The following is a 113,244-nucleotide window of genomic DNA, read 5'->3' as shown; positions in this document are numbered from 1 at the left end:
TGATTTGTGTGTTGATTTTGTAAACTGCAACTTTACTGAATTTATTTATTAAATCTAAGAGTTTTTTGGTGGAGTCTTTTAGGTTTCTCTACATATAAGATCATATCGTCAACAAAGAGAGGTAGTTTGACTTCTTTTCCAATTTGAATGCCTTTTATTTCTTTCTCTTGTCTGATTCCTTTGGTATGACTTCTAGTACTATGTTGAACAGGAGTGGTAAGTGTGGGCATCCTTGTCTTGATCCACTTCTTAGAGGAAAGGCTTTCAACTTTTTTGAATTCAGTATAATGCTAGCTGTGGATTTGTTATATATGGCCTTTATTACTTTGAGGTATGTTCCTTCTATGCCTAGTTTGTTGAGAGTTTTTCTCAAGAATGGATGTTGAATTTTATTAAATGCTTTTTCTGCATCTATTGAGATGATCATATGGTTTTAGTCCTTCATTCTGTTGATGTGATGTATCACATTTATTGATTTGTGTATGTTGTACCATCTTTGCATCCCAGGTATAAATCACACTTGATCATGGTGTATTAGTTTTTGATATGCTGCTGATTTGATTTGCTAGTATTTTCTTCTATGGATTTTGCATCTATGTTCATCAGGGATATTGGCCTGTAGTTTCCTCTTTTCTTGTCCTTGTTTGGTTTTGATATGAAGGTGACACTGGCCTCATAAAATTAGTTAGGGAGGGCTGGGCATGGTGGCTCACGCCTGTAATCCCAGCACTTTCGGAGACTAAGGTGGGCGGATCACGAGGTCAAGAGTTCGAGTCCAGCCTGGCCAACATGGTGAAACCCCATCTCTACTAAAAATACAAAAATTAGCCGAGCATGGTGTTGCACACCTGTAGTCCCAGCTACTCGGGAGGCTGAGGCAGGAGAATTGCTTGAACCCGGTATGTGGAGGTTGCAGTGAGCCGAGATCATGCCACAGCACTCCAGCCTGACTCTGTCTCAAAAAAAAAAAAAAAAAAAAAAAAGAATTAGGGAGAATTCCCTCCTTTTCAATTTTTTTGGAATCATTTCAGGAGGATTGACATTAGTTCTACTTTGTACATTTGGGCAAATTTGGATGTGAATCCATCTGATCCTAGGCTTTATATTGTTGAGAGATTTTTTATTACTGATTCAATCTTGTTACTCATTATTAGTCTGTTCAGGTTTTCTGTTTCTTTCTGATTCAGTCTTGGTAGATTGTATGTGTCCAAGAATTTATACATTTCCTCTAGGTTTTTGTCAGCATATAGTCATAAAAGTCTCTGATAATTTTTTTGTATTTCTGTGGCATCAATGGTAATATCTCCTTTCTCATCTTTGATTTTGTTTCTTTGAGTATTCTTTTCTTGGTTGGTCTAGATAACAGTTTATCAATTTTGTTTATTTTTTTGAAGAACCAACTTTTTGTTTCATTGGTCCTTTGTAATTTTTTAGTCTCAAATTGATTTAGTTCTGCTCTGATCTTTACTTTTTCTTCTCATAATTTGGGGGTGTGATTTGTTCTTGCTTTTCTAGTTCCTTTAAGTGCATTATTAGGTTGTTTATTTGAAATCATTCTACTTTTTTGTGTTTTTTATTGTCAATTACTTTAAAATTTTTAAAATTTTTAAATTTTAAATTTTAATAGTTTGTGGGGAACAAGTGGTATTTGGTTACATGGATAACTTCTTTAGTGGTGATTTCTGAACTTTTGCTACACCTATAATCTGAGCAGTGTACACTGTACCTAATTATAGTCTTTTATTCCTTACCTCCTTTCAACCTTCCCCCTGAGTCCCCAAAGTCCATTGGATCATTCTTATGCCTTTGCATTTGCATCCTCATAGCATAGCTCCCACTTATAAGTGAGAACATACAATGTTTAGTTTTCCATTCCTGAGTTACTTCACTTAGAATGATGGTCTGCAACTCCTTCCAGGTTGCTGCAAATGCTATTATTTTGTTTCTTTTTATGGCTGAGTAGTATTCCATGGTGTATATATATATCACACTTTCTTTTCTTTCTTTCCCTTTTTTTTGAGTCGGAGTCTCTCTCTGTCACCCAGGCTGGAGTGCAGTGGCATGATCTTGGCTCACTGCAACCTCTGCCTCTCAGGTTCGAGCAATTCTCCTGCCTCAGCCTCCCAAGTAGCTGGGATTACAGGTGTGTGCCACCACGCCCAGCTAATTATTATTATTATTTTTTTTTGAGGTGGAGTCTCACTCTGTCGCCCAGGCTGGAATGCAGTGACGCGATCTCGGCTCACTGCAACCTCCATCTCCCGGGTTCACGCCATTCTCCTGCCTCAGCCTCCCGAGTAGCTGGGACTACAGGTGCCCACCACCACGCCTGGCTAATTTTTTGTATTTTCAGTAGAGACAGCGTTTCACCATGTTAGCCAGGATGGTCTCGATCTCCTGACCTCGTGATCCACCCGCCTTGGCCTCCCAAAGTGCTGGGATTACAAGCATGAGCCACCGCACCCAGCCTAATTTTTGTATTTTTAATAGAGATGCAGTTTTGCCATGTTGGTCAGGCTGGTCTCCAACTCCTGACCTCAGATGATCTGCCCGCCTCAGCCTCCCAAAGTGCTGGGATTACAGGCGTGAACCACTGCGCCTGGCCACTGCCACATTTTCTTTATCCACTCGTTGACTGATGGACATTTGGGCGGGTTCCATATTTTTACAATTGTGAATTGTGCTGCTACAAACATGTCTGTGCAAGTGTCTTTTTCATGTAATGACTTCTTTTTGTCTGAGTGGAAATCCAAAAGTGGGACTGCTGCATCAAAATGGTAGATCTACTTTTAGTTCTTTAAGGAATCTCCATAATGTTTTCCATAGTGGTTGTGCGAGTTTACATTCCCACCAGTAGTGTAGATGTGTTCCCTTTGCACCATATCCATGCCAGTATCTATTTTTTTTTTTTAATTATGGCCATTCTTACAGGGGTAAAGTGGTATCGCATTGTGGTTTTGATTTGCATTTCCCTGATAATTAGTGATGTTGAGCATTTTTTCATGTTTGTTGACCATTCGTATATCTTCTTTTGAGAATTGTCTATTCATGTCCTTAGCCTAATTTTCGATGAGACTATTTTGTTTTCTTGCTGATTTGTTTGAGTTCCTTGCAGATTCTGGATATCAGTCCTTTGTTGGATGCACAGTTTGTGAAAATTTTTGTCCACTCTGTGGGTTGTCTGTTTACTCTGCTGATTATTTCTTTTGCTGTGCAGAAACTTTTTAGTTTAATTAAGTCCCATCTATTTATCTTTTTTGTTGTTGCATTTGCTTTTGGGTTCTTGATCATGAAGTCTTTGCCTAAGCCAATGTCTAGAAGAGTTTTTCCGATGTTATCTTTTAAAATTTTGATGGTTTCAGGTCTTAGATTGAAGTCTTTGATCCATCTTCAGTTGATTTTTAGATAAGGTAAGACATGAGGATTCAGTTTCACTCTTCTACATGTGGCTTGCCAATTATCCCAGCACTGTTTGTATGGTATTCTTTCCCCACTTTATGTTTTTGTTTGCTTTGTTTAAGATCAGTTGGCTGTTAGCTTTATTTCTGGGTTCTCTATTCTGTTCCATTTATCTATTTGCCTATTTTTATACCAGTACCATGCTGTTTTGGTGACTACAGCCTTATAGTAGAGTTTGAAGTCAGGTAAAGAACAAAAAAGGCCGGGTACAGCCTCACACATGTGATCCCAGCACTTTGGAAGGCCGAGGCAGGCAGATCACCGTAGGTCGGGAGTTCAAGACCAGCCTGACTAACACGGAGAAACTGCATCTCTACTGAAAGTCCAAAAAATTAGTCAGGACTAGTGGCGCATGCCTATAATCTCAGCTACTCAGGAGGCTGAGGCAGAATTGCTTGAACCCAGGAGGCGGAGATTGCGGTGAGCCGAGATCGCGCCATTGCACTCCAGCCTTGGCAACAAGAGTAACTCCGTCTAAAAAAAAAAAAAAGAAAATTATTCTTTTTGCTTAGTCTTGCTTTGGCTATATGGGCTCTTTTTTGGTTCTATATGAATTTTAGGATTGTTTTTTCTAGTTCTGTGAAGACGATGATGGTATTTTGATGAGAATTGCATTGAATTTGTAGATTGCTTTTGGCAGTATAGTCATTTTCACAATACTGATTCTACCCATTCATGAGCATGGGATGTGTTTCCATTTGTTTGTGTCATCTGTGATTTCTTTCAGCAGTGTTTAGTAGTTTTCCTTGTAGAGGTCTTTCACCTCCTTGGTTAGGTATATTCCTAAGTATTTTATTATTTTTTTGCAAGCTATTGTAGAGGTGATTGAATTCTTGGTTTGATTCTCAGCTTGATTGCTGTTGGTGTATAACAGTGTTACTGATTTGTGTACATTGATTTTGTATCCTGAAATTTTACTGAATTCGTGTATCAGATGTCGTAACTTTTTGGATGAGTCTTTAGGGTTTCTAGGTATACGATCACATCATCAGCAAACAGCAACAATTTGACTTCTTCCTTACTGATTTGGATTCCCTTTATTCCTCTTGTCTGATTGCTCTGGCTAGGACTTCTAATACTATGTTGAATAGAAGTGGTGAAAGTGATCATCCTTGTCTTATTCCAGTTCTTAGGGGGAATGCTTTAAACTTTTCCCTGTTCAGTATAATGTTGGCTATGGGTTTATCATAGATGGTTGGTTATTTTTGAGAGAGTTTATCATAGATTTGTTTTGTTTCGTTTCGTTTTGTTTTTTTGAGATGGAGTCTCACTCTGCTGCCCAGACTGGAGCACAGTGGCACGATGTGGGTTCACTGCAACCTCCGCCTCCTGGGTTCAAGCAATTCTCCTGCCTCAGCCTCCCAAGTAGCTGAGATTACAGGCATCTGCCACCACATCTGGCAAATTTTTGTATTTTTAGTAGAGTGGGGGACTTCAATACTCACCGAGGTTGAAGCAGCAGTGAGCCCTGATCATCCCACTGCACTACAGCCTGAATAGGAGTGAGACCCTGTCTCAAAAACATTTTTTTCAAGAAAGAAAAAGAAAACTGAAACATTAGTTCAACCTAATTGCCTGATACTGTGTATATAACTCATATAATCTTTCCCTAGCAGAATCCTAAATTAGAAGACTAGAGATAGTGTTAAAGAGTAGTGTTTGATAACATTCTGTGTATCCTTAAGAGAAATATTACAAATCCAAGGAAAAAAAGAGAGGGTTTGGAAAAATCAAGCAATTTTTTTTTTTAAGACAGAGTCTCACTCCATTACCCAGGCTATAGTACAGTGGCATGATTGCGGCTCACTGCAACCTCCACCTCCCGGGTTCAAGCAATTCTTGTGCCTCAGCCTTCCAAGTAGCTGGAATTACAGGCATGCGCCACCATGCCCAGCTAATTTTTGTATTTTTAGTAGAAACGGGGTTCTACCATGTTGGCCAGGCTGGTCTCAAACTCCCGAGCTCAAGTAATCTGCCTGCCTTGGCCTCCCAAAGTGTTGGGATTACAGGCGTGAGCCACTAATCAATTTTAATTTTTAAAGAAGAATTTGGACTATTCAAAGAGAATTGGAAAGTGACATAATAAATATGAGAAATGATTTCACATCTGGAGTTATTCATTAATGACTATATACGGTATTGCCAGATTGTTTTGAAGAATCAGACTCTGGTATGGGCATTTTTTTTTTAATTTTTAATTTTTCAATCACTTTCCAACAGTGATAATTAAGGTATGGACATCTTTCTAGATAGAATACCTTCTTATTATTATTCAGTGTGTAATTTACACCATCTTTAAATTATGCTGTACTTAATTATATCCCTAAATATAAAATATTCTACCATCACAAGGAAAATACCATTTCATTATATAGTTTCTGCTTGTCATTATCTTATTGTCTCTAATGCTACAAATATTTAAATATGTTGAAGTGGTTTGTATAGTAGTTACATAGGTGAAAAGAAAGAGCTATATTATTTGCAATTCTACCAAATGTAAATAGTAAAGTAGATTAAGTCTGGAGGAAAGATTAGTACATTTTTGTTGCTTTCCAAACATTAACATCAAGGAGAGGTTTCAAGATGCCTGACTAGATGCAGCTAGTATGCACCTCCTCCATGGAGAGGGACAAATATAGCAACTAGATATTCACACTTCAAAGCGATTGTCTAAGAAAGAACACTGGGATTCAACAGAAAAGTGACAGGAAGCACTGAAAGCAGGGAAAGAGGCAGCTTGCTCAGCCAGGATTGGATGAGAAGTGGGAGAAGCTTCCCAATACAGGGAAAGGGTAAGAGAGAAACCCTTAGAGCTTCATATTTCTGTCATCGTCTTTTATAATGTAGCTGCAGAACCACTCAACCCATGCAGGCCTCAAGCCTAACAGGAAGGTGCTTAGAGATCGCACAGAGACACAGCTTCAAAGAGGGAACTCATACAAAGTCCCAGAGGCATCCAAGACCAGAGTAGCTTCAGCTTGGTGACATTTTCAGAGCCTAGCCTCTGGGGATTTGTATCTTGCCCGGGGGCCAGGCTGATGCTGACATTGCTGCCACTGGGCTGAGAAGTGAGAGGGGAGGCCGGGCACTCCCATGCAACCCCAGGACAAATCTCACCACTGCAGCTGCAGGCTGCTGTGGGACCAAGGCCCGGGCAAACTGCACTGCCTACAGCTGCCTGCCTGCGCTACTCCAGTTGAGATAGGTCTCACCTTCCCTGAGGGCAGGCCCACAGCACAGCTGCCACTGCCCACACCTGAGCATTCTGCCTGTGGCCTGTGGACCATTCTGCCTCTGCCTATCACAAAAAGCATGTAAACGCACTACCACAGGGCCAGAGGACAAGTTGGCCAGCCCAGTACCATTCCTCCAGTACTCAAGCATGCTATCCAGGGACCTGAAAATCACCCATCCCAATCTATGACCATTGACACCTGAATGGCCACTCCTGCTGGGGTCTAAGGTTGGGCTGACCCATCCTGCTGATACTATCACAGCTGGCAGTGCTACCAGTGCAACTCAACCTGTCACAGCCCTCGCCAATACCAGCACAAACTGCTTGGGCCCCAGTGGGTTGCTCCACCACTGCTACTGCCATCAGTCACTTCCCAGCAGCTACCCAGGAGCCCAAAACCTACCCAAACACCTGGATTATCACTAGCACTACCAGCATTTGAGCAAGCCACCTGGAGGCCCAAGAATTTGACCCACTTAACACTGGTGCCAGTACAAACAGCTCTGGGGCTGGCCTTGCTAGAAACCTAGACATCCAAATACAAGAAGCTCAAAGAACACCCGGGAAATTCATCACAAAAAGATCACCACCTAGGCACATAGTCATTAGGTTATCTAAAGTCAAGAAGAAGGAAAGAATCTTAAGAGCTGTGAGGCAAAAGCATCAGGTAACCTATAAAGGAAAACCTATCAGATTAACAACAGTTTCTCAGCAGAGACCCTATAAGCTTGTCGGGATTGGGGTCTTATCTTTAGCCTCCTTAAACAAAACAATTATCAGCCAAGAATTTTGTATCCAGTGAAACCAAGCTTCACAAACAAAGATACAGTCTATTTCAGACAAACAAATGCTGAGAGAATTTGCCACTACCAGCAGAAACTCTACAAGCTAGAAGGGACTGGTGGCTCTGCTGGTCCCAGAAGCCTCCAAACTAACCCTGGGGAATGATTTAACTGTTTACACCCCACATAATGTGGCAGGACTACTGTACTCTAGAGTAAGGCTTTGGCTAACAGAGAGCTGACTCCTTAAATATCAGGCCCTGCTGTTAGAGGGTTCCCACATCCAATTAAAGACTTGTTCTAACCTAAATCCAGCCACCTTCCTCCCTGAGGAAACTGGGGAACCTGAACATAACTGTGAACAAGTCATAGTACAAACCTATGCAGCCAGGGAGGAACTCAGGGAAACTCCCCTAGAGAAGCCAGACTGGACCCTCTTCACAGATGGGAGCTCTTTATAGAACAAGGGATCCGCAAGGCAGGATGCACAGTAGTCATTGACTACCTGCTCCAAGGAAGGAGGCAGCCATAATCCCCCTGGGAACACAACTCCATTGGCTTAAATATCAGGCCCTGTTGTTAGAGGGTTCCCACATCCAATTAAAGACTTGTTCTAGCCTCAATCTAGCCACTATTTGATTCTATTGAATTTGATTCTATTGAAAGTGTGTCTCTTCCTCCAGGCACAAGCGCTCAATTAGCTGAGCTAATAGCTCTTACAAGAGCAATTGAATTAAGCAAAGGTAAGGTAGCTAATATTTACACTGACTCCAAGTATGCTTTCCTAGTTTTCCATGCTCATGCGACCATTTGGAAGGAAAGGCATTTTCTTTTCTTTTTTTTGAGATGGACTTTTGCTCTTGTTGCCCAGGCTGGAGTGCAATGGCGCGATCTCAGCTCACTGCAACCTCTGCCTCCCAGGTTCAAGTGATTCTCCTGCTTCAGCCTCCCAAGTAGCTGGGATTACATGCACCTGCCACCATGCCCAGCTAATTTTTGTATTTTTAGTAGAGACGGAATTTCACCATGTTGGCCAGGCTGGTCTCGAACTCCTGACCTCGTGATCTGCCCGTCTCGGCCTCCCAAAGTGCTGGGATTATAGGCGTGAGCCACCATGCCCGGCCTGGAAAGGCGTTTTCTTACCACCAATGGATCCCCTATAAAATATCACCAGGAAATTAATACATTACTATCCTCAGTTTTCCTTCCATGAGAAATCGCAGTAATGCATTGTAGGGGACATCAAAAGGGAACAGATGAGGTAGCTGAAGGAAACAGATTAGCTGATCAGGCAGCTAAGTCAGCGGCAAGAAAGCCTCAAGACATTAACACTTCAAACTCCTCTAGTGTGGGAAGGCTCCATCAGAGGAATTAAACCTCAGTACTCCCCTACAGAAGCAGAATGGGCCACTTCTTGAGGGTATACATTTCGGCCCTCAGGATGGTGACAGTCGGAGGATGGCAAGCTCCACTTGCCAGCCTCTAGCCAATGGAAAGTCCTTGAAGTCCTTCACCAAGCTTTTCACCTGGGAAAGGATAAGACATATCAATGTGCCCAGAGATTGTTTTCAGGAGATAACTTACTAAAAACAGTTAAGGAGGTTGTTAATGCTTGTGAAGTCTGTCTTAAAAATAATCCTTAACAGGCGACTCCTTCCTCCTCAACCCCAAAGAATAGGAGGTTATCCAGGAGAAGACTGCCAAATAGACTTCACCCACATGCCGAAGACAAAGGGCATCCAATACCTGCTGGTATGGTCAGACACCTTCACTAACTGGGTAGAGGCATTCCCATGCCGTACAGAAAAAGCCTCTGAGGTAATAAAAGTGTTTGTTAGTTAATGAAATAACTCCCCGCTTTGGTCTACCTAGGTATCTTCAAAATGACAATGGACCCTCATTTAAGGCAGCTGTCACACAAGGGGGTCTCAAAAGCACTAGGCATAGAATACCATCTCCACTGTGCTTGAAGACCCGCATCCTCAGGAAAGGTAGAGAAAACTAATGATATGATCAAGAGACACATCAGAAAATTAACCCAAGAAACTCACCTTCCTTGGGTCACTCTTCTTCTTATGGCCTTACTACGAATAAAAAGTACCCCTTCAAAACTTCGTCTTAGCCCTTTTGAGATGCTGTATGGATGACCTTTCTTTACCAATGATTTTCTATTAGATCAAGAAACCTCTGAGCTAGTCAAGCAGGTAACTTCTCTGGCTCACTTGCAACAGGAATTAGCACAATTAGCAAAGCCCCAACCCCAGGAAATTGGACCACCTCTATTTAACCCAGGAGATTTGGTACTGGTGAAGGCTCTCCCTTCTCTCTCTTCCTAAGCCCAAGCTGGGAAGGGCCTTACACCATTCTTTCAACTCCCTCAGCAATAAAAGTTACAGGAATCAACTTTTGGATACATCACACTCGAGTCAAAGCCTGGAAAGCTGAGGGAGCAACCCCTGACAGCCCAGAGAAATGACCTGAATATCAATGCGAAGAAGTAGGAGACCATAAGCTGAAAATCACAAAAGATAAGTAACGGAGTAAGAACCACTCACCTTAGTCTCGCCTCTACCTCACCAAATACTTTTTGCCGTTTCTACCTCTCCTTTTAAGCCAAGTATTACTATATACTATAGCACCCTCAGGGTGTAATATCGAACAGAATCTCAATTACTGTAGCATTTTGCTTAATTACTATCCTTACAGCAGGAATAACAGTTATTAACCAACAGTAAACATGAGTGTTTTACTATCACTAGGTCTGTTAGGATTTTTTATGGGACTTAGTAATACGTCACACCCTTTAGCTCCTACAATATCCGCCATGGCCCATTTCTACAACAAGACTAATTGTTGGGTCTGTCCTAAATGGTTTGCTCAGTTCAACAGCACTGAGGAACCTTACAATGACCCAGAACTCACAGTCTTAGGATTCCCTTTGTTGGCTTTACTTTTAACCCTTAAACACATATCAGGCATAAATGGAACATGGTATGGGAGCACTTTCTTTTTTTTTTTTTTCCTCGAGACGGAGTCTCGCTCTGTCACCCAGGCTGGAGTGCAGTGGCGCAATCCCGGCTCACTGCAACCTCCACCTTCCGTGTTCAAGCAGTTCTCCTGCCTCAGCCTCCTGGGTAGCTGGGATTACAGGCATGCGCTACCACACCCAGCTAGTTTTTTTTTTTTTTTTTGTATTTTTTATTAGAGACGGGGTTTCACCATGATGGGCCCGGCTGGTCTCAAATTCCTGACCTCAGGTGATCCGCCCACCTCGGCCTCCCAAAGTGCTGGGATTACAGGCATGAGCCACCACGCCCAGCCATGAATATTGTGGTGGCAGTCGCTGTGGCGGGCACCTGTAGCCCCAGCTACTGGGGAGGCTGAGGCAGGAGAATCGCTTGAACCCAGGAGGCGGAGGTTGTAGTGACCTGAAATCGCACCACTGCACTCAAGCCTGGGCAACAGATCGAGACTCCGTCTCAAAAAAAAAAAAAAAAACCCAAACCGAAAAACCATATTTATTCATTCAACAAACATTTATTTGCACATTGTGTACCAGGCTGTCATACGCATTAGGGATATAGCTTTAAACAAAACAGACAAGATGGAATATCCTGGAACACACATTCTAGTAACAATAAACAAACAAACAAATTCGTAAATAGCATGTTAGATTGTAAAATGTACTCTGGAGAAAAAGCTATATGGAGAAAAAGAAGTGTCTGTGGGGTTAATTTTAATTATGGCAGCCATGGAGGGCCTCACTGACAGGGTGACCGACGCCAAAGCGCCTGAAGGAGGTGAATGGGAGCCATACAAATAACTGGAGGAAGAGGTCCCTCAACCAAGGCAAGTGAAAAGGCCATGGGGCAGGAGTATGTCAGCAGTGTTCAGGGAATAGCAAACTGTCTACTGTGGCTTCAGAGGAATAAGAAGATGGCGTAGGATGGGGTAGGAGAGGATCTTGTAAATCATTATAAAAGCTCTGGCTTTTCCGCCAGGTGCGGTGGCTCAAGCCTGTAATCCCAGCACTTTGGGAGGCGGAGGCGGGCGGATCCACGAGGTCAGGAGGTCGAGACCATCCTGGCTAACACGGTGAAACCCGGTCTCTACTAAAAACACAAAAAATTAGCCGGGCGTGATGGCGGACACCTGTAGCCCCAGCAACTCGGGAGGCGGAGGCAGGAGAATGGGGTGAACCCGGGAGGCGGAGCTTGCAGTGAGCCGAGATCGCGCCACTGCACTCTAGACTGGGCGACAGAGCGAGACTCCGTCTCAAAAAAAAAAAAAAAAAAAAAAGCTTTGGCTTTTCGTCAGATGTGAAGTTATTGGAGATTATGTGTAAAATGTCATAAGAAAGAGTGACAGGCTTGCCCAGAAGAGTGTCTGGGGAATAAACTTGCATGGCAAAATGTTAGTTTTGGCCAGGCGCAGTGGCTCACGCCAGTAATCTCAGCACTTCGGGAGGCCAAGGCGGGAAGAGTTCGAACTCCTTGAGCTCAGGAGTTTGAGACCAGTCTGAGCAACATAGTGAGACCACCTCCCCCGACCGCCATCTCTACAAAAAATAAAAGAACAAAATTAGCCGGGCGTGGTGGCGCGCGCCTGTGGTCACTTGGGAGGCTGAGACAGGAAAATCGCTGGAGCCCGGGAGGTGGAGGTTGCAGTGAGCCGACATCGCGCCACTGCACTCCAGCCTGGGCAACAGAGCGAGACCCTGTCTCAAAACAGAAAACAAAACAAAATGTTAGTTCTTAGAATCGGAAACCCCTAGTAGAGGCCCAAAGTTGTTTTGCGAAAAGGAGACTGACGAGGAAACCCGGAGGAGTCCGCCCAAATAGGTGGAGAGAAGATCCCGCCGCGGGCGCCCCCTGGTGGATAAAAGGGCCGCGCGGAGGGCCGCTCTGCTCTTGAGACGGACACAAACGGGGCACAAAACACTATACTGAGACCGTTCTGAGGGACAGGCTTCCACCAAAATCGCCAAGGGCGGACCAGGATTTTCAAAACGGCCGCGCCGGGGGCGGGACCAACCCGATCCGTAAGTCAGCTGGGCAGCCCGGCGCCCGCACGCCGACCGGAAGGAACTGCTCGGAACCGGGGGCGGCGCCGGCGAGATGACGCAAAAGGGGTCGCGCCGAGGGTGACGCGTGGCGTAGACGACGCCGTCGGCCTGCGCCTGTCACCCCCCTCCTCCCGGGGTTTGTAGCGGAGGAGGAGCGGGCGCCATGGCGGTTCTACTGGAGACCACTTTAGGCGACGTCGTCATCGACTTGTACACCGAAGAACGGCCGCGTGGTGAGGCTTGAGCCCCACTCACCTGTCGCCGGGGCCCCCGAGCTTGTCTCCCTACTTTCCCTTCTCTGCGCAGTCCAGGGCAGAGATTGGCTAGAGCTCGAGCTTCTGGGCTGCTGGTGCCCGCGACTGGGCTATTTTATTAACCGGCCTTGGCTAGAAAAGTTTTTGTGACGGGAATTCGTTTGAGCCTTGGCAGCCCTTCTCCCGTATTTTGTGTTGGCCAGTCCGGTGGACGGTGCTTGCGGTCATTAATTGCCTTTGGGAGTGTGTGTGTGGGGCGTGTGTGTGTGTGATTCGAGCTGCACATACAATACCCATAGCTTTTGTGCCTTTATTGTGTTTACTCGTGAGAGGAACATAGGAACTATTGCTTGGTGTGTAATCGGTTAAATCTTGATGAAGGCAGTTAGGGTGTGCTTGGCGCAGCGAGTGTGGGCATACCGCTTAGGTGGAGGAGGAAGAGGTTGTCTGGAGTGTGGACTGAGCCTTCGAGGCACTGGGCTAAGTCCTGGGCTTGGCTTCTTGCCCCCGAGGGTCTGATTTTTCCACTGGGGGAAGTAGACACAGGAACCCATTTTAGTTTTCTATGTGTTATGGTAGAAGAATGTGTAAGTTGCCACGGAAACCAGAAGAGGGCGGCTTCTTTGGTGGGGGGTGGGAAGAAGCAAAGCTAGCGAATACTATATAGAACACTTGAACTAGTTCTTTCAAAGATGAATGGGAATGAGGGTTTTCTTAGCTTGGACTTTCTTTGTTTGGAATTTTCTGGAAACGGCAAGTAGTTTGGTGTGGCTGGAAGGACTGGTGTGAGTCGTGGAATGGTAGACTCGAGTGTGGTCAGATACGCCTAGGTCAGTCGTGAATAGTCTTGTGTGCCCTACTGATGATCAGAGTCCTTGAAGACTTTAAAAGCAGGATTGAGGCATGGCATACTTGTTTTGAGAAGATAATAGGCAGCGGTGTGGAGAATGTATCAGAGTCAGGAAGAAACTGAGACCAGGAGAGATTAGTTACAAACAGGGTCCTACCCACATGGAATGCAGAGCCTATCAAAGAAGGTGAAATAAGTTGCAATATTGTACAATAACTACCTCCTGCCGTGCTCCGCTTTCCCTCGCACGCAGCTATTCCTCCCTCCTCTCCACCTGGCGAAAACACTACAAACTCTCCCGTACCATTGTTACCATTCTTTTGCTGTTTCTTCTAAACAATATTCTTCTCCACTATTGTCCTTCTGGCAAACTTACTACTTATTATCTAAATCTCAGATCAAGCATCATCTCTTCTTTGAAGCTCTCCCTCCTTTCTAAGCAGAGTTACCTGAGGGTTCCTCTGCTGTGTCTTAGGTCTTTTATAAACCACATGACACATTTTATTTTAACATTTACCTATTATCCTGGTGTTGTTTACAAGCGTGCCCTCGCTCAAGAATGTAAACTCCAATGAGAGCAGGAACTATACCATAATTATCATCTCTATATCCTGAGTACCCAGTACAATGTCTGCTACTTTTAGGGCACACACTAGAGGTTCATTATGATGACTAATGGATATAAATGTGTTGTATTAGTTAGGACCCTTTGTTCAAGTGATAGAAACCCAACTCAAACTGGCATAAACAAAATAATTGGTTGCCTCATAATACTGGGGTAAGCTTGGATCGAGTGGCTGGATCGAGTGTTTCAAAGAATATCATAGGGAATTTTGTTTTTTATCTCTTGATTTTGCTTTTCTTTGAGTTCCTTTGACGCTCTGCCCATGTAGAGTAGCACCTGGCAAAATAAATGGGCCTCTTTTCCCAGAGTTATGAGGAAATAAAGGGGTGTAGAGCTACCCCACCCAATTAACAAGCAGTGGGTCTGCAAAGATAAGCCCATAACAATAAGTCCACCCCCTGTACATATTTGTAAGCATATGACTGGAGATGTGCTTACATGTGTACCTGCTATATTTATACTCACTTATCAATCTATGATCAACATATCCAGACTTACCTACCTTCCATTCTTTCTTCCTTTTCTTTTTTAACTTTTTATTATAGAAAATTTAAAACACAGATGTAGAGAGAATCATGTAAATGAACTCTCATGTCCACATGACCAGCTTTGTTTAACAGCTGTGAACACATAGCCAATCTTGCTTCATTTATAATACCCCCACCTCCAGTGCATCTATTTAATCTGTAATTACTTCAGTATGTATTTCTAAAATATAACGTCTCTTTAAAAAAAACAAGAAAAAATGGAACTATGAGCTTAAGTACCACATAAGTGACAGGTTAAAAAAGAAAAAAAACTTGACAGGGAAAAGGGAAAAATACTAAAGGAAAGAGAAAAAGTTGTAAAAAAGAATAAAAAAACAGAACCACAGATCTTATCACACTTTGAAAAAACTAGCAATAATTTTTAGTATCATTTAAACTTTCTTATTATCTCATAAACTTCTAAAAAATATGGTGATTTAAATTAGGACCCAAAGTCCATATATTGGTTAAAATGTCTCATATATGTTTTAATCTATTGGTTCTCCCCCTTTTTTCCTTGAAAAAATTTTGAGAAACAACCTGGGTGCTTTGTCTTGTAGAATTTCTCTTGTTTGGATTCGACTGATTATTTACTGGGTGCGTTAACATATTTTTGTGTCCCCTGTTTCCTATAAATTGTTCTTTAGCTTCAGAGCCTTGATTAGGTTCCAGTTTAATGTTTTTGGCAAGAATATTTCATATAAGATAGTGTGTACTTTCAGCTGCATCACATTCAGGAGGCACTTGATGTCTGGTTGGCTCTGTGATGTTAAAATTGGTCAGTGGGTTAAGGCCTTGTTGCGCTTATAAATTGTTCCCATCGGATTTTGATGAAAGACCTAAAGATTTTGGCAGCCATTGATGATCATTGCCTAAATTCATTATTTTTGTTTCTAGTAAAAGGACCACCCCTATCTGTTAAACATGAAGCCCAGAAATATATTCAAGAAAAACAACTGCAAGACTGATATTCAGCACTCTTCAACAGCTCAGCCCCATCTTATCTCTCCAGTCTTTTCATGCTCTATTACTGTGTAATACCAGACTATTACAGAACTTTGGTGTTTTGGACCTCCCCTAAAACATTTAAATTTCCACTTCCAGGCCTTTTCATAGTCTTCCAGACCTAAAATGCTCACCCTTCACTCTCTGCTAGTCCAGTTCTTTTAATGCTTGCCTTAACCTTCCCTGAGGTTTTCTAATTTCCCTAGCCAGAAACAATCTTTTGAACTCTTGTGGAATTTTTAAAACTACTTTTTTTACCATTTTAAATAAGTGGCACACATGTTATTAATTAGATATGCCCAGTATGTAACTACTTGTGTTCAGATGTAAGGACCCTAATTTAATGTAAGCTTTTTGAGGGCAGGGATTGCCTCATATATCTTACTGTCTGTTTGGTTTCTAACTTAGTGCCTTAAGAGCTTGTTAATGTGTCTTTCCACGACTAGACTGTGAACTTTTTGGGAGCAGGGACCACAGTTTAATGGCATTTGTGATGGCAGTGTCAGGCATCTAGAAGGTACTCAGTAAATGTTTATTGGATAAGCAGATTAACTTGTATGAGAAAGGTTGTTCATAAGTGTATGGATTTTTATAAAGGGCTGTTTAACTATTATTTAAAAAATGACCCCGGGTGTTTGACTTTTTCCTAATTGATATAATCCGTATCCATTTTTATATATTCTGCTAGATCCTTTTCTACTACAATATGCTCTTTAAGTGTTCTTTTTTCTCGTAATAAAATCAATCCATCAGTAAATGATTGCTTATAAGTGTCAGTTTTCTGTATTAGCCCAGATGCCCCAAAACTCCTATTAAAGGAAAAAAAAAGGTAATTTAAAATGTTTTTTTTCTAGACTTATTGCCCTTTTATTTTATTTTATTTTATTTTATTTTGAGATAGAGTCTTGCTCTATTGCCCAGACTGGAGTGCAGTGGTGCGATCTTGGTTCACTGCAACCTCCACCTCCTGGGTTCAAGTGATTCTCCTGCCTCAGCCTCCCTAGTAGCTGGGATTACAGGTGCCCGCCACCATGCCTGGCTAATTTTTTTTGGTATTTTTAGTTGAGACAGGGTTTCACCATATTGGCCAGGCTGGTCTCAAACTCCTGACTTCAAGTGATCCACTCACCTCCGCCTCCCAAAGCGCTGCGATTACAGGTGTGAGCCAGCGCCCGGCCTATTGCCCTTTTTTATAGCTTTGGACATTTGACTTTTTTTTTCTTTTAATAGTAATTTAGAAATTACATTTTACTGTGGCTTTACTTATTTAAAAATGTGTTTGTGGATTACTGTGATAAATTTGGTATTTACTTTCTTTCAGCCTGCTTGAATTTCTTGAAACTGTGCAAAATAAAATATTACAATTATTGCCTTATTCACAATGTACAGGTGAGTTGGTAGATATTAGTCATTTCCTTTGTTATTGGAACTATCTAACAAACTCTGTGAATTAACAAAGAATCCTACATATTACAGAGGGATTTTATCATACAAACTGGCGATCCTACAGGGACTGGCCGTGGAGGAGAGTCTATCTTTGGGTAAGTTGTTTTATTTATTTATTTATTTATTTATTTATTTATTTATTTACTTTTAACCTCTGGAAGGGCAGAACAAATTCTTTTATTCTTAAATGAGGAAAAATATAATTGCTCATGCTTCAATCTGCATTTTAAAATATGGTTTAAATTTAGATTTTTTCCCCCAAGTTCCCTAAAAAAAAAAAAGTAATATTTTGAATTCTGTTGGCATTTCTGTAAAGAAATAATTGATAACCCTGTATGTTACTAGTACTTCTGTATTTCATTTTGAGAGTACTTACATTTATAACCTTATATGTTTTTTCAGCCAACTGTATGGTGATCAAGCAAGCTTTTTTGAGGCAGAAAAAGTCCCAAGAATTAAGCACAAGAAGAAAGGCACAGTGTCCATGGTGAATAATGGCAGTGATCAACATGGATCTCAGGTTAGGAAATGAGTAAGAATATGAGATTTGCTTAGAAATGAAGGACTGGAAGGAGCCCACAGAGTTATTTTTTAAACTATCCAGTAAGGCTTAGAGGGTTTCAATCAGAAATATGTGTTAGGGGAAAAAATGCACTTTTTCTATATTAAAAAATATTATTTTCTTCTTTTAAATGTAAAGCATTCCTATTGTGAAGAATTGAGAAAATACAGAAAAGTACAAAGAAAAACATTACCTACAACTCCACCATCCGTGATTATCACTGTTCACATTTGTGGCTCATTTTTCAGTATTTCTTTTTATTTAATTAATTAATTTATTTTTATGAGATGTAGTCTCACTCTGTCTCCCAGACTGGAGTGCGATGGCACAATCCTCGGCTCACTGCAACCTCTCCCTCCCGGGTTCAAGCAATTCTCCTGCCTCGGCCTTCCGAATAGCTGGGATTACATGCGCCTGCCACAACACCTGGCTAATTTTTATATTTTTAGTAGAGACGGGGTTTCACCATGTTGGCCACGATGGTCTCAATCACGTGACCTCATGATCCGCCTGCCTTGGCCTCCCAAAGTGCTGGGATTACAGGCGTGAGCCACCGCGCCTGGCCGTTTTTCAGTATTTCTTACTTTTTTAAAAACATTACGCAGAGTACCTTCTATTCATTGTCTTGTTTAATTCTCCCAATGACCCTGTTAATTCTCCCAATGACCTACTTGTTAGAGTAGGTACTTCTGTTTTCTACTATATACACATGAAGTTGAGTCATGGCTTGTCTAAGTATTTTGTTTTATTTTATTTTATTTTATTTATTTAGAGACAGAGTCTTGCTCTGTCAGCCAGGCTGGAGTGCAGTGGTGTGATCTCGGCTCACTGCAACCTCCGCCTCTCAGGTTCAAGCGATTCTCCTGCCTCAGCCTCCCGAGTAGCGGGATTACAGATGCCCACCACCACGCTCGGCTACTTTCTGTATTTTTCGTAGAGACAGGGTTTTGCCATGTTGGCCAGGCTGGTCTCAAACTCTTGACCCCAGGTGATCCACCTGCCTTGGCCTCCCAAAGTGCTGGGATTACAGGTGTGAGCCACCGTGGCCGACCAAAAAATACTTTATTACTAACAAGTGCTTCTGATCATCTGAGCCTTCAGTAAATCATAATCTTTTTGCTGGTGAAGGGTCTTGCCTTGATGTTGATGGCCGTTGACTAATCTGGGTGGTGATTGCTGAAGGTTGGGGTGACTGTGGCAGCTTCTTAAAATAAGACAACTGACTGGCGTGGTAGCATACATCTGTAATCCCAGTACTTTGCGGGGGCAAGGCAGGCAGATGGGTTGAGCTCAGGATTTCGAGACCAGCCCAGGAAACATGGTGAAAACCCCATCTCCACAAAAAAATACAAAAATTAGCTGAGCATGGTGGTACAGGGCTGTAGTTCCTGCTTCTTGGGAAGCTGAGGTGGGAGGATCACTAGAGCCCAGGAGGTCAAGGGTGCAGTGAGCTGTGATTGTACCACTGCACTCCAGCTTGGGTGACAGACCTTGTCTTGCAAATAAATAAATAAATAAGACAACAGAAGTCTGCCATGTTGATGGACTCTTCCTTTCATGAAAGATTTCTGTGTATCATACGATGCTGTTGGATAGCATTTAGTAGAATTCTTTTAAGATTGAAGTCAATCCTCTCAGACCCTGCTACTACTGTATCAGCCAAGTTTATGTACTATCCTAAACCTTTTGTTGTCATTTCAACAGTTATCATAGCATCTTCACCAGCAGTAGATTCCATCTCAGTAAATCACTTGGCTGGGTGCAGTGGCTCATGCCTGTAGTCCCACCACTTTGGGAGGCTGAGGGGGGCGGATCACCTGAGGTCAGGAGTTTGTGACCAGCCTGACCAGTATGGTGAAACCCCGTCTCTACTAAAAATACAAAAATTAGCTCGGCGTGGTGGCAGGCGCCAGTAGTCCCAGCTACTTGGGAGGCTGAGACAGGAGAATTGCTTGAACCTGGGAGGTGGAGGTTGCGGTGAGCCGACTTTGCACCACTGCACTCCAGCCTGGGCGATGCAGCAAGACTGTCTCAAACAAAAAAAAAAAAGGAAGAAAACCACTTTGTTTGCTCATCCTTAAGAAGGAGCTCCATATCTGGTCAGGTTTGATCATGAGATTGCAGCATTCAGTCCCATCTTCAGGCTCTACTTCTAATTCTCGTTCTCTTGCAGTTTCCACCACATTTGCAGTTACTTCCTTCACTGAAGTCTTGAGCCACTCAAAGTCATCCATGAGGGTTGGAATCTACTTCTTCTTAACTTCTGTTAATGTTGATATTTTGACCTCCTCCCACAAATCACGAATGTTCTTAATGACATCTAGAATGGTGAATCTTTTTCAGAAGGTTTTCAATGTACTTGCCCATATCCATCAGAGGAATCACCATCTATGGCAGCTATAGCCTCACAAAATGTATTTTTTTTTAATTTTTATTTTTAGAGATGGGGCCTCACTACGTTGCTCAAGTGATCCTTCTACCTCAGCCTCCTGAGTAGCTGGGACTACAGGTGCATGCCACATGTCAGGCTGTATTTCTTAAATAGTAATACTTGAAAGTTGAAATTACTCTTCGATCCATGGCTGCAGAATGACTGTTATGTTAGCAGGCATGAAAACAGTATTTTTTTTTTTTTGAGACAGATTCTCACTCTGTCACCCAGGTTGAGTACAGTGGTGCAGTCTCACCTCACTGCAACCTCTGCCTCCTGGGTTCAAACAGTTCTCTTGCCTCAGCCTTCTGAGTAGCTGGGATTACAGGTGTGCACCACTACGCCCGGCTGATTTTTTGTATTTATAGTAGAAATGGGGTTTCACCATGTTGACTGTGTTGGCCAGGCTGGTCTTGAACTGGCCTCAAGTGATCCACCTGCCTCAGCCTCCCAAAGTGCTGGGTTTACAGGTGTCAGTCACTGTGCACAGCTGAAAACAATATTAATTTCCTTGTACATCATATCCATCAGAGCTCCTGGGTGACCTGGAGTATTGTCAATGAGCAGTAATATTTTAAAAGGATTTCTTATTAAAAGAGCAGTCATATTTAAAAGGATCTTTGTTCTGAGCGGCAGGTCTCAACAGTGATCTTAAAATATTTGATAAACCCTGCTGTAAACAGATGTGCTGTCATCCAAGCTTTGTTGTTCCATTTCTAGAGCACAGGCAGAATAGATTTAGCATCATTCTTTTTTTTTTTTTGAGATGGAGTCTTGCTCTGTCGCCCAGGCTGGAGTGCAGTGGCGCAATCTCTGCTCACTGCAAGCTCCACCTCCAGATTCACGCCATTCTCCTGCCTCAGCCTCCCAAGTAGCTGGGACTACAGGCGCCTGCCACCACGCCCGGCTAATTTTTTGTATTTTTAGTAGAGACGGGGTTTCACCGTGTTAGCCAGGATGGTCTTGATCTCCTGACCTCGTGATCCACCCGCCTCGGCCTCCCAAAGTGCTGGGATTACAGGCGTGAGCCACCGCGCCCGGCCGATTTAGCATCATTCTTAACGGCCTTGGGATTTTTGGTATAGTCAGTGAGCATTGGTTTCAACTTAAAGTCACCAGCTGGATTAGCATGTAACAGAAGAGTCAGCTTGTCTTTGAAGCTTTGAAGCTAGGCATTGACTTTTCCTCTCTAGCTGTGAAAGTCCTAAGTGGCATCTTCCAATATAAGGCTGTTTCGTCTTCATGGAAAATTTGTTATTTCATGAAGTCATCTTCATCAGTGATCTTAGCTAGATCTTCCAGATAACTTGATGCATGCTGCAGCTTCTTTTTTTTTTTTTTTTGAGACAGATTCTCACTCTGTTGCCCAGGCTGGAGTGCAGTGGCATGATCTCAGCTCACTGCAACCTTCGCCTCCTGGGTTCAAGCAATTCTCCTGCCTCAGCCTCCTGAGTAGCTGGGATTACAGGCACACGCCACCATGCCTGGCTAACTTTTGTATTTTTAGTGGAGACAGGGTTTCACCATGTTGGTCAGGCTGGTCTTGAACTCCTGAGCTTGTGATCTGCCTGCCTCGGCCTCCTAAAGTGCTGGGATTACATAGGCGTGAGCCACTGCACCTGGCCACTTGCTGTAGCTTCTGTGTCAGCACTTGCTGCTTCACCTTGCACTTTTAAATTATGGAGACAGCTTCTTTCCTTAAATTTTTCTTTTCTTTTTTTTTTTTTTTTGAGATGGAGTAATTCACTGCGCCTGGCCTCTTTCCTTAAACTTCATGAATTAACCTCTGCTAGCTTCAGACTTTCTTTTGCAGCTACCTTCCCTCTCTCAGCCTTTATAGAATTGAATAAAGTTAGGGCTTGTTTGGAATTAGGCTTTGGCTTAAGGGATCGTTGTGGCTGGTTTGACCTATGTAGATTACTAAAACCTTCTTCATATCAGCAGTAAGCCTGTTTCATTTTATCATTCATGTGTTCACTGGAATAGCACTTCTAATTTTCTTTAAGAACTTTTCCTTTGCATTTACAACTCAGCTATTGTTTGGTACTAGAGGCCTAGCTTTCCGCTTATCTTGGCTTTCAACGTGCCTTTCTCACTATGCTTAATCATTTTTAGCTTTTGATTTAAAGTAAGAGATGTGCCATTCTTCCTTTTACTTGAACACTTAAGAGTCTCTTGTAGGGTTAATTGGCCTCATTTCAGTATTGTGTCTCGGGGAATAGGGAGCACTGAGAGGGAGAAAGATGGGAATGGCTGGTTGGTGGAGTAGTCAGAACACATACAACATTTATGGATTAAGTTCACCATCTTATATGGGCACAGTTTGTGGTGCCCCAAAACAATTGCGGTAGTAAGATCAAAGATTATAGATGGTAATAACAGATACAATAGTAATGAAAAAGTTTGAAATCTTGTGAGAATCACCAAAATGTGAGCCAGAAACATGAAGTGAGCCTATGCTGTTGGGAAAATGGCACCAATAGACTTACTCAATACACGGTTGCCAGAAATCCTTAATTGTAAAAAATGCAGTATCTGCAAAGTGCAATAAAATGAGGTATGCCAGTATAAGCTTTGTACTTTTTACTTAGTTTTGGTAACAAGTGTCTAAGAATTGGTGCAGTAAATGTGGACTCTTAACTTTCATGTATTTTTTTGTCAGTCTGTAACTGATTTCAGTTTGAGTTATGTATTATTTTTATGGTATTTATTATGTGTCCTTCTTTATAGTTTCTTATCACCACAGGAGAAAATCTAGATTATCTTGATGGTGTCCATACGGTGTTTGGTGAGGTGACAGAAGGCATGGACATAATTAAGAAAATTAATGAGACCTTTGTTGACAAGGACTTTGTACCATATCAGGATATCAGGTATGGTTACAATTTGCTATCTGAATGTACTAGAATGTTTTAATATTGAGATGTTTAACACGTAGTGGTATGGATAGGAACGGTATGCATAGGACTGGTTTCTGGATAATTCTAATCCCAAAAGGTGAATTAATATAAGACTGTAAGAATCTTTATAATAAAAAGGACTTTTTGTATTTTTATACTTGTACTAATTATTTATAATTATGTTTGGAGGAATTATTTATTTATTTATTTTTTGAGACGGAGTCTCATGCTGTTGCCCAGGCTGGAGTGCAGTGGCGCGATCTTGGCTCACTGCAAGCTCTGTCTCCCGGGTTCACACCATTCTCCTGCCTTAGCCTCCCAAGTAGCTAGGACTACAGGCGCCCGCCACCACACCTGGCTAATTTTTTGTATTTTTAGTAGAGACGGGGTTTCACCATGTTAGCCAGGATGGTCACGATCTCCTGACCTCATGATCCACCCACCTCAGCCTCCTGAAGTGTTGGGATTACAGGAATGAGCCACTGCACCCAGCTGGAGGAATTGTTAATGCTTTAATTTAGTTTTTTAATTGAGAAGTAGGGCAAAAGTACTAAGATTTAGACAGTTATATTAGTTTACATCTTAAAGTAATGCAGGGTGATAAATATGGTATCACTCAATGCAAAACAGTAACACTCATTGTGAAAGTATATCTAGGTTAGTAATATCCATATGCAATATGGGTTTTTTTTGGCCTTAGAGATAATCAAGTAATTTTTTGTAATCTATTAAAATAAAATAGGATTCTGAAATAACTTCAATGTATAACATTTGATTTGGATTTATTTTGTAAGGATAAATCATACGGTGATTTTAGATGATCCATTTGATGACCCTCCTGATTTATTAATCCCTGATCGATCACCAGAACCTACAAGGGAACAATTAGATGTAAGTAAAGCCCTCTTATGATTAAATGTACATTCATATTAATGATTTGTATGGATTTATCTTTTTCATCTGTTAAAGTTAATTTTTTCCGAATTATTATCTTGCTTAATTATATTCAACAAGTTTGGAGTTCTTTTTCTTTTCCACAGAGGTACTCATTTTTCTAGCTGTCTTCTCATTTCTCTAATTTCCTTTCTTCAGTTTCTTTTCTACTGAGACAACCTCAGCTCTAGAAGCTTACATGAACACCTTGGGAAAGTGTTTTTCTTGTCATCAAATTAAACTGTTATCTTGTGAGGTAACTTTTCAACTGGGGACACTCTGGAGCCAGGCTAGAACCCAGAAATTTCTGTGAAACAGCGCAGACTGTTCCCCCACATATTTTAAGGTTTATGTGGCTTCCTGAAAGCTGAATTTGTCTTTATGGTTGGGATTGGTGCTTAATTGTCAGATCATTTCTCTTCATTCAGCAGTTAGAATTGGATAATAAATAGTGTCCATATAAATATTTATTTATTTTTTTGAGATGGAGTCTCACTTTGTTGCCTAGGCTGGAGTGCGTGGTGGGATCTCGGCTCATTGTGGCCTCTGCCTTCCTCATTCAAGCAATTCTCGTGCCTCAGCCTCTTGAGTTGCTGGGATTGTAGGTGCATGCCACCACGCCCAGCTAATTTTTGTATTTTTAGTAGAGACAGGGTTTCACTGTGTTGGCCAGGCTGGTCTCGAACTCCTGACCTCAAGTGATCCACCTGCGTGTTCTCCCAAAGTGCTGGGATTACAGGCACGAGCCACCATGCCTGGCCTATTTTGATTTTAACAGAAGCCCACTTTGGCTAATATTTTAGAATTAATATAAATCAATTCTTGGAGGTTTATAAGTTTGTCTCAGTTGCTGTCCAATTAATTATTAAAAATTTTTTTTTAGAGACAAGATCTCACTGTGTCACCCAGCTGGAGTGCAGTGGTGTGATTGTAGCTCACTGCAACCTTGATCAGTTACTGTTTTAGCATGTTTGATATAACTAAGAATAAAGTATGTCTTCTATGTTTCTCAGATTTTTTTATTCTTTAAATATATACATGAGTAACTTCTGTCTTAACAGAGTGGTCGAATAGGAGCAGATGAAGAAATTGATGATTTCAAAGGAAGATCAGCTGAGGAAGTAGAAGAAATAAAGGCAGAAAAAGAGGCTAAAACTCAGGCTATACTTTTGGAGATGGTAAGATAATTATCTTTGTTCAAATTGTTCTGTAATATATCTAATAATACTTACTGAGTGTTTATTTCTGGCTCTTCAGTAGTCTTAAAATGTTAAAAATTGAGTTATGATTTTTTTCTGATTTAAATTTGGTATGGCATAGTAATAAATTGGCTCTACTGTGAAAATAAATTTGACTCTACTGTCAATATAGTGCTAAGTGCCTTTTTAAACAGTGGGAAGTGGATCTCTAACTTATTAATTGAATTTCAGTTGTTTAATATTCATCTCATTCTTAAAGAGTGTTTAGCAGGCTGAATTTTATGTATATTAAAGAATAGTTCTTCACTGTACCACTCAAGTGTTAAGATTAAACAGAATGGTAGTTGTAGGGCAAAATAATGGGTGGAAACTGAGCACTCTAAAATATACTGCTTCTCTGTATTACTAACAACCTGAAGTCATTTGGGGAATAATAATTCAGTAGATGATTAATTGACCTACTTGGTATTATTTTCCATTTCTTATTTTTGTAGAATAGGCATACCTGTCATATCATAGATAATAAATATTGGAATGAATGGATAATAAAGTTACTATTTTATATAATAGAACTTTCAGATTTGTAGTCTGTTTTAAAGTTTATTTATTTATTATTTTATAGAGACAGGGTCTCACTCTGTTGTTCAGGCTGGAGTACAGTGGTGTATGATCATAGCTTGCTGCAGCTTCCAACTCCTCAGCTTAAGCAATGCCCTTGCCTCAGCCTCCTGAGTTGCTGAGACCACAGTCACACACCACAATGCCCTGCTAATTTTAAAATTTTTTTTGTAGAGACAGGATCTCCCTATGTTGGCCAGGCTTAAGTTTATATTACCATCAACTGTCTGAATGAACAAATAGTAAAGGCTGTATAGTTCAAGAAAGCTTTACTGAAATTAAAAAAATTAATTGAAAATACACATTTTAATGAGCACACTGTGTATCTCAGAGTATTGACTCTGAACACCCAACACCAAGACAAATTCTAAGAGAATTACTACACTTGAAAGATATGTTGAACAATTGGGCAGAAAGAATAAGTTACTTATAAGGGAATGAATTTAGATTGTTATCAGACTTTTCCACAGCAACACTTTGGAAGTTTATGCCAGAAGAAAATAGATTAACATACTTTTTAAAACTTTTTGTTTTCAGATAATTTCAAATTTATGGGAAAAAGTACATAGAACTTCTATATACCTTTTACCCACATTCACCAATTTTTAACATTTTGCTACATCTGTTTTATGATTCTCTCTTTTTCTCTCTCTCTGATTATACAAGCACATAAACACACATTTTTTTTCTCGACTATTTGACAGTAAGTTGCCTGTTATTTCCCTTTACCTCTTAATCAGTGTGTATTTCCTAAGAGCAGCAGTATTCAATGTGTATAACAATATGTACGTATTCACAGTGTAGTTACCAAAATCAGAAAATTTAGAAGTGACAGAAATTACAGTTTATAGGGCCGGGCACAGTGGCTCACGCCTGTAATCCCAGCACTTTGGGAGGCCGAGGCGGGTGGATCACGAGGTCAGGAGTTCGAGACCAGCCTGGCCAACATGGTGAAACTCCGTCTCTACTAAAAATACAAAAATTAGCTGGGTATAGAGGCATGCGGCTGTAATCCTAGATACTCAGGAGGCTGAGGCAGGAGAATCGCTTGAACCCAGCAGGCGAAAGTTGCTGTGAGCCGAGATCGCGCCATTGCACTCCGGCCTGGGCAACAGGGCGAGACTCCGTCTCAAAAAAAAGAAAAAAGAAATTACAGTTTATATTCCAATTTTGCCAGTTGTTCTAATAATATCTTTTATAATTGTTTCCTCCTCCAGACTAGAATCCAGCTCGTGACTTATCATCTGTTGCATTTATTTTGTAGAATATTTTCCTTTTTTTTTTTTTGAGACGGAGTTTCTGTTGCCCAGGTTGAAGTGCAATGGCATGATCTCGGCTCACTGCAACCTCCACCTCCCAGGTTCAAGCGATTCAGCTGCCTCAGCTTCCCAAATAGCTGGGATTATAGGTGCCTGCCACCCACGCCTGGCTAATTTTTTTTTTTTTTTTTTTTTTGAGACAGAATCTCGCTCTGTTATCAGGCTGGAGTGCAATGGCACGATCTTGGCTCACTGCAACCTCTGCCTCCCGGGTTCAAGCGATTCTTCTGCCTCAGGCTCCCGAGTAGCTGGGATTACAGGCGCCTGCCACCACATCCAGCTAATTTTTTGTAATTGTAGTAGAGACAGGGTTTCACTGTGTTGCCCAGGCTGGTCTCCAACTCCCGACCTCAGGCGATCCTCCTGCCTTGGCCTCCCAAAGTGCTGGGATTACAGGCATGAGCCACCGTGCCCGGCCAATAGAATATTTTTCAATTTAGGTTTATCTACTCTTTCCTCATGATTAGATTCAGGTTATGCACCCACAGCCGAAATAGTACGTGAGTGATGTTGTGTCCTCAGAGGTCACATCTGGAGGTGTACGATATTCATTGGAAGATGAGTAATTTTGGTCACTTGGTCATGGTAGTCCACTGCCTGGTGTCTCCAATAGACAATCTGTGGCTAGACACTTGGAGATCTTTCAAATGTCTTGTTCCTTGTCAAATTTCCCCCATAAATTTCTCAGCCATTCATGATTCCTGACTGCACCAGTTTTGACTCTGCTAAGTGCAAAGTGGTAATTATGCAAAGTGGTAATTTCCCACCCCCACCACTTTTTCCACAATTACCAACCTGCATTCTACTGTAAGGAAGAGCCCTCCCTTCTTTTTTTTTTTCCGAGATGGAGTCTCGCTCTGTCACCCAGGCTGGAGAGCAATGGCGCAATCTTGGCTCACTGCAACCTCTGCCTCCCAGGTTTAAGCGATTCTCCTGCCTCAGCCTCCTGGGTAGCAGGGATTATAGGTGCCCGCCACCACGCCCAGCTAATTTTTGTATTTTTAGTAGAGACAGGGTTTCACCATGTTGGTCAGGCTTGTCTCAAACTCCTGACCTGGTGATCTGCCTGCCTCGGCCTCCCAAAGTGCTGGGATTACAGGTGTGAGCCACTGTGCCCGCCTGAGCCCTCCCTTCTTAACTGCTTATCTATCCGTTCATTATCCGTGTCTCATGGATTCTTTTTTTGGCTTTGTTTTTAATAGACAATTTGTAGAGCAATTTTAGAATTACAGAAAAACTGAACATAAAGTACAGAGAGTTTCTAAGTACTCCCTCCCTCTTTCCCCCAGTCTTGCATTATTGTGACACATTTGTTAACAATTGATGAGCCAATATTGATACATTATTAATTAAAATCCATGATTTACGTTAGAATTCAAGCTTTGTGTTGTACATTCGGTGGAACTGACAAATGTACGATAGCATATATCTACCCTTACAGGATCATTCAAGGTAGTTTCACTGTCTAAAAAATCCCCTGGGCTCCACCTGTTCATCCCCACCCCCAACACCCACTTCTTGGCAACTACTGATGTTTTTACTGTCTATATAGTTTTGGCATTTTCAAAATGTCATATAGTTGGAATTATAGCGTATGTAGCCTTTTCAGACTGTCTTCTTTCACTTAGCAATATACATTTAAGGTTCCACTGTGCCTTTTTTCTTTCTTCCCTTTCCCTTTCTCCTTTCCCTTTTTCTTTTTCTTTCTTTTCTTTCCCTCCTTTTTTTTTTTTTTTTGAGACGGAGTCTCGCTCTTGTCGTCAGGCTAGAGTACAGTGGCATTATCTCGGCTCACTGCAACCTCTGCCTCCCAGGTTCAAGAGATTCTCCTGCCTCAGCCTCCTGAGTAGCTGGGACTACAGGCACGTGCCACCGCGCCCGGCTAATTATTTTGTATTTTTAGTAGAGACGAGGTTTCACCGTGTTAGCCAGGATGGTCTTGATCTCTTGACCTCGTGATCTGCGCGCCTCAGCCTCCCAAAGTGCTGGGATTACAGCATGAGTCACCCTGCCCGGCCCTTTTTTTAATTTTTTTTAATTTTTTTTTATTTGAGACAGGTTCTCGCTCTGTTGCATGGACAGTGGCACAATAATGGCTCACTGCACCCCGACCTCCAGGGCTCAAGTAATCCTCCTACCTCAGCCTCACAAGTAGCTGGGACCACAGGCGTGTGCCACCATGCCCGGCTAATTTTATTTTTTGTAGAGACAGAGTCTCACTATGTTGCCCGGCCTGGGATTTCATTTCTTTCTTTTTTTTGTTTTTTTTTTTTAGAGAAAGTCTCACTCTTTCACTCAGGCTGGAGTGCAGTGGTGCTGTCATAGCTCACTATAACCTTGAACTGAGGTTGAGCAGTCTTCCTGCCTCAGCCTCTTGAGTAGCTGGGACTATAGGCACACGCCACCACACCTTGGTAATTTTTAAATTTTTTTGTAGAGATGGAGTCTTACCCATGTTGCTCAGGCTGATCCCAAACTCCCAGGTTCAAGTGATCTTCCTGTCTTGGCCTCCCAAAGTGTTGGGATTACAGGCGTGAGCCACCATGCATGGCTGATAGCTCATTTCTTTTAATTGCTAAGTAATGTTTCATTGTATGGATGTATCACAGCTTGTATATTTTTTACCTGTTGAAAGATACCTTGGTTGCTTCCAAGTTTTGGCAGTTGTGATTAAAGCTGCTGTAAACATTTGCATGCAGATTTTTGTGTAGGCATAAAGTTTCTATGCATTTGGGTAAATACCTAGGAGTTCAGATGCTGGATTGAATGGTTTAGCTTTGTAAGAAACTGCCAAACTGTCTTCTAAAGTGGCTTTACATTTTACATTCCTACCAGCAATGAATGAGGGTTTCTTTTGCCTCACATCCTTGCCAGCATTTGCTGATGGTATTTTTTGGATTTTAGTCACTCTAAAAGGTGATCCTGTGTCCTTTTGATTTTATTAACATATTCCATGTTCTGTTTTCTAAGAATATCTGTTTCTCTTACTTTATTGCATTTGTTTGTAATATAGTGATAATTCAGCTAGTGTTTTGTAAAATTAGTTTTGAACCTCATAGCTTTTATGAATGTTTTAAATTTCCTAATAGTATTTTAAAGTTAGCTTTGACCAAGTACTATAGCAAGTTCTTTTTTGACTCATTAACTTTTTTTCTCGTTTGTGCTTCCTTTCTGCCATTATAGGTGCTTTGGAGGATTTTTACTAATTTGCTCTACTCCTTCTGTGTTTTGACACTCTTTTTTGTTTTTTAGAGGCAGGGTCTTACTCTGTTTTCTAGGCTGGAGTGCAGTGGTGTGATCATAGCTCACTGCTGCCTCAAAAACTCTGGAACCCAAGCAGTCCATCCAACCTTCTGAATAGCTAGGACTACTCACACTGCCATGCCTGGCTAATTTTTAAATTTACTATAGAGACAAGGTCTTACTATGTTGCGTGGGCTGGTCTCAAACTCCTGGCTTCAAGAGATCCTCCTTCCTCAGCCTCCCAAAGTGTTGGGATTACAGGTGTGAGCTATCATGCCTGGCTGTGATACTTCTTATTGGACATAATGTTGTCTTTTGATAGACTTCAGAAACACTGAGGAGATCTTACTGGCTGTGTTGCTTCTTACTGTTTTTTATTTTCAAGATTTTGGGGGGAAGGGCATGTTTATCCAAGAGGAGACACTTTACAGGTGATCTTATCAGAAATAATCTCTGAAAGAGTGTTTGAATGTATGTATAAAGGGATGTTGTTGCCCCATCTAAATGTGATAGAGTTGCATACATATATGGTAAAACTCTGATGATATGCAAGGAAATGACTGAAAAAGGAAAACCAAAAAGCAGGGTATTTGTTGTCTCTGATGAGGAGGCACAGGGAGAATGGGATAGGTGACATTTTAGTTCTTAAGCTAGATGGTAGCATCATAGTGGTTTTTATTTTTATGCTTTATGACTTACATGTACTTTACATAAATTCTTATCCTTTAAAAAATATATCAAATACTTGAAAAAAGATGAAGTAGGGGTAAAATTGGTCTTTGAAGCCAGATAAATGTAGGTTCAAATCCCAGCTCTGTTGTTTACCACTGTGTGGTCTTGGGCAAGTTACTTGTTTAACCTTTTAAATTTCACTTTACTTGTCTTTATTTTATTTGTTTATTTATGAGATGGAGTCTTGCTCTGTCGCCCAGGCTGGGGTGAAGTGGCGTAGCTCACTGCAACCTCCGCCTCCTGGGTTCAAGCGATTCTACTGCCTCAGTGTCCCGAGTAGTTAGGACTACAGGTGCACACCACCATGCCCGTTTAATTTTTGTATTTTTAGTAGAAATGGGGTTTCACCATGTTGGCCAGGCTGATCTTGAACTCCTGACCTCAAGTATCTGCCCCCCTTGGCCTCCCAAAGTGCTGGGATTACAGGCATGAGCTACCATGCTCAGCCGCTTTACTTGTCTTTAAAATGGAGATTGCAGGATTGTTTCAAGAATTAGCGTAATAGATCTGAAGCTCCAAGCACTGTTCACACAAAGTATGAGTTATTTAAATATTAGCTATTAACACTGTTAAGAATAGGAACAGTGTAGTTCAAATTTTGAAATCTTATTTGGATTTCTTTTCCAGAGCCTGCAGTTTGTAACATAAATTTAGATGTTTTAAGGAAATCAGCATTGTGGGATTGGATAGGATTTAGAATGGAAACTAAATAGGAATTGATTTATGTTTTTGTTTGTTTGTAATTTAGGTGGGAGACCTACCTGATGCAGATATTAAACCTCCAGAAAATGTACTGTTTGTGTGTAAATTGAACCCAGTGACCACAGATGAGGATCTGGAAATAATATTCTCTAGATTTGGGCCAATAAGAAGGTAATCCTTAGAATTAGTGAAAGAGATATTTAGAAAAACTAGGTATCAGTTGGTGGTTTTCTAATGACATATTTTGATGATTCTGTGAATTCTAGGCGAATTTTGTACTGGTGAATTTTTACAGGTGAGTCTTTGGACAGTAGGGAAGAAAAGTATATATGTGTGTGTAGACATACATACATACGTGCACACACACACACAGATAAATAATTGAATCTCCCACTCTCAACACATTTTCACCCTAAAACAGGAAATGAATGGAACAATTTAAATCTAGTTCTGTAATACTCTCAACAGCCTTCTTTAATATTTAAAATATTTATCTCATTCAACTCCTGGAATTACCAGCAATTTATGTCAAAATTAATTTAAAACTAAATTTTCTAAAATTTTTCTTTTGGTTAGTTTTCCCTGCATTAATGAAAAAGTCTATGAAGCTAGTATTTCTGTGAGGAAGGGGACTATTTTGTAATTGATTAAAAAGTATTATATTTAGGGTTTCCTTTTGTTTCAGGGATTTTATTTTATTTTATTTATTTTTGTTTATTTTTTTGACATGGAGTCTCGCTCTGTTGCCCAGGCTGGAGTGCAGTGATGTGATCTCGGCTCACTGCAACCTCTGCCTCCCGGGTTCAAGTGATTCTTCTGCCTCAGCCTCCTGAGTAGCTGGGACTACAGGCATGCGCCAACACGCCCAGCTAATTTTTGTATTTTTAGTAGAGACGGGGTTTCACCATATTGGCCAAGCTGGTCTCGAGCTCCTGACCTTGTGATCCGTCCGTCTTGGCCTCCCAAAGGGCTGGGGTTATAGGTATGAGCCACTGCGCCCGGCTTTTAAAATGAGGTTTTTAAAATGAGACTTATGACACTTGGGGCAAGGGACAAGCCAGGTGCTTTCAACTTCAGCTTATTGGCCTTTTCACTTGGTTATTATGGTATATTAGTTCTGTAATTAACATTGTGCTTACAGTGTTAAATTTGAGCTTGATTTATATTAAAATTCAAAAATTTCAAAGCTTGAACTTAAACATTTATATATGTATGAGTATGCATACATTATTCTACAGTAATGTTAGATGTTAGATATTCTATAATTCGACTATATTTGGACTAGAAAAGTGTTGTGATTTTAAAAGTCTTTAGCAGTAGTTTACTTTTGCCAAAGGAAAATTAAATATTTTTATTCTTACTTCAGTGCTTAAGGGAATTTAGGACTGTAGGCCTATATAAGGCACTTAGAGTAGAATTTAGATAATTTAGTTACTGCTCTGGTGAACTACTTTTAAAAAAGAATTGTTATTAAATGAATTTGGAAAAATAATCTATGAATTTAACTTTGCCTTGTAGTAACTGACTTATTTCTTCTTCAGTTTTGAAGAGTGAGAGTGAATGCTTTCTTCCTTTTTTTTTTTTTTAAGTCACTTTTAAATACTTTCTTTCAGTTGTGAAGTTATCCGAGACTGGAAGACAGGAGAGTCCCTCTGTTACGCTTTTATTGAATTTGAAAAGGTATGTCATAATACAGACATAAGTTTGGTATTTATTTGCTTTTATATGGTATTAAAATGTGAAAAATTATAGAACTTTTTCTAGTTTCTAGAGTTGCCCTTTCTTTTGGCACTCCCCAAAATTAAGTTTATTGTATCTATATAGGGGATAAGTTCAACATCTGTTGATGTTAACATACGTACTTTTACTTTAGGTTCAGGTGCAATCTGCATGAAAGTATCTTTAGAACTTTTTTTTTTTTTGAGACAGGGTCTCACTCTGTTGCCCAGGCTGGAGTGCAGTGGCGCAGTCTCGACTCACTGCAGCCTCCGCCTCCTGGTTCAAGCGATTCTCTTGCCTCAGCCTCCCCAGTAGCTGGGATTACAGGTGCCCACCACCATGCCCTGCTAATTTTTTTGTATTTTTAGTAGAGACAGGGTTTCACCATATTGGCCAGGCTGGTCTTGAACTCCTGACCTCAAGCAATCCACCTGCCTCGGCCTCCCAAAGTGCTGGGATTATAGGCATAAGCCACAACACTCAGCCAATCTTAGAACTTTTTAAGTTCTAAGTAAAGCCCTTCAGAGACTCTTAATTTTTCCCTGTTACTTAAGTGGAGATAAAGTTGAGTAATAGAAAGAGAACTGAACTGGGTGTTAAGATTTAGATATTAATACATCTTTTGTTATTAGCCAGCTATTGTATGATACTTGGCAGTTTAGTTAACCGTTCTTTCTAGGTCTTACCTTCTTATAAATAAAACTTGGGTATTAGAATAGATGGCCCCTTCTAGAGCTGTAATAATGATAGCTTATGTTGCTTAAATATTTACTTTAAGCTAGGCATTATGTTACTTTTGCTGCATTTAATCCTCACAGTTCTGTAAGATAGGGACCATCCCCTTTTCCAAATAAGTTAACTGAGACACATAATGCTAATGTGACTTGTTCAAAATCACACACCTAGTGAATGAATGTCATAGCTGGGATTTGAACTCAGATATGTCTGATTCTGTTCCCATTGAGTTTACACTGTGCTATGGTATGCTCTTTTTTAATGCAACTTTGGACTCATATGTATCCAGTAGTAGCTCATTCTAAGTTCTAATTATTACAAAGCATTTATGGAATACCTTTTATGTTTTCAGACACAGCAATAAGGCCTAGGGATACAAGATGAATCATGGAGGGTTGGGGAAGATAGACCATAAAGTTATATGTAGGCACTGTGTCAGATGTACCAGAAATGATACTTACAAGGTACATTGGTGCCAGCAGAAAGACCTTTACCTTTGGTTTGCTGTGAAAACTTGTAGACCTGCACTAGCATTCTATCATTGACACTATAGAATCTATTATTTATTTTCTCACAAATAAAATTTCATTTGTAGCACATAGACTAATGACTGCCCATGTTTTGAGTTTTTTGCAGCTATGCCATTTTCTTCTTTTTTTTTTTTCTTTTTATTTTTTTGAAACAGAGTTTTGCTTTGTCACCCAGGCTGGAGTGTAGTCGCATGATCTCAGCTCACTGCAACCTCCGCCTCCCAGTTTCAAGCGATTCTCATGCCTCAGCATCCCAAGTAGCTGGGATTACAGGTGCTTGCCACCACACCTGGCTCATTTTTGAATTTTTAGTAGATACAGGGTTTTATGATGTTGGCCAGGCTGGTCTTGAACTCTTGACCTTAAGTGATCCACCTGCCTTGGCCTCCCAAAGTGCTGGAATTATAGGCTTGAGCCACTGCACCTGCTGTTTTACTTTTTTATTGATCTCTAAGGATTCTTTATATTTTCTGGATGCAAGCTCTTTTTTGATTATGTGTGATACAGATATCTTCTCTGTGGATTTCCTTTTACTTTTTTTTTGTTTTTTAAGGGACAGGATCACTCTGTGTTGCCCAGGCTGGACTTGAGCTCATGGGCTCAAGTGATTCTCCAATTTTAGCTCCTGCATAACTGGGACCACAGGCATGCCTTTTTCCTTTCTTAATGGTGTCTTTTTATAAACAAATTTCTAATTTTAATGGTTCAGGTTGTCAGTATTTTTCTTCCTTTTTAGTGGCCTATTTAAAAAATATTTTCCTACTTCAAAGACATGAGGATATTCTCCTGTATTATTTTTAGAAGCTTTGTTGTGAAATTGTTTCCCATTCAATTCTGTAATTTGCTTTTGGTGTATTGTATTACATTGTTTCGTTTTTCATACATTGGATTGCCACGTGACAGCACCATTTATTTAAAAGGTTGTCCTGGCCAGGCGTGGTGGCTCACGCCTGTAATCCCAGCACTTTGGGAGGCCGAGGTGGGTGGATCACGAGGTCAAGAGATCGAGACCATCCTGGCCAACATGGTGAAACCCCGTCTCTAGTAAAAATACAAAAATTAGCTGGGCATGGTGGTGCGTGCCTGTAGTCCCAACTACTCGGGAGACTGAGGCAGGAGAATTGCTTGAACTCGGGAGGCAGAGGTTGCAGTGAGCCAGCATCGCACCACTGCACTCCAACCTGGCGACAGAGCAAGACTCCGTCTCAAAAAAATAATACATAAATAAAAAGTTGTCCTTTTTCTCTGAGGTCTCTACTGATGAAAAAAATAATAAAAAAAGTTGTCCTGCCCCACAGCTCTGTAGTACCACTTTTGTTATAAATCGGTATCCATATATGTATAGAGTCTGTTTCTAGACGCTATACTGTTGCACTGATCTATTTGTCTATTCATATACCACTGTTACATTGTGTTAATCACTATAGGTTTATAAATGTCTTGATAACTGTGAGTCTTCCAACTTTGTTGTTTTTGAAGATTGTCATAGCTGTTTTTGACTTTTGAATATTTATTTTTGAATCAGTTTCTCAATTTTGAAGAGATTTATTAACTATTATTTAGGTGTAAGTAAATTGAGTATTTGCAAATACTATCCTCCTGAAAAAGTGATCTTCAGAGCTTTCTCTTTGGGGATATAGCATGGTGATAGAATTATACCTGCCTGAAAATAATCAGTCAGATTCATGAAACGTACACTGATTGCCTACGTTTTAGATACCATGCCATATGATGTTCTAAATGATGTAGTTACAAAGACGAATCAAGCTTTGTCTATATCTTCATGGATTTTATAATTCATTTAATTATTGACATGTAATAAATATGATTATAACTATTTTATCTGCTTCTCTTTGGATTATCTCTAGTAAGAATAAGTTTCCAGGAATGTAAAAGAAAATTGGTCAGTACTGAGTTGAAATATGTAACTGTCAGTGTCAGAAACAGGGATTTAGAATTGTGAAGTTACTGACAGGAAGGATTCTTGTGTAGCACAGAGCTTGGTATTACAGTCTCACAGTTCATTATCTAAAACCCTTGAGAATAACTAGGCTTCCTAATTCAGAATTTTTCAGAATTCAGAAAGGTAATACTGTATATATGCATACACACATACACATTACATCTGTGATTATGTAATACCTTTCTGGGTCAGCATTCCATAATCTGTCACAAAAGTATTTCTGCAGTGAAACAAATGAATATTCATACTAAGTGGATAAAAAAAGGTCATAACCTACCATTAGGTTTGGTGTTACTGCCAAATTAATTTTAACAACAAACTTAGGAACACAACTTTCACTTTCCAGGATGTTTTTGAATTTTGAGTAAAAAGGATTGTGAACCTGTATAATACAGTCAGTAAGTGTATATTTATCTGTTCACTGCAGTTGGACTGTCTCTCTAAAATCCTGGCTCTGACCCTTGCCAACAACTTCTATACTTCTCTAAACTTCTGTTTTCTCATTAAGAAAATGGATAGTACCTCATGGGGTTGTTACCAGAGGTATTTGAGGTAATAGATACAAAGCATTTAACAGCATCGGGTGTGTAATAAGTATTCAAACATTAATTTTTGTAACAACAAACTTTTTGTATTTTCAGTATTCTAGCTACAGAAATCTTTTCCATAAAGATTTATGCTTGAGTTTTTATAATTATTATCAGGAAGAAGATTGTGAGAAAGCATTCTTCAAAATGGACAATGTGCTTATAGATGACAGAAGAATACATGTGGATTTTAGCCAGTCGGTTGCAAAGGTTAAATGGAAAGGAAAAGGTATGATGGTTTATCTTTTGTTTTTGTTCTGCTTTTTTTTTTTTTTTGAGATGGAGTCTCGCTCTGTTGCCCAGGCTGGAGTGCAGTGGCACGATCTTGGTTCACTGCAACCTGTGTCTCCCAGGTTCAAGCCATTCTCATGCCTCAGCCTCCCAAGCAGCTGGGATTACAAGCATGTGCCACCATGCCCAGCTAATTTTTGTATTTTTAGTAGAGATGGGGTTTCACCACGTTGGCCAGGCTGGTCTCGAACTCCTGACCTCAGGTAATCCACCGCCTTGGCCTCTCAAAGTGCTGGGATTACAGGCGTGAGCCACTGCGCCCGGCCTTGTTTTTGTTATGCTTTTCATGCTTGTATGAGCCTTTTATTGAGTGCTGTTAATTAGGAGAAATATTAATTGATGTAACTCCTGCCATTTGTAATTTTACAAACCTGCTATCTAGAATCTGAGGTAGAGTGTGTGTGTGTGTGTGTGTGCACACACATGCATGTGTGCACCTGTGCGTGTATTTTAAACTGATGAAAAATTATATTTTCTATGTTTGACTATATTATAAATTACTAATAATTACCCACTGCAGACATGATATGTTTCCAAAGTAATTATTTTGACTTTATGGTGTTTTGAGTCTTTTAGGTGCACAACTTAAATTTTTTTTGTTTGTTTTAGTTGTCATATGATGCAAAATAGAAAAGGTCCATGGAAAGGTAGATAAAAGTCTCATTCATTCCTGCTCCTCATCTATCTAATTTCTCTTCCAGGGTAACCATTATCACCTATTGGTACTAACTTTCCCCTACATTTTTTGAATACATATGTGCATATATATATATATGATTTTCTCCTTTTAAAAAGGAAAATATAAAACAAAGGATGCAGGCTATACATACTGTTTTTGTACCTTGCATTTTTTAATTAACAGTGTATCTAAGAGATCAGTTCATATCAGTATATAAAATGAACCAGCCCTGTTAATGGGTTTTCTAAATTTTTACTCTTCCATGTCCATAGCAGTATGTTCCACCTTTGTACATATTACATTTCCCACATACACATACATATATGTCAAATACATTGCTCGTAGCATGTCAGTCTTAAAAGTTGGGTCTCTCATATGTTGAAATAATACGAGTTTTTGGTTTTTGATGCAGTGTTTTTAACAGGTTTCACTTTGATAGTTACTCACATGTAATGCTAAATTTTACTGGGAATTTCAGGGTTACTTTCTTTTTCTATAACACTTATTTCCCATGCTTTTAATGAACTGTTTTTTTTGTCTGTTTTTAGTAAGAAAGAAAAACACTATTTAGTTGTGAATTGCTGAATTGTTTGGTGGATTCTGTTACCTTATGGGAGTTCAGAGAAGGAAGAAATTATTAATGTGACTAAAGTAGGCAAGGAATGTTGAGTGGAAGCTGTGATCTCTGTGATAAAGGAGAGGGTGACTTGGATTGGAGTTCCATGTACTATTAGTTTCTCCTGTGAAACCTTACCTCCTCCTAGAACACATGGCTAGTTTTTGACAGTGCTGTTTGAGTGATTTGTGAAACCTAAATTGAAGCACTAAGATTTTTTTCCACATATGAAAATTACAACTTTGTGAATGAAAGATTCCAGTAAGTATATTCAAAGTGTTGGTGAGCTGCTGGCCTGATGCAGTGTAGTTCTGGCCAGTAGTAATGCCAGGTGGCTCTTATGTAGAGCTCTGCTTCCAAAGAGCTAGTTTAATTGTATCATTTGGGAAGTGTATGAAATAAATATTATAATTCCTCATTATAGATATGGAATTTGAGGCATAATCTTGAGAAGTGATTTACCTAGAGTCACATACACAGATGATTTAGACAGACCCTACATTTGGTTTGTTTTTTACCCTCTCAATCCTGTCTTCTTCTCAACCCATCCACCCATTGAATAAATACTACTACTTTCTTGTGACTTTTAAATAAATTTCTTCATGTTTTTTCCTAAGATAAAATGTCACATAGGAGGGAGAAGCTTTGGTTTTGTATATGCCATCATAAACATACAGTTTATTATTCTCAGTTAATTTTGAGATAATTATATATGTTATTGATTCACATTTATAAACTTAATGTGTATAATGTGCCATTCACAGCACTAAGAACTTTCCTTTATAGTCTGATGATTCCAGCAACTCTGTGAAATGTTGGTATTATTTTCAGTTTATAAATGAAGATAATGTAAATAAAGATAATGAATTGCAGAGAAGTGGTGTCTTACCTAGGACCTCCCACTACAGTCAAGAACCTCTTACATTAATCTGGTGCCCTTTCTGTTATACGGTAACTGCTTCATCCATAGTGAGACTTTTAATGGCAGGCAGATGGCAAATAATTTTTCAATGATAAATGATGGCTGTTTGTTACCATTACCAGTTATTTTAACTCTTGCAGTAGACTGTTTCACATTTATGGGAAACATTGCTGGCCACTTTTGTTTCTGGAGTCTCTGGAATTGCCAAATAGATTGATCTTGTCTTTTTTGCTTACCCTATGGGTCCCCCTTTAAAACCCTGACAATCAAGGTACACATAGGATTCTCAGTCAAAACCTCTGTCTGTACCTCCAGTTTGTTTTACTTCTACATTTAATCTAGGACCCTTCTGTAGGAAGCCTTTCTACAAACAGCATTTCCTAGTGGTGTGGTTGAGGGATAGGAAAGGCAGGGCAGTCAACAGGTCTGGGACATGGATGCGAATTGAATTCTCATCTGGTAGGAGACTTGAAAATTGAATTCTCATCTGATAGGAGACTAGAGTTGAGAGTAGAGAGGCTGCATTGAATGCTCTTCCTTTCTAGCCCTACCAAGCTAGTTAGGATGTAGCAGTAGGTCCTATTTTCCTGAGGGGATTTTTGGCACTTGGGAGGAATGAAGTTGCCCCTAAGTTAGAATTTCAAAGTAGAGACAGTTTGTCTTTGGTGCTATTACCCACCCTCTCCTCTCACAGCTGTTTGGTGATCTTCTGCACATCCTGCCCTCTTCTATTTGCCTGATGCTCTGTTGCCATTTAGCAGAGTATCTCTTGTTAAATCTTTTTTTTTTGAAACGGAGTTTCGCACTGTCGCTCAGGCTGGAGTGCAGTGGCACGATCTCGGCTCACTGCAACCTCTGCCTCCCAGGTTCACGCGATCCTCCTGCCTCAGCCTCCCGAGTAGATGGGATTACAGGCACACACTATCTCGTTAGATCTTTAAAAGGTCTCTTAAAGTCTCACTTCTCTCAAACTTAGGTCTTTCAGATCTTAAACTCAGGTCCCAAATCCTCAGTTTTCCACTGGACTTAATGTTCTCATGGGCTCAATGGCTCTACTTGAACACGGCATTTGTGTGTAATTTATTTGAAAGTTTGATGTTGTAATATTCACATATATCGTTAGGTGGCAGCATGTGGCTACCTAGCAAAAATGGATGTCTGATTTCAAATTAGTAATGGAGATGGAATTACTATGATTCTTTTGTTCCCTTTCTCTGTCTCTCGATATATGCCATTTATAAAATAGCTCTTATGCTTTTTATAAAATAATTATTGTTCTTGGTTAGGTGGTTTTTTTACTAAGCTCTTTTTTTCTTTTCTTAATAAATAGGTGGGAAATACACCAAGAGTGATTTCAAGGAGTATGAAAAAGAACAGGATAAACCACCTAATTTGGTTCTGAAAGATAAAGTAAAGCCCAAACAGGAGTATCCTTACCAAGAATCAGTTAGTTAATATGTATTGACCATCTGCTATGTGTAGAGTACTGTGTGATGTGTTATGAAAAGTCACAAAAGCTATAGAAGACAAATTTCCTGAATCCAGATTGTTTGTGAGGAAGTAACTTAGTTTATCATTATCTCTTTTCAAGATCTTACATATACTTTGCTTTTTCACTATACTCTAGTGTATGGAGAAAGTTAAGGTTGAAAGAAATCTGTAGCCTAATTCTTTTATTAATACTTTCCTACTCTAGGTTAAGTACTTTCCTACTTATCATATTCTCAGAAGATCTTCAGGTAAGATTTGTATTTTCTTTTTGGGGGGGCTTTCCTGCAAAAACCGGAAAGCCTACTAGACAAATTCTAAAAGAGCTGTAACACTAGCTTTGTATTTTCTATATGTAATTGTAATGTTTTCTATTCCTCATAATCTGAAATTTATTATTGCTAAGCTGATTCCTTTGTGCTACCTGCTGTTATGTTTAACTTCCTTACCTAGATAACAAAATCCTATTGTTCTCTGTTACAATGTTAGGTTACTTCTTTCGGTATAGTATATTGTAATTTCAACAACAAATATTTATTGGGCTTCTACTGAGTGCAAGAGTTCACTTTTGTAGGATTAAAAAGAAATCCATTGACTTGACCATTTACTTCAGGTTCTTCCAAGTTTTAGGTTGAGACATGTAAAAAGTAATGAAACATACTGTTTATATTATGACATTTAAATTGGTTCACTAATTTTTCCCATTATAAATATATCACTCCACACATTGCAAGAGTTATTTCTGTTGTGATTCTTTCTGGTAAATGGTGTCTTTGTTTCCTAGTTTCTATTGGTATTTCAGGGATTTTTTTTTCTACATATGTAGACATTTCTTTTCCAAGTACTCATCAAGAAAGATGAATATCAGGTTGACCTGGTCTATATTCATGTTTTAAGATGTGTTGATTGTCTGCAATGTATAAAGCATTGTGAGGTGTTAGAACTGGATAAAGTCTGAAGAAAGCTGATAAAATCAGCATAAGGAGAGGCTTTCACATGCAGACAGACCAAATAAGAAGCTGAGATTTGGTCAGAAAAGATCAACATTCAAGGGCATATGATTGAAAGCTCAAAATCATAAAAGTTATGAATGGAATACATTTGATATTTATTTACCAAATCTTTGAAATTAAATTTAGGCTTATTACTAATAACTATAGCTGGAAGAAGGGGAATTTTAAGTTTTCTTTAATTTTAATTAATTGAAACAACCACACATATACTTATATGGAATAGTGTAGCTTCTAGCCTTTTGAAGTTGATGCAAAAGAGAGAAATGCTGTTAGGGGATAGTCTGATGTGCAGATAAATTGTCTTAAGTCAGTTAAGAAGGCATGGTGGCATCTACTTTATGGGCCTTAAGAGAAAGAGAAATTAGTGAAAGTATAGATTATTAATAAGAAGAATCAAAAATAGAAGTAGGAGAAGGAAATAACTTGGCCCAACTAGACCTCAGGGAAGAAATTGGAGAAAAGATGGCAGTGAGCTCACAAATTTGTGTTTTATTCAAAGGGAGAGGGATTTGATGTCTTCTGAAAGTGTTGATTTTAGTGATAAGTACAAGATAGTGGGTAAGTGAGGAAGCAGGAGATACAACAAGTGTCTTGAGGGTATGACAAGTAATCAACAGATACTTAGTAAGCATCTGTCACATACTCAGTTTAGCAATGAAAGATATTCAGTTCCTGCCCACATAGAGCTTACATTTTGCTGTTGGAGTGGGGAAAAAAAACCAGACATTAAATAATTACCATTCTAAATACGTCTAAATTATTGCAAATAAATATTGCAAAGAGATATGGGACTCATAATAGGGGGCGAGAGGTTAGAGAATACCCTCAACACTGAAAAAAGTGGCATTAAAGCTGTGACACTAATATGGGAGATAGGAGGGCTGAGGTGGAGTGCTGTCTTCTTTCGTATGATCCATCATTTAAGAAATAGGCTGGGTGCAGTGGCTCATGGGAGTGCTGTCTTCTTTCGTATGATCCATCATTTAAGAAATAGGCTGGGTGCAGTGGCTCATGCCTGTAATCCCAGCAGTGTGGGAGGCCGAGGTGGGAGGATTGCTGGAGCCCAGAAGTTTGAGAGCAGCCAGGGCAATATAGCGAGACCCGGTCTCCATTTTTTTTTTCTTAAAAAAAAAAAAAAAATTGGCTGGGTGCAGTGGCTCATGCCTATAATCCCAGCACTCTGGGAGGCCGAGGCGGGCAGATCACCCGAGGTCGGGAGTTCAAGACCAGCCTGGCCAACATGCAGAAACTCCGTCTCTACTAAAAATACAAAAAATTAGCCAGGCGTGGTGGCGGATGCCTGTAATCCCAGCTACTCGGGAGGCTGAGGCAGGAGAATTGCTTGAACCCAGGAGGCAGAGGTTGTGGTGAGCCAAGATCGCGCCATTGTACTCCAGCCTGGGCAACAAGAGTGAAACTCCGTCTCAAAAAAAAAATTAAAAAAAATACAGTTTTTGTCTTAACCCAATACAGTCACAGTACAAACATTCACACACACACACACACACACACACTTGAACCAAAAGATTAATAAAATAAAATTTTTTTAGGCATATACTGTATTTCTGTTTTTTTTTTTAAATGCTGTTGTGGCCCACTAAATAGATTTTATACCCCATTGATGGATTATAGTCATCAGTTTGAAAAACATTGCTCTGAGCCAGGCGCAGTGGCTCATGCCTGTAATCCCAGCACTTTGGGAGACTGAGGCAGGTGGATCATTTGAGGTCAGGAGTTTGAGACCAGCCTGGCCAACGTGGCGAAACCCTGTCTCGACTAAAAATACGAAAATTAGCTGGGTGTGGTGGTGTGCACTTGTAATCACAGCTACTTGGGAGGCTGAGGCAGGAGAATTGCTTGAACCCTGGATGGGGTGGTTGCAGGGAGCCAAGATCAGGCCACTGCACTCCAGCCTGGGCAACAGAGCAAGACTGAGTGCTCTGAAGAATTTGGACAGAGGGAGCAGCATGTGCAGAGCACACATTAGGATGAAATCATAGGTGGGAGCTATGGAATGTGTATCTGGAAAAGGCAAGATCCAGAAGATGCCCCGGAAACAGAGTAGCATAGTGAAAAGAGGGAAGTTGGAGATAATGGAGTCATAACCGAATGGTACGAGCTGACTAACCCTCTTTAGCCATCTCATGGGAAGCTAGGAGGAACAATGTCTTTCATTTGATCTTATGTAGAAGTGAGACATTCCTGTGGAAAGTGTTGAGTTGTGGCTTTGTGAAGCAGACACGAGCCTCTAGTCCTGAGGGAAGTGTGTCTGCGTTTACTGTGGTCCCACATGTAATTAGCATAGCTCTGCCTGTTGGGCTTCCTCATAACCTTTCTCTGGAAAACCACCATTCCAGCCCATGTCAGTCTTCCTCAAAATCCACCTTTGAGGTTGAGATTATTTTCAGCAGAAATCGTAACTCTTTTATATTTTCTCTTATTCTATTATAGTATATTTAAGAAAATACTTATCTCTGAATTAAAACATTAAAACATTTTTAACACATTTAGATGAAATTTAAAAAGATTCACTCGTAGCTTCATCACCTAGACACATGATACTTTTTATTTCTCCTTGTTTCTTTCAAACCTTTCTCTTATGTAAAGTTATAATCGTTGTATGGTATATGTTGTTTTTGCTTTAAGCTTTTTTCATGTTAATTTTCATAAACACCTTTCTAGGGTTTTTTCTGTAGCATTTATCGTTGTTGATAACTTCATTTATAATATTGTATCTTGTTGAAGTACTATAATGCATTTAAGTATGTCTTTATTACTAGATATTTTGTTGTTCCTACTTTGCTACTAAAAGTAATACTATTATGCATATTTTTTATATGTATATATATATATATATATATATATATTTTTTTTTTTTTTTTTTTTTTTTTTTTGAGACTGAGTCCCCGCTCTGTCACCCAGGCTGGAGTGCAGTAGTGCAACCTCGGCTCACAAAAGTCTCTACCTCCTGGGTTCAAATGATTTTCCTGCCTCAGCCTCCCGAGTAGCTGGGGTTATAGGTTGCGCCACCATGCCCGGCTAATTTTTGTATTTTTAGTAGAGATGGGGTTTCACCATATTGGCCAGGCTGGTCTCGAACTCCTGGCCTCGAGTGAGTCGCCCGCCTTGGCTTCCCAAAGTGCTGGGATTACAGGTGTGAGCCACCACGCCTGGCTTTTATGTATATTTTTGTTCATTTAACTGTATTCATAAATTCTTATTAGAATTTAAACATGATGGGCAGGTGTGGTGGCTCACACCTGTAATCCCAGCACTTTGGGAGGCCGAGGCGGGTGGATCACGAGGTCAGGTGTTTGAGACCAGCCTGGCCAACATGGGGAAGCCCCGTTTCTACTAAAGACACAAAAAATTAGTCAGGCGTGGTGGCATGTGCCTGTAGTCCCAGCTACTCGGGAGGCTGAGGCAGGAGAATTGCTTGAACCTGAGAGGCGGAGGTTGCAGTGAGCTGAGATCGCGCCACTGCACTCCAGCTCGGGCAACAGGGCAAGACTCCGTCTCAAAAAAAATAATAAGAAGAATTTAAACATGATAACTCGATATGCATTGCTGAATTTCCTCTTGATTGAACTAAAAGAAGAGACATACAAATGTACCTGTTATCTTATATAGCTTTTCTGGGCATTGGAATTTATAATAATTTTTTCTAGTTAAAGATGTCCCTCATTTTCTAAATTTAAATTTTTTAAATTATTGACAAATACGTTTATTTTTTCCTCCTAATTTTTTTGCCTACTAGTCTTTATTTTAAGATTGTTTAGGATTAGGATTCTTTCCATTTCTCCTGACTATATAATGAAAGAAAATGTTAGTTTTGTTTTAGAAATGTACTATATTCTTTTGAGATGCTTTTTGCTTTAGTTACTTTTAGCCTTATGACCTCCTTTGTTTACCAGATCTTAAGTTTTGATGTCTTACCAGTATTATTTATCACATTTATCCTTAACTAACTACTGCAGTACAAAATACGATCTTATATTAGATGAGCAGGCCGAAGACTCAAAATCAAGTCACTCACACACAAGTAAAAAACACAAGAAGAAAACCCATCACTGTTCTGAAGAGAAAGAAGATGAGGACTACATGCCAATCAAAAATACTAATCAGGTACCTCTAATGTCCAGACTTAGATGTGGAGAAATAAATATTTTATCCCTCTGTAAATGATGTCTTAGTGATATAATTTAGGAGGTAAGGGATAGTTCTAAGCAGAGATGGGTTTGTTCCTAAGAAGCAGAATGGTTGCACTGGGGTATGGGATTTTAATTTTCAAAAATATTTATCACAAATGATAAAAGATCATTTTTGACATAACTTAATGTATCAAATACTTCCACATTGTGAAGCAAGAGTGATTTCCGTACCTGTGGATACTCCTTTATTCCCATCAGAAACAAGTGTGGTTGTGCTGAAAAAGATTTTGTCATTTATCTGCTTAATTTATCACCAAGTGTTATGTATAGCACTTAAGGGCTCTTGAGATTTTACATCCTATAAAACATTTATATCCTGCTGTATTGTATATAAGAAAAACAGCACTGGTAATTAACTTTAGCATGCTAAAAGCTCTCCTGAACAGCACATTTAAAAAAAATAATAAAAATTCCCCAAAGAAAATTTATTGTGAAGAAAAGTGATTATTTCCAGCCTGTGCTTTGGTTCTTAGTTAAATAAAAAGCAATTTACAGGCTGGGTACGGTGGCTCACGCCTGTAATCCTAGCACTTTGGGAGGCCGAGGCAGGTAGATCGCTTGAGCTTAAGAGTTGGAGACCAGCCTGGGCAACATGGTGAAACCCCCATCTCGACAAAAAATACACACACACACACCTTGACAAAAAGTACACACACACACACACACACACAATTGGCCAGGCATGGTGGTGTGCACCTATGGTCTCAGCTACTTGGGAGCTTGAGAGGATCGCTTGAGCCCAGGAGGTAGAGGCTGCAGTGAGCCCAGATCATGCCACTGCCCTCCAGCCTGGATGACAGAGCCAGACCACGTCTCCAAAAAAAATTTTTTTTTTTTTTTTACATCAGAGCTCCTTGCTTTTGTTTTACCACATAGAAACATTTATGCTGGGCCCTGGTGGATGAGAAGGATTTCAGTGGGCTGAGGTGAGAAGGGAGGGAATTTAAGATGGTGAGAATGTTAACCAAAGATGCAGAAATAGAGAAATGTAGTATGATAGGCAGAGTCAAGGATTTGCTGTCAGGAGAGCTAGGTTTACATACTGCTGGCCATCAAAGTGACCTTGACAAGTTGTTTAACTTTCTGAGCCACAGTTTCATCCTCTGTGAAAAGTGAGAAATACTTCACAGGCATTTTGTTAAGATTCAGTGAAAAAAATGCGTGTGCAAACATTTTCTACACTGGTTATTATTGTTACTACTTTTTTTTTTTAACTGTTAAAGCAAATTACTAGTTTTAGAGTTACTTGGAATAGTTTCTCTCTGTGGTTATGACATTAACTAGATTCATATTTCAGTTAAAGTGTTTCTTTTCTTTCTTTTTTTTGAGACGGAGTTTTGCTCTTGTTGCCCAGGCTGGAGTGCAATGGTGCAATCTCGGCTCACTGCAACCTCCGCCTCCTGGGTTCAAGCGATTCTCCTGCCTCAGCCTCCCGAGTAGGTGGGATTACAGGCACCTGCCATCATGCCTGGCTGATTTTTGTATTTTTACTAGAGATGGAGTTTCACCAAGTTGGCCAGGCTGGTCTCGAACTCCTGACCTCGTGATCTGCCTGCCTCAGCCTCCCAAAGTGCTGGGATTATAGGCGTGAGCCACCGCGCCCGGCCCTGTTTCATTTTTATTTATTTATTTTTAATGTTTTAAGGGTTGCTTTAACAATTTTTTGTTTTGTAGTTTTAAAAACTGTTTCCAAAGTGAAATCTACAAAATGGTACATTTAGAGAACCTAGCTTCCATTCTTGTTCCCTCCCCTTTTCCTTCTTCCCTCTGTGGGTAACTATTTTATGTGTTTTATGGGTTATTGATTTAAAAAAATTTAGCAAGTAAATATTTGATATATGTAGTTAGCTCTTTGCTATAATCCAGCAGAGATAGAATTTCTTCTTTCTATAGCCCTTTAGCTGTTTAAAGATTGCCATCATTCATGCCTCATCCCGTTTTCAGGCCATACTTTTGTTGGTTCCTGCAAATATTTCTCACATGAATCGGTGGTAATAAAAGTAGTAGTAGGCCAGGTGCAGTGGCTCATGCTTGTAATCCCAGCATGTTGGGAAGCTGAGGCAGGAGAATCGCTTGATCCCAGAGTTCAAGACCAGCCTGGGCAACATAGGAGGCCCTGTCTCTATAAAAATTTTAAATAAAAGAAAAAAGTAGTAGTAGTTAATATTTTTTGGTCCTTACAATGTAAGGTGGGTTCTTTTATCCCCCTTTCACACAACAAAGTGAGAACAAAAATTGTTACTTGCCCATAGTTTTACACAGCTAGTAAGTAGTGGAACCACAGTTTAGTTTCATAGTTGAAACTAACTACTCTTAACTTGAAACATACTCCTAACTACTTTTGCTCGTCTTCTTACCTGGGGTATATTCTCATCAGTTTTCTTTCCTAAACTCTAATGTTATTTTAATAAAATTTGTCCCATAGTATAATATTCCAATGTGATCTAATAGGAACACATCTCCTCCTTCTTAAATGTCTGTACTCTATTACTTTAGTCTGAGGTCGCATCAGTCTTCTTTACTGGTGGCTGTATCACATTCCTGTGAATGTTTAGCATGTTTTCCACTAAAAACTCTGAATTCTTTCCCCCTCCATGTGCTGCTTTTAGCTCCAGCTTTTCATCCTGCACTTGTACATGGAACCGTCCATGAATTTAAGCCTGAGATAAATAAACATTGGTGTGTTTGAGATAATCAGAGGTCTAAAAAATTTCAGACTGGTTGTGTTTTTTTTGTGTGAGTCTTTCTGATTCTGCTGTTTGATTACTTGAAACCTTACAGTAGCAAATATCCTTCTCATTTTGCATGGAGTAAAAGCATCAAGATTTTGGGGGAATGCTATTAGTATTTTTAAAAAGATTTTAAGGCAATTTTAAGTTGAAATTTTAAGGCAATATTAACTATAAAATTATTAAATTCTGAATAATGATCTCCTAACTTCTCCCCTTAAAGTATATTAAATTTTAAAAAGTTTTGTACTTTGATTTAATGATATAGCTACATTAATTTTCTCTTCTTCCTAATAAAACTCAGCATCAGTATTTAAGATTTTAATGGCCCCCCGATTTTTTATTATTTTGTTTTTTATTTTTTAAAATTCATTAAAGAGAATTTTCAGTACTAGACAAATTTCAGCTATAGTTCATATTTTCCTGTTTGTCGGTGTTTTGCTTAGTGAGTCTGGTTTCCCAAGAGTATTTTAACTTATTTCTTCAAATTCTTTGTTTTTTATTGAGTAACTAGCCTTACTAATCAATTCGAAAACGTTTGTTTAATTTTCCACCTCATGTCTTAATTCCAGAGATGGTTTTTGTGTTGTTGAGGTTTGGGTTTTACTGGGGTTACAGGAAATGCGTATTCAGCTGGGGGTTGCCTTGCTGAGAAGTATTCATGCTGGTTGTCAGTTTTCCACTGGGGTTTTCATAGTGTTTGTATTCTTGACTGTACTTTTTCTGTCATTTTAGTGATTTAATGTTATCTTGGTGACTAAGATTTAACCAGATCTTTGATTTAGTCCCAGAGACTTGAGCAAGGATAGCTTTTAATTAGATTAGACTTTTTTTGATTGCTTATTTCAAGTCATTTGCTAGGTTAATTGCTTTAAATTGGCCATTTTGTGTTCTTCGTTTTTTCTTTTCTTTTTTTGCCACATGGTAGTTTAATCATCTTGTCTTATGTTTTAAATGTATAAATAATATAACTTTTAAAAATTCATACTGGAAAGGACCTAGACCTTATCTAATTCATTTATCTCACTTTAGATATGAAGATACTGATCCCACAGGCCCTTAGGCCTTTATAGTGGGAGAGCTAGAATTTTAACATTTATTTGGTTCAGTCAGGTGTTGGATTTTTTCCCCATTATTCTGTACCACTCCCCCCTTTTTAATTTTGGATGTCAAGTTAAATTATCTCCAACCTGTGCAGATCTCTTGAGTCTCAGTTTCCCTATTTCTAGAATGAGGATATTGCACTCCTAAAGCTCTTAGCACTGTGTTAGCATGTACTTGGAGGATCTCCTCTTACATGGCTTCATTCAGCCACTTTAACTTTTCCCCTTCATACATACAGGGCTCATTTTTCCTTGCTTTTCAGTTTTCACTTACACTACTTTCATTAGCCTTCTTGCAGCCCATTCAGACCCAAGCTCACTTACCCTTTGAGGCTCATCTGAAATCCTAACTTCTCCATGAAACCTTCTCTAATTATTCTAACCTTAAGAGTACTTGTTTGACACATCTCCTAAATGTCAAAGACTATTTGAACCCAGATCTACCTGACTTCAAAGCTTGTGTAGCTTTGAAAACTACTCCCGAGTAGGAGTGATTTTAAAGTTTCAGTCCAATTCAAATATTCAGCTTCCTCAAATTTTTAAAAGAATGAAGTGCTACATAATCTTTTATCTCTTCTATTTTAAATACTCAAAGCACTTAAGTGCCCATTTGTATAATAACATACTGAGGATTTTATAAATTTATACATCAGCCAGCAGTCTCGGCATTTTAAAAGTTTGTCTCAACCAATACAGAAATAAGTACAAGATGTACAGATATAATAGTATATGAATATTTCTATTTTGTATATGTTATAGGAAGCACAAAAATTCTTTTATCTCAGAATGTCATATTTTACTAGAAAATTGATGGCAAAAGGCTAAACCAAAATGCCTACTCATTTTTTCTACCTCAGGGACTCTTATAATATGACAAGAACTATTGGGATTGTGTGGAAAATCACAAATCAGTTTATAATACTGTATTACACAGTGTGATTATTACTATAACAATCCTGTTACATCTGTTTTCACACACTGTCAAACTCAAGGTGTACAGTATCTAGACAGTATATGGAATAACTAATAATTTGCTTAAAACCCAGTCCTTAACCATGGGTATTCATCACTCTGAATTTTAAGCCTTGACATTTATGTCTGCTACAGTGGTATCTGGTGATAGAGTTGAGACCCTTGGGAGTTTAGTCCTTAGAATTTTCCTTTCCTTTGGGCAGTCTTAAGAAAGTTAAATTTTACAAAGTATCTCTTGAAAGAGCATTGGCTGTGGTCTAAGAGTAGAATTAAATGTAGCAATTTTATTATCTTTGGGGCAAAGGATTCTACCAGTGTTTAAAAACTCATTTTAAAGAAATATAATAATTTTGACATAAGCCTAATCAGCTGAGTGAGGTGGCTCATGCCTGTAATCCCAGTACTTTGGGAGGCCGAGGTGGGAGGGGATCACTTGAACCCAGGAGTTTGAGACCACCCTGGGCAACATGGGGAAACCCCGTCTCTACAAAAAAATACAAAAATTAGCCAGGTGTGATGGCACATGCCTGTGGTCTCAGCTACTTAGGAGACTGAGGTGGGAAGGATCGGTTGAGCCTGGGAGGTTGAAGCTACAGTGAGCCATGATCGTGCCACTGCATTCCTGCCTGGGAGACAGCAAGACCTTGTCTCAAAAAAAATTCTCCTCTCTAACTTCTGTCTTTCTAAACATGGAAGATGTATTTGAACATCTAGAGAGGAGCTGTTATAAAATAAAACACTTTAAAAATTAATTGCTCAGACCCAAGTATACATTATCCATTTTCTTTTTTCGAGATGGAGTTTCGCTCTTGTTGCCCAGGCTGGAGTGCAGTGGGGCAATCTTGGCTCACCGCAACCTCTGCCTCCCAGGTTCAAGCAATTCTCCTGCCTCAGCCTCCCGAGTAGCTGGGATTACAGGCATGCGTCCCCACACCTGGCTAATTTTGTATTTTTAGTAGAGTTTCTCCATGTTGGTCAGGCTGGTCTTGAACTCCTGACCTCAGGTGATCCATCCACCTCAACCTCCCAAAGTGCTGGGATTACAGACGTGAGCCACCGCATCCAGCCTCCATTTTCTTATTTAAGACTTACTGACTTGTCTAAGATCTCTTCCTGCTAAGTTATTTCAATGATATCTTCTTATAGGATTCTTATGGGAATTTTAGTAGTTTCATTGCAGATCAATAATGGGACCACGTTTTGGGGGAGTGAAGGGTGGGGAGCTGGGAATAAGACTATACATAATCAGAATTTTTGATTTTGCAGATTGCTCTAGAGACATGTTCTGATTTCAGTTGAGCTATTTCAGTTCCATATTTTTGAAGCTGATCCTTCGTTTCAGCCAAAATAGTAGATACAAATCAATGACGTTGTTAAACCTTTTTCTGAATTATTTTATTGCTTTGTAATTTACAAGATTCTTGACATTAGTGGTAGTGTTCACATTTAAGCTGTTATAACAGCCTTCTAATGGTAGACTTTTCTAAGTTTTATTAATTGAAAATGCCCACAAAATGATTATTTTACTGATTCACTTGTAATTCCCCCTTCCTTTGACAGGATATCTATAGAGAAATGGGGTTTGGTCACTATGAAGAAGAAGAAAGCTGTTGGGAGAAACAAAAGAGTGAAAAGAGAGACCGAACTCAGAACCGAAGTCGTAGCCGATCTCGAGAGAGGGATGGCCATTATAGTAATAGTCATAAATCAAAATACCAAACAGATCTTTATGAAAGAGAAAGGAGTAAAAAGAGAGACCGAAGCAGAAGTCCAAAGAAGTCCAAAGATAAAGAAAAATCTAAGTATAGATGAAAGATGAAGAGGCAGAATTGAGAGGCTAACATATTTACTCTTGTCTAACTTAAGAGTGCCAGGAAAGCAGATGCTTAGATTTTGTGTCAAAGCTTGTTATTTTTTTCATACTAGGATTATGGTCTTTAGATTAATACTGATTATATAGAGCACGGAAAGATAAAGAATTGAACATTTTCTTTGTATACTTTTTTACACTAATTTTATTGTTATACATAAATGGTAGTCTTCATTTTTGAAGTCTTACATTTTCACTCTTTTTTTAATGAAGTATTTCATACTACAAAAATACATAAACGTATATATAAAGGGATAATAAATGTAAATATCTGTGTACTCATCAGCCAGCTTAAGATACAGATGTTGTCGACATTTTAGAAGTTCCCTAAGGCCCTCTCCCTCTCAAATAATTATTTGGAATTTTGTGTTTGTCATTTGTCTATTATAGTTTTACAACATACGTATGTATCTGTAAGTGAAATGTTAATTTTGTATGTTTCTGAATTTTATATAAATGGCAAAATGTTTACTTCTGTGACTTTCTTTCATTTTTATTGCTATATAGTATTATATAAATATACTACAACTTATTCATTCTTGATGGACATTTGAGTTTTGTTTATTTGTTTTTGCTGTTGAAACAATGCTGCTGTGAACATTGTATCTAGCAGTTATATTGCTTGATATATTGATAAAATAATGCCAAATTTGTGTTCTGAAGTGACTGTACTAGTTTATACCTCTCTTGGCACTGTGAGTTACCTTTGTTTCATAGCATCTCCAACACTTAAGTTCAGACTTAAAAATTTGCCAACCTAGTGGATGTTAAGTGGTATCTACCTGTGATTTCCAGCAAGATTACTGTTATCTCTGCTCTTCCATGTGTAAGATGTCATTTTTTTCCTGGCTGCTTTTAAGGTTTTCTGTCACTGGTTGTAAGAAGTTTGATTATGATGTGCTTGCTGTAGTTTTTTTTTCACGTTTCTGCTGCTGCAGCTATTTTACCTGTGGGTTTATGGTTTTCATAGAATTTGGAAATTGGGGGGCATTTTTTCTTCTGTTATGGTTTTCTCTCTGCTCCTCTCATGCTTCTCCTGGGGCTCTGATGACTTGGATGTACGTTAGGCCCCTCAGAATTTTCTCCCAGTGTGCTGATTCTGTGCAGCTTTTTAAAAAGCCTTTTTCTCTCTGTGTTTCATGTTGGGTACTTTCCAGTGCTGTGTCCTCATTGTTTATTAATCTTTCTGTCTAAAGTATCTAATTTCCTTTTAATCGTATCCAGGTATTTTTCACCTCCGACATATTTTTAGTCTTTAGAATTTCTGTCTGGGTCTTTATCTCCCATGTGTCTCCTTCACATGCTCATGCCTTCCTCTATTTTTTTTTTTTTCAACATCTGGAGTGTATTGATAATAGCTCTTTCAGTGTGCTTGCCCATTCTGTCATCTGCATCATTTCTGGTCTGTTTCTATTGATTGATTCCCACCCTACCCCAACCCCCACCCTGCCCATATTGGATTGTAACTTCCTTCATTACATGCCTGGTAATTTCTGTTTTTAATATTGGGTGCTGGAGTTCTTTTAAGTATCTTGAACTCTGTTTGGGGACATAAAGTTACTTGGAAACAATCCGATCATTTTATAGCTTGCTTTTAAGCTTAATAAGACAGGACTGGGACAGCCTTTAGTTTAGGGCTAATTTGACCCACTACGAAGGTAATACCGTTCTGAATAATCTTCCTGGTTACACGGTTTCTGCATTCTGTCTGTTGGGAACATGAAATATTCTGAACCCTATTGAGCTCCCAGTTGTATCTCCTGTTCCTTACCTCACATGCATACACTGCTTGGTGTTTAGCTGAAGACTTAAGGGAAACCCAATATTCTGCCCTGCAAATCTTACCTTGGCTCCCCTAAATTCTCTACCCAGGGAGGTTCCCTTCCCTAGCCTTAGTGCCACAGCTTAGAAACCCCATGTAGAAGCTTGCGCAATTATAGGGCTTTCTTTGTTTTCCATCTCTCAGGAGTCACTGTCCTGCACTGGCTTTTGTCTAACATCTGAAAAACTTCCTTGTATACATTTTATATAGGTTTTAATTTAAGGTGGAGAAGGTAAATCGTGCCTCTGCTACTCCATTTTGACTAGAGTGGAAGTTAACTTTGTATTTCCTAAATGTTAATGAGGCTGAGCATCTTTTCCCATGTTTATTATTCATTCCTTATTGCTCTCTGAAAAGCTTGTTTCATGTCTTTTGCCCATTTATATAGTAGTAGATTGTTGTCTTTTTATACTTAATAGATTGTGGATACTAAGAATAAGTTAAGGAGTGCTGTCTCTCTCTCCTTCCCTCTGTCTGTTCTCTTGGAAGAAAAGAAAAACATTTAAATTAATCTGTTCCTTAAAAGCTGGATAGAGCTTGCCTATAAAATTGTCTGAACTTTGCATTTTTTTGTGAGAAAATTTCTTAACTATTGATTAGGTTTCAAAAATTATAGAATTATTAGCCTTTCTATTTCTTTAATGTTAGTCATTTTTATTACATTTTTCTGGGAATTTGTTTTCATTGACGTTTTTATTTTTTGATAGCATTGCGCATAGTTTAGCTAGATTTTTCTATCCTGCTTTGTTGATGAATGTCCTTATGTTTTAGTGTGTCTCATAAACAGCATATAGCTAGATGATGATGATGATGATTATTATTACTATTTTGAGACGGAGTCTCACTCTGTCACCCAGGCTGGAGTGCAGTGGCGCAATCTCAGCTTACTGCAACCTCCACCTCCTGGGTTCAAGCGATTCTACTGCCTCAGCCTCCTGAGTAGCTGGGACTACAGGTGCTTGCCACCAGGCCTGGCTAATTTTTTTTTCTTTTTTTTAGTAACAGGGTTTTCACCATATTGGCCAGGCTGGTCTGGAACTCCTGACCTTCTGATCTGCCCACCTCAGCCTCCCAAAGTGCTGGGGTTACAGGTATGAGCCACTGCACCCGGCCAATTATTTTTAAATCTAATCTGAACTTTAACTGGTTAGTTGAGTGCATTTTTATGTGTACTGATGTATTTGCATTTATTCCTTACCACCTTATTTTGTGCTTTTTATGTTTTTTTCTTCCACTCTTTTTTTTTCTTTTGGAATCAAAAATGTTTTTTAATTCCACCCTCACCCCTCTGCCCCCTCTTCTTTGTTTTGGGGGAATTTCCTTGGAATATTACATCCGTACTTAAAAAGTATAATGTTATATCTTTATCTTCCTCTCTAATTGAGAGTCTTGGAACTCTCCAAGTCACCCCTCTTGCAACTTTCGTGTTAAAATCATTCAGTATTTTAGTTATAGCTTGTGATTTTTCACCTTAAAATTAGACCTTGAGCTGGACTCAGTGGTGCACACCTGTAGTTCTGGCTCCTGAATGGCTGAGGCCGGAGGATCCCTTGAGGCCAGGAGTTAGAGGCTGCAGTGCACTGCGATTGTGCCTGTGACTAGCCTCTGTACTCCAGCCTGGGCAACATAGTGAGACACCATCTGTTAGAAAAAAAATTAGACCTTGTGATTATTACTGTTTTTGTACAGATAATTGTTGGTTTAGATTTACTTTATATGTTAGAAGTGTTTGTTTATTCATTATTATTCTCACATCTCAGACCTTTCACCTAGGATAATTTTCCTTCTTTCTGAAGCACATCTTTTGATGTTCCTCTAGTGACATCTGTTGATGGCAAACTCTTAGTTTACATTTATCAAAAGTATTTTCAATTCATTCTATAAAGTTGATTTTATATGTACATAATTCTAAGTTGAGGTGTGTCTTTTTTTCCCCCAGTACTTTGAAGAATTAGTCTACTATCTTTTTACTTTTGTTACTACTGGGGAGAAATCTTTTGTCATTCCAAATGTCATTCTTTTGGATATAATGTGACTTTTCTTTCTGATTGCTTTTTTGCTGTGGTTAAACTTTCAATTTTGAAATCAGTTGTAGATTGGCATGCAATCATAAGAAATAATACAGAGAGAACCTGTGTACCCTTTGCCTAGTTTCTTCCAGTGATACCATCTTGTAAGATTCTAGTATGGTATCACAACCAAGATGCTGACATGGACACAGTGGAGATACAGAAAATTTCCATCACTACAAGGACCCCTCTTGCTGTCCTTTTATAGCCACGTCTACTTCCCTGCCACTTCTGTTTTCTCCTTCACCTCTGTCAACCACTGATATGTTCTCCATTCCTATAATTATGTCATTTCAAGGATTTTATATAAGTGGAATTCTGTATTATGTAGCCTTTTGGGGAGCCACTCATAATCCGGAAATACATAATCCCAAATGCCATGATCATGAAGGTTGAAACCCTGATAATCATAATCCCAAATATGTAATTCTGGAAAGAATAATTTTAAAAACCTTTAAAAGATATTTATTTACATTTTGTTTGTTTGTTTGTTTTGAGATGGAGTCTTACTCTGTTGCCCAGGCTGTAGTGCAGTGGCACAGTCTCAGCTCACTGCAACATCTACCTCCCAGGTTCGAGTGATTCTCCTGCCTCAGCCTCCCAAGTAGCTGGGACTACAGGTGTGCGCCACCATGCCCGGCTAATTTTTGTATTTTTAGTAGAGATGGGGTTTCACCATGTTGGCCAGGCTGGTCTCAAACCCCTGACTTCAGGTTATTAACTTTTTTTTTTTTTTTTTTTTTTTTGAGATGGAGTCTTGCTCTGTCACCCAGGCTGGAGTGCAGTGGCACGATCTTGGCTCACTGCAAGCTCTGCCTCCCGGGTTCACGCCATTCTCCTGCCTCAGCCTCCCGAGTAGCTGGGACTACAGGCACCCGCCACCATGCCCAGCTAATTTTTTTTGTATTTTTAGTAGAGACGGGGTTTCACTGTGTTAGCCAGGATGGTCTCGATCTCCTGACCTCGTGATCTGCCTGCTTCAGCCTCCCAAAGTGCTGGGATTACAGGCATGAGCCACTGCACCTGGCTGATTATTCACATTTTTAAAAGAGGATTTGAGAAATACAAACACAGGCCACTTTACACAATAAAATAGGCAACAATAACATACGTATGTTTGCAAGCATAAGCAGTTCTCAGCTCTACTAATGACAGTCACATGGGTATGACAGTTATGAACAGATGAGTGGTATTTATAAAGAAATAGGTCAAAAAGGGAAATGTATCAATGCATAGCCCTGTGGTTGGTAATTGTGTATGCTCAGCTTTATAACTGCAGTCATTTGAAATACTTTAAGAACAACCAGTGTCTTCCACTGGCTTCACTCAGATGCTAATCTCTGGAAACACTTGCACAGACACACTCAAAACACTAATAAGTTTCTAGGTGTTCCTTAATCCAATCAACTTGACACCTAAAATTAAGTCCCAAAGAACACCTCTTATCAACTCAGCACCCATACATACCTCCTTAAACCGTACTTAATTTCCAAATAAAGACAATGAGAAAGTTGTAGTTCTACCTATCATGATGCCAGTATCCTCTGATTGTGATTTTTGGGATTTTAGACATTATGGATTTTAGATTAGGCATTTTGATCTTTTGGGATTTCACCATTCAGGATTAAGGTGTTCGAGATTGTGTCTTACAGGATTATAAACCAAATCCCTTTTTGGGATTGGGTTTGTTTTGCCCCAGTCAGCCTTATTCTTCAGAGATTCTTCCAGTTTGTTGCTGTATCAATAGTTCACTTTTATTTTATTTTGTTTTATTTATTTATTTGGGATGGAGTCTCGTTGCCCAGGCTGGAGTGCAGTGGCGCCATCTCAGCTCACTGCAGCCTCTGCCTCCTGGGTTCAAGCAATTCTTCTGCCTCGGTCTCCCTAGTAGCTGGGATTACAGGCGCACACCACTATGCCTGGCTAATTTTTGTATTTTTAGTAGAGACGGAGTGTCGCCATGTTGGCCAGGCTGGTCTCGAACTCCTGACCTCAGGTGATCCACCCGCCTCAGCCTCCCAAAGTGCTAGGATTACAGGTGTGAGCCACTGTACCTGGCCAATAGTTCACTTTTATTGTTGAGTAGTATTTCATGGTATGAATATACTGTAGTTTGTTTAACCATTCACCCATTGAAGGACATCTGGGTTGTTTACAGTTTGGGACCGTAATGAGTAAAGCTGCTGTTAGTTTCTTTGTGAACACAGTCTTCATTTCTTCTGGATAACTGCCCAGTAGTGCAGTTGTTAGGTCATATGATAATTGCATATTTAAAGAAACTGCTGAACTGTTTTCCTGGGTGAGTCAGACTGCTTTACATTCCCACCAAGAACATATGGGCGATCCACTTCATCCGCATTCTCAACAACATTTAGTTGTGTCTCTGTGTTTTATTTTAGGCATTCTGGTAGGTATATAGTGATAGATATATAACTTACTCTGGTTTTAATTTTTATTTCTTTAATTGGTAATGTTGTTGAGTATCTTTTCATGTACTCATTTTGCCATCTGCATATCCTGTTAGGTGAAATGTTACTTTATATCTAATTGGATTTTTAGGTTTTTTTTTATTTTTGAGTTTTGAGAGTTCTTTATGTATTCTACATACTAGTTCTTTGTCAGATATGTTGCTTGCAGCTGTTTCCTCCCAATATATAGCTTGTCTTTCTTTTTTTTTCTTTTTTAAGACAGTCTCGCTCTGTCACTCAGGCTGGAGTACAGTGGTGAGATCACAGTTCACTGCAGCCTCAACCTCCAGGGCTCAAGCAATCCTCCCACCTCAGCCTCTTAGTAGCTGGGACTACAGGTGCCTGCCACCACAGCCAGCTAATTTTTTTTTTTTATTATTAGTGGAAACGAGGTCCCTATGTTGCCCAGGCTGGTCTCAAACTCCTGGTCTCAAGCAGTTCTCCCGCTTTGGCCTCCCAAAATGCTGGGATTACAGGTATGAGTCACCATGCCTAGCCTCCAATGTATGGCCTGTCTTTTAATAGAGTTTTGTAGAGTACAAGATTTTAATTTTTCTGCAGTTTATCAGTTTTTCCTTTTATGGATTGTGCTTTTGGTGTCAAAAGTAAGAACTCTGCCGAGCACTAGCTTCCGAAATTTTTCTCATACTTTTAATTTTTTTAAAAAAATTCTCTAGTTTTACATTTAAGTCTGTGATCCATTTTGAGATTTTTTTTTTTTTTTTTTTGACTTATGAACATCCACTTGTACTGGGACTATTTGTTGAAAAAGGTCTCTGGCTGCTTTTAAGGTTTACCTTTGTCTTCGGTATTCTAGAATATTCCACTATAATGTGTCTAGATAGGGATTTCCTTTATCTTTCTTGTTATATCCTGTGTCTGATGGCTTAATGTTTTTTATTATTCTGGAAACTTCTCTGCCATTTTTTCTTCAAATAGTCTCTCTCCACATTCTATCTATTATTTCCTTTTGTAATCTTAGTCAGTTTTATGTAAGGCTTTCTCCTCTTGTTCTTTGTATCTTAACTCATATTATCCAGATAGTTTATTCTGAATAATTGTTTCAGGTCTATATTCCAGGTCACCCACTCTTTTTCACATAAGCCCAGTCTCTTATTTAACCCATCCACTGAATTTTTAATTTCAGTAATTTTTTGTTTTTGGAGTTCTGTTTGATTCTTTCTTGAATTTTCCTGGTTATTTTTGATTTTCTGTTGTTCTTTGCTCATTTATTTCCACTCTGTTTTATTTACATAATTATATTGTTTCTGATAATTCCAGTATCTTAATTTCTTAAGAATTAAAAAAGTTTTCCTGCTGACCCTTGTGCGTACTGGCTTATTTCCTTGTGTGTTTCAGATTTTTTTCCCCTTAAATTGGGAGGACATACTTTGGGACTCCTAAGGTACCTAAAATGAAGATGCTTTTCTCCAGAGAGGATGCATATTTACCTTTCAGACTCCAGGTGATGCAATCACTTGGGGCCACTTTCATTTGTGGCTTGGAATTTCCATGTGCAAGCATAATGTATTTTTGAACCCTAGACCTTGATGAAAGTTGACAAAGTATCAGGGAAAACATATCTAGCATTAAGATCTCCCATCTATACCCCCATCATTGCAGAACTGGGTAAAACGCAGGTGTTGTTTTTTTGTTTTTTGTTTTTTTGAGATGGAGTCTTGCTCTGTCACCCAGGCTGGAGTGCAGTGGTGCGATCTCAGCTCATTGCAACCTCCGCCTCCACCTCCCGGGTTCAAGCGATTCTCCTGCCTCAGCCTCCTGAGTAGCTGGGACTACAGGTGCCTGCCACCACGCCTGGCTAATTTTTGTGTTTTTAGTAGAGATGGGGTTTCACCATATTGGCCAGGCTGGTCTCGAACTCCTGACCTTGTGATCCGCCCGCCTCGGCCTCCCACAGTGCTGGAATTACAGCCGTGAGCCACCGTGCCCAGCCTTAGTGGTTTTTTTCCTAGCCCAGTCTTTCTCTGACGAACTTGTTTTAGGTGAGCTCTTCTATTATAGTCTCCTGGCTTCATGTGAAGATCTTAGGCTCAGCTTCCCAGTTCTCTTTTAGGTCCAAAGCCTTGTCTTTATAAATATCCCTCATCACTGTGACCTGAAGTCCTTAGTCCCCAGCTGTGCAGGCAAGGGCATCCTGGCTAGTGGCCTGTTTACCATTTTGTTAATATATTTGTGAGTCATGAGGAATTTCCCTGTCTTGCAGTCTCATCAGTGCATGTAAAAGTATGATTGCTGGCTGAGTGCAGTGGCTCACGCCTGTAATCCCAGCACTCTGGGAGGCCGAGATGGGCGGGTCACCTGAGATCAGGAGTTCAAGACCAGTCTGGCCAATATGGTGAAACCCTGTCTCTACTAAAAATACAAAAAATTAGCTGGGCGTGGTGGTGCATGCCTGCAATCTCAGCTACTCGGGACGCTGAGGCAGAAGAATTCCTTGAACCCGGGAGGCGGAGGTTGCAGTGAGCTGAGATCACACCATTGCACTTCAGCCTGGGCAACAAGAGTGAAACGCCATCTCTAAATAAATAAAGTATGATTGCTGTAATTTATCCAGCATGTGGATGTTGTATGGAGGAGGTGGGAGGGGGCGGTTACAATTCAGAATATCTAGTTCACCATACAGCTAAGAGCAGTTGTCTCCCTGCTATTGTACATAATTCTTAGCCATGAATAGAAAACATTTTAAATACATAAGAAACTATCACTCTGAATATAGAAAAATACATACTGTTCATACAGAAGATTCTAAAATGTAGTCTGAAAGAATGAATGCACAAGGGAGAAATGTTGGTTGCAGGTGATGGAGCAGTGAGAGGAAATAACCTCCTCACTCCCGAAGCTTGATTCAGTAGATCCAGTGGGAAAAACCAAAGTAGTAAAAATGTTTGAACCTATCATTGCAAGGCAAAACTCTCCTTAATTGCAAATGCTGCAATTAGGTATGAGAAACTGGTTTTAACAAAGATGTGTGTACAGAAACGTAGTGTTCATCACGTATCCTTGATTAGATGCAGCGCAGTCTTGGCTTCATGATACTACTACTAATCTACGGTAAAGTGGCCATGTTTCCTATTTCTTCTCTTTTGCTTCTCTAGGTTTTAGGTGAACTCTTAAAACCAGTCTCCATTTATATATTCTACTGGCTTTTGCTAACCTGTCCCCGCAACCCCTCCCCCGGAAAAAAGATTGAGTGAGCTGTTGGTAGTCAGATATTTTTTAAGTTAAAAAGCTGTTTGGGGCTGGGTGTGGTGGCTCACCTGTGATCCCAGCACTTTGGGAGGCTGAGGCAGGCGGATCACCTGAGGTCAGGAATTCGAAACCAACCTGGCCAACATCGTGAACCCCTGTCCCTACTAAAAACACAAAAATTAGCTGGGTGTGGTGGCAGGTGCCTGTAATCCCAGCTACTCAGGTGGCTGAGGCAGGAGAATTGCTTGAACCTGGGAGGCGGAGGTTGCAGTGAGCCGAGATCGTGCCATTGCACTCCAGCCTGGGTGACGAGTGGAACTGCATCTCAAAAACAAAAAATGAAACAAAACAAAACAAAACACCAAAACTATTTGGAGCCTAACATTTCTCAGTTATTATAACTTCACTGTAAGGTTTCAGCTTAATCTTTCTTACCAGTTGAATTTTCAAAGATTTTGATCAGAACTATTAAAGGCTAAATAAAAGAAACTTTAAATACACTCAGCAATCATACTTTTACAAGTGTCTTTTAATAAATTAGTTGCTTTTTAGTTACTGAAAAACATATTTCATCTTGGTTTTCTACTCATCATAAAAACATTTAATCTTAAGTTTGACATTTCTTACCCCATCTAGACTGAGTCACAAAGAATGCATAATAGCTAGTAAAATCGAAATCACAGGAACCTTACCTTTCAGTGGCTGTTGCTATGAAACCATGTTTTGATGGGAAATTTGAGAGAACCCTGGGCTTCCTGTTATTAAATGACAGATTGTGGAGATCCCCTTGATTTTCAAAACTCTTTTTTTTTTTTTTTCAAGACGGGGTCTTGCTCTTGTCACCCAGGCTGGAGTGCAATGGTACGATCTTGGCTTACCACAACCTCCGCCTCCCAGGTTCAAGTGATTCTCCTGCCTCAGCCTCCCAAGTAGCTTGAATTACAGGCACCTGCCATCATGCCCTGCTAATTTTTGTTATTTTTAGTAGAGACAGGGTTTCACCATGTTAGCCAGGCTGGTCTTGAACACCTGACCTCAAGTGATCTAAGAGCCTCAGCCTCCCAAAGTGCTGGGATTATAGGCATGAGCCACCACACCCAGCCCAGAACTCTTTTTAAAGCAAGTCATTTTAATTACTCTTCTGCTAATGGGAAAATCTATATTCTTACCTTATTTTACCCACATTCGACTACTAGTTAGGCTTAATTTTGCTAGGGGCACTGTCAAGAGTTAACAATTTTATGTTTTCGCCTCCTCTGCTATTCTTTGTTCATTGAATGGGCAGATGAGCAGGGTTTTTGAGTGATGTTTTTATGGGCAATTAAAAAGTTGTATTGGCTGGGCACGGTGGCTCATGCTTGTAATCTCAGCACTCTGGGAGGCTGAGGCACTGATCCACCTCAAGTGGATCACTTGAGGTCAGAGGTTTGAGATGAGCCTGGCCAACATGGTGAAACCCTGTCTCTACTACAAAAATTAGCCAGGTGTGGTGATGCACACCTGCAATCCCAGCTGTTTGGGAGGCTGAGGCAGGAGAATCACTTGAACCCAGGAGGCGGAGGCTGCAGGGAGCTGAGATCACGTCATTGCACTCCAGCCTGGGCAACAGAGCGAGACTCAGTCTCAAAAAAAAAAAAAAGTTGTATTGCTGTTATTTACTTAAATGAGTAGAGTACTAGGAAGCTGGACACACATAAAGGTTGCAAATACAGTATCATTCTAGCAAGAGAGTTTGTGTAGAAAGAGAAGTTAGGTAATGCTTCTTTGTTGCTATGAATCTACAACAAGACCAGTGACCTCTGGCTCCTGAAAAAGAGAAAAGTTTTGTTTGCTTGGTTTGGTGGAGAGAGCTGGGGAAACCTGAGTCAGGAACAAAGGCATATGAAGGTGGTAACGAGCCAGGTGCAGAGGGAGAGCAGGGCGGTGTCTGACTACTGCCGAGGCTGGGAAGGCAATGAGTGTCAGGAGGGAAGAGGAAATTGGGAAAGGGAGAGTCCCAAATGCAAAACTGAGAAGCTTGGATTTGCTTCGCCAGGCCCCAGAAAATAAGGAAGAAAGTGGCACTGGGATAGCTGAGAAAAGTTACTCTGGGCGTTGCATGTAGGACCTTTACCATGGGTTGGCACCACAGTCCTCACATGGCATTGAACACGATTTCATTCAATATCGATTCCACACATCACCCCAAATGCAGACGTATATCAAGCAGGCTTCCCAGAGGAGATGATGCAGACGCTGAGGACTTTGATATCTCTTCTGCATTTGATATCCAAGTTGGTGCAGTGCTAGAACGTAGAACAGGCACAACGACAACAACGTTAAAGTCATACAGTCTTTGTTACATAATCACTCATTTGTTATCACAGAAATAATACCAGTATCTTCAGCATGACCAGGGATGGATGTGGTTTTAGTAAACCTGATAGGGTGTAAGCAGGATCAGAATGGAGCCCACATGGTCGACCGTGGCCTGTGCTGCGTTCATGGGATGTGTAGCTGAGGGCTGACCTGGAAGCATCTTGGGCACAGGCTCTTTGTTGGATTCATGGCACAGGAGAGAGTGCCTCACATAGAGCAAGAAAGTAGCCTCGAAAGCACTGCAATCTCAGCAGGTGGCAGTGCACACTTTTAACTTCATGATAAGTGATGTTTCATTGTTGTATTGATCATTTTCTACTACTCACTTTCTAAGAACGCACAAAAAACACACACTCATGGTCTTTTCCCCTGGCATATGTTTACAGGAAATAACACGACAGGCATGACCATGATACATGCTTAATTTTTAGGTCTGTCCTAGATGTCCTTCTCACTGCACAACCCCAGCACAGGCAGGCACAGGCAACACTGCATCACATGCAGACAGCTGCCCCATGGCCTGCCAACCCATCCTCCAGGCTCAAGGCTTCACTCCATAGCTCTTTCACAGTCTTCTCATTAGACAGCGAGAATGTGCTTAGCTGTGAGTAAATGGTTATCACAACTAAGAGCTCTGAGGGAAAGTGTTTGTGGGCTTGAAGGGTGTATTAGTTTCCTAGGACCGTCACAACAAACTACCATAAGCAGGGTGACTTAAAACAAGGTTGGACATCGTGGCTTACACCTATAATCCCAGCACTTTGGGAGACCAAGGTGGGAGGATTGCTTGAGGCCAGGCCTTCGAGACCAGCCTGAGTAACATAAGAAAACCCCATGTCGGCCGGGCGCGGTGGCTCACGCTTGTAGTCCCAGCACTTTGGGAGGCCGAGGCGGGCTGATCACGAGGTCAGGAGATCGAGACCATCCTGGCTAACACGGTGAAACCCCGCCTCTACTAAAAATACAAAAACTTAGCCGGGCGTGGTGGCGGGCGCCTGTAGTCCCAGCTACTCGGGAGGCTGAGGCAGGAGAATGGCGTGAACCCGGGAGGCGGAGCTTGCAGTGAGCCGAGATCGTGCCACTGCACTCCAGCCTGGGCGACAGCGAGACTCCGTCTCAAAAAAAAAAAAAAAAAAGAAAAGAAAACCCCATGTCGATGACGCAGTTAGTTGGCTGCAATGGTGCCGGTGAGGCGGGCGGCGAAGTGGCGGCCTGGTGGTTTTGAGGTGCGTGGTGAAGGGGTTTCCACGTTCGGGTACAGGAATAAGAATGTGAAACAGAAGACATGGCGGCCTAACCACCCGCAAGCCTTCGTGGGGAGCGTTCGCAAGGGACAAGGCTTTGCTTTTCGAAGAAAACTGAGAATACAGCAAAGTTAAAAGAAATTGCTACGGAAGGAAAAGAAGGCCCAAACGTCACTGGAATCTCAATTCACAGATCGATACCCAGATAATCTGAAACATCTCTATTTTCAGATAGAGGAAAGACTTAGGAAGCAACCAAAAAAAGTTGACCATCCTTTGTCAGAACAAGTTCACCAGCCTTTGCTTGAAGAACAGTGTAGCATTGACCAGGCTTTATTTGAAGATCAGTGTAGCTTTGACCAGCCTCAGCCAGAAGAACAATGTAGTAAAACAGTAAACTCCTTTACAATTCCAAAGAAAAATAAAAAGAAAACATCAAATCAAAAAGCACAAGAAGAATATGAACAGGTACAAGCTAAACGTGCTGCTAAGAAACAAGAATTCGAGAGGAGAAAACAGGAGAGAGAAGCCCAAAGGCACTACAAAAAGAAGAAAATGGAAGTGTTTAAAATATTGAACCAAGAGACTAAAAAGGGCCAACCAAACTTGAATGTACAAATAGAGTACCTTCTTCAAAAAATACAAGAAAAAAGTTAAACATTTTGTTCCTACAGGTTAAAACACCTGCTGCCTATTAGGTTCTTCTGTGACAAGTGCCTTCCAGCAGTGAACTAAATTTATTAACATAAACTGAATTGCTAAACTATGCTAAATATAAGATGTTCACATTTTTCATTATAGTAAAAAATTTTCTAAATATGTTCTACATATGTTTCTTATTTATTTGCCTCTGAAGGAAGGTTGGCCTGAAGAACTGAAAGAACCTCCTATGTGCAAGACAGGCCCAAGCATGTAATACTTTTGTACCATATGAGATTTATATGAAATAAAATTTTTTAAAAATAGAAAAAAAAGAAGACCCCATGTCTACAAAAATTAAGAAATTAGCCAGGTGCGGTGGTGCATGCGTGTAGTCCTAGCTACTCAGGAGGCTGAGGCAGGAGGATTGCTTGAGCTCAGGAGTTTGAGGTTACAGTGAACTGATTGTGCCACTGTACTTCAGCCTGGGTGGCAGAATGAGATTCTGTTTCAAACAAAACAAAACAAAACAAAATCTATTATCTCACAGTTCTGCAGGCTGGAAGTCTGAATCAAGCTGTCATCAGAGCCATGCTCGCTCTGAAGCCTCTAGGGAAGAATCCTTCCTTGCCTCTTCCTAGCTTCTCATGGCATTCGCTGGCTTATAGCTGCATCATCCTCATCTCTGCCTCTGTCTTCACATTGCCTTCTTCCCTGCGTCTCCTCTGTGTCTCTCTCTCCAAATTTCTCAGTCCCTTCTTTTAAAAAGACACCCTGCCTGGGCACAGTGGCTCATCCCTGTAATCCCAGAACTTTGGGAGGCCAAGGCAGGTGGATCACCTGAGGTCAGGAGATTGAGACCAGCCTGGCCAACGTGTAGAAACCCCATCTCTACTAAAAATAAAAAAAATTAGCTGGGCTTGGTGGCAGGTGCCTGTAATCCCAGCTACTCGGGAGGCTGAGGCAGGAGAATCACTTGAACCGAATCACTTGAACCCGGGAGGCGGAGGTTGCAGTGAGCCAAGATTGCGCCGTCACATTCCAGCCTGGGGGAAAAGAGCAAGACTTCGTCTTAAAAAAAAAAAAAAAAGACACCCATCATTGGTTCATTGGATTTAGGGCTCACTCTCATCCAGTATGAACACTTCTTAACTTAGTTGTATCTGCAAAGACTCTATTTCCGAATAAAGTCACATTCACAGATATTGGAGGTTAGGACTTGAACGTATCTTTTTGGGGGCACGATTTAACCCACTATAGGGTGTAAGGTGTTTGCAGAGCTCAGGAAAAGCTACCCAGCACTTTGGCTAGAGGTTAGCAAAGATGTTGAACAGATACTGAGCTGAGCCTTAGAGGCCACATTTCTAAACATAGAATGTTGCAGGCATTCAAATGTGACCACTTACAATCCCACATCATTAGCCCAGGAGTAGGTGCTTCATTTTAACATGCGATCGTCACTCATTCTTTGCCTTCAACCCAAGGTTCCTCTACCTGTGTCCCATAGTGCTCATGTCTTTTCATTCAGTCTCTCTTCCTAGCAATGGGTAGCATGTTAGTACAGGCCATCTCATAGTTCCCTGGGGGCTTTTTGTAAGAGAACTATAGCTTCCAGAAAAATGGGTCTCTATACACCAGGCACTCTTCTAAGTACTTTATAGACACTAATTCCTGTAATTCTCACAGTATCCTTATGAGGTAGATAAGATTATTTATTCCCATTTTACATATTAGGAAACTGAAGTACAGAGGTTAGATAATTTGCTCAAAGTTACACAGTTAATAAGTAGCAGAGCACTCTGGCTTCAAGTTCATGACACCAAACTGCCTGCCATTATAAGCTTAGATTCTTTCCCTACCAAGATATGCAAGAAAAGAAAAAAGAAACAATAAAAAAGAGCTTAGATTATTTCTCATACCATTTATCAAAATAAATTCCAGGTCATGATTAAAGACCTGAATGTAAAAAATAAAACTTGGGGTGGGCATTGTGGCTCATGCCTGTAATCCCAGCACCTTGGGAGGCCGAGGCAGGGGGATCACTTGAGCCCAGGAGTTTGAGAACAGCCTTGGCAAGACGATGGTTCTGCAAAAATTTAAAACATTAGCTGGGTGTGGTGGTGCACCCTTGTAGTCCCAGCTACTTGGCTGGGAGGACGGCTTGAGCCCAGGAGTTCAAGGCTGCAGTGAGCTATGATTATCCCCGTACACTCCAGCCTGAGCAACAAAGACCCTATCTCAAGACAAACAAACAAAATAAATATATAAACATTAATACAAATAAAAAGAAAAAAAGTCTACAGAATAGGAAAATGGGCAATGGAAGAGTGAAAAATGAAAACTGCAATGCCAAGAAACATATAAAAAGATCCTTAAGTTCACTAGTAACCAAGGAAATGAGAGTTAAAATAACCATGATATACCATTTCTCACACATCAGATTAGCAGAAAGCACTGAGATTGTCTCAATCTCAGATGTTGGCAGGATATGGAGAAATGGGGACCCCTCCCATGCTGCTGGTGAACGAGTCATCGGAGAGCAGCTGAGCAGTTTCTAGTGGGGCCCAACCCATGCGTGTCCATGTCACCACTGCAAATAGCTATATATACTCTCTTTTAGCTCACTGGAAAAACAGGTTACACAACCAATGATATTCATGGTGTTCACTGATGCTGTAGATAGAAGGGGGCAGGCAAGCCAGGGGGTCCCCACCTGGACCCATGGATGGGCTTCCAGTCTCCAGGACAAATGCTATCTCTCTGGGCATCTGTGTCTTCCTCTGTGGTGATGGTCCGTACCCACACGTCTGCCATCCACCGTCTCAGCATCTCTGGACTGCTTCCTGAAAGCACAGACCTCAGTCTCACCGTAAGGGCCAGAATGGGCAGAAATAGTTTTGGGGCAGATCCAATGCCAATTTTAAACAGGGCAGAAGGAGAAAGTGTGTGAGGCTCACTGCCCTACTCTCTTCTCAGTGCTCTAATAGTGTCCAGAGATGTGTGGACATTGGCCCCACTGACACAGCAAGAGGAAAGCCGTGGCCTTCTCTCTCTCTTTTTTTTTTTTTTGAGATGGAGTCTCGCTCTGTTGCCCAGGCTGGAGTGCAGTGGCACAATCTTGGCTCACTACAACCTCTGCCTCTCGGGTTCAAGTGATTCTCCTGCCTCAGCCTCCTGAGTAGCTGGGACTACAGGCACACACCACCATGCCTGGCTAATTGTTGTATTTTTAGTAGAGACGGGGTTTCACTATGTTGATCAGGCTGGTCTTGAACTCCTGACCTCGTGATCCACCTGCCTCAGCCTTCCAAAGTGAGCCACCGCACCCGGCCGCCATCGCCTTCTCTTACATCTCTCAGAGGCAGAGCCTAGTTTTGGGTCAGTGATGCTGTAGCTAAACTTGTTGTAACCCCTGGAAGGCCTTACTTTTTGCTCAAGTGTGCAATAAATAGCCTCAACAACGATTTCATTCTTCCAGCTTGTCAGAGTCATGGCAGCAAAATCATTTTAGCTGTGGAGGATTCAAGATGAGGTTTCTCTAAATCAGATACTGTAAGAAGACTGTAGCGTGGCTCTTTTCTTAAATCAAATAACCATTTTTCTGGCCTAAATAATGTCTCCAAAATTTAAGGCAGAATTTTGGGGGCCTCCACCAAATGCTTGCTTGTCTGCGTTGAGCCGATTCCGGAATCTCTTTTGAGAAGCAGTTGGTGCTGCCCACTGTGGCCCCTATCCTGTGCGGACATGCTGCTCACCTGGGGCTGAGTACACATCGGGATTCCTAAACTTCATTGCCCAGACTCATCTTTTCTTACATGCACAGCCAGGTCGCACTTGGCAATATCCTCAGAGAGTTTCTTCTTTGATTGGTTGCTATCTTATACCTGCAAAAAATGTGGCTCAGTCATCTAGTGTTTGAAAGAGATCATCCAAGGAAGCCATTGCACTATGTGTCTCTGAGTTCTGTTGCTTTATTTGGTTAGATGATTAGAGAAGAAGGCTCTTGGACAGCGGTAGCTCATTTCCCCATAGAAACACCTTCCCTTGAGTTGAGGTATGATGTCATACTCTCAGCTTTTACTGGGGCGTGTGGTGAAGAATGGGCATTTGAAGACCAACATGGCATCTTCTACAGGACTTGAGCTGAAGATATTGACGATTTCTTACTCAATGTAAGGATTTAGATCTCTCCTAATTTTTTTTTTTAGATGGATTTTTGCTGTTGTTGCCCAGGCTGGAGTGCAACGGTTAGATCTTGGCTCACTGCAACTGCCACCTCCCGGGTTCAAATGATTCTCTTGCCTCAGCCTCCCAAGTAGCTAGGATTACAGGCACCCACCACCATGCCCGGCTAATTTTTGTATTTTTAGTACAGACGGGGTTTCTCCATGTTGACCATGTTGGCTAGGCTGGTCTCGAACTCCTGACCTCAGGTGATTCGCCTGCTTTGGCCTCTCAAAGTGCTGGGGTTACAGACGTGAGCCACCGCACCTGGCCAATCTCTCCTAAAATTTAACATCAGGAATGTGTTTATTTCTCTTGGAAACTCTGCAACTTTTTTTATGGTTTTGGGAGCTTGGAGGCAATGTGTGTTTGTGTAAGGCACGTTTTTGAGCCTGATGGCCCTGGGCTTCCATCTTCACTCAGCCACTTAATGAGTGAACGTGGGCAGGTTGGCTGCCCTTTCTCAACCCCAATAACCTCATCTGGAAATGGGAATAATTATTCCAATGCCATCGAGCTTTTGTGGGGATTAGGGCACTTTGATGTAAACTACTATATATATCATTGGTGCTAAACAAATAGGAGTTGTCGGCCGGGTGCGGTGGCTCACGCCTGTAATCCCAGCACTTTGGGAAGCCGAGGTGGGCAGATCACGAGGTCAGGAGTTCGAGACCAGCCTGGCCAACATGTTCAAAACCCATCTCTACTAAAAATACAAAAATTAGCCGTGTGTGGTGGTGCGCACCTGTAATCTGAGACAAGAGAATCGCTTGAACCCAGGAGGCGGAGGTTGCAGTGAGCTGAGATCACACCACTGCACTCCAGCCTGGGCGACAGAGCGAGACTCCATCTCAAACAAACAACAACAGCAAAAGAAAAAAATGGGAGCTGTTACTTGAAAATCCATTGTACCAGAAAATTTCAAAGCTAGAATTAGTGTTCTAATGCAGTGACTACTCTAATCTAGCTTTCTGGTATGATGTTCTTTTTTTCTTGTAAGGATTTCTGATTGAACTTTCAAAAAAATTTATTTATTTGTTTTTGAGACAGGATCTCACTCTGTCACCCAGGCTAGAGTGCAGTGGTGCAATCATAGCTCACTGCAGCCTCAACCTCCCAGGCTCAAGCAATCCACCTCAGCCTCCAGAGTGGCTGGGACCACAGGTATGTGCCACTATGCCTGGCTAATTTTTATATTTTTTGTAGAGCTGGGATTTGGCCATGTTGCCCAGGCTAGTCTTGAACTCCTGGGCTCAAGCAATCCTCTCGCCTTGGCCTCCCAGAGTGCTGGGATTACAGGCGTGAGACACTGCACCTGGCCTAATTTTTTATTTTAATTATTCCATTCTCTGTGTTTTAATCATCTACACTGCTTCACATTTTCTTTGGGAGACCGGTGGTGAATAAATAAAAAGAGCTACACATTCCAGTTACCATGTGCCATTCTTACCTCCCTAGCACCAACACCTGGGTTCTAAACCCACCTTGGCCAACTGGTTGACTGTGTGTCCTGGAGCAAGTTGCTGCCTGAGACAGGGAGGTTTGTTGGGAGGTGGGCTACTGTGTGGGTTGATTGTGTTCTTTCCTCTTCTTCTGACCCCTGATGGGCATCACCAAATTTAGGAAATAATTTCAGAGTTCTGGGTCTGTTGCCTGTACCTGGTGAGGCTGGAGACCAGGCAGTCTGCAGAATGCTGTGGTCAGGTGGGTTCAGACTTCCCCTGCCACAGTGGGAGAGAAGCCACCACCCACGCCACGCAGGGCGGCAGTAGGGAGCCACAGGGCCATGTTATCTCTGACACAGGCTAGTGCCTTGGTCCCTAGTCAGAAGGACTTCGTGACTCGTTTGGAATTCCCCTTCGTGAAGGCAGGGACAGAGTCCTCCCTGTGCCATGTCCCCATATGCACCCATATCTCCGTAGCCATCTCTGCTCTGTCTCTTGCTCTGACACTCTTCCTCCTGCAAGCTATGTTTGTGTCCAGCTGTGAGTACCGACTTTCCCCAGGAGCAGCTAGAATCTGATCATCTTCTCAGCTGGAGGCAGGAGAACTTCTGTTCCAAGTTCCCACTTGGAACAGGGGTTCTCCCCCTTGGACTCTGAATGCTGTTCTCCTCATGGAGCCTCTCCTGGCTTTGCTGTGCAGCCAATCCCAGCCGTCCTCACGGAGACTTGCTGCCCTCACGGAGGGTTTGTTTTGCATGTGGTTGCTGAACTTTGATTCGGTGACTCATGCTGAGGTGCAAACTTTAAGTCCCCCCCGCCCCTTTAATTGCTTTCTTCCTTTCCTTTTTTTTTTTCTTAAAAAAAAAAAAACCAAAAAAACCCAAAGCATAACTACTTTTGCAGCTGAACGTGACTGTGGCGTGCAGGAAGTGGAGCATTGGCATGAAGTGGCTCCTAGTGGCTGCTTGGCGCACGCCAGCTGCCCTCCTCTGACTCCAGTGGCACCTGGGGGCCTGGCCTCACTGACGGGAGAACATTGGCGTGAAGGCTGCTGGCGACTGGGCCAGCATTCATTGTGAAGACCGGAGGGACACACCCTGCTGGTGAGTGCATGTCCCCTGGCTGTCAGTCAGTGTGGCCAACACCACGCAGACTTGAGTCCAGGGGTGGAGGAGAGAGACTGGAACCCCGGGGCAGAGGCAGGAGGAGGGCTGTTAGAGAGCAGTCCTTGGGGGCGTGTGACCCTGAACAATCTGATTTCTCACACTCTAAATTATTTTAAGTGCTAAATAAAAAAAATAAGATAACCCTCTTTAATTTCATTTAGGTGAAATCCTTGCTCATTTTAGCAAAATTGTGCTTAATTTCCAGATGACATTTTTGGGGGAAAGATTAACCAGAGGGAGCTCTTCAGTTTCAGTAAAACCTCCTGCTGTGGCCTTTGAAGATATTTACGTATTAGGAAATCAGAAAGAGTAGAACTCCCAGGCACATTTGAGCCCTGTCACCATGCTCATGAGAGCATCTTCTAGACTAGTTATCATCTATGGGAAGCCTAGTTTCCAGGCTGAATGCAGTCAGGAACTTTTGGTAGCATCTCTTATAGAGGATGCCTCTGTGGGCTTCCCAAAGGCTAATGAGGAAACTGAACTAAATGTTAATCTGACTGCAGTGAAGACAAATTCCCTGCAGCCATAAGAAACCTCAGCTATGGCCCCCAAGATTATGAGCTTTTCTCTAAGGCCAGGCAATGCCAATCGTGGGGTGCCCATCCCTGACTCGTGAACAGGCTGGGGTGTGGACTACAGTAGAGTTGCTCCGGGATGTGGATCGGGGCTTAAATGCTTGTGTGTCCGCCTTAGAGAAACCATCACAATGCAGAAGAGCAGGGGACAAGTTTGAGAAAGGAAAAGGCCAGGCCGGCACACTTATGTTCACAGCAACATCGTTCACAGAGGCCCAGAGGCAGAGGCAACCCAAGTGTCCACTGAAGGGTGAATAGATAAACGTGATGTGGTGTATACATACAGAGGAATGTTATTTCGCCTTAAAAACGAGAGAAATTGGCTGGGAGTGGTGGCTCACACCTGTAATCCCAGCACTTTGTGGGGCCAGGGAGGGAGGATCCCTTGAGGCCAGGAGTTTGAGACCAGCCTGGGCAACTTAGTGAGACCCCCATCTCTACAAAAAATAAAAAAAACCCTGCCAGCCATGGGAGTGTGTGCCTGTAGTTCCAGCTGCTCAGGAGGCTGAGGTAGGAGGATTGCTTGAGCCCGGGAGTTTGTATTGAAGATATAATGCTGAGCAAAATAAGCCGGTGACAAAAGGACAAATACTGTACAGTTCCACTCCTAAGAGCTGCCTAGAATCATCATATTTATTGAGACAGAACGTACAATGGTGGGTGCCAGGGACTGGGGAAATGGGAAGTTATGTTTAATGAGCTGAGAGTTTCAGTTTTGCAGGCTGAAAAGAGATCTGGAGCTGGATGGTGGTGATGGTTGCACAGCAGTCTGAATGTGCTCCATGCTACTGACCTGTACCCTTAAGATAGTTACAGTGGTACATTTTATGTTACATATAATTTACCACAATTTAAAGAAAATTAAAAAAATTTACAAATTCCCTTAAAAAAAAATAAAGGCCAGGCGAGAAATACTTGTCCCATGAACTACCGTCTTTGCCTCTCTGTGACTTCCTCAAAATCTAACTGACAGCTCCACTGAGGGCCTCTAGCTCTGAGCTGAACCAGAAACTTTCTGTTTGGCCTCTGTGGAAAAGCTCAGGACAAGACAACTTTCTCCTCACCATGGTGGCTGAGTTCTGGAGGCTGTAATTTCGTGGATTTCTGTGGAGCTGGCAGAGGTGACCCGGGAACAGACTTGGGGGGCAGGGGCGAGGTGTTAAGTGTGCTGGTCTTGGGGCTGGGCTGGCTGTGGTCTGCTCCATGGCACCTCATGGTGGCTGCTGGCCTTTGGGTGGTACCTGAGCAGCCCTGGGCGGTGCCTTCTGGCCAGCCACCTTTGGGAGTCTGGTCTCCCTTATTTACAGTAGGGGCCTGGGTATGTCACCAAAGCCGCTCTTTGCCTCAGTTTCCTCCCCTGCACTGGGAGTAATGAGGTGGCTCCCAGGACACTGAGGTTCCCATAGATGTGATAATATACAAGGAAGCACCCGTGGGAGCTGCCACGTCTCCGCCTACTCCTTCTCTCCTCTTTGTTTCTCTTTTCCTCAGGGCCCTTCTAGTCAGAGGCTGCAAACTAGAACCCGGGACCCCTCCCCTGTATTGGCTGATTCTAGAATGGACAGATCTGATCTGTTCCAGCCGTGGGGCCCCCTCCCTTCCTCCCTGCTCTTCCAGGCCGCCCCGAACCCACCCCCAGCAGCCCGCTCTGACAACAGGAAGCTGCTCCTGTGACCTCCCAGGGCCTTGCCGGGCCACTTGGAGGATTTTCTAAGTGTTGTCGCTAATCATCTGGACAGAGTGTGACTTCCAGTCAGGACGGAGGAAGGAAACTGAAATGAAGTCGTTCAGATTTTCAGGTCTTCAAAATAGGAAGGAGGAAACGAGACGCGGCTGGCAGAGCTGCAGCTCAGAGACCATCACGTCCCGGGGGAAGGCTGCGGCTCCAGGGCCGAGTGGGCTCCTAAGAGCAGCACCCCACTCCTGTCCCCGCTTCTTCCGTATTTAGAAGTTTTAAAAAGGAACCAAGTTGATTTTAAAGTCTCAAGGGAGAAAAAGCCTCTGAAGTAGATGCATTCTTTCAGTTTAGTGTGAAAACAGCTCTCCTGGCCACATTTGCCCCTTTCAGTCTCCTCAGAAAACGGGCTGTGGGCTGTGCCCCGAGGGCCCCTAGGGGAGCTGCCCCTTACTTCGGCCCTGGGCGGCTGTCCCTGCGCCCCTCCAGGCGAAAGCCCCCAGTGTTTTCATTTTGGAAACGCTCATGTTTCTGTCACATGGAGCGCAAGTTACAAAAGAAACTTGGACTTTCCTCAGAGCCGTTCCTTGGTAACCGAAGAGAAGTCACCTGACCCAGCTAACAAGATGCTGCCTGTGTCCTGAACACATCTCAAAACGACAAATCATTTTTGTCACTGCCGATCATCTCTGCCATTTTACTAGCCATGCAGCCTTTACTTTCCGAGCCTCAGTTTCCTCACCCTCGGGAAGGGAACACTTGTATCTACCCCATCTTCCCACCAGGTGTAACGGGAAGGCCTTGGATACAAAGGCTGAGCCATGGCCGGGAGCATGGCTCACGTCTGTAATCCCAGCACTTTGGGAGGCTGAGGTGGGCAGATCATTTGAGGTCAGGAGTTCGAGACCAGTTTGACCTACCCAGTGAAACCCCGTCTCTACTAAAATACAAAAATTACTTGGGCGTGGTGGCATGTGCCTGTAGTCCCAGCTACTCAGGAGGCTGAGGCAGGAGAATCGGTTGATAATCAGGAGGTGGAGGTTGCAGTGAGCCGAGGTCGCACCATTTCACTCCAGCCTGGGCGACAGAGCAAAACTCTCCCTCTAAAAAAAAAAAAAAATGCTAAGCCACAGGAAGGTGAACTTTTCTGTTCCTGTCTCCTGTTCCTTTCTTCTGGTCCTTTCTCTCTCTTAGTTCTCACCCTCTTTTCTTTCTCCCACATCTCCTCCCTCTTCCTTTCTTTCTTTTTCTTCCAAATTAAAACAAACGTCACAGTGCCTGCGTGGGGAGGGATGGAGGTGGCTGGGGCTGTCGGGGTGGGAAGGCTTCTGAGGGGTGTGGCTGTGGGGTTTGCCTGTGATGCAGATGTTCTGGGTGAGCGAAGAGCCTGACTGGAAGCCTTTGGGCTCAGTGAGAGGCTGGCCTGTCAGGCTGGGTGAGTGTCCCCTTCCTTTATGGAGTCTGGGCTGCAGGTGGACCTCAGCTGAGGGGACAACCGTCCTGAGAGAGAAGGACTGGTCACCAGTCAGGGAGGAGGTGAGGCTGGGCTGGAGGCAGGTGGCCAAGAGCCTGGAGGGTGTGTTGGGCCCGACTGTGATGATGGCGTGGAGTGTGACACGGCCCTTCTTCGCACTTGGAAGAGCCAGTCTCCTTTCACTGTGCAGTTCAGTTCTCTTCAACAGTTCCTTGGCCTTCCCTGCCCCTCCAAGGAAGATAAGACCTTCCTCACCTGTTTTTTGTTTGTTTTTTTTGTTTTTTTTGAGACAGAGTTTCGCTCTTGTTGCTCAGGCTGGAGTGCAATGGCGCGATCTTGGCTCACCGCAACCTCCGCCTCCTGGTTTCAAGTGATTCTCCTGCCTCAGTCTCCTGAGTAGCTGGGATTAAAGGCATGCGCCACCACGCCCGGCTAATTCTATGTTTTTAGTAGAGACAGGGTTTCTCCACGTTGGTCAGGCTGGTCTGCTTGGGCTTCCCAAAGTGCTGGGATTACAGGCATAAGCCACTGCGCCCAGTCAGTTCTGGTATCTATTGTTCTCTTCTTTGTGTCCACATGTACTCCGTGTTTCACTCCCACTTATAAGTGAGAACATGTGCTATTTGGTTTTCTGTTTCTGCATTAATTCACTTAGGATAATGGCCTCCAGCTCCATCTGCTGCAAAGGACATGATTTTGTTTTTTATGTCTGCATAGTATTCTGTGATGTATATGTACCATATTTGAAAACACATTTTTCTAATTGAAAGTACGTGCTTATCTTCGTGGTTTACAGCTCATTGTTAATGTTTTTTGTCTATTTTCTTTAATTGATTGTGAATGAGTTGACATTGGATTGTCTTATTTTGTTTTCATAGAGCTGGGATGCAGCACAGTGCCGGTGTTGAGTCAGTGAGCGGCAAATGTTTCTTACACAAGGGAGTGAATGAGCTAGGGTGGTGGTGGTGTGAGTGCGAAGGGGAGGGTGGTTATGGAAAATGTCCGGGAAGTAGAATTATTGGCCAATGGGTTGTAGAGGTAAGGAAAAGAGAGGAGTGAAAGGGGACTTCGAGATTTCTTCTTTGGGCCTCTGGGGGATGCCATTCAATAAGATTGGGGGCCAAGGTAAAAGATATTTGAGGAGGGAAGATAACTTTAGCTTTGGACATTTAGTTTTAAAAATCTATTAGGGCATGGTGGCATACACCTGTGGTCCTGGCTACTTAGTAGGCTAAGGTGGGAGGATCACTTGAGCCCAGGAGTTCAAGTCCAGCTTGGGCAACATAGTGAGACCCTGTTTCTAAAAATTAAAAAAACAAATCCATTAAACTCCTCAGATATACTAGGCATCATCTGGTGCTGGTGATTCTGAGGCAATAGGTCAGGATACCTGAGTAATTCAGTGTCTTGAGAAACAGAAGAATGATAATTCATTGTGTTATAAGACAGGTGTGAGCAAAGTGCTGTGGTAGATGAGATGGCCAAGCTGCTCATTCTGTCTGTAGGCTCCGGGGTGACTGCTCTGAATAACATCTGAGCTGAATCTTGATGTCTTCCAAGACAAAAAGAGGCTTCCAAGTAGAGAGGAAAGCATATGCAGAAACACAGTGCTGAGAACATTCTGGTTTTTTGTTTGTTTTTTAAATTTAGTTTTATTTTTTAAGAGATAGGCTCTTGCTCTGTCACCCAGGCTTGGGTCAGTGGCGTGATCACAGCTCACTGCAGCCTCAACCTCCTGGGGTCAAGTAATCCTCTTGTCTCAGCCTCCTGAGTGGCTGGGATTTCAGGCACACGCCACCATGCCCAGATAATTTTTAACATTTTTTGTAGAGATGGGATCTCACTATATTGTCCAGGCTATTCTTGAACTCCTGGGCTCAGGCAGTCTTCCCACCTCAGCTTCCCAAAGTGCTGGGATTACAGGCACAAGCCACTGTGCTTGGTGTGAGAACATTCTGGAATGCCTAGGGAGCAGGGAAACATTCAGCATGGCTCTAGAGAAGGGGTCAGGTGGGCCAGGGGCAGGCAGTGAGGTGGTCAGTGTCAGGGCTGCTTTGTGACAACCTCGGCAGCCTGTCTAGGAATTTGGTGTATTTCTTGTAGCCAATGAGGAGATTTCGAAGCAGGTGGCGAACATGATCCGACTTGTTTTAGAAATACAATGTTGGCTACAAGCCAGATGGAGGCTGTTACAGTCATCAGGTATGGGGTGAAGATGGCAGGACTGAGGGGTGGGTGGGGCAGAGGACAGTAGGAGATAGATGTGAGAGGGCCAGATTAAGGGAGTAAAGACACTGGATGTTCTGTACTGGGGCCCTGGGAGAAGGAGGGCATGTCTATAGGTCACCTACATGGTGTCAACTATGTGGAAATACCTGTTGGAACAGCTCTAGATTTAAGAATTAACTTTTTAGTTTCAGAGCCCCTTTATACTCTTAAAAATTATTAAGGTTCTTAAAGAGGCTTTGTTTATGTGGATTCTATCTATCGCTGGATATGTACTTTATTAGAAATGAAAACTAAGAACTTAAAAAATTCATTTATTTCTACATAATAATAAACCAATTATACTGACATAAATGACATATCTTCATGAAAAATAACTTTATTTTCCAAAACAAAAAAAAAATTAGTAAGAAGCCTGGCACTAATTAACATTTCTGCAAATCTCTTTAACGTCTGGGTTAATAGAAGACAGCTGGATTCTCATACCTGCTTCTGCATTCAAGCTGTTGCGATATCACATAACATGTAGACTCTAGAATATTCTGTCGTACACTCAGGAGAGGATAAGAGTAAAGTACAGAAATTACATCTTAGCATTATTATAAAAATAGTTTTTTTTTTTTTTTTTTTGAGATGGAGTCTTGCTCTGTTGCCCAGGCTGGAGTGCAGTGGCATGATCCCGGCTTACCACAACCTCTCCCTCCTGGGTTCAAGCGATTCTCCTGCCTCAGCCTCCTGAGTAGCTGAGACTACAGGTGCACCCCACCATGCCCAGCTAATTTTCATATTTTTAGTAGAGAGGGGTTTTCTCTATATTGGCCAGGCTGGTCTCGAACTCCTGACCTCGTGATCCGCCCGCCTCAGCCTCCCAAAGTGCTGTGATTACAGGCATGAGCCCCGTGCCCGGCCTAAAAATAGTTTTTACCTTGAAGATGCCCTGAAAAAATCTTGGAGTCCCCCGGGCTTCCCTAGACCACACCTTGGGAACCACTGAAGTAGTCACTTAGCACATGTCTGTTGTGTGACTGCATTCTGAGTTCCCATAGCACTTAAGTAGCAAGCACAGTGTTTATCTCACAGACTTATAACTGTGCCTGGTGCTCAGTGGGAGGTGTGAGCAAGACATGCAGCTGTGGGGCCCATCGGAATATAGGTGCTGATGGAGGGTGTGGGTGGCACCCCAACACTGAAGGAGAGGGGAAAGAGCTGGACCAATTGAGGAGAAGAATCAGGCCAAGTTATACAGCCTAAGGGAACAGATAGTTTCAAGAAAGGGCAGTCCACAATTTTTTAATTTAAAATAACAAGTCAAGGAGTGGTTCCCAGTTTCAAAAGCGGCAGAGAGGTGGCATAAGGCAAGGACTGTGAAAGTGTTGTTGGATTTGGCAGTTAGAAGGGGCTGGTGCCCCTGGGGTCAGTTTCATTGTTTCACGTGGTGCCTGCCATCAGTGGGCTGAGGTGGAGTGGGAGGTGAGCAGGTGGACGCCGTGGCAGAGGCCTCTCTGTCCAGGGGGCTGGCTGTGAAATGCCCTTCACCTGCCAGACCCTGCCATTGTTAGACCTGCTGTGGCTCCTGAACTCCTGGGACAGGCCTGCAGAGAATGCCAGGCCAAAGTGGGAACCTGGCTGAGTGATGTGATTGACACAATGAAGTCAAATAGGAGAAGAGGGACTGAAGGTCAGGAGCCTGTGATACTGAGATGAGGATGAGGGAGAAAGGTGGATGTGCCGGAATGTTCACTGAGCCTGATTTGTAACAGTGAAAAATGGAAAACAAACTTTCATCCTATGACATATGGTTAAACACTGAAGAACGTATTCACTCATTCATTCATTCATTCATTCATTCACCAATCAACACATGTACGTTGAGATTCAGCTGTGTGAGTCACTGTCCTAAGTGCTGGGGATACAGTGAGCAGTAGAACAGGTAAACTAGCATGGAAAGATTTCCAAACTGCATTTTTATTCTATTCTATTCTATTTTTTTAGACAGGGTCTTGCTCTGTCATCTGGACTGAAGTGCAGTGGTATGATCTCGGCTCACTGCAGCCTCAAACTCCTGGGCTCAAGTGATTTTCCCGTCTCAGCCTCCTAAGTAGCTGGGATTACAGGCCAACGCCACCATGCCCCGCTAATTTTTGTATTTTTTGTAGAGTCAGGGTTTTGCCATGTTGCTGTGGTTGGTCTCAAATTCCTAGGCTAAAGCGATACGCCTGCCTCGGCCCCCCAGGGTATTGGGATTACAGACAGGAGCCACCATGCCCAGCCAAAAATGCATTTTTTTTTTTGAGAGATGGAGTCTCACTCTGTTGCCCAGGCTGGAGTGCAGTAGCACGATCTTGGCTTACTGCAGCCTCTGCCTCCCAGGTTCCAGCGAGTCTCCTGCCTCAGCCTCCCAAGTAGCTGAGATTACAGGTGCATGCCACATGCCTGGCTAATTTTTGTATTTTTAGTAGAGACAGGATTTCGCCATGTTGGCCAGGCCGGTCTCGAATTCCTGACCTTGTGATCCACCCACATCAGCCTCCCAAAGTCCTGGAATTACGGGCATGAGCCACTGCGCCCGGCCCCCAAAATGCATTTTTAATAAGAAAAGCAAGTTGCTGAGCAATAAGTATAAGATGACACCATTTGTGTAAAACTAAACCAAAACAACTCTAAAACAATATTTGTGTTTATCTATTAGACATGCAAGTAAATGTACAGAGGAAGCACTAGAGGGGTGCGGAAAAACAGTAGGGGAAGCAAGTGGGTTTGGGGTGTGTAGGAGAAACATCATGTCTTTTCATTCTTTATGCTTCTACGTTGCTTGGAGTTTTCGCTTGCAATAAATATGTTTTCATGATTATTTCTGTATTTAAAAAAATTTTTTTTGAAATATATCGGTCTTTGTGGGTAGAAAAGAGAGAGGGACCAAGGCTGTCTAGAGTGTTCCTGTTGGTTTCATCATCATCATTTAGAAGCCATCTATCAGGACACAGCCCCCTTCCCAGGCCACCCCCCAACCCCCGGTGTAGGTCAGGCTGTAATGCCTGGCTGGGATGGATGAAATTTGGGGCAGGCCCCTTTTTTTTTTTTGAGACGGAGTTTCACTCTTGTTGCCCAGGCTGGAGTGCAATGGCGCAATGTCTGCTCACCACAACTCCGCTTCCCAGGTTCAAGAGATTCTCCTGCCTCAGCCTCCAAAGTAGCTGGGATTACAGGCGTGCGCCACCATGCCTGGCTAATTTTTGTATTTTTAGTAGAGACGGGGTTTCACCATGTTGGCCAGGCTGGTCTCTATCTCCTGACCTCTTGATCTGCCCGCCTCAGCCTCCCAGAGTGCTGGGATTACAGGCGTGAGCCACCATGCCCAGCCGGGGCAGGCCCTTCTATTGCAGAGGTTCAGTGTGGTCTGAGTTAATCATTAGGGAAAGCTGTGCAGGGCAGCAAGCAGAATTTGGGTGGGAGCACTGCCTTTCTGGGAGTAGAATTCGCCCGGGGGCATTTGGCCCTGGGTAAGCCAGGGGCCTGTGTTAGTCTGCTTGAAACCTGTGTTTGGCCTGTCCCGAGAGCTGGGTGCCCCAGAGCAAAGCACCACAGACTGGGGCGTTAAGGGAAATTCATCGTCTCACAGTTCTGGAGGCTGGAAGTTCAAGGTCAAGGTGCCTGCAGGGTTGCTTTCTCCCTTCTCCCTGAGTCTTCACATGGTGGTCCCTCTGTGTGTTATGTGTTCAAATTTCCTCTTCTTATAAGGACACCAGTCATATTGGATTAGGGACCTCCTTTTAGAGGTCATAGCTCTAAATATAGTCACACTCTGAGGTACTGGGGTGAGGAATTTACCATGGGAATTTGGGAGGTCACTATTCAGCCCCCCACAGAGTCTGAGAAACAAGAAACCTGTGTTTGGCCTGTCCCGAGTGCTAGGTGCACGCTCAGCCCCTGCAGCCCTGGTGTGCGGTCGGGTGTGTGCCCTGCCGGGCAGTGTGGGGTGAAGGCCTCAGTGAGCTCACTGTGAAAGCAGCGTGATTGCTTCTGCAGCTCCACAGCCACATTGAGCAACTGAAAGTCCCCAGTGGGACTGGGCTCCACCTGATTTCCTGACAGCTAGGCCGGGAGGGAGCCAGCGCAGGCACACCTTGCCCTTGCCCCAGTCTGCCCAGGAAACACCTGATGGATGCATTTTTTTTCTCTTTAGCTCATGTCTGCAGGGCTCTGAGAGGAGGAAGCCTGGGGCAGGACCTGCGCCAGTGGCCGCTGGGCACAGCATGGAGCACCCCAGCAAGATGGAATTCTTCCAGAAGCTGGGCTATGACCGGGAGGATGTGCTCCGGGTGTTGGGCAAGCTGGGCGAGGGCGCCCTGGTCAACGACGTGCTGCAGGAGCTTATCCGCACGGGCAGCCGCCCGGGTGCCCTGGAGCACCCGGCTGCACCCAGGCTAGTGCCTCGGGGCTCCTGTGGGGTCCCGGACTCTGCCCAGCGTGGCCCGGGGACAGCCCTGGAAGAGGACTTCAGAACCCTGGCCAGTTCTCTGCGACCCATAGTGATTGATGGCAGCAACGTGGCGATGAGGTAGCTTCCCTTCATCCTGTAGCTGGGGCTGGGGAGGCCCCTGTTCGCAGGAGCCCTGAGAACTGTCCCTCTTCCTTGTGGTTTGGTCCAAAGAGCTTTGGGGCCAACGGATCAGGCTTTGAATCCCTGTACCATCTCTTAGTAACTGTGTGGCATTAAGCAAGTCACTTAACCCCTCTGAGCTCATTTTTCCCATCTGTACGGTTGGGATAAAATCTCTGTAGAGGGTTTTTGTGCACAAAATGCCTAGGATAGTGCCTGACACAGAGTAAGTGATCAACAAGTGTAGCTGTTATGATCATAACCCAGAGGAAGAGCCTTCTTTTGGGGAAGGTGTGGTAATGAGGGAGGCGCCCTGGGTCAAGTGTTGGCAGATGTGGCTTCTTGTTGGGAGTCTGTCCCTAACCGGCTGCGAGACTCTGGAAAAGCTGCAGGACTCATTTCCTCTTCTGTGAAAGAGGCCCACAAATATCTCTTCTACTCTCTCAAGGTTATGAGCATCAGAGGGGAAGGTGTGCTTTGAAGTGCGCTGGAAGCCCTCTGCTGGGGTTGCTGGGGAGGCGGTGTTGCGGCTACCTTAAGTTTGAGAGATTTGTTTGTGGCCCCCTGAGCTGCAGATGCGGCTGTGTGAACATTTGTGTGTTGGCATCTTTGTGGGTTTTGGGAATGCCAGCCTCACGCCCGAGTTGTTATCTGCCTGTCTTGGCTAAGCTCCCCTGTGACGGAATCTCTGCAGCCTCCCCCAACACCCTGCTGGGCGAAGTGGGGCGTTGCCCAAACAAGTGGATTATTCTACCGCTTGGCTTTGTTACAACCGTGCAAAGGGCAGAGCCATAGGAAATGGTTCACTCCCAGCTGTAAATATATGTGCTTCCCTTTTCAAAAGCTGAGTTACTCCCACCATAGGTGGGAATCCAGAAAAGCAATTCTCCGCGGCACCGAATGTGTCAACAGAGCCTCCGAGAGTTTCCCCTGGGGATTTGGGCTCACTTTGGATTTGGTGTTGCAGGACCGAGGTTTGCAATGGTTCAGCCCAGATGGTCCAGCCTCAGGGGCTGTCCCTGCACTTTTTGCGGTGTGTACTTTGAGTTTTTTTTTTTTTTTCACTTTTAACCAGCTAAGTCTCCCTGGCATTGATGCCATCAGCAGGTGATGGAGCCCTCTCTTTCTCCTGGGACTTAGGGGCTGGCCCATGGGGTCTCTGTCACATTGTCACCCATGTCATGTATAGGCACCAGATAGGTAAACCTATGAAATTCTGCTCAATTTAAGATCTCTGGGAAGCTAAAAGGATTTTTAAGAATCCAGTAGGTTCTGAGGGTCCTAGAAAGACTAGAAGGGGTTGTGAGAGGGGCCTGGCCTCTATATGATCTGAGCAAGGAACCTCTTTCCCTGGGCTTCCATAGAAGGAAGGCTTTGAATGCTTAAATCAAAGACCTTCCCAGCCCTAAGGTTGTATGAGTTCTGTGATTCCAAATCAAAACAGCAGAGTGGCTGTAGGGTAAAAAGACTATTTCAGGGGCAACAAAAAACATGCCCAGTCCCCAAAGAGATTCTCTTTGGGGTGGTGGAGGGTTTTGTTTTTATGGGAGTCTCTGTTGCTGCTTGGAGTCAAACTTAAGCCACATCCTCTGTTTGCACATGACCATAATGTGTCGTGGGTACATCCATTGATCCCCCACCTCTGCCCCCCACCTCTCATGATTGCAATCAGATTAATTTTCTCATGTTCAATCTGTGCGGGTTATACATCGAAACCCTTACTCAGACTCACTACGAAGAATGTGTCAGAGCATAAATGTTCTCACACACTGGCTACCTCCAAAACACCTGAGTTAACCAGAACACATGTACCTGTGCTCTGTGTGTGTCATATATGGACACACACACACAATGTGTCTACACACACACATCCCCTCCCTCTTCCCTGGATCCCAGTAGTTAGGGAAAAGAGACAAATAGCACAACCGCCACCTGATCACAGGACTTAATTTGTTCCTTTTAAAGGCAAGCTCTGGGGAGAGTGGAGTGTGAGGTTCCACCCCATCCTCTGCCCCTTCTGCAGTGACATCTGTTGTGTCCTCCAATGGGACTTTTAACAGGACTCATGTCCCTCCGGGTCTGCCATATCCTTAGTTGTGAAAGGTTCAGGTGGGTGCTGACCCTTCACAGGCAATGGGTGATTGAAACCCAAAGTGGTGTCTCATTGTTATCTGTTGACCTCAAAATTCAATTAACCTCAGAAACATGGTTTCTGAAAATTCCCTTTCACTGAGGTTTTGTAGTATTGCAGACATTGCCATTTTCTGTTTTTGAAGGCAGTACTGCTTCATGCACTGTCTGGCCTTGCGGTGGTGGGGAGGGGCTTAAAGACTGAGTGGGACACCTGTTCTTTCCACCTTGAGCGGATGAGAAGTGTGGCTCCTGTTGGCAGGAATGTTCTTCAGTGTGCCTGTTCCTGGCTGTGGCTCTGTCCCCTGGAAGTGTCCTTCTGGAAGTTCTAGAGAAGAGTCTTTTTTATTTTTTCCAGCTTCTAGAGACTGTGTTCCTCAGCTCATGGCCCCTTCTATCTTCAAAGCCAGCAATGGCCTGAAATGATATACACAATGTGGCATGTCTGTGTACATATATGTGTTTCTCTGGGGGAAAGAGTCACAGCTTTCAATAGACACTTAAAGGGTCTGTCATCCCCAAAAATATGATAACCCACTGACATAGAATGAGACATTACAGATAATTCTATGCTTTGTGGCCAGGGATTTATTTTTCCTCTGCCTTTCAGGAGGCACTAGGCCATGTGTCCCCTGTTAGCACAGAGAATGTGAGAGTGGGCCATCAGTTCTTGTTCTGACCCTCTCAGTTACACAGGAAAGGACTTGACAGGCTTGACTATGGTCAACACTGGCTGGAATCAGACCCTGACCCCCACCTGTGCTTCCTAGCCATGACACAATAGGTAGAAGTTTCTGTGGGCTTCTTTCCCCAGTGCTTTAGAATGTTTAGCCCAATGCCATTGGTCGTGCTTGGCTGAACCCAGAAGACCTGGCTGCTGCTCTCTGGAGGTTGACAGAGTGGGCCACTGGCCCAGTGCTTTTTACAGAAATGGGCTCTCCTAAGCAGGACTACTGGCATCATTCCTCATTTTGTAAGAGGTGGGTCAACGTAATGAGAACTCCAAGTGATGATGTGGGGAGAGTGGAAGATGGGGACCTGGTAAACAGACCTATGGCTGCCCCCAGTTTTGCTGGACCTCTTGCTGTACCCCATAAAGGAAACCAGGGAAGTCAGAAGTACAGGACCGCTAGGCCAGGGCTGCCCAACACAACTCCCCGCAGTGAGGGCAAGGCCCACCCCTGCCCTGTCCCCACAGAGCCACTTGCCACGTGTGACGTTCGAGCACTTGAAATGTGGCCAGTGCAACCAAGGAACTGGCTTCTATATTTTATTTTTTCAATTAATTTTAACTTAAATGTGAATAGCCAGGTGTGGCAAGTGGCTGTAGATTGGACTGTACAGCTGTCCCTTTTCAGCCATCCAGCTGTGTGACCTTAGGTAGGTCACCTGGCTTGAGCCCTATTTACACAATTAGGATGTTGGACTAAACCTTAAAAGGCCTTTTCATCTCTAATGGGTGAGGATTCAAGGTGGTTATTTTACATATGCTTGAAATAAATATATACATTTTATTTTTATTTTTTTTTTCTTCAGACGGAGTCTTGCTCTTTTGCCAGGCTAGAGTGCATTGGTCCAATCTCGGCTCTCTGCAACCTCCACTTCCCGGGTTCAGTTGATTCTCCTGCCTCAGTCTCCTGAGTAGCTGGGATTACGGGTGCCTGCCACTACACCTGGCTAATTTTTGTAGTTTTTTGTTTGTTTGTTTTGAGACAGTCTCACTGTGTTGCCCAGGCTGGAGTGAAGTGGTGAGATCTTGGCTCGCTGCAACCTCTACCTCCTGGGTTCAAGCAATTCTCCTGACTCAGCCTCCCGAGTAGCTGGGACTACAGGTGTGTGCCAATATGCCTGGCTAATTTTTTGTATTTTTAGTAGACACTGGGTTTCACCATGTTGGCCAGGCTGGTCTTGAACTCCTGACCTCAAGTGATCCACCCACCTCAGCCTCCAAAGTGCTGGGATTATAGGTGTGAGCCACCGCGCCTGGTCAATACATTTTTCTCGTAAAGGAATTTCTCTTCTTTAGAGGTTCAGAGAGAGTAAGTAACTTGCCTGAGGTCACAGAGCAAGAAGAGCCAGCTCTGGATTCAGTGCTCTCTCCAATGCCCCATGTTCCCCCCAGACATTACCATTCCTTCTGCTCTCCCCCGGCCTAGGAAAGGACCACAGGGTAGGAGACCCTGACCCAGAGGCGGGCTCTGGCTGCAGTTGACAAGCCCTGGACTTGTCAGCTGCAGGCAGGTGTGAGGCCCCACTCCCTTCACAGGGACCCTCTGCAGGGCTGGTGCCCAGGATGCCCTCAGGGTGCCACATGTGCCTCAAATAGTAGCTCTCATGGACTAGCAGCCCAAAGACTGATTTCTCAGTGCAGTCTCCATACCTTAAAGGTAGGGCTGTGTGTGTGTTTCCGTGAGAAAGAGAGGGACATCAGCTCGGGTCATTCAGCTGAATACCTGAGTCCATAGATACCTGGCTTTAAGAATAATGTCCAGCAACTTTTTAAAAAGAAGGCAGCTTTCATTGAAAGCGTGTTCAAAATGGCATCATGGTGTGTGGGAAGAGCATGAATTCTCACGAGCCAACAGTTGCAGCATTTTCTTTTTTTTTTTGAGATGGAGTCTCGCTCTGTCGCCCAGGCTGGAGTGCAGTGGCGCCATCTCGGCTCACTGCAAGCTCCGCCTCCCGGGTTCACGCCATTCCCCTGCCTCAGCCTCCCAAGTAGCTGGGACTACAGGTGCCCGCCACCACGTCCAGCTAATTTTTTTGTACTTTTAATACAGACGGGGTTTCACCGTGTTAGCCAGGATGGTCTCGATCTCCTGACTTAGTGATCCACCCGCCTCGGCCTCCCAAAGTGCTGGGATTACAGGCTTGAGCCATCGCTCCCGGCTGAGTTGCAGCATTTTCTTGCCTAGGGTGGGCAGACTCACAAGTGCCCAGCCTGTTTTACATTCTGTAGGCAAATCTAGAAAAGGCGGGATTCAAAGTACAACCTTGGGGGGAAAGCACCTGATAATTTCACATCCTCTTACTGCCCCAGAGTAGGGTTTCATGTAAATGTGTCCTCATTTTGGAGTGCACAGGGCTTTTTGCTTTGGCTGTTGTTTACATTTTTACACTCTCAGGACACTCTGCAGGCTCTGGTTTGTGCTGGAGTAAGGGATCTCCAAGGAAGAGAGAGATCAGGCTTGAAATCATACCTCTCAGTTTTCATCATGCCCCCCTCAGTGGGTTCCCAGCAGGCAAGAAAGAGAATGGTGGGGGTTTATGACCGGGCTGGGGGTCAGACCTGCTTCTGAGACCCTGACTCTGTTCTGTCTGACGTTAGCCTTGGGCTCCTGCCTGTCTGCACCCATTTCTTGTAAGGCGAAAGCTCCCAGATCAGCCCCTGCTCACGGTCTCTTTCCCCTGCCTTGAGCTGGGGAGAGATCTCCTGGTGAGAAGGGTCAGAGTGTTTGCAATTGAACCCCCAGTAAGAAACAGAGTGGCAAGAGCAGCTTCCCTTCACATCTCAGACCCCTGAGGAATCATTGCTCCTCTCTTTCCTCCTGCCCATAGCCACAACCTTCCTCCATATGTGACTGCTTTGGGAGCCCCTAGCCTCTGCAGGAACTACTTGGCAATAGTCAAAGATGCAGTGGTGTACAATTGGATTGTCTAGTTACTGAAACTGGCTGGCACTCTGATTGCAGCTACCCCAGGCACAGTTGTCAGGCAGGCAAAATTTGCCTTGGGTGCCAACCCACTTCCTCTTTGTACCTTTGGTTATTCAAAACTCCCATCTCTGGTGGGGTGCAGTGGCTTATGCCTGTAATCCTAGCACTTTGGGAGGCCAAGGCAGGCGAATCACCTGAGGTCAGGAGTTTGAGACCAGCCTGACCAACGTGGAGAAACCCCGTCTCTACTAAAAATACAAAATTAGCTGGGTGTGGTGATGCATGCTTGTAATCCCAGCTACTCGGGAGGCTGAGGCAGGAGAATCGCTTGAACCTGGGAGGTGGAGGTTGTGGTGAGCTGAGATTGCGCCATTGCACTCCAGTCTGGGCAACAAGAACAAAACTCCGTCTCAAAAACAAACAGAAAACAAAAACAAAACTCCCAGCTCCTGTCTCCTTTTCCCAGGGCCTGGCTCTCGGCTTGCTGCCTGATGAGCTGGTTCACAGTGTTGGTTAATAAGGGCATGAGGTGCCTTTTCTAAGCATGAGCATTTAAACTGTGGGTTACTATTCCTCCAAAAGAACTGCCATCTGGATCCTGAGGTATAGATGGAGTTGGGGGGAATCAATGGTCTTTGGGAGACTAGGGAGGAAGAGTTTTGCAGCCTAAGGGGTCAGGCTTTGAGGGCTGCCCCTAGATCAGAGAGATGGACACATTGTTTTGCTTCAGTTTCCTCAAGGGTAAAATGGGGACAAGGTCACTTCCTCAAGGGCTTCTTGTAATGATTAAATGAGGCAAAACGTGCAAAGTGCCCTGGCAGACAGAACCCTCTACAGATCTTAAAAATGAGCTCCAAGGCCAGGCGCAGTGGCTCATGCCTGTAATCTCAGCACTTTGGGAGGCCAACATGGGAGGATCACCTGGGGCCAGGAGTTCAAGACCGGCCTGGGCAACATAGCCAGACCTCATCTCTACAACAAATTTTTAAAATTAGCCAGGTGTGGCAGTGCATACCTGTAGTCCCAGCGACTTGGGAGGCTGAGGTGGGAGGACTGCTTGAGCCTGAGAGGTTGAGGCTACTGTGAGCCATGATTGTACCATTGCACTCCAGCCTGGGTAACAGAATGAGACTCCATTTCTTAAATAAAAAAAAAAGAGCTCCAAGAAGCAGGGGTGATGTCTTTTCTTAGCATGCAGTGCAGAGCCTTGTAGTAGATATTCAGGAATTGCACTGAGTCTGTGAAGGAACGTGCAGATGAGTGGATGCCTTTGGTGTGTGCATTCCTGTCTGTGTGCTGGGGAGTGGGCTCCCAGGGCGACTGAGAGCTCTGCCAGGGTCCAGGTTCCCTTCCTGTCTCTCACCACTGAACACTGCCTCCTACACCCACCAAAGGTGTCAGAGATGGCTTGTGAATGGTTAAATGCAAATATGGAAGGAGACCCTGAAAAAAGAGCAGCAATTAAGAAACAGCTTTTTTATTTTATTTTATTTTATTTTATTTTATTTTATTTTATTTTATTTTATTTTATTTTTGAGATGGAGTCTTGCTCTGTCACCCAAGCTAGAATGCAGTGGCTTGATCTCGGCTCACTGAAACTTCTCCCTCCCGGGTTCAAGCGATTTTCCTGCCTCAGCCTCCTGTGTAACTGGGATTACAGGCATGCGCCACCACGCCTGGCTGATTTTTGTATTTTTAGTAAAGACGGGGTTTCACCATGTTGGTTAGGCTGGTCTCGAACTCCTGACCTCGTGATCCGCCCGCCTCGGCCTCCCAAAGTGCTGGGATTACAGGCGTGAGCCACAGCACCCAGCCAAGAAACAAGTTTTAAAATAATTGTGGTGGTGCTATTTTCCCTTGAGAATTAACTGAGGGTGGACTTGACTACATTGAAGAGATGCATGTGTCTCGGGGGTGACGTGAGGGAGGGTGTCATCAATTGTTCACTTTACTGCTTCAGGGACACAGAAAACGGACCTCATTTTCTATGACAGGCACGATATCTTCCCCTCTTTTTTAGGTAGGGGAGGGTACATCTTAACGTTTGCCAGTGTACATCAGGTGGGGCCTCCGTTTCTTCTGTCTCCTGGGCGACTCAGGCTCTGTGGTTCCTCTCCGCCCCCTCCCATCTCGGATGGCCTCTGGGGCCTTTGAGACCTGATATTGGCCGGAAAAGGGGTCTGGGGCCCTCACTGGGTTCTGTTGCACAGTGGCTGGGCTGGCCTGGCCTCTAAACGGGAAACATGGAAGTGGCCTTCTGGGAGCCATGCTGGCTTAAAGTGCTCTCTGCTCACTGGTGCCAGCTTGTCCATCCCCAGACAGTCCACCAGGCCTGGGGTCATGCGAGGGATGGGGTGTGGCTTCAGACTCACTTCTCCTCCAAGTCATGTTCCTCCAAGGCAGCCTTGCAGAAACCTGGTTTCTCTGAGGGGCTTGCAGCCTGCCCAGTCTGTGCTGAAAAACAAAGGTTCAGCCTCTTGTTCACAGTCTTGATGTTTCTCCATCTCCCCCTCCCCTATGGTTGGGCTGGGTGGAGCTGGAATTGGGGGGTGGGGTGAGGACCTCCTCCTCCTTCCATCTTCCCTCTTTTTCAGCTTCTGCTGGGCTGGAAAGGACCAGCGATCTGCTTCCTCTTCCCCCCCCCTTTTTTTTTTTTGAGATGGCGTCTCGCTCTGTCGCCCAGGCTGGAGTGCAGTGGTGCGATCTCAGCTCACTGTGACCTCCACCTCCCAGGTTCAAGTGATTCTCCTGCCTCAGCCTCCCGAGTAGCTGGAACTACATGTGCATGCCATCACACCTAGCTAAATTTTTTGTATTTTTAGTAGAGACAGGATTTCACCGTGTTAGCCAGGATGCTCTCGATCTCCTGACCTCGTGATCCTTTCTCCTTGGCCTCCGAAAGTGCTGGGATTACAGGTGTGAGCCACCACACCCGGCCTTCCTCTTCCTTTTGACCACAGATATCCCTGTTGATATTTTCTCCTCACTGTACAAGCCTCAGAGTTCAGCCTCAGTAGCGAAAGGGATATTTATCTTCTTCATTTTTTTTTTTTTTTTGAGACAGAGTCTCACACTGTCACCCAGGCTGGAGTGCAGTGGCTTGATCTCAGCTCACTGCAACCTCTGCCTCCCAGGCTCACGCGATTCTCCAGCCTCAGCCTCTCCAGTAGCTGGGATTACAGGCACGTGCCACCACACCCAGCTAATTTTTGTATTTTTAGTAAAGATGCGGTTTCACCATGTTGGTCAGGCTGGTCTTGAACTCCTGACCTCAGGTGATCCGCCCACCTCAGCCTCCCAAAGTGCTGGGATTACAGGCATGAGCCACCGCGTCCTTTTTCTTTTATAAACTTGTGACTATCCTAATCTTCCTTGAGAAAATAGCAGGAAAGGTCACATACGAGAGAGAGCACAGCAGTGTGAATTCAAAATGTCATCCTTGTCTGCATATGGGTTGGCTGCCAGGCTTCTCGGGAGAAGGCACGAGTGGCGTAGTGGCCCTTGGCTCTCTAAGAACTTATCCTTGCCCCTCCCTTTACACCTGTTGCCCGGGCTCATTCCTCGTGCTCCAGCCCCACTCCTGTCTTTCTGGTCCCTAGACCATGTCAGTTATGCCTGTGTTTGGATCCTTCCGGTCAGCTCTTCCCTTTGCTTCAGCTTCTCCTCTAGCTGCTTCTCAGCTGAGTTTCTTCTCAGCCATTCGTTTATTCAACAGCTTTTAAAGTGAGTCATTACAATTATTAGACACGATGCTGGGCACTGAGAGTTCTGTGGTGAGCAAGAGGAGCCCACGGTTTAAAGAAGGGAGACCCAGGCAATCCCCTGGATGGGTGCCAACGTTCCCCAGTGCCAGGAAGGAGCGGGAGGGTGCAGTGAGAGCTCGTGAGAGGGATCTGCAGGAGTCTAGGGAGTAGGGGATGCTTTCCTGAGGAAGTGAGGATGAAGCTGGGATCTGAAGGCGGAAGAGGATGTGGAGTGATCTAATTTGAGGCCAGGTTCTGTCTCACACATGGCTGAGTCCAGTTGATTTTGCCTTCTCAATATCTCAAATCTATCCACTTGTCTCCCTCCAGCGAAACCCCACTGACCCCACTGACTGAGTCTGAGGGACGTCTTCAGGTTTCACCAGTCACTTGGAGCAGCGTTTGGTGACCCCTTTTCCCCTGGCTTTCCTGATGCACATCCTCTGGTTTTCTTCCTCCTTCTCAGATCCGTCCCTCCTGAGTCCCATATGATATTGCCCCCCTCTACCTATAACCAGCTGCGAAGTCGCAGAGTTCCTCCAGCCCAGGCTGCTCACTTTCTCTCCAGGCGAGCAGGAAATTCTGTCCATGCTGTGGCCTCAGCTATTGCTTACACAGAGACGGCCTACAACTTTAATCACTCAGACATCTCCACTGAACCCTAGCTGTTTACTTAACATTTCCTCTAAGTGGAAATGTTAACAGCTCAATATGTGTCTAAAATAGAACTCATGATCTTTCCCTCTAACCCTGTTCCTTTCCAGAATTCCTGGTGTCAGTGAATAGCCTGCCATCCTCTTACACAAGCCAGAGATCTTGAGTCATCTTTGATGCCTTCTTCTCTATCACTCCCATATCCAATCAGTCATTGAGTTCTGGAGATTTGACCTTCTAAATAAATATCTCTCAAGTTCACCTACTCTTCTCCCTCATCCACCACCATCAGCTTAGTCCAAGTCACCGTCAATTTTTGCTATGTCGCCCAAGCTGGAGTGCAGTGGCGCGATCTCGGCTCACTACAACCTCCGCCTCCCAGGTTCGAGCAATTCTCCTGCCTCAGCCCCCTGAGTAGCTGGGATTATAGGCATGCGCCACCACGCCTGGCTAATTTTTGTATTTTTAGTAGAGACAGGGTTTCACCATGTTGGCCAGGATGGTCTTGATCTCCTGACCTCATGATCCACCTGCCTCGGCCTCACAAAGTTCTGGGATTACAGGCGTGAGCCACCACGCCCGGCCTCAGATTGAGCTTTTTGAATCATCACAACGCATCACATCATCTACTTCCAATCTTGAAATCCTTCCGTGGCTTTTTAATTCCTCTTAGGAGGAAGAAAGGAATCTTCCATAATGTCTGCAAGGCCCTGCCTGATCTCATACCACTCTCTCCTTATTGCCTCCATTGAAGTCTTCTATGGAATTTGAAGGGCATTGCCCTCCTTGCTTGGACTTGGGAAACCCAATAACACATTTACAACCATCTCTCAGGGTGAGAGTGATTCTGTAGATGGCTACTCCTATCTGTCTTATGTTGATCATTCTTAGCTTCAGTTAAAGAGAGGGTCTTGTCTGTTAGTCCTCAGAATGTATTCTTGGAGCCGTATTAGTCAGGATTCTCTGAAGGGAAGAACTAATAGGCTACATGTATATATGAAGGGGAGTTTATTAAGGAGTAGTGACTCACACGATCACAAGGTGAAGTCCCATAATAGACCATCTGCAAACTGAGGAGCAAGGAAGCCAGTCCAAGGCCCAAAACCTCAAAAATAGGGAAGCCGACAGTGCAGCCTTCAGTCTGTGGCCAAAGGCCCAAGAGCCCCTGGCAAACCCCTGGTGTAAGTCCAACAGTCCAAAAGCTGAAGAACTTGGAGTCTGATGTTCAAGAGCAGGAAGCATCCAGCACGGGCGAAAAACGAAGGCCAGAAGACTCAGCAAGTCCGCTCATTCTACTTTCTTCTGCCTGTTTTGTTCTAGCCATGCTGGCAGTTGATTAGATGGTGCCCACCCAGATTGAGGGAGGGTTGGCCTCTCCCAGTCCACTGACTCAAATATTAATCTCTTTTGGCAACACCCTCACAGACACACCCAGGAACAATACTTTGCATTCTTCAATCCAATCAAGTTGACACTTGATATTAGCTATAACAGAGCCCAAGACCCTCTACATACCTATCACAAGCTATGTGGTTCTTGTTAATGGTTATTATTTGTAAATGGAAGAATGAACTATCTTTAAAGTGTAGATTTTCTTGTGTGTGTGTGTGGTTTTTTTTTGTTTTGTTTTGTTTTTTGTTGAGACAGAGTCTCCCTCTGTTGCCCAGGCCGGAGTGCAGTGGTGGGATTGCAGCTCACTGAATCCTCCATCTTTCGGGTTCAAGTGATTTTCCTGCCCCAGCCTCCAGAGTAGCTGGGATTGCAGGTGTGCACCACTACACCTCGGTAATTTTTGTATTTTTCGTAGAGATGGGGTTTCACCATGTTGGCCAGGCTGATCTCAAACTCCTGACCTCAAGTGATCTGCCCACCTTGGCCTCCCAAAATGTTGGGATTACAGGCATGAGCCACCACTCCTGGCCTAAAACATAGATTTTCCTGGTTCCCTCTTGATTATGAGACTGTGATCCAGGATATTCGCAGGGAAATCACTCTTAGGAACACTTGCTGTGTCTCTATGATTTCTTTGTTTTCCCATTGTAGCCATGGAAATAAAGAAACCTTCTCTTGCCGGGGAATCAAGCTGGCTGTTGACTGGTTCAGGGACAGAGGACACACCTACATCAAAGTTTTTGTTCCATCCTGGAGGAAGGACCCACCAAGAGCTGACACCCCTATCAGAGGTATGCTGGAGCAGATGTATGCTCAAGAGGTACTAGACACGTTTCCTTGGTGCACTTCTAACATCGATAGTCAAATATCTACTTAGTTGTTTGTTTAATGATATTTGTCTTCCTCACTGCGCTATAAGCTCCATGAAGGCACTGATTATGACTGTTCAATGCCATAGCCCTAGCACCTAGCACCTAGCGTAACACCTGGTATTCAACAAGTAGTTCAAAATTAGGCGTTCAATAAGCAGTTGTTGAGTAGATGAATGAACAAACTACTCTTTTGGTGTGTTAAGTTATCAAAATAATTGTGCCTGACAACTTTTAACACCTGAAGAGACACTGGATCTGTATTCCACTTCTAATAGTTTATAGGATTTGAAAGAGACATTTATTTGGTCAGGTAATACTTATTTACCAAGTACTTCATCTAATCTCTTTATTTAAAAAGAAGAAGAAAACTGAGACCCAGGGAATTCTTCTTCTTCTTTTTTTTTTTTTTTGAGACCAAATCTTGCTCTGTCGCCAAGCTGGAGTGCAGTGGCATGATCTCGGCTCACTGCAACCTCCTCCTCCCGGGTTCAAGTGATTCTCCTGCCTCAGCCTCCCAAGTAGCTGGGATTACATGCATGTGCCACCACACCCAACTAATTTTTATATTTTTAGTAGAGATGGAGTTTCACCATGTTGGCCAGGATGGTCTCAATCTCTTGACTTCATGATCCGCCCACCTCGAACTCCCAAAGTGCTGGGATTAGAGGCGAGAGCCACCTCACCCAGCCTCTTCATTTTTAATTCTTCAATCAGCTAGGAATATTTTAACCTACAAATATTAGAATACTGCAGTTTTATTATTTATTTATTTAGTTTTGAGATGGAGTCTCACTATGGCTCATTGCAGACTTGCTCTCCCCTGGCTCAGGAGATCCTCCTACCTTAGCTTCTTCAGTAGCTGGGACTATAGGTGCATATCACCACACCCAGCTAGTTTCTTTCTTTCTTTTTTTTTTTTGACATGGAGTTTCACTCTTGTCGCCCAGGCCATAGTACAACGGCACAATCTCAGCTCACTGCAACCTCTGCCTCTCAGGTTCAAGCGATTCTCCTGCTTTAGCCTCCTGAGTAGCTGGGACTACAGGCGCGTGCCACCACGCCCAGCTAATTTTTGTATTTTTATTAGAGATGGGGTTTCATCATGTTGGCTGGTCTTGAACTCCTGACCTCAGGTGATCCACCCACCTCTGCCTCCCAAAGTGCTGGGATTACATGTGTGAGCCACCGCACCCTGCCCTAGCTAGTTTTTGTTTTTTGTAGAGATGGGGTTTCACCATGTTGCTCAGGCTGGTCTTTAACTTCTGGACGCAAGCCATCCCTCTGCCTTGGCCTCCCAAAGTGCTAGGATTACTGGCATGAGCCACCAGGCACGGTCAGAACACTGTGGTTTAAACAAACAGGGTCTTGTTTGTTGTTTGGCTTCTTATACAGTTGAGTATCCCTTATCTGAAGTACTTGGGAGCAGAAGTGTTTTGGATTTCTGAATATTTTCATTATGCTTACTGGCTGAGCATTCCTAATCCAAAAATCCCAAATCTGAAATGCTCCAATGAGTATTTGCTTTGAACATCATGTTGGTCGGATTTTTGGATTAGGGATGCTCACCTGTGAGAAGAGAGCAGCTGCAAAGCTCTTTATTATTATGATCAAGTGTTATGTGCTGTACATAATTGTACGTGCTAGACTTTTACACAACTGGCAGCACAGAAGAGTGTTTCCACCAGCATCACCTCAGGCACATGAGTCACACGTCACACTACAAGGTCAGGATGGCTATGATGATAGGAATTTTTCAACTCTGTTATAGTCTTATGGGACCACTGTCACACACGTGGTCTGAATCATTGTTATGCAGTGCATGACTATATCTGCGCAGTTGCCATGGGTTTTCTCTCCTAGTATGAAAACTTCTCCCTGAATGGCAGTGTGGACCATTTGTGTTGACTGGCAGTTTTCACTTTAGTATACCTGGCATGGAGCAGGCAGGCAGCCTGGCGCCTCTGCCCACCACTTATTCCAATGGCAGAATGATGATGGTTTTATTCTAGGAGGTCAACAGCCACAATGGGAGGCTTCTTCCTTCCTAGTTGTAGCTTCACTTTCTTTATAGGGATAGGGATGGGAAATGAGTGGAGGTCCATTCTCCTGGGAGCAGCTGCCAGGGAGTAGCTCAGCTCACCTGTTAGTCATCCCGATTTTGCCCGACTTCCACTCCATCTCCACCACCAGAAGTGCTCCAAGACTGCAGGGCAATGGCTCCCACCTCCACTCCAGCCTTCTGCGCATATTCTGGGCTGTGGTTCCCTCCATGCTGCACAATCAATACAATCCTCTCTGCTTTCTGTCTTCCCAAAGTATGTCAAAATCCTGGGTTTGCTGCTGTCCCCAAACCTACTTTTAACATGATTATAGATCTCCCCCCACCTTTCATTACATTGGAACTATGAGAAAGAGGGAATATAAATACTTGTGTTCAGTTCCCTGTCATGAACTGGTTGTCCTGAATTATTCTTTATGGTCTGAATGTGAAGAATGGTGAATTTCAACAGTAGTGTAATACTTAAATATAATGTGGGAAAAGTAGAGAAATTACTTTGGGATAGGGAAGGAATTTTTAAATAAGCCACAACAAGTGCAAACTTATGAAGAAAGATGAATACATTTGACTATACTAAAATAAAAGCTTTTATTCATTAACAGATACCACAAAAACAAAAAAGTGGAAAGACAAGTCTCAAACTGGGGTGAGGGTGTGGGGGCGGGTTACACATCACACATTACTGATGAAGGATTACTGCCTAGATCTTGAGAGAACTTCTCCAAATCAAAGAGACAAAGACAATGAATCAACAGAAAGATGGGCTAAAGCATGAATAAGCTGTTTACAGAAAAGAAAACATATATGGCCATATAAACATACAAACATATGAAAAGATGCTCAATCTCATTAGCAACCAGAGAAATGCAAAATAAAACCACAATAGGAGGCCATTTTGTGCCCACCAGATTGGCAAACATCCAAAAGCCTGAAAATGCCAAGTATCGGCAAGGTTGTCTTATGTGCTGTGTTGGGTATGTAACTTGGCATCGCCACTCTGGAAAACAATTTGGCATTACCTTGTAAAGTGCCTTCCATACAGCTCAGCCATATTCACTCTTGGAGATATACCCTGAAGAGGTCCTTGCCTCTTCTGTGCCGGGGACTTAGATGCAGGACTAATAGTGATGAACATATGGCACAACCAAACCTCGCAAACACAATGATGAACGAAAAAGACAAGCTGCTTAAGTATATGTATAGTATGATTCCATTTGTGTCAAGTCTGATGTGTAACCACACTGAAAATGATCCTCAGTGGGGCATGGTGACTCACGCCTGTAATCCCAGCACTTTGGGAGGTTGAGGTGGGTGGATGCTTGAGTCTAGAAGTTTGAGACCAGCTTGGGCAACATGGCGAATTCCCATCTTTACAAAAAATAAAAAAATTAGCTGAGCGTGGTGGTGCATGCCTGTAGTCCTAGCTGCACGGAAGGCTGAGGTAAGAGGATCACCTGAGCCTTGAGGGTAGAAGCAGCAGTGAGCCATGATTGTGCTACTGCACTCCAGCCTGGGTGACACAGTGAGATCTTGTCTCAAAAAAAAAAAAAAAAAAAAAAAAAGAAACGAAAAAAAAAAAGAAAAAGAAAGAAAGAAAATGATTCTCATAATCTGCATTTTTAAAAATAAAAGCAAGGAAATCATAAACACGGAGTTCTAAAACTAGGGTTGTCCTAAGGGCTTAAGGGGAATGGAGAGGATCGCAGACTGAGGGGGCAGAGGGGACTTCCAAACATGAGCCACCTCCTATTTCTCAAAGGAGGTGCTAGATATGTGGCGTCTTTATTTTTGTTCTTTGTACCATAGCTGCATTATGCACGTTTTAAAAATCAGCCAACAGTGTCATATGGGAAAGGACTTAAACTTGAGGGACCTGAGTAATTATTATGTGTCAAACGGATTTTTTTTTTCCTGCATGTCTCCAAAGGCAAAATCCAGATCAAACAGCTGACCCTCCTGGGATGCAGATTTTAGCCTCTGATAAGAAAGGCCTTGTAATGTTTGTACCATCTGGTGCATGTTTACCTCTTGACTAGTTTTTGCAAGAACTCGCACTCACTTGAGCTCAGTCCACTCACAGACACTCTGAGACAGGAAGAGGAGGCGTTGCTATCTTCATTTTATAAATATAAAACTGGATGGACATTCAACCGGGGTGAAGTACCCAGGAACTGGAGCCCGGCCCAGACTCCAGGCTGGATTCCTAGTCCTGGATGCTTTCTATGATGTTCTTGAGTCCCTGTATCTGTCAGTGATGGGGTGCTCCATCCCAAAGGTGTCCCAGGCAGGTTCCTGGATGGTGGGAGAAGATGGACCTCTGGCTCCCAGCTAGGGGCCCATGCAGGGCTTTCCAGGTGAATGCCAGGCTCCCCGTCATGCTGAAGGCATCATCAAGGTCCGGGTTAATACAGGAATGTCTTTCTCCAGGAGGCCCCTGTGCCTGCTGCGATAGGGGCATTGTGGCATGGAACCCTCAAAAGGACAAGGGCTGTGGCTGAACCCTTCCTTCTGAAGTGACTCTCCCTTGTAGAGTATCGCTTTCTGGACTCCTGTCATGATGTGGGCAGGACGGAAGCCACGCGCCTGCCTGCTTGACCTGGGGCTTCAGGCAAATTCAGTGAAATTGAGTGAAAGGAGCGAACGCTATGGCGGCAAAAACTGGTGTTTTTTCCCCGCTCCCCTCAAAACCTCATCTGACCGGCCCGGGAAGCGGGTGGCCTCGCGTTGGGGGTGGTTCTCAGGGGCGGTGCCCTTGGGCCCTCACCCGCGTCTCCGTCGCCCCGCCCTCAGAGCAGCACGTGCTGGCGGAGCTGGAGCGGCAGGCGGTGCTGGTGTACACGCCGTCCCGCAAGGTGCACGGCAAGCGCCTGGTCTGCTACGACGACCGCTACATCGTGAAGGTGGCCTACGAGCAGGACGGCGTCATCGTCTCCAACGACAACTACCGGGACCTGCAGAGCGAGAACCCCGAGTGGAAGTGGTTCATCGAGCAGAGGCTGCTCATGTTCTCCTTCGTCAACGACCGGTAGGTCCGGCTGGGGTCCTGACACCCTGGGGGGCGGCGGGGCGGGGGGCCGGGGTCGAGGCAGTGGCCACGCCTGCTACCAGGTGGAGGAGCTTGGGGTCACCCGGTCACCCAGCCCCTCAGACAGAGCTCCCCCAGGTCCGCATTCTCGGCGGGCACGTCCCCAATAGGTGGGCTGCTTTGCTCTGACCTTGCTGTTCCCAGGGCCACATCTGACACACCACAGAGAAGCCCAAGAGGTGGGCCAAGCATGCAAGCATGTGTTTAGGGCACCACTAACTTAAAAAAACAGAATTGCATACTTCAGAATATTGAAATAGTCATCATGGAAAAGATCTGTACTTTGTTGTATTGCTTTTCACTTATTTCAGGTTTTTGTCTTATTTTATTTTATTTTATTTTATTTTATTTTTTGAGATGGAGTCTTGCTCTGTCACCCAGGCTGGAGTGCAGTGGCTCAATCTTGGCTCACTGCAAACTCTGCCTCCCAGGTTCAAGCAATTCTCCTGCCTCAGCCTCCCGAGTAGCTGAGATTATAGGCACGCACCACCATGCCTGGCTAATTTTTTGTATTTTTAGTAGAGATGGAGTTTCACCATGTTAGCCAGATGGTCTCGATCTCCTGACCTTGTGATCTGTCCACCTCGGCTTCCCAAAGTGCTGGGATTACAGGCTTGAGCCACCGTGCCTGGCTGTCTTTTTTTTTTTTTTAAATCAAAATTTTGAATTACATATGGGAGTAGGCAACAGATTTTTTTTTTTCTTTGACAGGGTCTTGCTCTATTGCCCAGGTTGGAGTGCAGTGGCATGATCACAGCTCACTGCAGCCTTGAACACCTGGGCTCAAGCGATCCTCCTGCCTCAGCCTCCCAAAGTGTTGAGATTTTAGGTGTCAGCCACTGAGCCCAGCCCAGAATCTTTTCTTCTGGGCTGTAAATATCTCCCCCTGCCTGGCCCTGACTCTGGGTTGAAATGTTCAAGAGAACCTGGCTGGTTCATGTAGCCCTGAAATAGGCCTCTTGGGTCAGTTCATCCCAGACCAACCGGCTATGGCTGGAGGCAGAGAGGGACACAGGGCCACAGGCACAAACCACTCAGCTAATGGTGAGGGCAGACACTGGCAAGGTGGATGAGGGTCTGGAGACCCGAGCAGCGTGTGACAGAGCACAGCCAGCTGGGCTGTTGCTCCCATTTCCATTTCTGTTCCAGGCAGTGTTAGCTTGGCCCTCATTCTGGGCTCTCTGACTGACTTTTTGGAACGTGGTTTTAGACAAACTCCTCAGCTCTGTGAGGGCCGGGACTGTATCTGTCTTACGTGCGGTGTCTCCAGCACGCCTGGCCCACAGGGGTGCAGTAACTAGTTGTAAAGGAATGACCGAGTGAATGGCTATGGCTGGGGAAGGGTCGATGGGGAAAGAGGTCTGGGCTTAGGCTGCTTGCACACGGCTGAGCAGCTGCTGACTCTGGACCCAGGGACACAGTGTGGTGTTTGAGAAAGGGCTGGGGCTTTGGAGAGGGCAGGTGAGGTTTCCATCTGAGGCCCTGCCACTTACTGGCTGGGAGTCAAGGGGGAACCACTCAACCTCTCTGAGCTGAATGTTCTTCACCTTGAAAAGGGATTAATAATGTCACCTCTGAGATCATTGTGAGGACTAGAGAGAATTGTGCCCCAGAAGTGGTAGCAGCTATTCCCAGGACATGGTGCAGCAGGGGGTACTGTGGTCCCCAAGGCCAACTGCCCCTGCAGCCGTGGAGGTGGAGGGCCAGAGGCATGGCAGCAGCGCCCTGCAGGAGCCCCCATTGTCATTTCCAGCTACAAAAGGCCAGCGGCTCTCACTGTCCGTCTGTAGCCTGGAGGAATCTGGCTAGTCTGGTAACTATGGGCTCCAGAAATCCTCACTGAGCTCTCAGGGACATGGCCATCTCTGGCCTGATGACAGCCTGGGGCGGGAGCCAAGTCCTTTTGACGCACTGGCCTCCGTTAAGGGCCTGCCAGGAGGCAGGACCTGCCGCCCGCTTGTGAGCGAGGGCGCCTGCCCTGGTGCCCCGGGCACGTCCACAGGGCCCTCTTGGCACAGCTCCTGCTCCTGAGAGAGCAGGAGAGGAAGTCTTTGGGAACGTTTAATAACCACAGTGGGCGGTTCCCCAGATTCTTGGTCAAGGCCCAATTCTGAGAAGCCGGCTGTGCAGCTGGGAGCTGAGCTATGGAGGCCACACAGGGCCGGGGATCACCCAGCTCTCTGCAGAGTGGGACTTCAGCATGACTCTGGATTCTTAGGGGGACAGCAACCCATAAAACATCTTCTCCTTGATTTACAATCCCAACCTCTCTACAGAACCTTTGTATGACCTGGAAGTGGCCTTGGGAACAAAAGTATTTATGTAAAAAGTGGACCTCACTCAGCGAGGGGCGTTTTCCTTCTGAGGAATTGGGTTTTCCCTGTTGAACTCTGAGCATGCATTCCCTTCCTCATTAGGGCTCCATGCCAGGGAGGAGAGAAGGGCAGATCAGGGGCAGGGCAGCCAAGGAAACTAAGACCAGACCCTGTGCCCCCAGGGTGCGCAGAGGAGGAGGTTAAGTCTGCGAGGTGGCTGTATGTGCAGGCAGCACCTGGGATCCACTTCCTCACTGATTCAAACTCCCTGTTCCTATTGAATCTCTTCGCCTGGAGGTTCACAGCCCAGAGCTGTGTTTGGCACGGGGTGAAACACAGGAGAAATGGGACCTAAGCCTCAAGGAGCTCATACAACTCTGAAACCTTCTGGAACTGTTTTTTGTTTGTTTGTTTATTTAGAGATGATAGAGTCTAGCTCTGTTGCCCAGGCTGGACTCCTGGACTCCAGGGATCCTCCTTCCTCAGCTTTTCTAGTAGCTGGAACTACAGGGGTATGACACCACTCCTGGCTTTTCTGGAGCTGTTAACCTCATAGAGGTTTCTAACCTTTTGTTGAGGACAGTGGGAAGCCAGAGGAGCCCTTAGAGCAATTATACTTTCATTTTCCTGGATAAAAATCACCTGGGAAGTTCTTTTTTTTTGGAGAAGGAGTCTCACTCTGTCATCCAGGATGGAGTGCAGTAGCATGATCTCGGCTCACTGCAACCTTCGCCTCCCGGGTTCAAGCAATTCTCCTGCCTCAGCCTCCCCAGTAGCTGGGACTACAGGTGCCCGCCACCATGCCCAGCTAATTTTTGTGTATTTTTTAGTAGAGATGAGGTTTCACCGTGTTGCCCAGGTTGGTTGTGAACTCCTGAGCTCAGGCAATCTGCCCACCTCAATCTCCCAGTTGTGCAGATTCCTGAACAACTTCAGATTCTGATGAAGCAGGTCTTGCGCGAAGCTCGGAGGCTGTCATTTTTTTTTTTTTTAGCCAGGATCTCACTCTGTTACCGGGGCTGGAGTGCAGTGGCACAATCATGACTCACTGCAGCCTCCATCTCCCAGGCTCAGCCATCCTCCCATCTCAGCCTCCCGAGTAGCTGGGACTAAAGGCATTCACCACCACATCTGGCTAATTTTCTTTTTTTTTTTTTTTTTTGCTTTCTGTAGAGACAAGGTTTCACTATGTTGTCCAGGCTGGTCTTGAACTCCTGAGCTCAAGGGATCTTTCTGCCTCAGCTTCCCAAAGTGTTGGGATTACCCATGTGAACCACTGCACTCAGATGACTGCATTTTTAAGTTGCTAGGTGATTCTGACACTGCTGGCTTGAACCACAACAGGAGAAACACCCAAAGAGGGCCAGAGCTGTGCTGTGTGCTCTGCATGGGGTTCAGTGTGAAGGGAAGGTTTTGCTTTAAGATGCTGTGACATCCTGCTGGGTGATGGTGGGCCCGGGGCCGAATGCTTCCTGGTGTTCTTGGGGAACTTGGGCCTGCTCCCTTTGTACAGGTGCTGGTGGCAAATCCCAGGTGGTCTTGCAGTTGCCCCTGTGCTTATTTTCCAGGTTCATGCCGCCTGATGACCCCCTGGGCCGCCATGGACCCTCCCTGAGCAACTTCCTGAGCAGGAAGCCGAAGCCCCCAGAGCCATCCTGGCAGCATTGTCCTTATGGTGGGTAGGGCCCAGTGCTTCGCAGGCCCTGTTCAGGGCCTTGTGTGGGGGCAGTACAGGAGCACAGTCAAAAAGCGCTGGCCTGGTGCTCAGCGGCCTGGGCTCTTGCCCAAGTTCTGCCCTCCAGCTGTGCTACCTGGAGAGTTAACTTTCCTGACAGGGTTATTGTAGAACTGACATCCTGGCCGGTGATTTCATGGGAGCCAGGATCCCATGCCAGGGTCGGATGCAGGGGTCATGCACACAGCAAAGCTGTGTCTGAGAAGCCGGGAGCCTGGACACAAACCCAGCTGCGGGTCTCAGTCCCTTCACCTGGCCCCTGGCAGCTTCTGTCCTCACCCTACCCTGCTCTCCACCCCTCCACCCTATGGACTTTGGTCACTGCTATCCATGAAGAGTTAAGAATTTTATCCCAGCACCCTGGGGGATGCCAGCCTTCTAGCCAGCTCTTTCACTGACTTGCTTCGTCAAGTTATTTGATGTTTCCAAGTTCAGTAAAGACTTGGGTGACAGTCAATCATTTCTTGTTAGAATTAGGTGACCATACATACATTCAGGCTGACTCCTCCTTCCCCCTTTCACTCTCAGAAGCCTTGGGTTTGGATAGTAACACTTGACCATTTGTTCACGACTCTGTTAGAACAGCGTGCAGGGTGAGGGCAAGCGTTAGCACAGCGAACACGGAGAACGGTGGGAACTGAGGCGGCACTGCAGGCGCAGTCCTCTGCCCCGAGCACCCACTCCCTACCGCCCGCTCCCTAAGCCTGGCCCTATCCACAGGGTCCCTGGGCAATTGGAGGCTGAAAGTCTTTGAATCCAGAGATTTGGTCTTAGTCCCTGGTCAAAGGGACCTGGGAACGACACTCCTCTGCATACCCTGGGATGAGTGTGCTCAGCGCCCCCTCACCCAGGCCGCCCGCGCCTCCCGGGCACTTCTCCCCACCTCGGCCCCGCGCCCAGATCTTGAGGCGTTTCCAGGGCGCTGAGTCTGAGGAGTCCGCGGCGGCCTGGGGGCCTGCTTGGAGGAATCTCCACGGAGAGGCCGCGGGCCGGCACTCCCCGGATGCACCAGGAACCACCGCCCCTCCGCGCCCCCGGGCCTCACGTCGCGCCCTCTCTGCCCCCGCCCCTTTCAGGCAAGAAATGCACCTATGGCATCAAGTGCAAGTTCTACCACCCGGAGAGGCCGCACCACGCGCAACTGGCGGTGGCCGACGAGCTCCGCGCCAAGACAGGGGCCCGGCCTGGCGCGGGCGCCGAGGAGCAGCGGCCACCGAGAGCCCCGGGCGGCTCCGCAGGAGCCCGGGCGGCCCCCCGGGAACCATTTGCGCACAGCCTCCCGCCGGCGCGGGGGTCCCCGGACCTGGCCGCCCTGCGAGGGAGCTTCTCTCGGCTGGCCTTCAGCGACGACCTGGGGCCCCTGGGGCCGCCTCTCCCGGTCCCCGCCTGCAGCCTCACGCCCCGACTGGGCGGGCCCGACTGGGTGTCCGCGGGCGGCCGGGTGCCAGGCCCGCTCAGCCTCCCTAGCCCGGAGAGCCAGTTCTCCCCGGGCGACCTCCCGCCTCCGCCCGGCCTGCAGCTCCAGCCGCGGGGCGAACACCGCCCTAGGGACCTGCACGGCGACTTGCTTTCCCCGCGCAGGCCACCCGACGACCCGTGGGCCCGTCCACCCCGCTCCGACCGCTTCCCTGGGCGCTCCGTCTGGGCGGAGCCGGCCTGGGGCGACGGCGCCACTGGGGGACTTTCAGTGTACGCGACCGAGGACGACGAGGGGGACGCGCGCGCCCGGGCTCGCATCGCGCTCTACAGCGTCTTCCCGCGTGACCAGGTGGACCGCGTGATGGCCGCGTTCCCGGAGCTCTCAGACCTCGCCAGGCTCATCCTCCTGGTACAGAGATGCCAGAGCGCGGGGGCGCCCCTGGGCAAGCCCTAAGGGACCAACACGCACTTGCAGGGAATGGCCCAGCCTCGCCTTGCGTCTTGGACGGGTGGACCTGTGGTTGCCAGCCTGGACCTGAGTGGGCCCATCATGGTGCCCCCTTTTCTTTAAAGATGGTCAGGGAAGCCTGCTTCCTCCTCCTGAGCGGGGTTGTGGGGGCCTGGTGGCACTTGGTGATCCTCACTGAGGCCGGGGCCTGCTGCGGGGAGGTCCACCCACTTCCGTGGAGGGAATGATTTTCCATGTGCACGGAGACTGCGGGTCCAAGCTGCAGTAGAACCCACAAGTGGGTCACAAAATCAATTTAGTGGGTCACCACCACAAACACAGTGGACTGGGACAGGGCAAAGCGCACCCTGTGCCATCAGGCTGAGTCTGAACTCTTGTTACCTATCCTGTGTCCCCACCCCCTTGGCAGCCATGTAACTAACCTCAATGTGGGTCGTAGTCAGAAGTTTAAAAAAGACTATGAATGCTCTTGAATTTCATTGCTTCAGGTAATGTTTGAAATATGTAGTCAGGTGGCCAGGGGAGGTTTGCTATCTGGAAGTTTTCATGTTAGCTATTGCTAACCCCACCCGCAAGGGCAGCCCAGCCTCCAGGTGTGGGCTCTCCTGTGCTCTGAATTGTGTGGCTGTCCTATGCTGGGGACAAGTGGTAGGAGCGCTTTGTCCCAGGGCCACCTTCTGGGGCCTTCACACACATACCCCCACCACACAAACACACACACACACACACACACACACACACAGTCTATCATACATGTACATACTCACACACACCACACAGACACATACTGTTTGGCTAAGGGTTAAGTATCTCCAATATTTTATTAGCCATCCATCATGGCAGTTTCCAGAATAGGCTTTCTACTGTACCAGCTGAGCTGCCTTCTTTTACTTCTTCTTCTTCTTCTTTTTTTAAACAGACAGAGTCTCGGCCCGGCATGGTGGCTCATGCCTGTAATCCCAGCACTTTGGAAGGCTGAGGCAGGCAGATCACTTGAGGTCAGGAGTTCGAGACCAGCCTGGCCAACATGGTGAAACCCTGTCTCTACTAAAAATACAAAAATTTAGCCAGGCATGGTGGCATACACCTGTAGTCCCAGCTACTCAGGAGGCTGAGGCAGGAGAATCACTTGAACCTGGGAGGCGGAGGTTGCAGTGAGTTGAGATCATGCCACTGCACTCCAGCCTGGGCAGCAGAGCGAGACTCCGTCTTAAAAAAAAAAAAAAGACAGAGTCTCACTCTGTCACTCTGTCTGGAGTATAGTAGTGTGATCATAGCTCACTGCAGCCTCAAACTCCTGGATTCAAGTGATCCCCCTGCCTCAGCCTCCTGAGTAACTGGGACTGTAAACATGACAGCCGCACTTCACAGTTACACTGGGGCTGGATGAGTCAGGACTTTTGCTCTCAAATCTACAGGTGGGTTAGGAGAAAACTGACATGAGCTCAGTCAGAGTTTATTGCCACCTTCCTGGTGCCGTTTCTTCTAGCCAGCTACTGCTCTGGGTTTGAGGAGAAAGGGCCTACTCATTTGCAATGGCTAAGAAGTGAGATGGTGCTGCCAGAGTGCCGACCCCCGAATCCTCAGGGGCCCTGGCCTCTCCTGGCAGCATCCACCCATTCTGGTTACCATGCCAGCCCTCCAGACTATGGCTCATTTGTTCACTAGAGGGCTTGGTAGCTTGGCAGTTTGGGGAAAGCGGGAGGCACTTCCCAGGGGAAGACCAGAGAAGACCAGCCCCCAGCCCCACAAACTTCCTGCAGCCTGCTGGTGCAGAGGGAACTCTTGCCAGTTTACTACCAGATTTCATGAGATGTTGGCAGGCCTGGGGGGCACCTCAGGGAGAGTGCGTTCCCAGCCCTTTCATTCATGGTAAATGACACCCCTGGGGCATACAGTGATGTTAGGTTTTTCTCTGAAACTTCTTTGATCTTTTAAAACCAGATTCTTAGCATGGATTGAGCCAGATCTGTTCCTTACCCCCTTTTTCCAAAGAGGACGGTGCACCCACAATTTTACCATAACATATTGGGATCTCAGGCCTGAAGATGACCCATTCTTTGTAAATAAGTTGGATTTTCCTCATAATATGTGTGGGTTTTTTTGGTGGGGGAGGAGGGGGCAGGGTTCCGCTCTGTCATCTGTCACCCAGGCTGGAGTGCAGTAGTGCAATCAGGGCTCACTGCAGCTTTGACTTCCCAGGCTCAAGCAATCCTTGTGCCTCAGCCTCCTGAGTAGCTGGGACTACAGTTGTGCCACCACGTCCAGCTAATTTTTTCTATTTTTTGTAAAGACCCAAAGCGTTGGGATTACAGGCATGAGCCACCTCAACGGGCCTTTATTTTTTTTATTTTAATTTTTATTATTATTATTTTTGAAACGGAGTCTCGCTCTGTCACCCAGGCTGGAGTGCAGTGGCGCAATCTTGGCTCACTACATGCTCCACTGCCTCCCAGGTTCATGCCATTCTCCTGCCTCAGCCTCCCAAGTAGCTGGGACTACAGGCGCCCGCCACCACATCTGGCTAACTTTTTGTATTTTTAGTAGAGATGGGGTTTCACCGTGTTAGCCAGGATGGTCTCGATCTCCTGACCTTGTGATCCCCGCCTCAGCCTCCCAAAGTGCTGGGATTATAGGCGTGAGCCACCGCGCCTGGCCCCGGGCCTTTATTTTTATTTTTAACCTTTTGACAAGACACGCTTTCTATTAGAGCTGCTTTTTGTCTCCCTGGTTCGATTTCCTGATGTAGAATCATTGTGTTGCTGATTTTTCAGTTGAAAATGTTTAAACTGCTTCCTTTGAGAACAAGTTTGAGTTTTAGTAAGCTGTAAAGCTGTTTTATTTGATTCACTGTGAATAAGACAAGTACAAAAAAAAAAGTGAAAACACAGCACATTTCAAGTGTAATCCCCTTTGGAATTTTTCCAAAGTCTTAGTATATGTCTTTGTGACAGAAAAACATAGATGGGACAGGTAAATGAAATGTTCCTAGTTGCATAGCTGTTAACCATGCTTCAAAAATAAATCATTTTTTACCACACCTGGATTCTTTATTGTCAAATTGTCTATTAGTTTCTCCTACTGGCTTTCCCCTAGATTGGTCTGTTCTGTTAAAAATTGTGGGTTTAGACTGGGCACGATGGCTCATGTCTGTAATCCCAGCACTTTGGTGGGCTTCATGAGTTCAGGAGTTCGAGACCAGCCTGGTCAACCTGGTGAGACCCTGTCTCTACTAAAAATACAAAAATTAGCTGGGTCCGTGGTGGGGCACACCTGTAATCCCAGTTGCTCGGGAGGCTGAGGCAGGAGAATCACCTTGAACCCAGGAGGCAGAGGTTGTAGTGAGCTGAGACTGTGCCACTGCGCTCTGCACTCCAGCCTGAGCGACAGAGTGAGACTCTGTCTCAAAAAACAAAAAAAAGTAGGCGTGAAGAAGACTGAGGTTGTGGCCAGTCTCAGCAGCCGCAGTTCTGTGTTGTTCCACCTGGGGGGATGTGAGGGGCTCAAATCCACCTTTTCCAGGAGAAGCAGTGAGGCCATGGCAAGGACCTCCCTTTGCTGGATGTGCAGCAGGCAGTTCCCAAGGACACAGGCTGCTTGCCCATTTCCTAGACTTCTAAAATCCTCATTATAGAACTATGAAGCCATCTCATAGAAGCTGCTCTTCTTGTTCAAACATGCAGCAGAGCTCTCCTCGACTGATCAAACCAGAGGCTGTTGCCATCTTGGGTTTGCCCTGAGGCAGCCTTCCCAGAGGCCTCTGGAAGGGGGTTTGGGGTAGAACTGTAGAATGTCAGGGGTTGAGGAGTAGAAGCAAGACAAGCCACTCTAATTGGCATTCTTCCAAATAAAATGGATCCAGCTTTGGTTTGACATTGAGCTCAGCTGAGGAGCCATGCCCCAGCTGCGGCTGGCATGGACACAGCTCAGATGAGGCCACAGAGGCTGTGGGCTTCCGGGGAAAAAGTCCATCTATGGGGTGGGGTGGGGAGAATACCGTAGAAGTCAGGGATGGGGGGAGGGAGGCATTAAGGTAAAGAAGATACAAGCTAGGAGTGATCGGGAGTGGGGTTCTGGGAACTGGAGCAATTCCTTGGAATCACAGATCCCACCAGGAGGGATTGCACAGAGCCGGGACCAGCGGCATAATCTGTGGGACTCTATGCAAAATCAAACTGCAAGGTTCCCTGTTCAAAATGTGTAACAATTTCAAGATGTCGGCAGAGCATGAAACCAAACATGGGTTCCTTCGAAGCGTAGGGCCCTGTGCGATGGCACAGGTCACATGCCCAGGAATCTAGCCCCCCATGGAGTTACCCAAAACACAAGCAAGAGAACATTCTCAGTGCCGAGAGTATGTTCAGAACAAAACATTGACTGAAAGAAGTCAGAGGCCAAGATGCATGTGCTTCATAGCTAGAAAAGGCCATGGCGTCGGAGCAGGTGCTGGTCCCCCAGCCTCTACCTGAGGGTTTGCTTGCTGCAGCCACCTGAGGACTAAGTGGGGCTCCCTTGGCTTTCCCTGGAAGGGGCTAAAGGGGAGAAGTCAAGGGGCTTGGGCAAATCACACTCTGGATTGTCCACTTCCAAATGAGTGAGAGATGTCAGTCTGGGTAGCTCTAGAATTATACGTGTTTGTATTAGCCAAAGTTCTTGGCTACAAGTATGATTCACAAAACCAAATGGCAGGAGGCCGGGGGTAGAAGGCAGCTGCTGAGTTGACCGGAATTAGGGCCTCAAAACCGTGTCAGGACTCTCGTCTGTTTCCTTCTGCACCTGTTTCCTTCTGTTTATTCTCTCCTTCCAAGGTTTTTCCTGCACAATGAGAGCCATTCTCGTGGCCGGCTTAAGCACGCATCTTTCCAACTAAAGGACTCAAGGAGACAGCCTCAGAAAGATCCTGGGGAAGGATTCTGATTGGCCTGGCTTGGGTCACGTGCACATCCCTGGACCAATCACTGTGGGATAAGGAAGTACTACAGTTGGTCCAGCCTGGATCTCAGGCCCACCTCTGGCTTGTCACCTCATAGCTGAACCCACATGGTTGGTGGTGGCTGGGGAGAGGGAGATGAGCAGTGCCCTCAAAGAAGGGGGGACACTGTTTAAGCAGACAACACACATGCCCACAGCAATGTGCAAACCTGGGCACTGCACCAAGGCTCGGGATGGCCCTGCCCTCCTCCGCCCTCTACCCTGGTCCTA

General features: G+C 43.9%; 2 protein-coding genes and 2 pseudogenes across 2 annotated transcripts, besides 16 other annotated features; 3 read left to right on the top strand and 1 right to left on the bottom strand.

Annotated features, from left to right (window-relative positions):
- Positions 11,098 to 11,774: an enhancer, noted in NCBI's record as "H3K27ac-H3K4me1 hESC enhancer chr6:149868072-149868748 (GRCh37/hg19 assembly coordinates)". NCBI's record gives its function as "activates a minimal SCP1, AML or CMV promoter by ChIP-STARR-seq in primed H9 embryonic stem cells {active_cell/tissue: H9 hESC(primed)}" and the evidence as "EXISTENCE:reporter gene assay evidence [ECO:0000049][PMID:30033119]".
- Positions 12,478 to 12,777: an enhancer, noted in NCBI's record as "active region_25262". NCBI's record gives its function as "activates an Ori minimal core promoter by ATAC-STARR-seq in GM12878 lymphoblastoid cells {active_cell/tissue: GM12878}" and the evidence as "EXISTENCE:reporter gene assay evidence [ECO:0000049][PMID:35858748]".
- PPIL4 (peptidylprolyl isomerase like 4) lies at positions 12,667 to 54,215 on the top strand. The gene is made up of 13 exons (NM_139126.4): positions 12,667 to 12,774; positions 17,124 to 17,191; positions 17,279 to 17,343; positions 17,651 to 17,768; positions 22,972 to 23,114; positions 23,936 to 24,032; positions 25,136 to 25,252; positions 31,934 to 32,058; positions 33,501 to 33,567; positions 37,539 to 37,650; positions 41,260 to 41,356; positions 46,408 to 46,555; positions 53,006 to 54,215. Exons 1-13 carry the CDS (start codon positions 12,705 to 12,707, stop codon positions 53,255 to 53,257), a joined length of 1,479 nt encoding a protein of 492 aa, NP_624311.1. The 5' UTR covers positions 12,667 to 12,704; the 3' UTR covers positions 53,258 to 54,215.
- RNU7-3P (RNA, U7 small nuclear 3 pseudogene) lies at positions 41,694 to 41,753 on the bottom strand (annotated as a pseudogene).
- Positions 61,510 to 62,010: an enhancer, noted in NCBI's record as "H3K4me1 hESC enhancer chr6:149817836-149818336 (GRCh37/hg19 assembly coordinates)". NCBI's record gives its function as "activates a minimal SCP1, AML or CMV promoter by ChIP-STARR-seq in naive H9 embryonic stem cells {active_cell/tissue: H9 hESC(naive)}" and the evidence as "EXISTENCE:reporter gene assay evidence [ECO:0000049][PMID:30033119]".
- Positions 61,722 to 61,941: an enhancer, noted in NCBI's record as "active region_25261". NCBI's record gives its function as "activates an Ori minimal core promoter by ATAC-STARR-seq in GM12878 lymphoblastoid cells {active_cell/tissue: GM12878}" and the evidence as "EXISTENCE:reporter gene assay evidence [ECO:0000049][PMID:35858748]".
- On the top strand, positions 66,410 to 67,454 carry LOC729496 (coiled-coil domain containing 59 pseudogene; annotated as a pseudogene).
- Positions 73,310 to 73,519: an enhancer, noted in NCBI's record as "active region_25260". NCBI's record gives its function as "activates an Ori minimal core promoter by ATAC-STARR-seq in GM12878 lymphoblastoid cells {active_cell/tissue: GM12878}" and the evidence as "EXISTENCE:reporter gene assay evidence [ECO:0000049][PMID:35858748]".
- Positions 73,505 to 74,369: an enhancer, noted in NCBI's record as "H3K4me1 hESC enhancer chr6:149805477-149806341 (GRCh37/hg19 assembly coordinates)". NCBI's record gives its function as "activates a minimal SCP1, AML or CMV promoter by ChIP-STARR-seq in primed H9 embryonic stem cells {active_cell/tissue: H9 hESC(primed)}" and the evidence as "EXISTENCE:reporter gene assay evidence [ECO:0000049][PMID:30033119]".
- Positions 73,660 to 73,719: an enhancer, noted in NCBI's record as "active region_25259". NCBI's record gives its function as "activates an Ori minimal core promoter by ATAC-STARR-seq in GM12878 lymphoblastoid cells {active_cell/tissue: GM12878}" and the evidence as "EXISTENCE:reporter gene assay evidence [ECO:0000049][PMID:35858748]".
- ZC3H12D (zinc finger CCCH-type containing 12D) lies at positions 73,696 to 111,915 on the top strand. Its single transcript, NM_207360.3, has 6 exons — positions 73,696 to 73,897; positions 84,097 to 84,471; positions 96,740 to 96,879; positions 101,810 to 102,044; positions 105,988 to 106,094; positions 107,231 to 111,915. The coding sequence occupies exons 2-6, from the start codon at positions 84,167 to 84,169 to the stop codon at positions 108,025 to 108,027; spliced, it is 1,584 nt and encodes a 527-aa protein (NP_997243.2). The 5' UTR covers positions 73,696 to 73,897; positions 84,097 to 84,166; the 3' UTR covers positions 108,028 to 111,915.
- Positions 75,092 to 75,151: an enhancer, noted in NCBI's record as "active region_25258". NCBI's record gives its function as "activates an Ori minimal core promoter by ATAC-STARR-seq in GM12878 lymphoblastoid cells {active_cell/tissue: GM12878}" and the evidence as "EXISTENCE:reporter gene assay evidence [ECO:0000049][PMID:35858748]".
- Positions 76,116 to 76,971: an enhancer, noted in NCBI's record as "H3K4me1 hESC enhancer chr6:149802875-149803730 (GRCh37/hg19 assembly coordinates)". NCBI's record gives its function as "activates a minimal SCP1, AML or CMV promoter by ChIP-STARR-seq in primed H9 embryonic stem cells {active_cell/tissue: H9 hESC(primed)}" and the evidence as "EXISTENCE:reporter gene assay evidence [ECO:0000049][PMID:30033119]".
- Positions 76,372 to 76,521: an enhancer, noted in NCBI's record as "active region_25257". NCBI's record gives its function as "activates an Ori minimal core promoter by ATAC-STARR-seq in GM12878 lymphoblastoid cells {active_cell/tissue: GM12878}" and the evidence as "EXISTENCE:reporter gene assay evidence [ECO:0000049][PMID:35858748]".
- Positions 83,983 to 84,082: a silencer, noted in NCBI's record as "silent region_17661". NCBI's record gives its function as "represses an Ori minimal core promoter by ATAC-STARR-seq in GM12878 lymphoblastoid cells {active_cell/tissue: GM12878}" and the evidence as "EXISTENCE:reporter gene assay evidence [ECO:0000049][PMID:35858748]".
- Positions 85,318 to 85,503: a silencer, noted in NCBI's record as "fragment chr6:149794343-149794528 (GRCh37/hg19 assembly coordinates)". NCBI's record gives its function as "represses an EF-1alpha promoter that drives an FKBP-Casp9 reporter gene in an ReSE screen in phorbol 12-myristate 13-acetate-treated (for megakaryocytic differentiation) K562 erythroleukemia cells {active_cell/tissue: K562(+PMA)}" and the evidence as "EXISTENCE:reporter gene assay evidence [ECO:0000049][PMID:32094911]".
- Positions 92,556 to 92,605: an enhancer, noted in NCBI's record as "active region_25256". NCBI's record gives its function as "activates an Ori minimal core promoter by ATAC-STARR-seq in GM12878 lymphoblastoid cells {active_cell/tissue: GM12878}" and the evidence as "EXISTENCE:reporter gene assay evidence [ECO:0000049][PMID:35858748]".
- Positions 92,696 to 92,925: an enhancer, noted in NCBI's record as "active region_25255". NCBI's record gives its function as "activates an Ori minimal core promoter by ATAC-STARR-seq in GM12878 lymphoblastoid cells {active_cell/tissue: GM12878}" and the evidence as "EXISTENCE:reporter gene assay evidence [ECO:0000049][PMID:35858748]".
- Positions 106,440 to 106,991: an enhancer, noted in NCBI's record as "H3K4me1 hESC enhancer chr6:149772855-149773406 (GRCh37/hg19 assembly coordinates)". NCBI's record gives its function as "activates a minimal SCP1, AML or CMV promoter by ChIP-STARR-seq in naive H9 embryonic stem cells {active_cell/tissue: H9 hESC(naive)}" and the evidence as "EXISTENCE:reporter gene assay evidence [ECO:0000049][PMID:30033119]".
- Positions 106,992 to 107,543: an enhancer, noted in NCBI's record as "H3K27ac-H3K4me1 hESC enhancer chr6:149772303-149772854 (GRCh37/hg19 assembly coordinates)". NCBI's record gives its function as "activates a minimal SCP1, AML or CMV promoter by ChIP-STARR-seq in naive H9 embryonic stem cells {active_cell/tissue: H9 hESC(naive)}" and the evidence as "EXISTENCE:reporter gene assay evidence [ECO:0000049][PMID:30033119]".
- Positions 111,916 to 113,244: the final 1,329 nt, after the last annotated feature.

This window comes from Homo sapiens, chromosome 6, assembly GCF_000001405.40.
Source record: "Homo sapiens chromosome 6, GRCh38.p14 Primary Assembly".
Taxonomy (NCBI): Eukaryota; Metazoa; Chordata; class Mammalia; order Primates; family Hominidae; genus Homo; species Homo sapiens.
This window is presented reverse-complemented; position numbering and strand designations above follow the sequence as displayed.

Bases quoted from the DNA above. Each gene is read 5' to 3' on its own strand.
- PPIL4 (NM_139126.4), top strand. From the start codon at position 12,705: ATGGCGGTTCTACTGGAGACCACTTTAGGCGACGTCGTCATCGACTTG. The intron at 24,033-25,135 runs GTAAGTAAAGCC...CTGTCTTAACAG, and splicing joins CTACAAGGGAACAATTAGAT to AGTGGTCGAATAGGAGCAGA. The intron at 32,059-33,500 runs GTAATCCTTAGA...ACTTTCTTTCAG, and splicing joins AGATTTGGGCCAATAAGAAG to TTGTGAAGTTATCCGAGACT.
- ZC3H12D (NM_207360.3), top strand. From the start codon at position 84,167: ATGGAGCACCCCAGCAAGATGGAATTCTTCCAGAAGCTGGGCTATGAC. The intron at 96,880-101,809 runs GTATGCTGGAGC...CCCCGCCCTCAG, and splicing joins AGCTGACACCCCTATCAGAG to AGCAGCACGTGCTGGCGGAG. The intron at 106,095-107,230 runs GTGGGTAGGGCC...CGCCCCTTTCAG, and splicing joins CTGGCAGCATTGTCCTTATG to GCAAGAAATGCACCTATGGC.